General features: G+C 44.0%; 1 long non-coding RNA gene across 2 annotated transcripts; it reads right to left on the reverse strand.

Moving 5' to 3' along the window:
* Positions 1-6,823: 6,823 nt before the first annotated feature.
* On the reverse strand, positions 6,824-103,798 carry LOC144824849 (uncharacterized). 2 transcript variants are annotated; one of them, XR_013609147.1, is made up of 4 exons: positions 103,552-103,798; positions 101,496-101,589; positions 25,128-25,815; positions 6,824-7,649 (listed from the first exon to the last, which is right to left on the reverse strand). It is a non-coding gene; the product is annotated as an uncharacterized LOC144824849 (long non-coding RNA). The 2 variants fall into 2 exon arrangements; XR_013609148.1 differs by lacking the exon at positions 25,128-25,815.
* Positions 103,799-144,179: the final 40,381 nt, after the last annotated feature.

Consider the following 144,179-nt stretch of genomic DNA (forward strand, 5'->3'; position numbering starts at 1 on the left):
ATGGACTGCTCTTATGAAATGAAACTTTAATATCTAGCATGTCCTGGTTCAATCATGGAATTCAAACTATAGCAAACATTTCCTTTACTGGTTAGTTATAAGCATGTGGCAGAAAAAAATATCTAAATATGATAAAATCATATGCTTTGAGGTGGAAAGAAATACATTTTGCAGCAAACAGCACATTTCACGATATGTCAAGTTTTGTAGTTCAATTATAGCATTAAGTTAGCCTTTACAAAAAAAGCATTAATTTTATTAGAGGGATAGTAAAGAATCAATCATGAAAATATTGAGGCCTAGTAGTGAAAGAACAATATAAATGTGAACTTTCTGCAGAAATAGGCAGCATTTTCACTTTTTGACGTTTAATAAATGCCCATTCTCTAAACTCTATTTTTATATAATTTTCTATGTTAACATTTGAGCAAATTTCTATAGTATTATGAAGTTAAATGTACATAACATTTTTAGCGTCCACACTGCTATGACCTGGCCATGCCTCTGTCTTTACCACATGCATCATTTTGTTTCAACTAATGGATTTTGCAGCTTAGTGTACTCCTACTAACTCTGATCATAATTATTTGATTTCTCCTTGCGAACTCTTTTTGTCTGCTTGTCTGTTATTGGAGGGTCAGTGTCACTGTCTTGCCAGACCATGGGCTGCATGCAAAAGTCATCATTGGAGAATATGATCAACAACAGGCAAAGCTCCTGTTTGCTCCAAAGAGATCGACTGGGTCAATGGAGTGGGAGGAAGGTGTTAAGTCTTGTGTTCAGTTGGATGAACTGTTAAGCGGCTCTTAAGTCAAGAGTCTCTTCTTAGACTTGCAAAAGAGCCTTCACATGACATATGGCAAACTTATATCCCTTACAATTTGCAGGGACAACATAAAGGAGGGGGCTGGACAAGCAATCCATTCAAGTAGATTTGCTTGAGTGATGTGAATCTCATATCGATGATGGGAGCAACATGAGGAGCAAAAGACTGCTTAAAATAGAAAGGGTACTCCATTTGATAAGGGGCAAGAATAAGGACCTCAAGGTCTCCCGGCAACAATGTGAGAATCATAGGTGTTCATGAATTTATAACATGTTCAGGGTGAAGATGTATATGGAAAAATTTTGTTGGAGTTCTCTAATACGATTATCATTGAAATTCCACCATTTTATCACCACTAGACTAGCTCCATGCAACCTCATCTACAGAAATCACAAGACTGCTCTGTGCTTGGTCCAATAGAACCATGAGTTACTATATAAGGGAATTGTAGGGTTGCTGTTTTCAGAATGGGTGTTCCCAAGATTGTGTTCACTGGAGTGAAGGAAAAATTGCACCTGCATGAAATATCCTACATCTTGTTGTATCCAACTTAGCTGAAGATCACTCACAAGGGTAAATAAAGCAAAGTACTTCATTTATCCTTTACTGATGAAACATTCCTGAAGGCGCAGTTCGTCAGTGTCCAAAAATACAAATCTGCTATACAACCTGTAAAGTCTTCTAAATGACCATGAATGGTGCCAAGTTGTTCTTAAATTTCTGCTGTTTAAAATACTATGAGGATATCTGGAAACATGTATGCCATGAATTATTGTGAGTATCATATTTTGTTCCTCTGCTGTGTGTGGGACTGTCAGAACCCCTTTCAGAGGGCCACAGGGTAAGCAGGGGTTACTAGGCCCAATCGTACAGGTTTAGGCCTTTTACTCTTGATGTCCCAGGGCCCGACGGAGCTCTAGTGTTTCTATGGTGAATCAGTGTCCCACTCCCTCCTTTTGTAAGCAATAGTGGTTATTCCTCATTCACCATTGGCAACATCTAGGGTATACCCCCCAGCAGTATGAGTCTTAACAGTCCACTTTGACTCTAAGTTAAAGTCAATTCTGTTCCAGCGCTGCAGCACTACTAGCAGCAAGTTTCCAAGGCCGAAAGGCCTGAAACCAGTTTTACTAGCACTGGCAGACATGAAGAGGCCGGAGTTCCTGAGTATGTTCAATGTACAGGTACTCACAGTGGCTGCAGCAGAGTGCAGGGTGAATCAGCCACACACAGCCCGGGCGGCTACACTCAGCGTGTGCACAGTCTTTCACTTGCAGTCACAATTCCAAAGTGACATGAGGCTCTTCGAGGCTCCACCCGAGGTATAAGTGTCAGGTTCCTCTCCTGATGGACGGTGGCTGTGAAGATCCTGTCTTGGGTCCCTCACTCGAGTGACTGCATACAGGTGCCCTTACAACGTCCTCACTTCTCCGTTTATGCTCCCGATGACCCCAGCTGACATACAGGGTCTGCGCATCTTACAGCACACGGGCTCCCATCCGATTGGCATGGTGAAATCCTTCACTGCAGCCCTTACTGGCATACGGGGGTCACTGTTCATTATTGCTCAACAAGGCTATGGCCCTAACTGCATTGCAGTCTTTTCCACGGCGCCCCCTACTGGCATACAGGTTCGCTGTCCACTACCACCCGAGGCTACGGCCTTTACCACACTGCAGTCAATTCCATTGCAGCCCCTCCTGGCACATGAAGTTGCCAAATTGCACTAGGCCCGACTCTGGCCCGATCAGCCCAGCATGACATACAGCTCCATTCAAAGTGGCCCCCCTCCTAGTAAGTGGACATGGGCAACAACACGATCAATGCAGCAGCCATTTCCTCACACCTCGCACAGGGAGTCCTCTAGACAGGGCTCCCCAATGGACCTCACCACCTCCAATGCTCTCTTCTTCCTGACAGAGAACACTGGGCTTGGAAAGCAGGCAATCATTGGTGCCCTAGGCTCCAGGTCATGTGGTCTTGGATTCTCTGGGTAATGTCCCCTCATTCAGCACAGAGACTAATAAGCCCCGGCCCCCAGTCCTGGTCATAGGCAGAAGTCTTGCAGAGCTTCCCCTCCTCACACATCCAACCAGGCTGCTTGGCAGATGACAATTTTTGGGGTTTCAAACTCCCTTTCCTATATTCCAGTTCCAGGCACCAAATGTGATTTAGGGTCTGAGTCTTTGAGGTTTTATGTTAAGGTTCTGTTTCTTTTGAAGTGTCTACTCCTCTGCTCCTCTTCCTCTTGAAAAGCAGCGTGTCACTGCAGGAGTGTCTCCAAAGCTGATAGTCCCACAATACAAGCCAAGGGAGTGATTACAGTTCACACCTGGATGGCAGCCACAGTGATATGTGCATCCAAAGGGTAGCTCTGGGCAACCAGCCTACTCTTTATGATTCTATTATCAGCACCATCCCCTTCCTGAGATGTGCATAGGTTCCTTTCTTGTGACCTCTCACTGATTTAAAGGGCACTTTTGAAGAGTATGGGGGAAGCCTGGTCTTCCCCTCCCCCAGCTTACAGGAATGCAGAAATACACAAATCTGTCTGGCGGTACCTCCGTAACTCCTCTCCATGTTTCACCATGCAGGCCTGGGTAACCCAAAATGCAACACAGGGCACTCTGTATATTGTACCATTTACAGGCCCACATACACCCAGAGCAAACACGCACTACACAGTACTGTGTCTTCCATGTACTGTACCACTGATAGGCACACATACATCCAATATATGCATTTAACATGTACCCACTGTACCCTTCATGTATTGTAACACTCACAGGTACACATACACCCAGCACATGCATTTACCCTGCACGCACTGTACATCACTACATCCTTTAAGTACTGTATCACTCATAGGCACGTATACACCTCACAAATCACTCACTATGCACGCACTGGTAAGTACTGCATTACCCTGTATTGTACCCTTCCCAGGCATACATCACTTCTGTCTGTGCAGCACTTCACACCAGTGACCCATTTTAAAATGTACCTGTTCACTACACGTTATGCTGCCACCATTGTGCTGCTTAACACCTAGTGAAGGAGATAGCCTTCCACCACTATGAGGGAATCGCTTTGAGGACCCCTCCCAGTCCAACAAGACCACAAGATGTGAGACAGGCCTTTGTCATGGCGCACATGCATGATCCGTGTTTGTATATAACAACAAAAATCAGTATTAACCGCATGCGCGCGGCGGTTATTTTTGCGCTGTGCGTTTTTTTTCTAAAAGCCGCGTTACATGACGAGCTGAGCTCGTCATGAGCATGCGAGCGGCGCAACTCATGACGAGCTCAGCTCGTCATGAGCGTGGAAGGGGTTAAGGATCTGGACATCAGTACAGTTGGGCAGTTAGGGCAGGGGTGCACACCTATTACCATGAAGACAGCCTTTCAGTCCCATCAGGAACACTCAGCTTTATATATTCTCAGCTATCACCATGTGACATGTCACTTCCTTTACCGCTATGTAGCATACCTCCTCACAGTGGTTTAACGAAAATTGAGGGAGCCCCCCTGCAAAGGCGATGGAGGCCCCCACGTGCACCGGACCCAGTCAGGAACTTTCAGGCCTGGGCACAGTGCCAGGAGGATTCCCTTGGAATACGGGGCCACCGCAGTGCGGGGGGCTGCAGGGGCTATTGTTACACCACTCCCTCCTAGGGGTTTGTTGTGTCAAATGCGCTTTGTGGGGTTGTTTTAGCTGGAGCTTATACTGGTTTCAAATATGTTCCTCCACTTTTAACGACACATTTGTAAGGGTGTGTCAAGTGCTCGATGGGATTGTTGGCCATGAGTGTGCCAGGCTGATGGCTTCCTGCTTCAGAGTATGGGGTGGGTTTTCAGTGAGTGGTTGTACCACGTGTATCTTTCTTGAGTGCCTGCTAGTTGGTTCCCATTTTATTTTAGATTGTTGAATTGGGTGGGGTGTCATGTCCGGCGCAGCCAGCACAGGTAGCAGCTGTGAGGTGGGACAGGGGCAGGGCATATGGGTGGGGGTAGTGGACAAACAACGGGATAATGAAAGTAACATTTAAAAATTTTAAAAACTCTTACCTTGCGTTCTCTGCATTGACAAGTCAGTGAAGCGGGGAGTGCAAGGTAAGTGGTTTTATTAATTTATTTATTTTGCTTTCCCTTTCCCATCATCTGCCCACTCCCTGACCGCTTTTATCTGTGCCAGCTGCGCCTACTGATTGTTGTTGAATTCTGTGAGGGAGAGGATTGGGTGATTGTTCTGTGTTTTATTGGTTTAAATGAAATATATGGGGTACATAAGGGCTAGCCAGACAGTAAGAGTTGCACATTTCAGTTGACTCCCTGTCCAAAGGGCCTTGCTAGACAGCTCCTGTAAAGATATGTTGCTGCTTTTGATCTTTTGGACTATCTGAGAACTGAACAATGCCCATAAAGACTGCATAATACTGTACATAAAGAAGGTCACAAGAGAACACCGTGATAATACAGCAAATATGCCTCTCTGGACATGTCCTTCCAGTTTGCTGTTTTGTGTCCGCACTGGTACTTTGTCGCATACAACACCTACTCTTCAGGTGTTCTAGCACTGATGTGCAGGGGTCGAGACTTTAGGGATGTATGACGTTACAACGCATACTTTTACAACGCATGCCTTTACAACGCATTTTTTACAACGCAACATCCTTTGCAACGCATTCGATTACAACGCATGCCATTACAACGAATTTCTTAAAACTACCATTACAACGCATTCCATTACAACGCATACTACCTTTACAACGCATACCATTACAACGCATACCATTACAACGCATGTTTGGTAAGTATTGGATAGTATAGGGGTAAAAATTACTATTCTAACTCCAGGGGTGCAATAGTAGGGTAAGTGTTGGATAGTGTAGGGGTACAAATTACTATTCTAACTCCAGGGGGTGCAACAGTAGGGTAAGTGTTGGAAAGTGTAGGGGTAAAAATTACTATTCTAACTCCAGAGGGTGCAACAGTAGGGTAAGTGTTGGATAGTGTAAGGGTACTATGCGTTGTGATGGTATGCGTTGTAATGACATGCGTTGTGATGGTACGCATTGTAATTGTATGCGTTGTAATGACTGCGTTGTAATGACATGCGCTGTAATGGATCTTGCGTAGTAAAAGTTTCGTTGTAATGGTAGTGCGTTGTAAAAGTTGAGTTGTAAAGGTTGTTTCCCGACTTTAGGATTACCCACACTTTTGGTCAATATGTGTGGCTTCAATATATATGACATTGCATTCTAAGTGGACATCTTGACTATGTTTATTCAATCGTACCTGCACGCTATGAGGTGGACATGTCAACACCATCCTAGACACAGCACTGGGCACATGACCATTATGTGGTAAGAGACATGGACATTCAACAAATGTGCCCAAGATGTGTAAGCACAGATTTTCACTATTTTGAACTTGAACTTTCCACTAGAAAAAGGTGCATCAAGCCTCATGTAACTATATGGGGTAACTATATGGAAACAACCATTGGCAAAGTCAATAGGTCAGGGACAGAGCAACGTGGAGCATGGGGTGGAGAACAGATGAAAACGGGCAACCAAGAGCAACATGGACCTGGGGGGAGAAGCACATGGGAGAGAGGAGAGATAGCAAAGCAGGTAGAGAAGCAAACAAGGATGAGCGCATCATCGAGGGGGCAGGTAAGAAGCATACAAGTGAGAAACAGCAACAGGGAGCACAGAGGGGGGAAGAGCAGTACACTAAGGAGACAGCTCGAAAACACGCACACTTTTATGGAGTGAGTAATCAAAAAGAAATAAGTAGTGCTTGAAATGTAAGCAGTACAAGGACACAATTAAAGAGGCCATGCTTCAGGGGAGGGTGACAGAAAGAAAGAGGAAGGAAAGCCATCACAAGGTACCAACTAAAAAACAAGTAAATGAGAGTGACAATAAGCAAACGATGGGAAGCAATGGGGAAGTGCTAAGCCTATTGTAAGCTGACAATAGCTCTTTTAACAAACACACACCTTGTGCTGTCTGTTTGGTGAGACCTAAAGGACGAAAAGGCAAATAAATGCAGGGTTATCAAATCTTCCTAAAGTAATTTAGAATACCACTTGATTCTATCTTTAATTAATCTGTTAATCTGCAGTCATTTCTTTCCACAATAATTTAGGTTTCTGACTGATCAGATAAGACTTGAGTTTTGCATTAAGACACAGCCATAAAAGCACATTACAAATGTTAAAAATAGTATTAAAAGACAGTTCCACATCTCAAAGCACCTCTGACAGGGTGTTCGTCTCTGACCCAGGACAACAAACGCTCCAGAACAACCCTCCCTGCGATTGTTACAGCGGAATGCAACAGGTATTTAGGGCGATAACTTGGAGGCTGTGGATCACTCTTTTTAAAAATGGGTACAATAGTAGCAGTGTGCCAAGTGCCTGGGAGACCACAACGGATGAAGGCATTAAAACAGTTACAAAGTAATGGGGTCCACAGGTCTGGAGCCGATTAATATATGCTCTTGGGGACCCCATCCGGTCCAGGAGCCTTGTTTGATGGAGACTTAACAAGGGCTTCTTCTTCCAGGGTCAATTTCAAGGAGATTAGGTCAACCATCTCGAGCTCCTGGATACACAGAGGTTTGTATTGCAATAAAGAGCGCTAAAGTGGCTCACCTAAGGCCTCTGGACTAATGGTAGTGGTAACTGAGATGTCATTGGACCACCCCAGGGCTCTAATGTCCTTTACCAGCCTCCAAATGTTTGTGGAGTCCTTCCGCCTGCAAGACTGGACCAGCCTCCCTCAGTACTCCATTTCTTCAATTCAATTAATCTTTATTCGGATGCAGATGTATCCATAAAAACAAAGAACAAAAAACCAGCATTAAAGTACATGAGAACGTTAAAATACAGAAATATAAAAACAGCAACATCTTAAAAACAATGCCCAATCAATGGCCTATGGACACAAGTCAATAGCAGCATAGCAGTAGAATGTAACTATCAAGTGCAATCGAATAAATACCAATACATCAGTTTCACATAGTTCCAAAAGGGTAAACATATGCAATATGCATACAAACTACCAAGGTAGAAATAGAGGTGAGTGAATAGATAAACATGGGCATCCAAATGTTTTACTACTCATCAAGATTGTAAACGATGGCACAGTAAATGTCAGCCATCAATGAATGCTCATTGAGGCACGTGAACAAACTGACGCTTTCAAAAACAATCCCACTCAGAAACCCAAGGCATCCTCCTCCAACTTAAGAATTTCTGTATAAGCAACTTTATAATCAATAATGGCAGTTTTCTTGAAAAAGGAATCAAAAACATGTTTGTATACAGTTGATAAAAATTGCAGAAGAATAAAAAATGTAACATCGATTGCTTGCTGCGATTGTCACCTGGGCATAGCATTTGGTCGAGCTTAACATTGAACCTTGTTTTTATACTGTATACTCTAAAGCGCTCTGATACCCTTGTGGGTCACGTTCATGCTATATAAAACTTTATAAATAAATAAACCCAAAGGGAAAACAGTGCAAAAATTTCATAGTGCCTAAGCTAGTGCTTAAGCGAAAAAACAAACCTCTTTCTCAGCGGCCAATATTCTTTAGGAGATAACTAGATGGCAGATAAGATAACGAATAGCGTGTATCTTCTAGAGACATATACCTTGCTACTGAGGGTTTCAGGAGCTCATTTTCATATCTTGCCCTACTATACTTATGCAAACTACCGACCTATATCTCTTTTGCCAGCTATTAGCAAACTTGCTGAGAAGCATGTAAATTCCGTGCTCTCTTCCTTCTTAGAGGTTAGTAACTCCCTACACCCCACACAGACAGGTTTCAGAAGCAAGCAGGGTACTGAAACAGCCTTGATCACAGTGGTGGAAGAATCAAGGAAGATCATGGACAGTGGAAGTTGTGCGGCCATACTACTTTTAGATCTAAGCGCGGCCTTTGACACCGTGAATCATTCCATTCTGATTCAGAGGCTAAGAGAAGTAGGTGTCATGGGCCAAGCGCTTAATTGGCTGTGCTCCTTCCTGTCCGACAGGTCGTTTGTGGTGGTTGAGGACAATGTATCCTCCCCCAAATGCGTCTACAGTGTGGTGTTCCCCAGGGTTCATCCCTCAGCCCTACCTTATTTAACATATATATGAGGCCGTTGGCTGAGGTGGTGTTGCCCTGGGGGGTACAACTGGTGACGTATGCAGACGACACCCAGCTCATTATCTCCTTGACTACTCAAGCCGCCCGTATGATAATCTTTCCACCTACCTTGACAAGATCCATGAATGGATGGATAAATCCTTCTTAAAGCTAAATGGTGCGAAAATGGAGGTGATGATGCTGGGATACAACCCACCCACCACTGTTGAAAATTGGTGGCCTGCCAGCCTTGGCCAGCCGCCACCACCAAAGGAGCAAATCAAGAGCCTGGGGGTCTCGCTAGACCCAGCTCTGAACTTTGCGGTACAGGCCCGGAAGGTAGCAGGTACCTGCTTCGCTCTGATCAGGCTACTGAGAAAAATTGTTAAGCTCCTTCCTTTTGAAGCTAGGAAGATCATGGTGCAAGCGCTGATCTTATCACGCCTAGATTATGCTAACGCACTATACCTCGGTACTCCTCTGGGGACAGTTAAAATTCTTCAGACAGTACAGAATTGTGCAGCACGAATGCTGTTGAATGTCCCACGAAGGTCATCCGCTAAGCCTGGATTGCGCCAGCTTCACTGGCTTCCAGTGCAACAGAGAGTGGAATTTAAGGCAGTCAATAAAATCGGACCAGCACTTATTCAATCAATGTTCTGCCCATATAACCACAAGCGGACTCTGAGATCCAATAACAAAAATTTGCTTGTGGTTACCAAAACAAGGAGAGTGCGTACGGGGGGGGGGGGCACAAATTTATGGAACAACCTCCCCGAATCAATCAGAATGGAAGTAAACCATTTAAGAGTTAGAAAGTTGCTAAAAACCTTCTTGTTCGCTTAAACCTCAGAGAATGGAATTAGCTTAAAGCGCTGGGATGCCTCCGTGTAGCCATGCGCTATACAAATGCGTAATTCATTCATTCATTCATTCATTCATTCATTCATATATCACCTCCTGAAGGAATTTTTTGTTTAATCTCCCCATGTCACTTGGGTTTAAAAAAGTGTGCTCAAGATTCACGCTGTTTAGGCTTTCCCTTACAGCAGCAAGCCAAGGAATATCCCTGCCCTTTTCGCATTTAAGGCAATCAAAATTATATTTCTAGTGAGGGTCGCCCCTGGGTTTTGCCAAAATATGGCTGGTCGAGCCCTAATATTATCTTCAATATATGTCAGTTTTAATTCCTTATGACAGATATACTGTAACGAGGAAATCGGGGCCCCCAGCAGTCTCCTGCAGAATCTGTTTTCCTTACCTTGTATACCGCTGCACTTTGTAAAACCCCAAACTTCGGCACCATAAGTTGAGGCGGGGATACATTGTAATTTGAAAATTTTAATGATAGATAGTACCACTTCAGCCTTTTTCGGTTGGGGGAAGGACAGGATAGAGTTAATTACTTTTACAAATGTACCCCTGCTATGTGCCACATGATAACTCCAAGAACCGTTGGCTGCAAATACCCGCCCCAAGTACGGGAAAGTGCAAGTGCGATGTAAACATTCACTGCCTATAGAAATTGTGTTATTGAGATGCTTTTTTGGGCCACAGGCCATCAAAAAAGTTATTTTTTTAATTTGAACAAAGATCTAGAGCGGCCATAAAATCAACAAAGCCCCGGACTAAAGTGCGCAGTGCGTTTGGTGCGCGGCCCATTAGGACCGCATCATCCGCAATAGTAAGACGGGGAGAGTATTACCATTATTACTAGGAACATCATTAGTAAGCTTGGTCAGGGAGTCATGTAAATAATTAATATATAAAATAAATAAGAGTGGGGCTAGTACGCACCCCTGCCTGACCCCTCTACCAATATTAATGTACTTTGAGACCTCTCCGCCTTTACTGATCCGCACCCGGGTTTTCAGGTCTCTATGTAAATACACCAGATAATGAACTAAAACCTCATCCAACCCATATTTTAATAGAATCGACTATAAACGTGACCTGTTAACAGAATCAAAAGCTGAAGTAAGATCCATAAAAGTCAAATAAATAGGAGATTTTGTGCTACAGTATATTTACCAATAATCAAGTTAAGGTTTAGGCACTGTTCTACTGTGCCTACTTTACTTCTAAAACCTAACTGACACAAATTTAAAATATGTTCATCCTCTGCCCAGGACCTGATCTTGTTAAACAGGATCCTCCTGAGAATTTTCATTGTATTATCAATCAGGGAGATCGCTCTATAGCAGCTAGGGTTGGAACTATCACATTTTTTTAAAATAGGGACAATATTGCTGGTAGACCATGTGCTAGGAATCAAAGCAACAATTAAATTATTAAAAACATTAAGTAAAAGGGGCGCCCAAAATTCAGGATTATATTTAATAAGATCTATGGGTAGCCCATCAGGACCAGGAGCTTTATTGCCCATACTTTGATGAATAGCATCCTCAACTTCTAACACGGATATCTCTATCCTTGAGGCTGTTTGATAGTTATATAAATCCTCATTCCGTTATGTAGCTTGATAGATCGTAGAAAAGTGGAATTCCCATGCTTCACTAGTAATATTACAGCTTATGGGGGTTAGAGTGAGGCCCACAGATCTCATGTCCTTGACTGCTAACCAAAAATCATTGCTGTTATTAAGTCTGGCAGCACAAGCAAAATTATCCCATCGCTCTTTTAAAACCTCGTCTTTCCGCTGCTTCGTAATGCATTAAAGACTTTACGAGGGCTGAATCCCTTGGACTCATCACGAGTGCCTCATTAAGCTCTCTGTTTGCTCGGGAACAAGCGCTGTTAAACCAACATGGTCCCTGATTAGATTCCACTATCGGCCTAGAGATCATTTGTTTCATGCCCCCACAAAGTTGGGTAAAAGCATTAATTACCTCAGGGTTATAATCCTATAATGACAAACAAGTATCGATAAGTTCCAAATGAGATTTTATCATTCTAAAAAATAAGTCGGTGTTGTCGACACCTCGCCAAACCAATCTTAGATTGTCAGTAGATGGCACTAAGTTACTGGCCCCACACTCTTTAACAAATTCCAGTTATGGGCGAATCTTAATGTTGTTACAATGAGATTATGGTCACCCTTGAAAGTTGGTACGACCTCAGCCTTCAATAGGCAATCTTCGAATGCAGCAGATATAAACACATAATCAATGATTGAGGCACAACCTCGAACTCTATATGTTGGTACAATATAATTATCTTTGTGAGGTTTGGCCGCAATTTCCATTACATGTATTAGATTATGGTTTGACAAATGGTCCAGCAGTTCTACCCCTCTATTACAAGGGCGCATGTTGGTGAGGGGATCCGTTGATAGTTTGTAATTGCTAGAAATCCTAGCATTACAATCACCACCTAAGCAGATACCAACTAGTTTGTCAAACATCTTTTGTATTTGTAAATTGGAGAGAAAATAAAACAAATTCGGGGCAGTGCGGAAATCATTGTTATAAAAGTTAATAAAACAGAAGGAAGCTCCCGTGTATAAATCAGAGCCTGAAAGTTATCATTATCTATAGCTAGAGCCTTAGCACTTCCACCTGCAGAGATATTGACCCAAATTGAGAGTCCGCCAGATGGGCGGCCAATCTTAGGAGCAGGGACGATGGCGTTAAAGCATTCAAACCCTTCTAGATGTTATTCCTGTGTTGCCCAAGTTTCTTGCAACATGTGTCTGTCATATATTTGGACTGTTTTTATCCAATCCTCAGACTTGATTTTAGATGCCAAGCCGGCGACGTTCCAGCTCTGGATATTTAGATTTAAATCAGTTTCAAAGGTGGCTAAGGTATCGTGGCCAGAAGGCGTAGGCGTGGCTGGTAGAAAAATAGTCACGTCTGGTATTGATGAAGGGGCCAGTCAATCCTGGCTGTCTAAGCCGGACAAAGTGGAAAACCTATTATGCATAGTCAGGGAAAATGCATCGTGGGTTTTCATACCCGGTGCTGGCTTGTAAAAATAGCCCAAGGGCAGTGACCAAATAACGGTAGAGAACACATTTTTGGGCTCCTCTGTCGTCAATAATGATTTTACCAACCGTGGTTGTTGGAAATTGATAACTATGCAGTCACACTTAATATTCTTCGAAGAAGTACCAGCCCACCCTACCCTGAGTACCATAATGATGTCACATATGTTTCCCACCCGAAACCCTTTATGTTTTACAAGCCAATCTGCGCATTTATTTTGCAGCTGGTCCCAAGTCTCTGCCTGATCTTTTCTAAGAAGAGGTACTCCTGCTAGAACCAATACATAGGGACATGCTGCGGGAAGAAGGCTCAGGACTTCCCTACTGCCCCCAGTTGTTACCATACTTGTAGAGTTTGAGCTACCCTCACTTTGTACACTACCTCCTGGGTTTGCTCAATCTAAGGTGCTCATGGGGGCATTACGGGAAGCTGATGACATACATAGCGATGTAGTAGGTAGACTGCTCAATTGCCCCATATTAGATGGCTTGCAATGGGCAGCAGTGGCTTTAGATGAGAAACATTCCTTAACTTTATAGCAGGTATCACAAGCTTCTGATGAAGAAATAGATGTTGGTGCTGGTGCGTGTGACTGCTCACCAAGATTAGATGCACTAATGAGATTAAAATGTGCCCCATGTTTTGTAATGGCCTTAGGGGTATTAATTTGTGAGCTTAGCCTATTTGACAGAGTCTCCTGACGATCTAGGCGCTTCCAAAGGGCGGTAAAGTTCTTGTCCACAAGTTCTTTAATGCAATTACAAACAGTGTCCACAATAAAATTAATTGAGGCCTTGCGCGGTCTGCAACTGGTAGGAGAAGTTGCAGCGGCATCAGTTTGTGTTCAAGTAGAACAGTTTGCTGCCTTGGTTGATATGGCCTCAAGTGTTGGGTTGACAGTCACAACATTCTGTGGGGCTGCAAAACCCTGTATCCATGAGCTCTGGGAGGTACGAGGATGGTTAGCACTGGGGTTGTTTTCTCTTGGAACTAGTAGGTTTAACCTGTTTTCTTTTCCGTTTGGCCCCTGTTGATGTCGTAATTGGAGGTACGAGTCCATCCAGTGAGCTGTTGCAGGGTGCCACGGGTAAACCCTCATTATCCTCATTATTACAGTCGCTGGATCTTTAGGGTGACTGAATATTGGGGGTATCGGTCTGCATATTGGGCACCACGGGGGCCAACATGATCATCTAGGTCTACCCCTGCCATGAGGCCAGGCTGTTGTGCCACTAATCCCAAAGACAGACGCCTCTCATTTAGTTAGCAACAATATTAACTGCTCTTTCCAGCATGCTGTCTATGCTTGCGGCGGTTCGGGAGCTTGAGCTTGGTGCTCCAGTGCGTTTCCCCATGTTTTATATATGCCTCAGTGCTTAAAATAATAATTAGATGTGGCTCACCTTAGCAAACTTGGTAGATCGCACTTGAACGAGAGGTGGCCTCGCCCAGTCTCTTCAGGGCTCTGACGGGTGCAGACAGAACTGCACTTGTCCCGGGCACACCCGCGTGCGTCCTGAGCTGCGAGAGCCATATCTGCTATTTGAACGCCTTCCTGCGCTCTCCACAGCATTGGTGGTGTGCGCGCCGCAAGGGTTGCAGGGAAAAGTAGTTCAGGCTCCCAGGCGGTGTAACGGCAATCCGGTGAACCCACGTTTCACTGTTGATGGGCTTTTAAGGGGGTAAAGAAGGCACAACTAAAGGTAGTGTTCAAAGGCTCCCGCGCTGCTGGAGCCCTATCGGCTATTTGAGTGCCTCCCTGCGCTCTCCACGGCGATGGCGGCATGTGCACCGCAAGGGTTGCAGGGAAACTTAGTTCAGGCCCCCAGGCGGTGTAACCAGCAATCCAGTGATCCTGTGTTCCGCTGTTGACGGGATTTTTAGTGGGCAATGCAGCACAACAAAAGGTAGTGTTCAAAGGCTCCTAGGAATCACAGAGAGAACCATGAAAGTCAAACTTTTCACTCTGCAGCTCAGCCTGGGCTCAAAGTTCAAAGCTCTCTGATCTCAGCAGTGCAGACTTCAGGGCGCTGGAATCATAAAGGTGTGAAAGCCCCACACCCCCAGCATCCGATTCTGCAAACTCGGAGCCAAGTTGTCTCAAACCCTGCCGTAAGTGTTCGCCATCTGGCTGGTTTTCAATTATAAATATTCAAAACGACTCCCCAACCAAGTGGTGTACAACATTTTATTCTCCTTGCACCTGCCTGACATGACCCCTTTATACGCAGCTCTATACTCTTTGCTCTTCTTACTGTCTCTGGGGATCTCCTTTAGGGCCCTATGCAGGTTCGCGGATGCCTTTCTGCAGGACGAATCAAACCACTTTGTCCCCATGGTGTCCGGCCTTGTTGATTTCATAAGAAGGTTGCTAATAGCTAACCCTAGTTGTGATCCAGCGGGTTACCAGCAACAGGTACTCCAATACCATATACTCAGCTGGGCCCATACACACATTAAACTACCTGGTAATAAACCGCTGGGGTCAATTGTTTGTACTTGTTATCATACTAGATTAGTCTCGCCTTATTCTCAACTAATCTTTCACTGATCAAAAAGTTCTTTCCTCTGGTCAATGGACCAAATTAGATGAACTAGTTGATGGTGATTGGCGACTCTCTGGTGGGACCTCTCCGTGGGATATCCAACGGCTAGCTGAGTCCGTGGTTGAGAGGTGCGACTGAGGACCGAATGATCGTAGGGGCCCCTGCACGAAGGAGACGGCGTTTCTCCGCAGCAGCTGCCATCTGAAGTCCCGACTGGCCTCTTGACACAGGATTCCCCGGCAGAGGTCCACGAGCTGATCCCTTCTGAAACAGACGTGTTGTCCGAAGACCAACAGTCGGACGATTCAGGACACACCACAGATTGGTGAGATTGTTCTGTTGCATGTTTTATTAAAAAGAAGTTTGGTTAACTAGGGTTGTTGAATAAGTTTTGAGTAAAAGAGTAAAAGGATAGTTATAACTAAAAGAATAAATAGGAACAATGAAGAAATGCATTTCTAAAACGTTCTGTTGTATAAAGTCAGGTCACCAGTTGGACGAAAGCGTCCCCGCCCCTGTTGAAGATAGTCCAGGTTGGATATTAATGATAAAAAAGGGAATAAATGTGAATTTATACAATAGAATATGGCATGAGTACACAAAAAAGGATAAAGAATTACAGTTTCCTATTGATGGTACCTTTGATTTAGCCAAGTTACAGTATTTACAGCAATGTATGATGGAACGAAAAGTCCGACCTGCTATGTTTGAAGCATTTCAAACATGGGAGAAATATGCTAGAACTAGGAACATGAAACAAAAACAAGATAGAGAGAGAGAAAAGAATAAAACAACTACGGCCAAAGTGGCAGATTATAATAATATGAAGATAAGTGAGAATATAGAACAGCATGACAGAGAATTTAGGATGAAAACAGAAAAATGCTTTATCGCAGTAGACCAAAGGAATTGCCCTCCTCTTGATGAGGTATTAGAGGACTTATTAGACAAACCTCCTCCATATAATATTGTCCAAATACCGCCACCCCCACCAGGTCCGGGTATTGGGGGCCAACAGCCTAATATTGTTGCCCCACCCCAAGTACAGCATGTTCCCCCTCCTGTTGTACCGGTCCAACAGCCATCCACTCCTGTTGTACAGGCACAACAAACGGCCTCTCCAACAAGTAGTTTGCAGGGCGTGCATGGGTCTGTAGGAAGCATCCCAGCAACACCGTCCACTCCAGCACTTTCCAGCGTGACACTTCCAGTACCAATGACACCCCTCGCTTCACAAAGTGATTCCCCCGCATCAGACGCACAAAGAGCAAACATTTGGCCGAATTCCCCGTGGTTTAGATCACCAATGACAAATAGGCGAACACCAGACATGTACGTTAGACACACCCGATTAGGTCGTAATGAAAAAGAAACTATAAAAAAGATGGCACAAAAATGGATGGATCTTGGGGACATAACAAAGAGAGGAGCCTGGGAAACATTTGAGGGAATGAAGGAACTAAGAGCTAGAAATCTTGTTATTAATAGCATGGCGACTAGATTGCTTGACTACTGTGAACTCTTGTTAGAGAATAGTCCTGTTCTTTTTAGAATACCAATGTGGTTACACAAATTATGGAGGGAGAGCGAACAATCCATATTAACGAACACAGAATGTGAAAATGCATTTAATGCTTGTTATCACTATCACAAAGAGCTAGATATTATTATGCATAACGCCACCGGTCAACATATCTACCAGCATTTTGGTCCAGAACACGAGCATGATACCGCAGCTTTCCCTATGAGAGAAGTACACCCAATTCCTGATCCAAGAGGTGGAAACCTCCCCGCCATCAGGCAATATGTGCACACCCCATGGACGAGGGCTGATTTATTGGCCCTAAAGAAAGAGTTGCCTGATCCTAGAAGTAATCCGAAAGTGTTTTATGAGCATCTTGAATCTGCTCTTAGTTTAACGCCCATGATATTGAAAGATGTTGACCTTCTGTTCGATTTTTTGGTACCGCAGGAATTGTGGCGCCCCGTTAGGGATCATAATTCGGCACACATTAACTGGGGAGCGATAGCGGCTGCGGATAATCGTAGAGCAGCAGGAGAGGATGTGCCACAAGTGTTAAAAGATTTACCTGGACACATTATAACACGCATGCAGGAAATTCTGCCTAGACAAAAAGTAGACTGGGATAAAATGACTGCATGTAGACAGAAGGAGGGAGAAGAAGTGACTGATTTTTTTAGCAGAATAGAAGAGATTTTTAAAGGACACAGTGGACAGGACATCCAGACAGTACAAGGAAAGCGCATTTTTGCTAATCAGTTTGTTAATAACATTTTACCGGAGCTATCGGACAGTATAAAGACATACGAAAGTACCTGGACTGCTAAAGATCCAGCTGAGTTATTGACAATGGCGTGCTATTATGAAAATAAGAGAAATTCAGACAAGGGAAAAAAGGATAAGCAAATGAAGGAATTGAAGACAAAAGCGCTAATGCAGCAAGCTTTTCCTGACAGAGGAAGGTCAAGAGGACGTACAAACTTTCAGAGGGCAGGTGGACGTAGTCGTGGGGTTGGTCGCGCTGCTTCAGCTCCGGCGCAACAGAGAGCAGGGTTAGGATATAATCAATGTGCTAACTGCTATGAGGAGGGACATTGGAAGAATGAGTGCCCTTACTTACAGGGCAAGGGTCAAACTATGAGAAATAGTGCAAACACTTACAGAGGAAATTCAACTCCCCGTGCAGACAGGGGGAGAGGTAGAGGACAGCAAAGAAATTACAGTGACACTGAGCAGGCAAATTATTTTGACAATAATAGGAACAACGCGTATTTCACTCAAGATTATACACCATATGATGACAACGAGGACTGGACACAATAGGGATGCCCAGGAGAGGACAGGGAGCGAGTGCAGATACCAGTGGATTCTTCAGGCCCATATGTAAAAATGGTAGTTGAAGGTGAGGAGAGGAAATTTCTTCTAGATACTGGTGCCACTAATACATCGATTTCCCACCGCTTGCTCCCCCATGTTCCTCTCTCGGGAAGATTAGATAAGTCGGTGGGATTTTCAAATGCTGTTGTCACAAGCCCCATTTCACGACCATTGGACTTCACAATTGGTCCTATAACAGGGAGTATGCCATTTGTACTAACAGAGAAATGTTCGCTAAATTTGCTTGGTTTAAAAGCTTTAAAAATGATGCATGCTACTATATACTGTACACCAGATGGTGTTTACTTAACTTGTAAGAAGCAAAAAGTGTCTAGACAATACATGGTTACAGATAAAAATCACATTCCGTCTGAACTGCGAGATATTGATCCAAATTTATGGGCACATGGACCAAACGATGTAGGGAAAATGGATATTGAGCCAGTGCATATTACAGTAAAGCCAAATGTTAGACTACCTCGCATCCCCCAGTACAAAATATCAAAAGAAGGTGAGGAAGGTCTGAAATTAGTTATCTCAGACCTATTGCAGCGGAAAATAATACAAGAAGTTACAAGCAGTCCCTGTAACAGTCCAATTTTACCTGTGGTTAAGCGTGATGATGGAACAGGACAGATCAAATATAGGATGATTGTTGATTTGAGAGCCATAAATAAAATAGTGGAACCACAATACCCTGTTGTACCCGACATTACAGCAATGTTTTCGTCTGTACCACCTTCAGCCCAGTGGTTTACCGTCATAGATCTGAAGAATGCCTTCTTCAGTATCCCCATACACCCAGACAGCCAGTATCTGTTCAGTTTCAGTTTCCAAGGGCGATCGTATAAATTCTGTCGGGTTCCCCAGGGGTATACAGAAAGCCCTAGCATCTATAGTCAGGCATTAAAGAGACAACTAGATGACTGTGCTTTACCACCAGGTACAGTATTACTGCAATATGTGGATGATTTACTGTTAACAGCTGAAACAAATGAAATTTGTAAGCAAGCTACGCATGCTATTCTAACTTTTCTTGCTTCGCATGGACACAAGGTTTCGCCAGCTAAGCTACAGTACTGTCAACAGGAGGTAACCTACCTAGGTCATCTCCTGTCGAAAGGTGGGAGGAGATTATCATCTGACAGAATACAAACAGTGCAGAACATTCCCAGACCTAGAACACAAAAAGATGTGCGTGCATTTCTTGGAATGGTCTCCTTTTGTAGGCAATGGGTACCAAATTTCTCTTATCTGGCCAAGCCATTACTGTCCTTGACTCACAAAGATGTGGAAGATCCTGTTCCTTGGGATCAAGAGCATCAAGATAGCTTTGTGGCTTTGAAAACTGCTTTATGCAATGCACCTGCTTTGGGCACACCAGATTACACTAAGAACTTTGCATTGTTCGTACATGAGAAAGAAGGATGCGCAATGGCTATACTAACCCAGAAAAATGGAGAGAAGAATAGACCATGTGCCTATTTTTCCTCAACATTGGATCCGGTAGCAAGAGGTCTACCGAACTGCCTCAGAAATGTTGCTGCGGCGGCTGCTGCAGTAAGACAGGCAGACTCTATTGTACTTGGACATCCAGTTGTGGTTTACGTACCTCATTCAGTAGACATACTGCTGAACAAAACCAAAACTCAACATTTAACTAATGCCAGGTTGACTCAGTATGAGCTAATACTAATGGCCACTAACGTGACCTTGCAGAGGTGTAACACCATAAATCCAGCTACTCTGATGCCTCTCCCTTTGGAGCAGGATGAAGTACAACATGATTGCGTGATTGTTACTGAAACTGAAACAAAAGGTCGAGTAGATTTGGCAGACACACCTATGCAAAATGTCGATGGAACACTATTTGTGGATGGCTCTTGTTTAAAAAGACCAGATGGAACTACCTCTGCAGCCTATGCAATCACAACAAATAAGACAGTTGTTGAAACATGTAAAATAGAACAGATGTCTGCTCAGGCAGCCGAGTTGATCGCCTTAACTAGAGCATGTGAGCTCTCAGAGAAGTTAGCCGTAAACATTTACACCGACAGCCAATACGCCTGGGGGGTGGCACATAACTTCGGCCGGTTATGGGCCGAAAGAGGGTACATCACATCTGGAGGTGCAAAAATACAGCATGGCACCTTGATTACCAGACTGCTAAATGCTCTTGCATTACCGACTAAATTGGCTATCATGAAGTGTAGTGCACACAAGAAGATTACAGACCATGTAGGTCAGGGAAACGCTTTTTCCGATGAAACAGCAAAACACACTGCATTGAGTGAGTACACCTTAACATATGTAGTGTCACGATCTAAAGAAGAAGAGACAAATATTGATCCATATAAAGAGATAAAAGACATTCAAGACTTTGCAAGTGAAGATGAAAAGAAGCAGTGGGTTAAGGAAGGATATTATTTTGACACACATTTTGGGGCTTGGATGCACACACTTGGGGATTTGAAAAAGTGGGTCCTGCCCGACAGTTTTCTCCTACCCATGCTTCACATGGTTCATGGTCCTGCACACTTGGGGGCTGATGGAATGACAAATACCATTGAAAAGATATGGGTCAACAAAAACATTAGGAAGACAGCTGTAAAATTATCCAAGAACTGTATGACCTGTGCTCTCCATAATGTAGGAAAAGGGATACAAGTACCACCGGGTCATTTTAGATTGCCAGAATACCCCTTTGAATGCCTTCAGATGGATTACATAGAAATGCCCCCTGCCAATGGCAAGAGATATGTTTTGGTTGTTATATGTAGTTTCAGTAATTGGGTGGAGGCATTCCCTTTGAAAGACAACACCGCATTAAGCACGGCCAAGATGTTGCTGAAAGAGTACTTCTCACGCTACGGCTTGGCCAGAAGCCTCTGGTCTGATAACGGGGTACATTTTTCGAATAAAATAATGGATCTAGTATGTCAAGGATTAGGGGTGCAACAAAAGTTCCATTCAGTGTATCACCCAAAAGCGGCAGGGCTTGTGGAGCGCTGCAACGCTACATTGAAAAATAAACTGCAAAAAATATGTGCATCAAGCACTCTCAGTTGGGTAGATGCTTTGCCCTTAGCCTTGTTCTCCATGAGGACAACTGTTACAGCCAAAAACAGACTCTCTCCATATGAGCTCGTTATGGGGAAACCAGCAAATGTATATGGGTTTGCCTCTCCACCAAAGTTGCAAGAATTGACGCATTCTGCTTTATTGGATTATTGTAAAGAACTAACTTCTGCCCTGTCTACCATTCGCCAACAGGTCAGAGACACTTGGTCCCCGCCTCTGGAAGGAGAAGTGCATGATATCAGGCCCGGGGACTGGGTCCTGACCAAGAACTTTGTGAGGAAGAACAGCCTACAGCCCAGGTGGAAAGGGCCAGCGCAAGTTTTGTTAGTCACACAGACGGCGGTTCGATGTGACGGACACAAAAACTGGATTCATCTTTCTAACGTGAAGAGAGCACCACCATTCTGGCCAGAGCTGCCCCCGGAAGAGGACCGTTCTGACCGAAGGACTGGTGACTGCACTCCTGCACGCATCGATGATCAACCAGCTGCATCAGGATACAATCTACGCCCAAGGAAATTGAAGAGTGCTTAGGACGGAGCAAGCACCAACTGCCGCACTGAATAGTGCCAACTTTAAAGGACTAACTTGTGCAGTGAGGTTAGTAGAATAAGGACACTGCCAACTCTGATCTGCAAAGAGAAGAAAGGATCACCTCCGAAGCCCAGCGACCCATAGGAGGAGAGGGTGTGAGGTCGAATTTGTGTTATTTCCACCAATTGCAAGGTCTGTAACAGTGAGGCCTATAACGAACACTGTTGAACTGCCGCACTTGTGAGATTGTATATTTCAAAAATACGGAATATTTCGAATGGTATATTTGTTTGGAAGAACAACAAGACACCTTCCTTTACTAGAGATGGAGGATACATATTCTACCCTTAAATTGAACAAAAAGGGGCGTTGGTACTCCAAACTATGCATATTTTGTATGTTGTTTTGCATAATGTCTTTGGTCATTGGTTTACTATATCTTCTAGAGATCTACCATCCTATTGCAAAAACAGCCCCGCTTCCATCAGAGCTTCCCTCTGACTTTGTCCCCTCAGTTACAGTACCACCAGAGGATATGGATCACAGAGAGGAGATGCGTCACAATTCTTTCCTTACCTTACTTCATCAGACCCACCAAGTCATTGATAAAAATAATTGTTGGATCTGTATGCAATTCCCAGCTTATGTAGATGAAGGTATACCCCTTCTCCAAGTACCCCTGCCATTTGAGGCGTCCTGTTATGCATTACACATTGCAATGCTGAAAGTTGAGTTAATAAGAGTTTTCAGTAGCTTAGTAACTCCCCGTTCTACCACCAGAACATCAACTGCCTCCTTGTATACCCATTATGACAAAGACATTCTCCAGGCAGGGAATTGCTCTGAAGTTATTTTGCCCAATGCAACATTCCCCTTTTCAAATATATTCACCCCACTGTCTTTGATAAAGAATGATAGCACACCTCCGCTCCAGAGGGACACAAGACAGGTACCATTTTTGAAAATGAGGCAGCGTAGTGTACTTGGGAGTATATGTATCAGGAGTAACGGTACCACTGACATGGGGAATAGTACCAATTGCAATATAACATTTGAAGTGTCTTCCCAGGAAATAACTGTTCCACTTTATGTTGGTGACTCAGTCTATTTCATTTGTGGTTCCAGGGCCTACATGTGGCTGCCAGTAAACTGGGGTGGCTGCTGCCACCTGGGTCTTGTAACACCAGCATTGTCTGTAAAAAGTACTGCAGAAGTGAATAGAGCATCCAGAACTCTAAGGGGCAGGAGGAGTGTTGATCAAGGAGATACAGTGGGTGAGATAGCTGGTGATGTGCTAAAGGCCTTTGTTCCTTGGTATGGCCCTGCCATAAACTCCAGAAACATACGTAGGTTGTCCCGTCTATTAGAGGCGACTATAGAGGAGACCGCAGGTGTAATTGAGAACATCACAGTTGAGCTGAAGGCTCTTAGACTCGTTGCCCTTCAAAACAGGGTTGTGCTAGACATGATGTTAGCAGAACGGGGTGGAGTCTGTAGGGTGATCGGGTCCTCCTGTTGCTCATACGTTCCTGACTCATCTACATCAGTTAGAGAAGCTGTCAAGAGACTATATGATATAGGAGCTCAGGCCCATAATGATGTTGGCCCCTGGGACCCTGTAGGTTCCTTTTGGAATGCTTTATCTGCTTGGGGCTGGAAGATAGGGATGTTTCTGGTGATTATCTTCCTCGTGGTGATTGGGTGCTGCATTTTCATTAATTGCCTGCCCATGTGCTGCCAGTGTCTGGGGCGATTGCTTAAACCGCCCCCGATGCCCCCTGTGACAGTGTCCAATGCACTTATAATGAGAGATATTGAAACTCAACAATTGATGGATATTGATATCTCGGATAACAGCCCCACTGACACCAACACAGTTGACTATGTTAATGAGCGCAATGAGGCACACTATAGTAACAGCCGGCCTATCTACGAACATGTGCATTAGGCCGCAGCAAAATGTTGGACCTTGCGTCCAAAGGGTCGATTGTGAAAATACAGTTTTTGTAATGGACGAAAGCTCCTCCATTTTGTATTTTCCAGCAGCCATTTTGAGTTAAGTTTTCTCTAGCCTGCCACCTCAGCACATATAACATGGCCACTTCATCTGCACGAAGAAACGATGATACATCGATCGACCCCAGAGCATATGTTTGTACTCTGCTTTATGACACACAAGTAGAGCAGGGTACATTGCTTAAAGGTCAATGACTCATTTGTTTAACTTTCCTACCTAACTACTGCCAATGTATTACAGTTAACTAAACACTGCTGATGGTGATAAATTACTGTTGACACAGGAGACATAACCTTTTGTTCCATATCCGGATGAGTAATCAAGTGAGCGCCTGACTCTGTAACCACAGGCCCGCCTATGTTTATACTTGGCACAAGTTATGCATAGTTCTGCTTTATTCTGTGTATCACAAGATTATTGATGACTGATGGGGTTTAGTGAGTAATCTTTATATTTGCGTTCTGCATGCCAAATATACATATTTCCAGAGTGACTCGTCCTGACTAGAGCGTGGGTCCGTCCTGGGATCATTCATCATCCTTGGCAGTTGCTGATCTGTGTATTCATTCCCACCTACGCTTATTCCAGCACAAAAGTATATAAGGCTGTCTATGACTTTGTAAGTTGTCCACTTCTCTCATAGCCACATGGAGCTGTGAGGTGGTGTACCCGCTCGAGCGCAATAAATCTTTTTATGTTACAGTTACCTCCGACTGCTGGTCTTCCTTTGTGAGCATACCTGGGCGAGGTAGAAGAAATCCACTTCGACATTATCATACTAGATTAGTCTCGCCTTATTCTCAACTAATCTTTCACTGATCAAAAAGTTCTTTCCTCTGGTCAATGGACCAAATTAGATGAACTAGTTGATGGTGAAATGACATAAATTTGATCTACATACGTTTGATGAAATAACCACAGACTCTGGAAATATTTTGAATTTTTATCTAGATTAATTTCATGTTTACCACTTACAAAGTACAGTACAGCCACCGTTACTCACAGGAAGGAAGATTCAGTTAATTAATCAGTCAAACAATTTCTTAATCTCTACAATGACGTTGCTCAGAAAGGAGAGGTTAGAGATAAAAGCACATCTGCATCAATAAGGAAAATATATTTACCAAGAATGGTGTGAAAACCAGCCTCCTGGTCAAGGAGATGCGAAGGGTCCCCTGGGAAAGATCAGGCGACAAAGGCTTCAGGACAGGAATCAGGACAGGATAGATGACCTCTCTCCCACCAACGCTTGCGTAGTACCCCTCTCTGAAACTCTCTTCATCCTCACGATCTTCTTCTAAGTAAATTAATCTAAGATAAAGTTGCTCTGCATTCGATTCTTCTTCAGCTTCTCTCGTCACTCCGACAGCATCCCTAGCTCTGCAGCATTCAGCAGCAACGTCTCCCTAATTAACTAAGAATGACCTCAATTATACCCTATAATATTCATGTACCTCCCAAAAATTTTTCAATATCATGAAACTCCTAACTCTGATTGGACAGGCAAGGGGGATGATCATTACACCATGCTTATTTTCCCATTTAGTCTTTCTGTCCATTATTTAATGATTTTTTTATTCATCAACTTTAATTCCCATCCGTATTCACATCATATTAGAAACAAAAGTATAAAAGTTCTTCTGTTCCCATTCGTCTTGGAGGTTCTCAAGCTTGTTCCCAGGGTATGTATCTGTTTCCGCCTTGACTGCATTCAAAAGTCACATCACTTCTTTCAGTTCGTTCCTATCACGCATGTGTAGCAATCTGGTGGCAAACAGACCTTAGACTCATCTGGAGGGCCCAAGACACGCACTAATAAAAGAGTCAAAAGACATATGTCAATTTCGAACATAAATGGTTTCACTGTATACCAACTATCTCTACTCTAATCCCATTCATTTATTTAAACTTTCCCCGCATTAACGTTAGTAAAATAGCATATTTTAGTTTCAGCAAAGCAGATGCTGAGGATGTGAGCTTTCAAGCAGCCATGTTAATAGCATTTGAGCAAGCGCAAGAAATTTCCTCCAAGCAACAGCTCGTCATACTGCGTAGATGCAGCTGATACATGTGCATTGCAGTTTTACCATTAGCGGCCGATTTAGAACTTTCCTCGAGTTACTTATTAGTAATACACATAGGCAAGCTTCTCTTTCTTGTATATATAATGTTGTGCATAATAATTTACACAATACGTGGTTAGTACAAAATTAGAAGTTAAACAAGAGGATTATCTCCGAGCAAGTCTCATTTCTACAAGTCCTTGCTCCATCAGTTGGACAAAACTATTAGCTTTAGACCGCGCATCAACGAAGTGGGTTAGACAGCTGAGAAATGACAGCAGAGAAATGATTCAAGATGGTTAGTGCACAAGTTCTTTAATACAGCACCTAGGTCAGCATTCCTTCATACTAAGTGAAGCCCTAGGACTTAACATTTAAGGATGAGGAAGGGATACAACGTACCCTGATTTCCCCCTTAAGAATACAAAGACCTAGCCATAGGAGTTGTGGTCACTTAAGACTGTAACTGTGATGCCCCCGCTGGTGACCCGCCTCATGAGGAACATGGATTCAAAGATGTAATCAATAATCGACTCATTATCATGACATAGGTGGCATTCACGTGACGGGCTGAGTCAATGGAATCACAGGCATTAATCACATGTTGACTACCCTCAGAAAGCCCCCAGCTTTTGGATCTCCCTGCTGAGGAGCTCTCCTCGCACAGGCTTTTCCAGGATAACTTGCTCATTAGTCTGTGGTATGTGGCCAAGTTTGATGTTGAAGTCGCCCCCAACCATGATGCGAACCCCATAGTTCAGATGAGCTAGTCAGCCCCAGGATAAAGTTTGGTAGATTGGAAATATTAGTGCATACCTCAGCACCAAAAAACTAATTGTAAAAGTTGATGCCAACAAGGTGAGTACCATTCAGCGAGGTCGGCAAAACAGCTTGAATTACAGGACTTTCACAGTGTAACAGGCAAGTTTTGCACTTCATGTAGGTGAGCCATTAGTCCTCCCTGGGCTCGCCAAACAGGTGACGGGGGTGCTGGGACCATACAGGCAACATACCCATCCAGGCCTACAAGTTCCGTAGCACACGTTTCCTGCAAGCCCAGTTATCATCATCGTTTTTGCTAAGAAATCCAGCAATATTCTAAAAAAGTATTTTGACCTGATGGGTAGAGTCAACCGGACAGATCAGGTCTCGCTCATCATTGTCTGTCAAGGGTGGGATGGGGCACAGAAGACTTACATGTCCAACGCCAACAGGTGGTGTGTCGGTCACCTCAACGTAACTGGTAAGTTGGTATGAGCATTCCTCAACCCATGACCTGTGGGATGTAGGTCAGGCTCTGGTGCTGTGCTCATGGGTTTATTGTAACTGTTCCTGAGTCAGACTACATCGGTCAGGCCCCCCAGAGAGCTGAAGCGATTTTTCACACAGATGTTATAAGATTGGGTGTGGGCTTGCTCGGGCCCCCTGTAGGTTTACTAAGTTCGTATGGTGGGTAGCCAAGGGCCTATAAGAGTAGCTCAGAGGTAAGATTGTGATTATACTAGGCTTGTGCTGGCCTTGGGAAAAAGCCCCGATCAGGTTCCCTGCTACTCTCAGGTAATGGAAAAATATTATGGCACAGTCTCCCGGGAATGCCTTTTGTGATTTCCTGACCCAGCCCACACTTCTGACAATTAGCACTTCATGAAATAGCAGATGTTCGTACCACAGGTTATCATGGATCCAGTGGATGGATTTTGAAATAAGATCCTCAGTAGACTCTATAACACCAGAACAGAGGATTGGCACATCCACTCGCACAATGACAGAGGGAGGTTGCATCTGGAGAAGAACCCAAGATCGAATCCAGGGGGGTAGTGGTGGTAGGAGTGTTATTACAAACAGGGAAGGCACCCACTTGGGGGCCTTGAACCGGACATCCTGAGGAGGCATGAGGAATCGCGTGAGATATAAAAGGTACCTCAACGGTTATACCCTTGTCTGGGCCCGAGACCTCCCTTGGGTTTGCAACATCAGGCTGGCCGATCTCTTGCTGTTATCTTAATGTAATATAGTTAGCGGTTATAAGGGCAAGGCTAGCGCACCCTGAGGCTTGTTTTTGCATGAGGGTGGATAGTTTCACCTCAATAGACTCCAGGCAGTCAGACAATGCTTTCAATTTGGCATCCAGGATTGTTTCAATAATTTTGCCCATTCAGACCGACTTGACCTCACGGCTGTCCTCTGGATGTCCGCCGCATTTGGCTGAATCACGCCCCCTGTGGGCCAAGTGGGATCTGAAGTTGCTTGATTTACGATTATTGCCTTTTTTTGTTTGGCCCTTGGAGGTTTGACATGTTTTAGAGAAGGCTTAGTTGGGGGGGCACATGGAGGGGATGAGACAACAGGCGATGGGGCCTGTATGCATGGGTGAGCCCCACGATAATGGCTGCAGCTTCTTTTGGCCGGACTATGAGAGTAGGGGCGAGTCATATAAAGCGGCTTCATTGTCGCTGGTAGAAATGATTTAAGTCAAACCTTTGTCAGAGGTCAACACCATGTAAACTCTTCACATCTTCCAACACCCACAAAAGCCAGCCAGCTCGTTCTTTGTGATTGCTTGTTAGGCGAATGCCGCAGCTGGAGAGTACACCACAAATCGACTTAAAACATGTCTTACAAATTAGTCCAATGGTCTGGTTCCTAAATGAAGCCAGATGTTTTTCACTGTTGCTTTTTTGGAATTCTCAAAGTATTCTAGAAGTAACAATGGGAAGGTGAGACAGTCCCTTCACTCAAAATTTAAGCCGTATGGACTACACCTAGGGCCACTGGAATTATGCGGCAGGGGAGCACCAAATTATGCAGCAGGATTGATTGAATTATGCAGCAAGAAAAGGCAAATTATGTGGCAAAATGCTGCAATTTTTAATGCTAATACTTCATTATTTTGTCATTTTTACACATAGTAATACTGTCTGGGGAAAGATTTCACCTCATTAGTTCCACTTTAACAATCAGAGCCCATATTTATCATTTTTTCACACACCACAAGCAGCAAGCCACCTTGCTGCACTGTGTGAAAGGGAAAGGGCAGGAATGTATTTAACATAATATAATATGGTGAATTCCTGTCCTTTCCTAGCGCTGTTGCACTTTGACTGCCTAGCGTCTACGCAGGCACCATTGCGTCGTGGTGCAAGGGTGCCTGCGTTGTGTTCAGGATTGTTTTTGTGCAGGAAGGTACAGCTGCCTGCACAAAAACAATCCTAAAAGGTATTTTCCTCTTTCTACAAATGCAGCACACGTAGAAAGAGAAATAAATGGGGAGAAATGAAAATACTTCTCTCTCATTATGCCTCACCTAGGGAGGAATCGCTTTTTGACTAATTCCCAGGTCTACCACTACTGGTAATTCTGGGAATGAGCCAAAATCAATGGGAACGCCTTCCTGGGGTAGAATATTACAAGGCAGTGATTTGCACTGTCTTTTTACTCTAGGTTTATCAACCGATGCAGGGCCACTCGTGGCTGGATAAATCTCAAACCTTGATAAATCTGACCCCAAATACATAATTCAGTAATTGAAAGGTGACGAGTTGACCTTTGTGAAAACTCTTCCCACACGTACAAACATAAATCCCCACGATTTTTAGAAATACATTTTTTTGTTAAAATCTGCAGTTGATGATGGATTATGTGCAAAATGCAGCAAATCCTTAACTATGCAAAAAAAGTTGTAGCAGCAGAATCGCATAATTCCAGAGGCCCTAACTATAGCATTTTACAGTTGTACACATTACGATTCACAAAATCACAGCGCTTTCAGGTAAGTACTTAACTTGTAAAGTGCCAGTGTCCAGGGCTCCGTTCAGAAGCCCTCATCCAGTGCAACTGAATGTTGACGCCCCGAATACCTAGGTTGGATATTCCTAAATCCACCTCAAGCCTGTTCAATGCACTACCAGACACTCCATTCCCGTTTATCTCATTCTTTAAGGTTCCTGCATTATCCCTTTATGACAGTTTTTCCTTCTTTCTCCTCCTCTTACCTTTTGTTTTGTGTGTTTTTCCCTTTCTTGCTATTGATAAATATCTGATGCCGCAAAATAAGTGCGCGTCCCCAAAAAATGAACGCCAGTGGCACTCATCAGCACCCCCCCCCCCCCCAGCTCAACTAAACAATGTTTGCGATTGTAAAATGATGTTGGGCCACCATGACTTTTGGAAGTCAGATATGTTTTTCCGACTGGCCGAGGGGGTTTTGCAAATCATTATGAATTGCAGTTAGGAGGGAGTGAGAATAGGGCGTCTCCTCCTACTTGAGATGTGCGGTATATAGCAATGGTTTGCGGCAGCAATTGAGGTAAAAAACCATTGAAAAGTTACCAACACCTAAATGGGAATAGGATTTAGCTGATGTGGTAAACTATTGGTCTAAACTAATTAACCAATCAGTTATTCATATTGTTTTGCATCCTTTAAATAGTATTTAAGCAACCTTTGAATGAAAGAAGCATCTGGGAAGATGTGAGGTTGTCATAAATTACATTAGTGCATTGTTTGTGTCTCAAAGGTACGTCTGAAGCGGAACAGCTGAATGTCTAGAGTGAGCATGCTAGAGACCTAAGTCCTGAATGTGAGTTAGTCAGAGTTTTTGCAACCCCTTTGCAAACCCCTTTTTGGCCAGGGGTTGGAATTCCAAGTTGTGCGGAGCGCAACGCACCAGGAATTACAGGGTGAGATAAAGTCAAAACCGTTCATAAAAATGTATCAGGTCAGCCACCAAAATCTGCGTGTTATTCCCATAAAACTTTCATCCGAAAAACTCAGAACCACAGGAGTCATTTTTGAAATTGTGCGTGAAATAGGATAAATAGGATGCTGCGTCCTGTGCACCAGTCACTGCGTCTAATAAAAGCGCAGGGGTGTCAATGGAGAGGGAGCTCTGTTCACCACCAGGTTTTGGTAGTGTTCAATGATGACAGACCCCCTTGCCAACTCAGTTTGGTGTACCTTCTCTGAGTGATTCATGGGGGCAACAACAAAAGTGGGGCACAACTGGTGCACTAACAAGATGTTTCAAGAAGATTTGCTGATGGCAGGCCGAGCTACTGTGCATCTTCATAGCAATCCAGTAAGCCACACACTCCACTCATCTAGACGTAAGAGGGTAGGCCACACACTCCACTCATTTAGACGGAAGTGGGTAGGCCACACACTCCACTCATTTAGACTGAAGAGGGTAGGCCACACACTCCACTCAAGAGTGATGATGGTAGGCCACACACTCCACTCTGGATTGAAGATGGTAGGCCATACATACACTCATCTAGACTGAAGAGGATAGGCCACACACTCCACTCTAGAATGAAGATGGTAGGCCACACACTCCATTCTAGAATGAAGATGGTAGGCCACACACTCCATTCTAGAATGAAGACGGTAGGCCATACAAGCCACTCATCTAGACTGAAGAAGATAGGCCACACTCCACTCTTGATGGGAGACAGTAGATCACACACTCCATTCATCTAGATTGAAGACGGTAGGCCACACACTTCACTCATCTAGATTAAAGATGGTAGGCCACACACTCCACTCATCTAGCTTGAAGAGGGTAGGCCAAACACTCCACTTTTTTTTTCTTCTTTTTTTTTGTCCTCATAAATGCCACCAGATATTGTCAACTCTAGATGGGCTTATCTCCTGGCCTTTGACACGGGCTCACTATTCCCGCCCTGGCTGCCGTGTATAGCCGACGGAGATCGCCCAGAGGTAGGTCGTTACCTTGTCCCACTCCCCTTCGTGATGTATCGGAACCTGTGGGAGGACAGGACCACAGAACCTCTGGCATAATCATTGGACATTTTGTGTACCTTGTCCGTTATCTCTCAGACCATGCAATTAATTGGGACCATATTTTTACAGCACTCTCTCCTCCACACAGTAGGTCGAAACGACTAACAGCCATAATGTTCTTAAGACAGTTTGCAAATCGGGGAGGACTTGCCGATTTCCACTCCCTGCATATCTCCCTTCTGGCAATAACAATAACGTAAAATATAAACTGTGAAATACTGTTACTAATATCATAATCCGTAGGAAGACCAAAGAGTATTAATCTGGGGGAATATGTGACTGGTATGGATAGGACCTCTTCTAAAAACCCACACACCTGATCCCAATAGTTAGTGATTTCGGGGCAGTCTACAAACATGTGTCTATCATCTGCGTCTGGTGACCTACATCTTGGGCAGGCGTATTCTTCTGCCGAGATCCTTGACAATTTAGCAGGAGTCCAGTAAGCCCTATAAGCTGTGAATAAATGATTCCTCCTGAGGTTAGATGGTTTTATGATTTTTTGGGACATTGTGAATGAGTCTATCCAAGTCTTCAGCATCTCTTCAGGGTCCTGGATAACGGCGCTAGCCCAAAGCTTGGTGGTAACCGCTCCTAGTTAATCCTTTGCCCCCACCAGTGCATTGTACCAAAGTGACACCTCCCCTTTCTTCCCTGCCGCCCTGCTGATAAGTCCCAAGATCGGAATTTCGTCCTCATTAGCCCAATATTGACTGCCCCACCAGGAGGATAGTTGGTAAAACTTAAACCTGGAAATGGAACCCCCAGTTAGATTTAGAAGAGATTCCCAGCCTAATAGTTTGGAATCATTGGATAGATCTCCCCACTTAGTTAATCCTGCAGCTCTCAGAGGAAGGGCCAACCGATCTAATAAGCAGTCTGGTGTACCTGGGGAGTCCCAAATGGGAGCTTGGGAGTGATAGTAGGGTATGTTCAAGATTCTACGTATTGCCCTCCAAATATTGAGTGCTGTCCCGAGAAGCTTCAGTCGAACCTTTTTAAAAAACTTCTGGTCCCCAAATTTGTACAGAAAAAACTCCCGACCTTGTGGCAGGTCTGATAGCATGGCCTGAAAAAGTCTTCCGTGTGAAGAAGAGTCTAGTTTGTTTGTCAAAAGTCTAAAATTCTTAAATTGAAAAGCATAGCAATAAAAAAGTAAATCGGGCAAAGCCAGTCCACCCAGTTTTAACCCCCTTCTTAATTTTCGCCAGGCAATTCTGGGGGACTTAGTCGCCCAGATAAACGAGCCAATCCTTCCTTGAAGATTAGAAATATCTTTTTTGTTGAAGTATAAGGGGATGGAATTAAAGAGAAAAGTAACTTTTGGCAGTATTATCATCTTGACTAGATTGACTCTTCCATAAATGTTCAGAGGTAAGTTGTTCCATCTAGTCAGGAGCTTTCTAATTTCTTTAACTGCCGTCTGCCAACTACTTTTGGTAATATCATCCAAATTATGAGTAAGCTGAATACCCAGTTATCTAATTTTTAGTTTGGCTTCTGGTATCGGGTACAGGTTATTCCAACTCATAATATCAGTTTTTTCTTTATTAATGCTGTATCCCGAGACCGTGCCAAAGTCCTCAGCCAATTCAAATAGTCTGGGAATGGCCTGCTCAGGATTTGATGTGTACAGAAGCAGATCATCGGCATAGAGTGCTGTCTTAAGGATCAAGTCTCCAATTTTAAAGGGCAACATCAATGGGTCAGATCTCAAGGAGCAGACGAACGGCTCAATATAGATATCAAAAAGAAGAGGGGACAAGGGACATCATTGCCTGGTTCCCCTCGAGATGTCCAGCCATTCAGTCAGAACACCATTAATTAATACCCTGGCTCGGGGGCCCCTATACAATGTCTCAATCCCTCTGATGAATATGTTTGGAAATCCGAAGTTTACCATGGTTTTCCATAAAAAAAGCCAGTTGACTTGATCAAATGCTTTTGCGGCATCAATCGCCACAATAGTCAATGGCAGTCCTTGCTGCACTGCCAGATCCATTGCTCCTACCACTTGAAAAGTGAGTTCGTTTAGTTGGCGCCCAGGTATAAACCCACGTTGATCAGAATGAATGATGGACTTAATTATCTTTGCCAATCTAGACGTAAGAATACCTGAATAAATTTTGGAATCCGAGTTGAGAAGTGAAATGGGCCTATATGATTCTATGTTAGTGGGTTTTTTTTTGTTAGGCTTTGCTATCAGGGTAATAGTAGCCTCTGACCATGAAACTGGGGTCTCCTCTCCCTCTATAAAGATTTTATTGAATAATGACAGTAATGGAGCTATTATTTCTTCCACATTGTCCTTGTACAGTTCAGTTGGTAGTCCATCTGGACCCGGAGCCTTATTCCTAGCCATATTTTTTAGTTGGGCCCGAACCTCCCCCTCTGTAATTTCTGTGACTAGATATTCTTTATCCGACTCACTCAACTCGGGTAACTCTCTCGTGGCCCACCAACGTTCTAACTCTTCCTCCCCCAGGCTGCTCTGCTCCCGGTAAAGTTCTTCAATAAACCCTCTGGCCTCTATCCTGATGTCGGCGTCTTCGGTTAGGGGCAGACCTGAACCCCACTGTGTTAGTGTGCTTATACTATTCCTACATCGTTCCGTTCAAGCTTTCCAGGCGAGGAGGGAGCCACACTTCTCCCCATACTCGAAGTTTCGAAGTTTACTCACTTCCCACCTGTCCTTGTTTTTTTTATCGGCACGTGCTTTAAAGCTAGTCTGTAGCTCAATCAGCTCTTTTTCAAGTAGTGGGATCCTACCCTTATCTTCCAATGCAGCTAACTGTAGTTGTTGTTTTTTAGTTTTAAACTTTTCGAGGTCAGATCTATCTTTTTCTTGCGTAAGCTTTCTTTTTAAGGCCATATACGACCCTAGGGCACCCCTCAGGTAGGCCTTAAGTGAGTCCCAGACAATTGGTTCCGGGGCTGTATGTACATTAAATAAAAAGAACTCCAACAAATTTCCCTTGATTTTACTTTTAATTTCATCATCTAAGAGGATCGTTCTATCTAAAGTCCATTTGTATGTTGGGGGCGTGACCTTAAGATCGATTTTCAATTCCACAACGGAATGATCGGACAAGCCTACTGGAATGTGAGATATTGATACAATATCTGACAAGAAAGCTTGGTCTGTTAAGAAAAAGTCAATTCTAGAATATTGTTTATACTTCTTGCTGTAGAAAGAGTACTCCCTGAGATTTCCTTGCTTGATTCTCCAGACCTCCCTAAGATTGAAGTTTTTTATAATGTTTTTCAGGGCTAGCAAAGATTTATTAGGGGAATTATATTTTGCCTTAGAGGTACGGTCTAGAAAAGGATCCAAAACAAGATTAAAATCGCCTCCCAAAATAACTGGAGCTGTGTATTGTATCATGTATTCTTCTATTTTTTGAAGAAACCTGGGATTATCTTCATTAGGGCCGTAATATGCAGTACATAAAATAGTAAGACTGTTCCCCAGTTTTGTACTCTAATACCCTTGTTTGCCCGCACAATTATAGCTACTCCTCTCGTTGAGCCCTTCTGCTTAGAGCACAGGATCTCCTGAACCCACCTAAGTGTAGAGAAAAGTTTACCGCAAGCTTCCGCCTCAAGATGGGTTTCTTGTAAAAGAAAAATATGCGCTTCTGTGTTTTTAAGGAACTCACAAACTCTTTGCTGTTTCTTTCGATCCCCTATCCCATTTAAGTTCCAAGATAAAATCTTAGTGCTAACTGCCATAACGAAAGCCAGTAGTTATAGCTCGTTGAGATCTGCGTTGATTTTTCAGTCCATCAAAATGAAAACTTCTGACATCTGAGGACACTTTTAAATATTTTACCCCCTCTCCCCAGTAACCCCTCCCACCCCTCCCACCGAGGAACCCTCCCTCCTTACTCTTGTTCGGCGTATTCACGCCCTAGAGAGCCCCCCCCCGCCTTATGACACCACATCTAACTTAAAAACTTTATCCTTCCCGTGTTCTGTGTGTTCTGTGTGTTAACCATTATTGACCATTGACTATTGTATCCCTCAACGACCCGTGTGCAGTTTTTTTTTCTTTCCTTTCTCCCTACCCCTTTCTTTTTTGTGTATTTCCTTTTTTTTCCCTTTTTTTCCTTTTCCCTTTCTCCCCCTTTTTTTTTTTTCCTTCTTTCCCTTCCTTCCCTCTTTTAACAAAAAAAACAAGATATGATAGCTACTTCCTCCCTATATTACTATTTACATATTATGTATCATATTATGTATCAGAATTGGTGTTATATGACTATTTTCTCATTTTGTCTAGTAGCTCGTCTACTTCCTCAGGATAATTACAATTATGCATCTTATTGTTCCACACAATCTTCAGTAAGGCAGGGAATTTCATTTGGACTTGAGCTCCCAAAGAGCGGAGTTCAGGCATCCTGGAGCCCAGCTCCCATTGCCTCTGAGCTGTTTTCCCCCCTATATCTGATCTAATTTGATAGGGATTAGCCTGATAATGAAGAGAGGATCTTGCGAGACATCTACTGAGAATTAATTCTTTTACTGTATATGTCTGAAAGTATACCAAAAATTTTCGGGGAGCTTTACGGTCTGAATGTAATCGAGAGGGGTCTCTATGTACACGCTGAATCTCAGCTTCTAGATCTATGTCTGGTCGATCCTTTAATATGTCTTCCCTTAGTAGCCTGCATACGAATCCCTTTATGTCTTCCACTTCAGTCCCTTCTGGAATTTTAAGAATTCTCAAGTTGTTCCTACGGCTCTGCATTTCTAATCTTTCCATATCCATTGTGAGCTTACGGTTTTGCTCTTTTAAGGTCTTAATGTCTTTGGAGTTGTCCTTTGATATTTCTGCAAGTGAGGTGACTTTGCTTTCTAGCACACCGGTACGAGCTGCTAGTCCCTCCATTTTTGCCTCCAGGTTGTCAAATCTATCATATAACCCTCTCTGATTACTCTCGGAAGTTGCAAACTTGTCCATCAAATCATCCCTAAGAGATTGAAATAGACAGCCAATTCGATCCCTCTCTTCTCCACCCAGGGCTTCGTCAAGTCTACCTCTGGTGTTTAATGTGTTAGGAGTGGGAACGTATAAGATGGTGTTTGTACCGTAAGAAGAAAGGGGAGTAGGTAGAGCTGTGTGGGGAGCTTGAGAGGTAAGAGTTCCCCCATCATCAGGTATAATGTGGGCCACGGACAGTACCGGAGACGAGGCAGTGGCCGAATTTACCGCATCTAGATTTGTGCTTGGGGGGAGAGGCCCCTGTCTGCTTGGAGAATCAATACTCAACCCCAATTCAGGCTCTGGGGGAGCGAATAGTGTATGTTCAGATCCTTCCATATGTGCTATTGACCCCAGTGCTGCATACCTATTTTCCAAAGGTAAGGTTGTCAGGATGACGGGGAGGGGGGACTCAATGTCAAGTTTGTTAGTCCTTTCGCCTGTCTCCTCCACCCCATTTAGAACAGCAGGCTCTACATAAATATCTAATGTTTCTCTTACTCCCGTAGTTGATTTTCCGGAGTTAACCGCCTGCTCCATTATCTTAAAGAAGCTTTTAAGTGAGGGGGTGCCTTTCTGAGCTAAAAGCTGTTTATTGCACTTGACAGCCCCTCCTTTCTTATCCCCCCCTTCTTCTTATGTTTGTAGGGAGATACCGGTGTTGGCCCCTCTCTCACCGGGGTTTCTTCTAAATCCCAAAGCCCCTGCCTCCTAAGGTCCTGTTTAGACCTCAACTGGTATCGATTTCTGGTGCCCACTGTTCCTCCACCACCTGACACTGCCCCCTTTGGCTGTTTTGAGCCTCTTTCTGTATTGCCCGGAGGATTGGCCACAGTAATGTCTGTAGGTCGATTTTCGCCTTCACTCGCAACTTCTACCTCCATACAGGCACTCCCACTTAGAACCCCCTTACCGGCAGCCTCACGCTCCCTTGGGCTTGAAGAGGAGTAGTAGTCCCAGCAAACCGGACCTTTTGCTCGAAAGATGAGCGCTGCTCTTGAACGCTGCCAGTAGTCACGGCTGTGGAGTATCCTCCTATTTTTAAGGCTGTCAGTTGATGGAATTACAGCAACCTCCGTGAGACTGCAGCGGCTCCCGGTGTTTCTTGCTCGGTTCCGCTCTCCTGCTCTCCGTTCTCCAGCCTTCAGCCGAACATACAGCTGAGCGTCGCGTGAAACCTGATGCCGAGGCTGCATCCCTTGAGTCCGGACCCAGGGTCCTAGTGCCTGGAGCGTCTTCTCCGGAAGACAAAAACAAACAAAGCAAACAACTCAGTTTCGGGTAAAAAAAAAAAGAAACTGAAACGCTATCTGTTCTCACCGTGGAAAACTGCGGTGGTCAGCCGATGGAATCATCGTTATGCCGGTAGTTCTCTCACGAGCTGTGGTGTCGAGGCGGGGGAGTTCCGCAGCAGCCGCTAGCCTGCCGCCGCCATGTTCCTCTCGTCCCCAAACACTCCACTTTTGACTGAAGACGGTAGGCCACACAATCCACTCATCTAGATTGAAGACGGTACGCCACCCACTCTACTCATCAAGATTGCAGACATAAGAAAACAAAGGCCCAGACATATGAAGACTTTGTGCAAAAGGGTGCGCTCTTCTTGGCGGGACACTCATAAACAGGGCCTTAATGTAGCGGAATTGCACCAGGATCCCTCGGGTGCAAGTGCACTGATTAATAGGTACCTTTGCTTATCGACCTGTGCAATGTTGAGAAGATTTAAATGTGTGAAAATGGCGTCCCCACTTTGAATGTTTCCTTCTCTTTCAATGACTGGCATAAGCAGAACTCTATCACTCTTACACAAAGACGGCAGCACTTGCCACCTGCCTCCCTCCGGCCATGGTAATGTTTTGAAACACGAGCGTCCAAATTAAACTGGGCCCGGTATTTTCGATCCCATCAGGCAGTCAATTCACGCACGAAAGTGAATCCTAAACGCCTAGTAGACTGAAGGACACCAACGTGTTTGAAAACCGTGGAGCCGACAAGCACCGCATGTTCAAAGAGATGCCCATACATTTTAAAACACTGATGAAACCATCACCGCTGCATCTATTTGTTCATAGCCTATATCATTATTCAAGAAATTCAAGAAGCGTAATGATGGGAAATCACACAGAAAGCAGAGAAAAGAAACAAACTGCCAGGAAGAACTACATTTTTTATTCAAGAGGGCCATAATGACGGAAAATGACAGAGAAAGACAAAAAAGGCAACGGAATTCATCAAGGACACAACAACAAAGCCGAGCACTGAAACGTGGGGGCCAGTCCCAGCAAGTGGAAACAACAAAGAGAAACAGAATTAGAAGATGAAGGTCAAGACCTGGAAGACAACAGATATAAATCACTGCAAATGCCGGAGACGTCTGCAAGGCACATAATGTGTTGAATCTGCATGCAAAGTACAGGCAATATAGATGTTAATAGAACTGCACCAAGACTCGAAAACACCCCGTCAAGAGAGCGGAAGTAAATATCTCATCAGCTAGAGACTAAATCTTTGTCGGGATTCAAGGCAGCGAGGGCACCGTAGTATTCTAATGGTATCTTCAAAGTGCGGCTGGCTCCATGACTTTATGACGGTGCGGTGCACTGACCTGCAGAGGTGAAGGGTAAACATTCCTCGGCTGCTTGAGTCACCGGGGCTACTGTGCTTCTGAGGCAGCCCAGACAGCCGCAGGGGAGACAGATGTTTCTGCAGAACTTAATAGTCGACGAGAACCGCCATGACTGATGTTGCAAAGTGGATACACAGAGGTCCCTGCCGAGAGCAGCCACTGTCTGTCTCTACCAGACAATTAGGAGACGCCGGCGCCCTGTTAACCACCACAACGTAAAAGCAAGCATTAGAGAAGTGGTGCAAGGCAAAACACTCTATCTGCAGCGCGTGATCACTGCCAGTGTTTGCGCTTCAGTTCAGGCCACGAATGTCTCACGGCCGTCGCCATTTTGGTACGCCAGGCAGTGGCCAATATGTGTAAGGTTGGGTGAGGATTGCCATTCGGCGTGACATGGAAAGAGTGAGCTCGCACTAGGAATTTTACAAAACACAAACGGAGCTCTGTAATCATCTAGAAAAGCTGTTTCACTTGATGAAAAAAAGAACAGTGAATAACCTGAGCTATATTTTACTTTTTATGCATATCTGATTTAGGAGGTTGTTCTCTGTAGAAAGCACGATTAGAAAACTGGAAGTCATTTAGGCCTAGATTTATTATATTTTGGTAAACCATAGCAAATTAACCAAACTTGCCATTTTGCGCAAGGGGAGAAGACAGTATCAGAGTCATGTTTATTAAGCAAGGTGTGTTCTGTCTATCAAAACAATTGTACTGAAAATATACCCTTCTAGAACAAAGTCCTATGCCTAGACCACCTCTGAAGTCTCCCTTAAAATGAATGTGTACTGTGTACCACTGCACAAATGCAATGTGTGGGTTGTTTGGAGTAATAAAAGCACTTACCTTTTTAAACTCTAAGTTCAAGGTATTATTTTGTATGCAATGCCCAATTTGGCTATGTTAGGAGATTAGGCTTTGTGTCAAAACTATAGGTTTTTGTGCTGTTCCGCTCAAGTTACACCCTTGATGCGATGGGATGTAAAGCAGTTCAAAGCGATATTTGCACTGAGAAAAGGGCGCATTTCCAGTGCAAAATAACTTTCGCACTGGAAAGTTAATACCTTTGCAAGCCTTCCTGTGGATTTGCGCCAATGTGTGCAAATCTTTAATAAATCTGGGCCTTTGCTTTGTTATGTGTTCAACTCAGAGTGAATGAAGTACAGTGTGTGGCCTACCACGATGACAAAAAGATGCACATTGCCTTGGCCAGACATCTGCAAATCCTTTTGAAATATCCTGTTGATGTACCACTTTTCGTGTTGCCCCCATGAATTACACAGGGTAGCTACACCAAAGGAGTATGGCGAGTGGGTATGTCGCTATTGAAAACTGCCAAAATCCGACCGTGAATGTAAATGTAAATGTAGTAGTACTTGTATAATGCATGAATCGACCCATGAGGGTATCTCGGCGCTTGTACGCATATCGCTGTGGAACCCTTCCTGGCTTTTCCCTGTGAAGAGCCCACTCCTGGGCACCCCCAAGGTGAAGCCAGGCATCCTAGCGTTGTTGGGGCCGTTGTGGAGATTAAGCAAGCTATTGCCCAGAGTTGCAGAGTGGCACCCATGATTAGAATAAGCACCGAGGCGAGAGTTATCAGGTCCGAGGAAATTGAGCGAAAAGACAACAAGACCTAGTCCGCAAGGCAATCGTTTAGTGTATATCTGTGGGTATAAGTGGATATGTCTAAAGATCTTTCCACCACACCTTTAAGTTTAACAATAGGTGTATTACTCCAGATACTTGCCAGTAAGTCATAAAAGTAGCCAATCTCTGATACATCTAACTTTAGACAACACAGGACATACATTCACAAGAGAGACGACACATGAAAAAATGTGTGAATAGCTAGAAGACACCTCACGGGCGCACCACCATTGGGGCCCCTGGTTGGTACTCACCAGGGTGGCCCTGTTCTCATCATTGGTATCAATTAGCTTAACAGAAACGTGACCGACTCCCAAAAGGAAAAGACAGTGAATGGTGCAGTGGACACAAACTTATATGTGACAAGGACTAACAACGTTCAACATATAACAAAACAAATACTGAGCGCACAAGAATAAGAACCTCTTTATTTGTATTCTCCTGTCCGCTAACAGTAGACACATATATAAAACAAAGAGAGAAGCGAATACTCCCTATCGATTCGCTTACAACTCGCTGCGAGTTGTAAGCGAACTGCACCATTCACTGTCTTTTCCTTTTGGGAGTCGGTCACGTTTCTGTTAAGCTAATTGATACCAATGATGAGAACAGGGCCACCCTGGTGAGTACCAACCAGGGGCCCCAATGGTGGTGCGCCCGTGAGGTGTCTTCTAGCTATTCACACATTTTTTCATGTGTCGTCTCTCTTGTGAATGTATGTCCTGTGTTGTCTAAAGTTAGATGTATCAGAGATTGGCTACTTTTATGACTTACTGGCAAGTATCTGGAGTAATACACCTATTGTTAAACTTAAAGGTGTGGTGGAAAGATCTTTAGACATATCCACTTATACCCACAGATATACACTAAACGATTGCCTTGCGGACTAGGTCTTGTTGTCTTTTCGATTGCTTGAGTGGAGGGCGACCTGGTCCTGTAAATCCCTCTGTACTCCTAGTATATGAACGAACCCGAGGAAATTGAGCTCAAGACCCACCGAGGCGGGAATTGAACCCTGGTACCGGGCTAGACCTGTGCACCAGGGTCGGCCGCTCTAACCATTGAGCCACACTTCTCCACAGCTTCCTCTCCCTCGACACCACTGCATTTCCATTGGGCTCGGTGTCTGGGGCACAGGACACAGCATGATCCTAGAGGAGCTCTATGGCATTGTTGTCAGGATGGCAGTGCGAGCGGTGCGGCCGCACTGGGTGTTGACCTGGGGAGGGGGTGGGGGCACTGTGTTTAGCATAAACTTCTGATTTATAAACACCTGTGGCAGAGCACCTTGTGCGTTCAGTTTTCAGGCAGCATTACAAATGTCAAGACAGCTCTTGTGATTAATGTTCCTGTTACCCGAGAGAGAGATTTTGTCTAGCGGCAGTTTTGACTTGCCATAAAGTTGTGCAGAGGGTTAATATGTCTGTTACAAAGAATATGTATTGTGCAGATCACAGATCTGTATTTTATGTGGATAGCTGAATGGATTCCTGCTTATGTCACAGATATCCTTTTAGTACCGCAGTTCATAAGATACAACCCTAATATAGAACAGTGACTGTTATGAACTGTCATTAAAGAGCTGCATGCAAACTGCATAAAATAGTTTAGGGCGTTACGTGTTTTTTCCCCAGTCTTTCATTATCTATTCCTAATGTTGCTGAAAAGGGTATATTTGGGTAGATATACATTCTTATTAGTAAAGCCAGCCTTTACCAATGCTTTAAAACAAATTAAATGTATGTGAGAGAGGGTCTATGGAAAGAAGAGGGGGCAATTTTGCCCGGTGGTAGTGAGGGAATTTGAGAATGAGGTAATGGGGGTTGGGGGGCTGCACAAAAAATGATTGACGTACTGGGCACCACCAGCTCTAAAGCCGGTCCTGCACTGCAATCTGTAGATCCGATGGTGCCCAGGTGAAGCAGAAGCCAAAGCTTCACCTGGACAGTTTCCTCTGATGTGAGACCAAGAGCCCAGCAAATATGGCCAGGTGACACCCAGGGGTGGGCAAGGGGTGTTGGTTACAGATGAAGTGACAGTACATGGGGGTTTGAGTTGGAAGTGCCCTCATGATGAATCTTCTGGATAACGAGTGCAAGCCTTGACGGGGGCCTGACAAGTGAGATGAGTACTGGCACAGTCAACAGACTGTGGAGTGACTCTGCTCACATGTATCCCATCCATATCTATCCACGACAGCTGCCGACAAGTCACCTGGAGAACATCTAAACTGATAGCTTGGGAATACAGTGTACCCTGAAAAATGCAGAAGTCTTCAACTCATCAAAGGCGTCATTGCCGGCGAAGCCTGTGGCTTCTAGATTGGCTCTGTCCTTTGAATAGGTGCTGGCGTTACTCCTGAACATCTTCGTTAATGCTGTCTGTGATGAAGGCTGCACAGACTGTACATGATTTATAAAAATGAATTTACTGCACTAGACATAACCCAGCGCAGCTTCCTATAACGAATCCTCCTTCTGTCTCAATCCACCAACACTCTAGTGGGGTGATCAATACTCTGAAAGTTGCTGCACCCTGCACACAAACTAGTTACTTCTCTGAGGGGCTATCCTTGTCCTGTCAAGCATTCTGCTGTTGTGTGCAGGGCAGCTGAACAACCACAACAGTTTACAATGGAAAGTGGTATGGCAATTGCAGAATTGTGCAGATGGTGCAGCAGTAATGCATAAGCTCTGGTAACACATGGCCTGCAGTCAAGAAGATGGCGAGGGACAATAACAAAACGCCTCCTTAATTGAATAAGATAGGTAAATACACAAAACCTGTGGCCGACCAATGGAACTTCCTGAAGGCGAAGTCATTGAACACTTCACTGACGGAGGAGTCTGCAACTCCTGCACAATGAATGGAGGACGTCCTACTGGCCATACAGTGAAACAGAGGTTCCCTAAAAATGTAAATTGATGCCGTGGCTTTAGATCTCAACCTGTTTCATACTGTTTGGGAAAAGTGTCAGATCAGGTGACACTGCTGGAAGCTGCAGTTACATACACTTCAGACAAACTGACACAGTTGTGTGAAGCTTTTAAAGACCTCCAGGAGGTGATCGGGAGGCTGGAAGGCTGGGGTTCTGAGTTGAAAAAGCAGACGGGAGTACCTAATTGCTCTCGGTCAAGGAAAAATAATCGCCACTGACCATGCACATTTTTTCTCAACCCTGTAATGGTCATGGAATTGGTTGAAAAAGCGTCGGGCGGCAACAGCAGTCTTGATGGGTCAAGCTTCAGATATCAACATTCACTAAGAGTGAAGGTGGAATTGGACAGCTGACACTCTCAGAATCACAGAGGTAGATGATCTCCAAAGCTGACTGGTCTTGTTGTGGTATTAGAGGACGGCACCCTGACAAGGGTAGCTGTGTCAACATAAAGAACTTAAAAAGTCCCAAAAATTCAACTCTTGAAAGAACCCTTAAATGTATAGCCCTAAAAGCTCGAAATGCCAAATAAGTAGAAGAATGTACAATTTTCAACAATATTAATCATATAATGAAAACACAAGAATAACTAAAATAAAAAAATTAAAAAACTTGGTGCGATATAAAACATGAGCAATTTATTACACATCATTAAAAACGGTGTTCGATAACATCAGTGCAGTGCCATACATAAAATTAACATCATTATAAGTTAAAAGAATATCAATACAATAAAATACACAAAGATCAGAGTTGTTACAGTGGTCGACGCAGCGTTTCGGTGTGTTTCGATACCACCTTCATCAGGACAAAACAATTCTATATAGAGAAAATGTACAATTAGATAACATCCTTAAACTTAATAATTACACAATTTTTTTCAGGGGCACAAACATGTTCTCACATTTTATGTTATATTATCTACTTAAATATACATTCATATTAGTACAATGATGTGGCATTCGACTTACAACAGGCTATACATTTGGATCCTTAAAAATGTGACACAGGGTCACTACAGTGAAGTAGTGTGGCTCACTGGTTAGAGGCGGCAGACCCGAGAGCAGAGGACGGCCCGGGACCAGGGTTCGATTCCCGGCGCGGCAGGTTTCGGGACCAGGGTCAGCGGACTCGATAATTCTCTCGCCTCGGTGCCCACTCTGATCAGCGTTCACACTCGGCAACTCTGGGCATTAGCTTGCCTCATCTTCACTAACGGCCCCACCAGACCGCCGGGGATGCCTGGTCTCACCCTGGAGATACCCATTAAGGGACCATCTCTCAGGGAAGCCAGGAAGGGTTTCGCAGCGGTCGAAGCGCCTTGGGACCCTACGGGTAAGCAGTGCGCTATATAAATGCCTATACATACATTTACACTCTTGGGTAGCTAAAGGTAAATGGACCATTGTGCATACCTGCAAAGATTTAATTAATTATCCCTCGTTTCAATTGGAGGTTGTATGTTGATGGTAGCTCATAGAATAGAGGCTCCTCTTTCATACATCATATCAAGTATTCCTTTCTGTGATGGGCATAGAATGAAACAGAACGAATGTCCATCAATTCACCCTTCTCAATTTTATAATTTTTAAGAAAGGCCCACAGTTTATAAGTGGCATTATTCATTGTTTTTACCTGTGATTTTCAGGAACTCGGTAGTGAGGAAATAGCCAGAGGGGGGCCACCGTATTTTAACGAAAGTATCACTATAAGGAAGCACATGGTAATATGAGAGAATAATAGAGGTTTATATTTACTGAATACAACGTAATTTTACGTGACTTTTCGCGTAACAGCTACTTAGTCTGATATTTAAAAAAGTGTTGCCTGCACATAAAGAACAGGGGGAAATACATGGGGAAAGAGACAAATGTGATATGCCTTTTTATGACAAAATACTCACCCTTAAATCAGGGTTATGGGGCCCTCGACGCAACGTGACTGGATTCTTTTAATTTCTGCCAGCCGTGAATTTCCTTTCGCACGGTCTCTTTAATTTGACCTACGAGAGATAGCATTTGTTTGTTGTTTAAGTATTTTACAACCCACAGTGATGGATGTTATCTCCATATTTAATATACATCATCTCCGGACTGCTCTAGGAGGCTGCTGGTATTACTACCTTCCTGTTATCTTGTGGGTATCTAGTAGCCCAGTAATCACATCAATTTAAATTTTCAATAGGGGGAAAGCACCTTATGTCCCCTTTCTCATCTTCACTATTCATATTACGATGTGGCATTTATGTTGCTTAATATCACTAATGCTAACGGGTACCCCACCACTAATACCTGCCGGGAAGGCATACGCGATGGGTTCCTCGTCCACACTGCGACATCAATGCAGAAAATACATTTTTTCGGGCATCATCTATTAATTAATATCCTGATTTAAATAAACCTATCTTGATTTCCTAATATAAAATGTAAGTTCCTGTAGCGCGCTGTCTTGTTTTCAAAATACTACAAGTACCCTACTTATCCTCTAGCCTCAGTGCTTATATGGTGATCCCTTATTAATAACTTCCGTGTTTAACTAGTGGGGTATCTAGCAAGCATGCCATGAATATAGGGTCGCCTGGGGGTAGTCGGTCTTACCTTATTTTCTAGAATTGGCCTCCCTGCACCCCTCTCGGGTCCTCGCGATTTCCGTCCAATGTTTGGTTTAACTCGCGTGTGTTGCTCTGTTATTTAAATAAATTGTCGCGGTCTTTTTAGTTACGTAATAGCGCGAGACTCGTTAGAGCCGCATTTGCGTCACTACTGTGAGTCACTGGTCTTTTGGGACTACAATTGTAGTTTTTATCCTTATTGATTTTAGTGGGCGCCCCGCGTTCCATCACTAAGTTACAACTCAGACCTGCAATTATCATTAGTTATCGGTTTGCCGTAAATATAGTATGTCAACCGATATCAAGTGCGGGGTAGTTTGAGAGGCATTTAATTAAGATTAGATGTGCCATATTTTTGATATATTACGCTCTCCTCAGTCATTACTTATACACGAGGCGCATTTCAACAAAAACTTCACTTATAGTTCCCAAGAGGGTATGATGCTTTTACGTTGATAACCAGGCATGCAAGATTAAGTTAGCTGCCTTCTAGTATAAGTCTTATGATGGAATAAGGACCACATACGTGCGGATTCCATAACATCTTTTTAATTCATTTTTTCATTAACTCGCTGTCTGTCTATTAATACAATATTAATATTCTGATTTAAGAAGTCAATTATCTATACAGAGGTCACTAAAAACTATTGTTATACCAATTGACCTCTCTGAACAACTTTCTAAATTACAGCATGTATAGCCAAGTTATGTCTAATTTGGGTACGTTTATAAAATCATTTCCCAGTCCTCCTTAGTGTTTAATCCTTCTTTCACTGAGTTAAATCTGGACATAAAGAATTGTTCACGTTTTTTGCGTTTAGTATCAGTATTTCCTCCTCTGCTGTTTTGTGTAGTTAATTCCAGACCACACCATCGTAAATCATCAGTAGTATGTCCGGCTATTTTCCAGTGATCTGTTAGGGGGGCACCTGTTTTCTTGCAGCGAATGGCGGATCTATGTTCATTTAATCTAAGTCGGATTTCACGGGATGTTTCGCCTATGTATATATAGTCTCATGGGCATTTAATCAAATATACCATATTTTTAGATCTACAATTCATAAATGATTTAATTCTATGTTTTGTTCTTTTATGTTCCACGCAGTCACCTTTGATTATGTTCACACAATTTAAGCAGTTATTGCATGGAAATGTTCCCAAGGGGAGTGGTTTATTATCAATGCTTGATTGGGTCTTTGTATTGACTTCCCTATATGTATGGACTAAACTGTTCCTAATAGTTCTATTTCGTCTAAATGCGAACATTGGTTTTGGAACTGTCTCTTTATTCTTTTTGGTCACTAGGTTCCAATTGCGATTGATTATATTTTTTATTTTGTTACTAACTCCACTATAGTTGCTCACAAATACTAACCTTTTATCCGTTTGATTTACTTTAACTTTTTCTTGAAAAATATTCTCTCTATTGAAATACCTCGCTCTTTTAAAAGCTTGTTTCACCATCCGTTTTGGCTATCCTCTATTTATCAGTTTTGTTGATAGTACCTCTGCATGTTTTACAAAATCATTGATCTGGGAACAATTTCGTTTTAATCTTAAAAACTGTCCAAAAGGGATGTTATTTTTCTGACACGGAGGGTGGTAGCTTTGATAATGGAGCATGGTGTTTCTGTCCGTTTTTTTAGTGAATAATTCTACTTGTAAGTGACCGGCCTCATGTTTGATTATTACATATACATAGACAGTTCCAAAACCAATGTTCGCATTTAGATGAAATAGAACTATTAGGAACAGTTTAGTCCATACATATAGGGAAGTCAATACAAAGACCCAATCAAGCATTGATAATAAACCACTCCCCTTGGGAACATTTCCATGCAATAACTGCTTAAATTGTGTGAACATAATCAAAGGTGACTGCGTGGAACATAAAAGAACAAAACATAGAATTAAATCATTTATGAATTGTAGATCTAAAAATATGGTATATTTGATTAAATGCCCATGTGACTATATATACATAGGCGAAACATCCCGTGAAATCCGACTTAGATTAAATTAACATAGATCCGCCATTCGCTGCAAGAAAACAGGTGCCCCCCCTAACAGATCACTGGAAAATAGCCGGACATACTACTGATGATTTACGATGGTGTGGTCTGGAATTAACTACACAAAACAGCAGAGGAGGAAATACTGATACTAAACGCAAAAAACGTAAACAATTCTTTATGTCCAGGTTTATTTAAATCAGGATATTAATTAATAGATGATGCCCGAAAAAATGTATTTTCTGCATTGATGTCACAGTGTGGACGAGGAACCCGTCGCGTATGCCTTCCCGGCAGGTATTAGTGGCGGGGTACCCGTTAGCATTAGTGAAATTAAGCAACATAAATGCCACATCGTAATATGAATAGTGAAGATGAGAAAGGGGACATAAGGTGCTTTCCCCCTATTGAAAATTTAAATTGATGTGATTACTGGGCTACTAGATACCCACAAGATAACAGGAAGGTAGTAATACCAGCAGCCTCCTAGAGCAGTCCGGAGATGATGTATATTAAATATGGAGATAACATCCATCACTGTGGGTTGTAAAATACTTAAACAACAAACAAATGCTATCTCTCGTAGGTCAAATTAAAGAGACCGTGCGAAAGGAAATTCACGGCTGGTAGAAATTAAAAGAATCCAGTCACGTTGCGTCGAGGGCCCCATAACCCTGAATTAAGGGTGAGTATTTTGTCATAAAAAGGCATATCACATTTGTCTCTTTCCCCATGTATTTCCCCCTGTTCTTTATGTGCAGGCAACACTTTTTTAAATATCAGACTAAGTAGCGGTTACGCGAAAAGTTCCGTAAAATTACGTTGTATTCAGTAAATATAAACCTCTATTATTCTCTCATATTACCATGTGCTTCCTTATAGTGATATTTTCGTTAAAATACGGTGGCCCCCCTCTGGCTATTTCCTCACTACCGAGTTCTGAAAATCACAGGTAAAAACAATGAATAATGCCACTTATAAACTGTGGGCCTTTCTTAAAAATTATAAATTGAGAAGGGTGAATTGATGGACATTCGTTCTGTTTCATTCTATGCTCATCACAGAAAGGAATACTTCATATGATGTATGAAAGAGGAGCCTCTATTCTATGAGCTACCATCAACATACAACCTCCAATTGAAACGAGGGATAATTAATTAAATCTTTGCAGGAATGCACAATGGTCCATTTACCTTTAGCTACCCAAGAGTGACCCTGTGTCACATTTTTAAGGATCCAAATGTATAGCCCGTTGTAAGTCGAATGCCACATCATTGTACTAATATGAATGTATATTTAAGTAGATAATATAACATAAAATGTGAGAACATGTTTGTGCCCCTGAAAAAAATTGTGTAATTATTAAGTTTAAGGATGTTATCTAATTGTACATTTTCTCTATATAGAATTGTTTTGTCCTGATGAAGGTGGTATCGAAACACACCGAAACGCTGCGTCGACCACTGTAACAACTCTGATTTTTGTGTATTTTATTGTATTGATATTCTTCTAACTTATAATGATGTTAATTTTATGTATGGCACTGCACTGATGTTATCGAACACCGTTTTTAATGATGTGTAATAAATTGCTCATGTTTTATATCGCACCAAGTTTTTTAATTTTTTAATTTTAATTATTCTTGTGTTTTCATTATGTGATTAATATTGTTGAAAATTGTACATTCTTCTACTTATTTGGCATTTCGAGCTTTTAGGGCTATACACTTAAGGGTTCTTTCAAGAGTTGAATTTTTGGGACTTTTTAAGTTCTTTATTTCTATCCTCCTTGTCCCTAACTGGATTCAGAAGGAGACCTCCCTTTTCTTTTTATTAGCTGTGTCAACACACATAGGAATGTCTGAGAGGTGTCTTAAGAATGGACTGGTCATATTTGAATCACATACTTAAGAAGTCTCACACTTTGACATGTGTTGGGACTACAGACCACATTTGATGCACCCTACAGAACCAAGGCTGGCTCTAGGGCGGTGCGAACGGTGGCATTGCACCGGGTGCTGACTAGGGGCGCCGTGTTTGCAAGTATGATATAGTTTTAAAAGCACCTGCTGCTGCATTCCGTGAGTCCAGCAATTTTCGTACCATAAAAATGTCTAGATAACTAGGGTGATTAATGTTCTTCCTGGGGTTAGACTCCGAGTTTGGTTTAGTGGAATTTTCACTCGCCCAAAAGTAGCACAATGGATTAATATGCCTGATGCAAAATACGTGTCCTGTGCAGATCAGATCACAAAGTGCATATAATGTAAGGAGGTCAGTGCTTTTGTCAGAGAGAGCCTTTTGTTCCTTGCAGTTTATAAGTTACAATCCTAATATAGAAAGTGAGTTAATAAATCATCAAAGAGCTGCATGCAAACTGCAAGGTATATATTATTAGAGCGTTTTGCATTATTCTAACCTTGCAAAATAGGTTCATTTCGGAAAAACAAAAAATAATATATTATTATTATTAAATTTAACCCCCAACTATGGTGTTATGTTTAAAATTCTTAGTTTGTGCTTCTCCAGACCAGTCACTCTTAAACTATACTGTCTACCAGTATGGATGGCATGTGACTCCTACACCTTGTATTCCTCTGGCTTAAGTAACATTTCCTATACACTGATTTACACATGTATGATTGATTGTCTCCGTGTATTGTGTGTTTGATGCAAAGTGCTATGACACCCTACACTGGTATGAATTGCGCTATATAACTAGTTAGATGCACCTGTGAGAGAGTGATTATGGAGACTTGAGGGGCACTGTTATAAGGTGGTAGTCAGAGAATCCATGGCGAAGATGGTCGTTGGGGGGCGCCAACAAACATTGTCGCACAGGGCGCCACCAGTGCTAAAGCCGGCCCTGTGCAGAACGTTCACCTTAAGAGAGATCTGCACAAGATGTATGACTTGTGACTGCAAATGCAGACTATACTAGTACGCTGTACAAATTGGTGAAACTGGTTGAAATGGTGGTAGAGGTCATGATTAGGATGTTTATATAGTGTATGCCTAGTGTACCCTCCGCCCCCCCTTGTAGACAGCTGGGGACCCTCAACTGCTCTCTGTGTGGATGCCTGGGTTTGTAGAGGGGTTCTGTACAAGCCAGTATAGAAAAGAATGAAAGTGTTAAAAGATCCACATATGTGATTCTGTTTTTTTATCACATTTGATAGGTTAACCTAACCTACCCATTAATTTGAGTGATTCTTGGTGACGGTTGGCTCTACACTCGTGGATGAGATTCCCATGAAGTTTCATGTCCTTACAGTAGTACGATTATATGTTCTGTTATAGACACTATTTGTTTCCTTGTTTGAATCTGTTTATTGAGTTTTAAATTATGCATCTTAAAGACAGTACAACCAGAATATAAAGTAAAGGTAGAGTATAGTTACAGCAAGCCATCATTCACCTGCAGAATCAATAGTGAAATTGGTACGATACGATTACAATATATCAAATAGTCCAGTGTCTAATAGAAATTAGGGTGATAATAAACAGTGACTGGGAGTGGGTGTCTGAAAAGTTTAAGTGCTCCGTCCATCATCTCCTTGTGTTTGCTTTGTTCGCCCTAAGTTGGCAGGCTATGCTCAGACGTGGGTCCCTTGCTCACTTTGCGACTGGATTCAAGCTAGCCTGGCTGAAGAGGGCTGTTAGCCCGAAACCGGTCCCAGGATACTTGTTTCTGGTCCAGGGAAGACATGGCTTGGCAGTTCGGGCTGGACTGTTCCCATGAGGCACAGGGTCAAGACTGATTTGCATATAGCTGTGTCTGAACTGGGGTGGCAAAGTGAGCTTGATACCTCGGGGCTAGGAATTGGTAGGAGGCGAGTTTTTGTTGTATTTTGTTTTATTTTTGCCAACAGTGTATCGGTACAGGTCTTTCTCGTAGAGCCTCTACGGGGAGATCGGCTTCTCTCCTGCCGGGTCTTCCGGAGTACTCCCTCCTCCCTTCTCCGGACGGGGCTCCTCCTTCTGCTAGGCTCCGGAGGCTCCGTTATGCCCGCTCTCGCCGAACACCGAGGGAGCAAACAGAAGAGAGGACAAGTAAGTATTCAGGTGAATAAGCCTCGGTGAGAATAGTGAGGGATGTGAGGGAGGCACCCGGTGCACTTTTTAACAGAAACGTGACAGGGAAAAACAAACGGGTGTTTGCTGGTGAGGGGAACCCAGACGTTTCAGGGCAACTATTTTCTCTACGTCAGGCGTCTGCCTTTCTTCCTCCACCACCCCAGAAATCGCTCACGTACCTCAGCTAGCCGTACCCCTCCTGGCGTACGGCTGGGCGGCTCGTGGGGTTGGCCTCCGGGCTTCGCTGGTCCTGCTGATCGGCTCTCCGCACTTCCAGAGGTCTCCTCGGGTCCCGCTGGGTCTTGAGACGACGGTGCCATACTCTGTCCTCTGCTCTCTGGTCTCTCTGCTTCCGCTACGCTCTCCTCGCTTATCCACCTCGCTCCTCTTCTCCACTCCTCCTCGTTGCTTCCCGCCTCTCCGCTCTCCTTCACGCTGTCCGCTCCTCCGGTGTAGTAACACACCTGTGGACTGTCGACGCTGCCTTTAATCAGAGTGCGTGGCTCCTCCTCCTCCATCAGACTTCCAGTCCATTTAAAGGGCCCCCAGTCCTCTTCTTCATCGTCATCACAACTGTATCTCTCCAGTCCCGACCTTCCGGGGGGCTGCGGGGGCTGTGGAGAAAAGAGGGGGGGGGGTCGCACAAGATTAATTGGGGCCCCTTTTCGGGGCGTGACGGCGGGCCCAGGTTACAGAGCTAAAGAATGATGATGGATTCAACCCAGATCTGTGACTGGGGGTGAGTGTTTGAAAAGCTTCAGCACTCCGTCCATCATCTCCTTGTGTTTGCTTTGCTCTGCTTTCAGGGCATGGGAGGAGTGGTTTGCCCACTCCAAGTGCGCAATGACTGTTTGGCCAGCCCTCTGGGGCAGGCCAAAACAGTTATGTGCATGTTCTCTGTACAGGCTACATTACAGCCTGTATGGAGAATATCCCCAGGCCCCTAGTCCCTGACTGAACGCAGATCCACCGCGCTCAGACCTATCACAAAGCTGCATTGCAGCATTGTGATTGGTCAATGGAGCCTGGGTGCTTACTAATCACATTGCTGCATTGCAGCATTGTGATTGGTCAGGGGAGCCGGGATGCGTCCAGGTTCCTATGCGGCGCCAGCGGAGTCCTGACGCAGAGGAAAGACATGGCAGCGATAAGGTAAGTAGTTATTTTATTTTGTAAGTTGTTAGTTTAAAAAAAAAATTACACTCCCTCCCACCCTTGCCGCTGCTCCCGCCCCGCCCTCCCGATCAGTGCCGGGTCGCTACTGAGTGGAGGAGAAATTAGACAGAGAGGCAGAACTTTAACTGGCCTCTTTAGACAAAGAGAAGGCTTTGACACCTTCAACTTGGACTTTCTGTTTAAAATGTTTAAATGTTGCAATATATGAACTTTGATCCAAGGTATGTTGGATGGTGTGGCTACAATATACACAGCCACTGTGAATACTTACACCACTATATCCAAAAGATAAATAAAAGAGAGTGTTACCATTTCAGTCTGCCCATTCTCCTTCCCATTGTTTGCCCTGGCAATATATTTATTGGCATGCAAACTATCTCGTGCATTGATGGGTGGTGGTATAAAAGTCAGCACTAACGAATACATTGCCTTATACATATGTCATTCTTATGTAAATCTGGGATCCAGAGAGAACAATGGATGGCCTGCTATAGATAATTTACCAGTTTGGCAAACTGTTGGGATAAAAAATTTAACTGGGATCATTTTAAGTTATGCCCAGTGGGCTCATTCCAGTTGGGGAAAGTCGGTACTCTGACAACATTGCCACTCAAATTGGAAACTCCCGTATTTGATATCTGGGGGTCCATGTCTCGTACTCAAAAAAGAAAATACCTGCATTGATAACATTGTGTCTATCTTTGAGACAGCTAATCATGATTCTCCTGCTCGTTTTTCAAATATATTTCAGAGCTGATTACAAATGTGCTCAAATCTACATTTAGGGAAACAGGGGCATAGCTTAGTCAGTATAATTGGGGGGAGGGTGGTGGGCTGCTTCAGATTTTCCAACAATAATACTATCATAAAATGTTTCAATACATTATATGACAAGCAGGGCGCATCTGGGGGATTAAGGGGCAGTGGAAAGAGAGAGGAATGAAGAGTGGTAGGGGTACTAGGTGAGAGAAAACACAATATTTTGTAAAATAGCCAAGAGTTTTAAATAAAGACTTTCGAAACAGTGAGAGGAAGAAATGTGTGTGCGTTTTTTGTCTGTGTGTATGTATAAATTCCTGGTGACATCCAAGAGACACCTCACCATACCCGACTACCCGACTGATAGCACAAGTACCCGACTATTTACCTGAAAATACATTTATTAGGGGGATGTAACACTGGATACTATACAAAATACACTGCTATGGTGTAGGTAGAAAAGCAGAGGCAAAATAGATGGACTACAGCTTACACATGAAGATTGCAGAGTGCCTCTCATGGACATGAAGTGCTACTGCTGTTTGTGATCTGATAGTTCTCAATAGAACAAAGCATATTCATGGAACTGCTTGTAGAGGTATGTTAAACCTAGCATATCTTGGTGTCATTACCCCAGACTTTCGCCTCTGCCTCCTTTGCTTTTAGATGCTTTGGGTACTTTGCCACTGCTGATCAGTGTCAAAGTACAAGTGTTCCCTATGTAAAATGTAATGGTGATTGGTTGGCCATGACTGGTATGTTTGCCTTACTAGTAAAGCCCTTAGTGATGTGAACTGTATATGCCAGGGCTAGTAATGCAAAGGCGCGCGGAGAAGGGAACTCAGGCCTGCATTGTGGGGCCTGCGCGCAGAGTGCTAAGTTAGCATGTTGTCCTGACAAGTGCAACCACTTGAAAGGCCTTATTTTCCCTTTTACATACACATGGGGCACCCCTGTGGTAGTTCCCGGGTAATCCCTGGGCAGGGTGCAGTGTAGGTAAAAGGCAGGATATATACTAAGTTGTGTGATATTGAGGTTCTGTGATTCTCGAACCAGACTCCATTTTGTTTGCGTTGTTCGTGGCGCCATTTTGTGTTGCCCTCACGTAGGCCTATGAAGGTAACCGAACGAACAAAGTTGCATGGGCTTCGTTGTTCATGTGCATATTAACTAGGCCTTTTCTAACGTGTGAGTGAACTGTAGGACGCTGACCCCGTCACCTGAAACTGACCCTTTGCGAAGCCAATTTCCCTGGCCGATCGTTGTCTGAGATTGCCAATCAATGTTCAGGATATCGTTAACTTTTGGTTTGCTTGCACATATCTTATACTATTCAGCATCTGAATTGGTTTCTTTCCTTATGTCTTTTCATTACATGGGTAGTGCTTTCAATTATGGGTTTGTCCGGCTTGTAGAAATCGAATTTGGGACATTCCTAATAATTAACCTGTGGGTTGGTACAATGTAAAGTGAGCTTTTTATGATGTAATAATGTGTGGGAAAATGCATTTCATTAGTCAGTATTTGTCGCAGTGGGTGTGCATTTGTAATGAGCAAAAGAAGGATAAAAGGTGATGTCTTGCTCTACGAAAATTGAGCAGTTTCCTGAGTTGTACACCGTGTTGTATTGCTGGGATTACTGTTACTAGCTGCAGCTAATACATTTGATCTCTGACGCCACCTAGAAGTATTCCGTGTCTCTGTATTCCAAGACAGGTGAACTCGAAGACTTCGGGTGTGTCCCTGGCACCGCTGGGTTCTAAGAAAACCCGGGTCTTCAGTTGGCGCCCAACGTAGGGCGACTTCAGCGGTACCGGTCCAAGCCCGAGAATCGTGAGGAGCCCCGTGAGAAAATTCTGGAGGAAGGCCAACCACTTCATCGACCCCTGTATATCGACGTGGACCGAACGTTTTTGCTGCGAGGCTTCCCGCTTTCCGACGGCTACGAAGGACTGCTGCCCTGACTGTCGCCCTCTCTTGGACCCTTGATTGATCCTTTGTAAAGCGAGACGATAGACGGTCTTCCAGTGGTGTGACAGATACTTTGGTTAAGTATAAGTGGGTCGCTCCCACGATCTTTGTTTTGGTCCTTGGTTTTGATTCGAATATTGCAATAGTCGAAGCCGAGGGGCTTGTATATTTACGAGTGTATCGATAGTTGATAACCCTTTGAAGTTTGAAGCTAGACTAGTGAGCTATAAGATGCCTGGTCTTGGCACATTTGGGAAATGGTTTGGTTGTGGTTGCAACAGGGATTCCCGATTGGAGGATTCGTGTCCGATACCTCCAGTTGGAACTCCGACTTACGAGCTCTATTCAAAACACGGAGTGGGTCCTATTACTTATAATGAAGTATGGGTTCGCTATACGAAGAAAGATGGTGTTTTACGATGGCCCCAACATGGTAGTTTCGAATTAAATATTTTAGATAATTTGGAAGTTGCGCTATTTAAGAAGAAAGCCCGGCCGGCGATGTTTGACAGCGAGAAATTAAGCAAGCAAAGAGAGATAGGAAAGATAAGAACATGTCAGTACTACAATCTGCTAGGCAGTTTAAGACAGATGAAGAAGATCGAGTGAGTGAAGTCTCAGATAGACAACGTTGCATGGCCATTGATAAATGTTATCTGGCCTTGCCGCCTTCTCTTTCAAAAGTGAATGAAGACCCTGAAAAAGATCCTTTGATGTCTCATCTGCTGAGATTACCACCCCCTTATGTGCAAGGTGCTACTGCACCTCCATTACCCCCGGTTGTTGCACCCCTTGTTGTTCAGCCTCCTGCTGTTGTTCAGCCACCCGTTGCTTCACAGATAGTTCTCCCTCCTACGGTGCAACCCCCTCAAGGGTCGCCAGCTTTACCATCAGCTTTGCCTCAAACTCCTTTGTCTTCTACTTCTGTATCTCCGACTTCTGTTACTCTTGTCCCTACGCCTCTTTTGCCTCAAAATACTCTTTCTCATGGTCTTATGGCTACTTCTTCTCCTTCTGCTCGAAAATGAATGACTGAGACTGTTGCTAATCTTTTGTCTCCACTCTTTGGGTCATTGAACATAACCCCTGTTTCGGAACGCAGACAGAGTCGTAGTCAGTTTCCTGGTCACGAAGAGCGGGCAGTGTTGGATCTTTTGGCTCGTAGATGGATTTTAAATGCTTCCAGGTATAATTTACAAGCGATTATGGATGTTTTCTTTCAGTGGGAACCACCGAAGCAAAGGTATGTGTTTGATATAATGTGTACGTTTCTCCGTCAGGAATGGGAAGATAATGATTTGGGTTCGATTCCGCAGGAAGTGCTTGATGTCCAGTCGGAATTTGCTAAAGGGACGATAGTGGAGTCCGATGTTACAGATGCCGTAGAGGCGATACTTGTTTACAGGTCTAGGCTACCGCCTCAGACATTGTACGAACCTGACTCCTTCGTTAGGAGGAAAGTGAAGCAGTATCCTATGAGAGAGGTTCCCCCTGTATGGAGAGAGGCAGTTGCTGCTAATGTTAATCAGGGTATTCAGGGTGAACAGGCACATTTTCAGCGAGTATGGGTACATGTTCCTTGGAAGAGAGCAGAGGTCTTGGCTCTTAAGCAGACCTTGCCTGACCCCTGTAAAAATCCTGCTGGTTATTACAAGGAGTTGTCCCAGACAGTTGATGCGTGTGTTATGAATTTAGCTGACATAGATATGTTGATGGGTAATGTAGTTCCTCAACCTTTGTGGGCGAAGATTCGTCATGAGAATCATGCACAAGAATTAGGAGATTCCTGGGCTAATATTGTTGCTGCAGATGGTCGACAGGTAGGAGGTGCCAAACCTGAGCCCTTGGTTGCAGAATTACCTGGTAGAATTATTAATTTAATGAAAACTATGATGCCTCCTTTGCGAGTGATTTGGGACACGTTAGCAGCATGCAAACAAAAGAAAGACGAGAGTGTGTCTGATTTCTTCACGAGGTTTGAGGAAACGTTTATCGATCATAGAGGTCAGGACATGAGCACCGAAGGTGGTCAACGGTTGTTCGTGGACAAATTTGTCTTTAATTTACTTCCCAAACTTTCTAATAAATTAAAGGATTCTGAGAGTTCATGGGCTGTTTCTTCGTCGGCCCAGATATTGGCTACTGCACAATATTATGAGAACAGGGATAAAGATGAGAAGGATAAGGTAGAGAAGAAGACTAGAGACCTAAAGACGAAAGTTCTTTTGCAGCAAGCTTATCCGCCTTGTTCGAATCAGCCTCAGTTTCAGCAACCCCCACAGTTTCAGAGATTGCCACAGAAGCCCGAGTATTTTGCTCCGCGATTTTTGCCAGGCCCTAATCAGTGTGCTTATTGCAGAGAAGAAGGTCACTTTAAGCATAGTTGTCCGGTTCTGTTACAGCGTGCGAATGGTGTATCTGGTCAGAGAGGTCGTGGTGGTTTCCAACAAGTTCCTAGGGGTAGGGGACGTGGTGTGTTCCCTCGGAATGAGCGTTCCTTTCCCCCTCAGAATTCTACGAATTGTTTTGACGGACAAAATGTTCCAACTGTTCAGTCTGCACAGTACTACGTTGAGGATTATTATGTTGAGAGTGGGAGTGCTGGCTATAATGATAGTTAGGACAGCCATGGGCAAAGAGAGGGAGTAGTGTCAGTTCCAATAGAGCAGAGTGGACCTTATGTTGAAGTGATTACATTAGGTGTGGCAGAACCTTTTCTTTTGGTTACTGGTGCGACAAAGAGTTCTATTATGCACTCTAAACTTCCTGGCGCACCTTTGTCTGGCTTGACCAATGTTTCAGTAGGATTTTCTGGCGCCCCAGTTCGTAACCCGGTTTCTAATCCTTTGCCCCTTTCTATTGGTCCTTGTGAATTGGAAGCTCCTCTTATTCTAACGACTGGTTGTGGTGAGAATCTGGTGGGTTTGGACTTGCTGAAAAGATTGCATGCGACATTGCATTGCTCTCCTTCGGGAGTACATCTTACCTTGGGTAAGAAAGTGTTCTCCCCGATGTATTTGTCAAAAGATTGTCTTCCACTGGAATTGCGTTCTCTTCCTGATACACTTTGGGCTACAGGTCCCAATGATGTTGGTCTTTTGCAGATTCCACCCTATGTTGTTACCCTTAAGACAAATGCTAGGCTACCTCGTATTCCCCAATATAAGATATCTAGTGATGGTGAGGGAGCTCTTCTAGCGATTATTTATGATTTGGTTGAGAAGGGTGTAGTTGAAGAAACGAGAGGTAATGGGTGTAATAGTCCTGTTCTGCCTGTCCTTAAGCGTACTGATGCTTCTCAGCCACCTGTGTATCGGTTTGTGATCGATCTTCGAGAAGTGAATAAGATTGTGGTGCCACAGTTTCCTGTTGTCCCGGATATCACTGCTTTGTTGACTCTAATTCCTGCTTCAGCTGCTTGGTTTTCAGTTATCGATTTGAAGAATGCTTTCTTTAGCATTCCGATCGCTGAGGAAAGCAGAGATATTTTCGGCTGCTCTTTAGGAGGCCGCAGCTTCCGGTTTAAGAGAGCTCCTCAAGGTTATTGTGAAAGTCCCTCCATCTATAGTCAGGCGTTGAAAACTCAGCTTGCTTCTTTTGTGTTGCCTTCTGGTGCTACTCTTATCCAGTATGTTGATGATCTGCTGGTCGCTGCTGATGATGAAGAGATTTGTAAAGAAGCTACTTTTTCCTTGTTACGACATTTGTCTGACCTTCATCATAAAGTGTCACCTTCAAAGTTACAGTACTGTCGACAAGAAGTAACCTACTTAGGTCATCTCTTGTCGAAGGAGGGAAGACGATTGACCCCAGAACGAATTCAAGCGATTGCCCAAATGACTGTACCATCCACACAGAGAGAAGTGCGTGCTTTCTTAGGTATCACCTCATATTGTAGGCAATGGATCCCCAATTTTTCCTTGCTAGCAAAACCTCTGTTGGCACTGACTCTTAAAGATACTCTGAATCCTCTCCCTTGGTCTGATGACTGTCAAAAGAGTTTTTCTGAATTACGTGATGCATTGTGTTCTGCTCCGGTATTGGGTACCCCGGACTATAGTAAACCTTTTACACTGTACGTACACGAGAGAGAAGGTTGTGCGTTGTCAGTGTTGACACAACGATTTGGAGACAAGCAACGCCCATGTGCGTATTTTTCAGCGACGTTAGATCCGGTAGCTAGAGCGTTGCCGAGTTGTTTGAGAGCTACAGCGGCAGCGGCTGTTTCAATTCGACAGTCTGCTGGTTTGGTATTGGATAATACGTTGATTGTGATGGTCCCACATGCAGTGGATACCTTATTGAATAGGACTAAGACACAGCACCTTACTAGTGCACGTTTGTCAGGTTATGAGTTGACGCTTTTGGCTAGTCATGTGCACATCAAAAGGTGCAATGTGTTGAATCCAGCTACGTTGTTACCGATTTCTGTAGAGACAGATGTTCAGGAACAGCATGATTGTGTTCTCCGGACAGAGGAGGAAACGAAGGCTAGGGTTGATTTAAAAGATACTCCTCTTTCGAATGCTGATGGTACCCTATGGGTAGATGGTTCATGTTTTAAGCTTTCGAATGGAGAGACGACTGCAGCATATGCTGTCACAACTTTACATACAGTTGTTGAAACAGCACGTATTGCACAGAATTCAGCGCAAGCAGCAGAGTTAATAGCATTGACTAGAGCGTGTGTGTTGTCAGAAGGAAAGCGAGTGAATGTTTACACTGATAGCCAGTATGCATTTGGTGTTACCCATAGTTTTGGACGTTTGTGGAGAGAGAGAGGATTTCTTACTTCTCATGGTACGAAAATTCAGCATGGACAATTGGTGAATGAACTTCTTGAATCACTTACTTTGCCAAAGCAGATTGCAATTGTGAAGTGTAGCGCGCATAAAAAGGTTACAGATGATGTGGGTCGAGGGAATGCGTTTGCGGATGAAGTTGTGAAAGAAACAGCGAAGGATGTGACGAGTCGAATGTATGTTGCGGGTCCTGCAAGATGGGTTGTGGAAAGAGGAATGTGTGAAGATACAATAGAAAGTGTGAAGTTGATTCAGGCTGAAGCTACTGAGAAAGAAGTGAGTACGTGGAGAGAAAGTACGGGTATGTTGGATTCGACAGGTTGTTGGGTTGAGTGGTCGGAGCACCACCAATGGTTGTTGCCCGATGCGTATGTGCTCCCAGTGGTTACTATGGCTCATGGAATGGCTCACATAAGTTTGAAAGGAATATGTAAGTTGTTGGCTCCAGTATGGCAGAATGCTGGAATTCCTAAATGTGCTGAGACTTTGGTAAAGCATTGTATGATTTGCTTGATGCATAATCCTGGAAAGGGAACCCCAACTCCAGCTGGTCATTTTGCACCTCCAACGTATCCGTTTGAAGTGATACAGCTAGATTACATTCACATGTAGAGATGCAATAATTTGAAGTATGTCCTTGTGGTTGTTTGTGCCTTTTCCAGATGGATAGAGGCCTACCCCCTAAAGGATAATACTGCCTTGTCCACAGCCAAAGTTTTGCTCAAAGAGTATTTCCCTAGATATGGTTTGCCGAGAATTGTATGGAGCGACAATGGGAGTGAATTCGTGGGCCAGATCATGAAGAAAGTGTGTGCCGGTTTGGGTATCAATCAGAAATTCCATGCTGCGAATCACCCCCAGTCAGCTGGACTTGTCGAGTGCTACAATGGCACTTTGAAGTTGAAGTTAGCTAAGATACAAGCGAGCACCAGTCTTACATGACCAGATGCCTTGCCATTGGCCCTTTTGTCAACGAGGACGACAGTACATTCTCGTGTGGGACTTAGCCCATATGAAATTGTGTTTGGTCGTCCGGCCAATGTTTGGGGTGTCCCAAGGCCCAAAAAGTACAGCGACATCGAGTACCCTATGTTGGTGGATTACTTACATGACTTGACTGCTAAATTACGTGTTCTCCACCTACAGGTCTATGACAGTTTACCGACAGCAACTGTGGATCCAGGCCACACGATTCAACCTGGAGAATATGTGCTAACGAAGAACTTCCAACGAACTAAGAACTTGGAGCCAAGGTGGGCTGGACCGCATTTAGTCTTGCTAGTGACTCGGACTGCAGTTAGGGTAGCTGGTAAAAAGAACTGGGTGCATACCACCCATTGTAAGAAGATTCCGTTGCCCTTACCGTATGATAAGTGGGTGCGGGGAGGTATAGCAGATTTTGAATGTGAAAGAATTCCTAGATTCGTACCTTTTAGTGATGCACATTTGGAATGGACTCAGTCAGAACGAGAGGACGACGATATCCTGCAAGCTTCTGTGCCTCCACATCTAAGACTTGATACGACGGATCCGGAAACACTTTTTCAAGAGCAAACTGTGCCTGGCAAAGAGCGTTACAATCTAAGATCGAGAACGGATGAGTAAATGGACAAATAAAATTTGAATTTTTTGTTGTGAGTTACACCTTTTCTGATCAAGAGACTATTTTTCTTTTTCTTTTTCGAGTCACCATCCGGACTCAGCTGCAGGGTCGCGGTACAGCCTTAAGGGGTGAGCCGCGAATTGACGAAAGGTCTGTGGTTCATGGTCGTTAGCACGATCTTGACGCACACTTAAGTGAAGAAGGTAATAGCCGTGAGCAGCATGTTAGAGGATGGAGTCTTTTGGATCTGATAAGGGTGTTGAGAGAATTGATTTTAAAATGAAAATGTGTACATTGGTTCGTAGCAAATGCTTTTTGATATTGTGTTTCTTGATGCTTTTGAATATTATGTTGGCTTGTGTGGGTTGGATTGTCTATGTTACACAACAGACGTATGCATCTACATCCCAACCTACTCTTTCTTTGTCTACTGTTTCTCCACATGAGTTTTATACGTTGCCTGAACATGAACAGACACGAAGATCAGAATTTGTTAACAATTCTTTTATACAGTTGTTGCATCAGCATCAGCTAGTAGTAAATACAACGAATTGCTGGGTATGTGGTCTTATGCCGCATACGACAGATAAGGGAATGCCATATTTGTTTTTGCCTTTTTCGCCTAATGGGTCAGTGTGGGCTCTCCAAGCGATGTTTATTTATGCGAATGAAGCATCTCCTGTACGTTCCGTCAAAGATAATGCGAGTAATAATGCCTTGATACAGGGAATAGTAGATATGATCAGAGATATCGATGCGTATAATGCTATCCCAAAGGATGAGGTACGAGCATATATTGTTTGGAACAAGACTGAATATAGCATTAGCCTGACAGAGAAGGAGAGACGAAAAAGGTCTCCCCCTATTTGGATTGTACCCCACCGAGGTCATTTTTGTCTGCAAGGTAATGGTCAGAATCCGAGAGCTCAGCTTGGTAAGAGTGTGTGTGTTCACACCTATGTCTATACGTCCCAGAAATCCCCACCGTTCGTGCCAGCTAAAGGCACATATTTTGTTTGTCACGACAGAGCATATACATGGTTGCCATCTGACTTTTCAGGCACATGTTATGTGGCATTTTTGCTTCCCCCTACATACACTGCTGTTTTCAATTACCATAAGACAAGATATGGTAGAGGTGTTATCGATGCGAAAGATACTGTCGCACAAGAAGCTGGAGACTTCTTCAAGGGTTTCGTGCCCTTTTGGGGTCCTATGGCCAATAGTAGGAATATTCAACAGCTTACGAGAGTGGTTGAGGCCACTATAAATGAAACTGCACGTGCTCTTAGCAATATTACAGCTGAGCTTCAGGCGGATCGTCTTATGACATTACAAAACCGTATGGTTTTAGATATCATATTAGCAGATAGAGATGGGGAATGTAAATTGATCGGGTCTAGTTGCTGTGTTTTCATACCAGATAATGCCCCGACAGTGTACCAAGCCATCTTGAAGTTACATAAGTCTACTGAGTCTATACATGTAGACGAAGGGAACTGGTCATTGACTGGATGGATTTGGGAACTGTTGTCTAAATGGGGATGGAAGATTCTGATGTTCCTTGGTATGGCTTTAGCTATCCTTTTCTCGTGTTGTTTATGCATCCAGTGTAGTCCCGCCATTTGTAGTCTTTGTGCTACAATCTGTGTGAGAAGACCTGTCCCTAGAGAAGTGAAGGATAATAAGATGATGCTACAGCAACACCTTGATGACCTGATGAGAATAGATATAGACCTGGATTCAGATTGACATGAGTTTAGGTTATTGCCTACGTAATTGCAAAAGGAGGGTCCGAGATTCTGTGATTCTCGAACCAGACTCCATTTTGTTTGCGTTGTTCGTGGCGCCATTTTATGTTGCAACCTATCTAGAGTGGTGAGACCACTCAACCTTTGCGCACTGTTGCTCCTGGTCAATGAATCAAACCAGAATCATCATTCAATTTTTACACAATTTCAAAATTCATGAACTGTTTTCAAAATTTGTTTCAACTCGACATGTAACTCTCAACACAGCGAAATCAATATAACTTTTTAATCTTCATTGTTGTGTCAATAAACTGTAATATAAACAATAAATGACATTTCACAAAAGATCTACATAATCTTTCTTAGTAGTATACAGTTGCAGTAGCCCTTGTGGTAGCCCGATGCATTTCGAGTCCCTTGGGACTCTTCCTCAGGGGCCTGTAAATGTGAACCAATTTGTAAACGTAAATATATTTTTTAAACATTCCAGATTCAATATAGTCAGGCAATGTAATGCAAACGGCAACAAAATGCATTTAGAATTTCAAATATATGTCAAGAACATAAAAAAACGGATGCTGAAGTGAACCTAACAAACTTAAGCAGTACAGAGACCACCACCACACCACTGTGAAAAAGACTGAGCCATCCTTGAAATAACTCGTACTCACATCGATGATCAACACAGTCCGCCCTGCCTCTAAACAAAGGGATCTGTAAATGACCTGCTCTGGCCAGAAAATATATATATAGAAACCTTCTAGGTTGGAACCTTACCTCGTTACTTAGAAAACGAACACTACCGCGTTTCCGCCTCTTTACCAAAATACCGGTGTGTATCTGTAAATAAGCATAGAGAACCATTCTCAAAAGTCTCTCCTCTAATTTTTCCCTCCACAATGTGAACGGACCTCGCCATAACTACCTACCTCGGTTTTCACGCTCGTGCTTCCCATATACTCCACTTCTCTCCAATAACCATCTGTGCAACAAGTCATCCGGCTTTTGAAAAATCACCCGACTCCTTCCCGACATAACGCTCAAAAGCGAAAACGGACTTCCACACATTGTTCTACCATCATGGCTGGCAACAGAGATGACGGACTCACCGCAATCTACCGAGCCGCCATATTGGAACTGTCAAAGGTTACTCATTCTACTACAACCACCTCCTTCCAGAGCAGCTGTTTACAAAGTACTGGCTTCAAAGTAAAATGATATCGTGTTTGAAAAATAAAAAATAGAAATGGAAATAAAAAGTAAGAGGAAAACAAAATATCATGACCAAGCTGGAAATTTATATTGGTGCATAACAAGAACAAATAATAAAGTCAGCTAAATACTATATCCATTCATTTACATTGGTGATCACCCATAATAAAGCGATGCCTGCCAAAACCTCAACATGTATCTCTCATGTGTACAGTCGCATATTTACAAGAAACAGGTGTAATCAATTTTTTCATTTAGTCCTTTCGGTTCTTGTGTTCCTAGAAACCTTATCCAAAATATTTCTCTTTGAAGGAGCGATCTAGTGAGATCCACTCCTTCATAGTTTTCCGTTCTCTCCAGAACTGAAAACTGCAGTTGGGAAATGTTGTGCCTGTTTTCTAACCAGTGCCTGGCAAGATTACTTTTGACATTAGCGTTTCTGATTGTACTTTTATGTTCGGATATTCTCGTTTTTATTTTCCTTTCCGTTTTCCCTACATATAATTTGCCGCATGGGCATTTGATGTAGTAGATCGCATTTTTAGAGTTACAATCACTATCACGATGCAACTCGATGGTTTTCCCAGTCTGTGGGTGGTGTAAGGTGGTACCGATAATAACATTGTGACAATGCACACAATTCGAACATCGTTTCATCCCGTTATACATCTGCCTTCTGCTAGTTGTTGGGGTTTTCAATAACTCCTTCAAGTTTTTAGATCTTTTGTACGCAAACATCGGTTTCTGCGAAAAAATACCTCCAAAGTCTGGTTCATGCTGTAAGAGTTCCCAGTGTCTTGTTATAATGTTTTTGATCTTTACTGAACTCGTAGAGTATTTTGATACAAAAACTTGTCTCTCCAAAGTTTTTTTTGGTTTTTGCTCCAAAAGATTATCTCGGTTGAATAATTCAATCTTCTCCTTGGCTGATCGTTGTCTGAGATTGCCAATCAATGTTCAGGATATCGGTAACTTTTAGTTCGCTTGCACATATCTTATCCTATTCAGCATCTGAATTGGTTTCTTTCCTTATGTCTTTTCATTACATGGGTAGTGCTTTCAATTATGGGTTTGTCCGGCTTGTAGAAATCGAATTTGGGACCTTCCTAATAATGAACCTGTGGGTTGGTACAATGTAAAGTGAGCTTTTTATGAAGTAATAATGTGTGGGAAAATGTATTTCATTCGTCAGTATTTGTCGCAGTGGGTGTGCATTTGTAATGAGCAAAAGAAGGATAAAAGGTGATGTCTTGCTCTACGAAAATTGAGCAGTTTCCTGAGTTGTACACCGTGTTGTATTGCTGGGATTACTGTTACTAGCTGCAGCTAATAAATTTGATCTCTGACGCCACCTAGAAGTATTCCGTGTCTCTGTATTCCAAGACAGGTGAACTCGAAGATTTCGGGTGTGTCCCTGGCACCGCTGGGTTCTAAGAAAACCCGGTTCTTCATTATGTCCTGACAGTGAAAAACACTCCGTTTTGTTTTTCACTGCTGAAAGGCCATCCTGCCCATAGGACAGAATGGGGGAGGCTGGGTGTTGTGTTTGTTAGCCTAGTTTCCTGTAAGGTTATAATGGAGAGGTGAAGTTTAGTATATATGAACTCACAGTGTCATAACACATCTTTATGGGACTGTGCTTGGATGCGCTGGGTCCCCCTGCTTGAAGAAGAATGTGCTTTGTGCTATGTCTTGGAACACCAAGGGCCCAAGGTGAGCTGGTTCCCTGTTTGGAAATACAGGATCATAAAAGTTTCCGGAGAAGTCCCAAGCAATGTCTCTGCAGCACTCCGCTCACTTCACTGGCTCCCCCTTCACAAGAGGATTCTCTTCAAAATCCTGATTATAGCCTTTCGCGCCTACAACAGAACGGGTCCTACATACCTCACCAAACGTTTTCCCCATTACGTGCCCAGCCGTCATCTTCGTTCATCCCACGACAACCTCATCCTTCCGTCCAAATACAATCTGAAAACGAAGGGTGGGAAGACCCTCAGTTTCCTTGCAACTAAAGCTTGGAACAAATTGCCTAAAACTCTCAGACAACAAACCCAGGAAAAACCCTTTAGAAAGCTGCTAAAGACATGGATTTTTAATCTCTCTGACGCTTCCGCCAAAGCTTCCATCTAACTCCCCCTGGAATGGTTCATCTGGGATCCCCAGCGCCAAGATGCTCCCTCCGGAGCGAACGTCGCGCTCTAGAAATACCCCACAAAATATCACAAAAAATGTGGTGTGTGCGTGCGTTTGCAGCTTGAGACCATTAGAAGTTGTTCCTTGTGATCGTGGGCACGCAGGAGTAAGCTGAGTCTCCGACACGCTGGGTGCGTGTCCTGGTGCAGGCCAAGGCGTTGGTGAGGAGCACCTGGTCGTGGTGTGCATGGGGAGACGAAGCAATACTCGGATGCGCTGGATGCATGTCATGTTGCAGCCAGGGCGTTGGTGAAGAGCGCCTGGACATCGTGTGCACCGAAAGAGGAAGTGAGTCTCGGACACACAGCATGCATGTCGTGGTGCAGGCCAGGGCATTAGTGAGGAGCGCCTGGTCATCTTGTGTACCGGGAGAAGTGAGACTCGGACGCGCATAGTGCATGTCGAGGTGAAGCCAAGGCATTGGTGAAGAGCGTCTGGACATCGTGTGCACCGGGAGAAAAGGAGAGGTTTGGACGCGCGGGGTGCGTGTCGAGGTGCAAGCAGAGGTGCTGGTGAAGTGCGCCAGATCATTGTGAGCACCGGAGAAGAGGCGTGTCTCGGACGCGCAGCGTGAGTGTCGAGGTGCAACTTAAGGTGCTAGTGAGGGGTGCCTGGGTAGGGTGTGCACCGAATTGAAGTAAAGTCTCTGCAGTGCTGAGGGCAGGTCTCGGTGTACCCTGAGACCGCCGGAGGAGGGCCAAGTCATTGGGCCCTCGGAGTAGATCAGCAGCGGCCGGGACCGGCAGCCCCGGAGTACTGAGGCCGGAGTGGGAAGCAGTACTTTTGTGTCATCATTGATCCATAGCAGGGGCACTGGTAATGGAGCACCTAAACTGTCATATTACACTTTGCATTATTGCTGCTAACGAACTATCGAACTGTCGTATGATGCCTGACCTCATTGGTGCCTGACGAACTACATGCTTGGTGCGCTACGCACTGCGTCATTTTCCTTTGCAGATTACCTGAGGGTAACGTGGCGCATTGCATTATTTCTTCATTGCACAGTATCTGATTGTAACGTGGGACAGTGCATTATTTCTTCCTGGCACAGTACATAATTGTAGCGTGACGCATTGCTTTGTTTCTTCCTGGTACAGGGCATGCTCGTAGTGATATGCATTGCATTAGTCCTTTTATTGCAACGTACATGACTGTGGCACTACGAATGGCATTGTTTCTCAGCGGCAAAGTATAAGAGAATATTGTTACGCATTGCAGTATTTGTTTTTATCTTGCAACGTGTGTGTTTCTAGCAATACGACTGGCCTAACCTTTTGGAAATGTTTAGAAGTGAACTTAACTGTTGGTTAGAAGCAGTGGTGGGGATTAGAACCTACCAACCCACCGGAAAGAATACTACCCATTCTTATATGTTGATTTTGTATTGTGTGGTCAAATCGTATACCCTCTTATATATTTATACAAATTTTATAAAAACTTGTGTGGAGTCCATTTGTGGTGACATCATTGGGTTACTGTGATCGTGGTTGCACATACTGTACACTCGTGCCTTGGCGATAAGCCTGGCTGCTCGTGCCAAGCTACTAAGGGGGTGAGCAGGGATCTCAGACGGTGTCCTTACTTAGCCTAAAGTTGAAGTGAGGGGTTGGGGACTCCCACCCTCAGCATTTGGTGGCGGCGGTAAGCGATAAGGACCCCACTTCCAACAAGGTGGAATTGGAGACGGAGGTGGACATTGTTTTTTTTCAACCTGGTGTGCTGAGAAACTGTAACAGCCTTCCCGTAATGTTGGTACCACTCCAATGGTATCAGTTATTAATGCTGCAACCTATGGAGGCCTCATGTGCTGTAAGGGATATGGACATGTCCCCCTGGAGATTGGGTGGTGGGTGTGAGCAGCGTATTCATTAATGAAAGCGCCATCTCCTTAAGAGAGGTTCAGAGTCTTCTGGTGTCAGGCATGGGCACCTTTCAGATTGAAGGAGGATACTTTAGGATGGAAAGATATGTGGCCCACATTTCAACAAATCCCACTGCCTTCTCATGCTGCTCTCTGAATTAGACCTATTTGCAAGTTGTAATAAAAACACTGCGTATAGCCTTCAGACATAGTTTGCTTTGATAGGATTCTTTGTGAAAATCAAGAAAGAATAATAAAAGAAATCCAGATCAGTCTTCAACATTTAATACAACGTATTTTTCTACTTTTCTAAGTTAATGTATGTATGTATTATTTATAAAGTGCGGACCTAGCCAAAAGGCAGAATAGTGCTACACAGGTTCAAAGGCAATGATACAATCAAACTAGGTTTTGGGAGAAGTTAACTGTTACTACATTGTGAAATAGTGTTCTTTAAAGAGTTGCTTCTTAAACTCTTTCCTAAACTGAAGCATGTCTGTCACAGTCCTAATGGATTTGGTGGTTTTAATCTAGATCCTGAGTGCATAGATGACAGTGACATATTGTTTTTTTTTTACACTTGGTTGCTTCCAACCCTGTGGTGTCCTGGCCGCCGGTGTGCAGACAGCCACCAGGGAAGGAGAGATTGCCAACCAGATAGGCAGGGATCCATGTTGTGATGCCTTTGTATATATTGCAGCTAGTTTTGAAGATGGCACAGCCGACAAGAGTTGCCAAAGGGGTTCCAACTGGATGGGGTGATGTGTTCATATTTCCTCAGGACAAGATTGAGACCTGCTGCGGCGTGTAGGATAAGTGTTCAGCTCTACCCAGTTTAATAGGCACTAAATCAGTGGGTTGAAAGCCTCATTCTTTGTGCTGTCCAACAAATACTGTTGGCACGCGGTACTGGGTCGTTCTTGCACTTGTACCATGCAATGGGCGATAGTGTGTGTGAATGGCCTTCGCAACCAGTTTTATTGCAGGTATTCCTCTCGAGGCACTAATTCATTTGGCGGAAACTACACCTACAAAAAACAGAATCAGAGCACGTGATCTGTGCCCAATTTGTATCAACGAAGAAGCACAGCCTAGAAGGCAACATGCTTTAAAGCCTAATTGGACATCTCATGTGAGCACAGATACTTGTTTTTTTTTAAAGTTTAGAAAGCTTTATTAAATAAGATATACAAAGTAAAACATCATTACAAGTATAAGTGGCAATGAAAACAGGTTGAAAAGTATAGAAATGTAACACTGAGCAAGCAATCCCCAAAAGGGGTAAATAAACTGTACCAAGGAACAAAGCTTTTAAAGATTTTTTGTTTTATGGGAGGGGATGAGGAAGGGAAGAGAAAAAGAGGGAGGGGAAGGGAGAGAAAAAATAAAATAAAAAAGGGCAACCTAGAATACAAATTCAATACTTGTAATTGCTTAAAGAGAAGTAAAAAAGAAAAAAAAAACAATAAACGTCCTTATAGAGTAAGGGAATAAAACGTACTTGTCTGGAAAGGAAATCAGTTAACGACAACCATAACAAGTCTTTTTTGATTTGTAAAGATACAGTGGTGGCAAAAGCGCGATCAAGCCTATGATGATGACACAACAAATTCCACCAGGCATTATAGGAGATCTTTGAAGTATCTTTCCAATTGGTTGTAATAATCTGAAAAGAAATTGCTATAACAAGATCTATAAATTTACGTGCAGTACAATGAACATTCCCTATAGGTGAGGAACCACCCAAGAAAATATGTACAATCTCAGAGGGATAATCAGTGGAAAGAATGTCGTTTAGTTTTGACCAGATGCGAGACCAAAGGGACTTAACCAACGGGCACAGAAAAAACATGTGTATAAAATCACTATTGTCATGTGAGCAAGACCAGCACTTTTTTAAATCAAGTAACTTGAATGTATGTAAGTCAGAAGGAGTAAAAAAAAGTCTATTATAAAAGAAATAAAAGGTCTGGGTAGTGCTAGCAGATCGGGGAAACAGTGTGTATTTTGGACCAAATAGTATCCCAAATCTGTAGAGAAAATTCATGAGTTAGGTCTTTTTCCCATAAAAGCTCAAGTTTAGATTTGGGCCTATCAGTAATGGGCTGGGAAAGTATTTTATAAATAGCAGCGGTTCTAAGAGGGATAGCGAAGTCTGGTGAAGGTGAGAGAGTCTGGACCGTGGTGGACATGGAACTATTCTGAGAAATAATAGAGGCTAGGGCATGTTTAAGTAAAAGAAATTGGGATGATTGTGCGTTGGAAAGATGAAAAGTATCACAGATGTCTGGGAAAGATCTCAAGAGATTATCTTTAAGTAAGTGATCATAGGTGATGATACCTTTGTCAATCCATTCTTTCCAGAAAAGCGCCCTATTATTAATCTTTAGGAATTTATTGTACCAGATCGGAGTAAGAAAGGGAAGAGTGGCTTGTGAGAGAAAGGAGCAAAACAATGAAAGAGCTAGTGCTTTGGAGTGTTTAAATGTGGGGGTGGAAAATCTCTTCAAAGGTTGAGATAAACGAGTGGCTTTAAGGAAAGAAAAAGGAGCAAGTTGCGCAAGTTCTATTGAGCTCCAGGCTGTTAAGGGAGGAGAAGGTGAATCTGTTAGGAAAGGCCCAATTTGTTTTAAAGTAAAGGCCGAGTGAAACCGAGAAATACTAGGGAAGTTGACGCCACCTAAATCTTGGGGTTGTTGAAGGCGAGAGAGAGAAATCCTAGCTTTGCGATTATTCCATAAGAATTTTGTTAGAAGGCGATTAATGGATTTTTTTAAAAATGCGGGAAAGAGATGGGAAGCATCGAAAGATAAAAATTAACAATGGGAAGTAACATCATTTTAACAGTTGCAAGCCTCCCCCACCAAGATAAGAAAAGGGGGGACTAACCGTCTATAAGTGAGGAGACTTTTTTAGGTATATCCTTATGATTGATGTTGATGGTTTCTCTAATGGTATTAGCATAAAGAATACCTAGACATTTAATATATCTGGGGTTCCATTCAAAACCAGAGCCCTGTAACATATGGGAAAGGCAGAATTTGTTAAGAGGTAGAACTTCAGATTTATCTATGTTCAATTTATATCCAGAAACTAAGGAGTAATCATGCAGTAAAGAGAAAAGAGCAGGCAAAGAAGTGGTCGGGTTAGAAATATAAAGTAAAATATCTTCTGCATAAGCAGTAAACTTAATCTCAATGTTCTTATATGAGAAGCCAGTATAGGAAGGTGAACACCGTATTTTTCTAAGAAAGGTTCTAAAGCAAGGATGAAAAGAAGGGGAGAAAGGGGACAACCGTGTCTGGTAACTCTATGAAGTGAGAAATATTTGGAGTGTGCGCCATTGACCCAGATAGAAGTAGAGGGAGCAGAATACAGCAGTTGAATATAGTGGATAATGGGGGGACTAAAACCATGCCATCTTAACGCTCCAAACATAAAATCCCAATTGACCCTATCAAATGCCTTTTCAGCACCTAATATGATAGCTTCAATAGGGGAATCCATCTTTGAAGCGAGATGAATGATATTAATGAGAGTTTTTGAATTGACAGTAATAGATCTACCCTTGACAAATCCAGACTGATAGATATTGACAAGGTCAGGGATTACTTTATTAATATGAATGGCTAAGATTTTAGCATACATTTTACAGTCTGTATTAATTAGGGAGATGGGCCGATAATTTTTACAGAGGGAGGGATCTTTATCTTTTTTAGGAATTAGACAAAGCATTGCCTGTGTGAAGGGTCCCCTGGATTCACCTGTAGCAAGAAAGTGATTGATCAAGGAAAGTAAGTGTGGTTTTAAAACACTCTTAAAGTGGAGATAAAAACGTACAGTAAAGCCGCCTGGACCGAGTGTTTTGTCCTTGGACAGAAGAGTTATAGCATTAAGTATTTACTTCTCTGAAATAGGAATATCAAGGGATGAGAGATCAACAGGATTGTCAAGGGATTTGGGGATAGACTGAAAGAAAGAGTCAACTTGTGCTGAGGAGGGAATGGATTCTGGAGTGTAGAGAGTAGAATAGTATTGGACAAAGCAGTCAAGGATTTCAGCATCAGTGGACTGACAGACTCCCTGAGAATCAGTGATAGCTATAGTTTTAGATTTTTGCTTTTTAATTTTAAGGTAATTAGCAAGTGATTCGCCTGCTTTGTTTCGCCCACCATACATTTTAGCGTTAAATTTGAGAAGGTTGTTGGAGGCAGAGTCCCAGGAATATTTATTGTATTGTAATTTTGCTTTGATAAGAGAAGATAGTGTGTCAGAGGAATTAGTGGTGAAATAAAGGTGTTCAAGGTCTTTAATTTGTTTAAGGATTTGAGATGATTGTGAGAGGGCCTTTTTCCTCTTTTGGGAGACAAAGTCAATAATAAAACCTCTAGTGGAAGCTTTGAAGGCATCCCAAATAAAGTGGAAATCGGAGGTAGAGTTAAGATTATTATGGAAAAATTCTACCATGAAAAGTGTGAATTAATCAGTAAACTGGGAATCTAAGAGGAGGGAGTTGTTAAAGCGCCAGCGTCTAGAAGCAACGAAAAATAACTCTATATTGCCAACTACAAGTAATATTTCTAGCCACCCGGGCGACAATGTCCAGGCCCCTCCTACCCTAACAGTGGAAGATCAAGTGGTTCATATCCTTGGAAATTGGAGGAGAGGCTAGCGATTTTACTTGAGCCCGTACTAAACAAATTATCAGATATAGATGCAAGGCTCAAGTTAATTGAGCAACACACTTCCCGCCCCAAACACTTACCTAGTTTAGAGGGTGGTAATGTCCCTAATGAGACTAGACCAGCTACAGTGCGTCCCAAACCCTCTGCCTATCCGGATGTCATAGCTAGCACTACTAAAACAGTGTGTACTTCTATAGCTAATTCGACAAAATTTCAATCTACAGTAGAGAAGCCAGGGAATACGATAGAGCACACAGAGGGTGTAGTGTGTTTATCTAGAAACCTGTATCGATACTCCAATTTCTGACCCTTGTCCGGTTATAAATCACTAATATCCATACAACGGCACAGAAACCCGGTTCATGAATTAGTCATAGCGCATGCTGTCACATTAAGCAAGCACTATTCCTCCAGCCCCCTAGAAAGCACACCGAGTTCTCTAAACAAACCAAGCCTCCAGCAAACCTGGGAAATCCCCACTGCTATTGTTTTGATTTCGTTCGAGAACTCCTGCAAAGAAGGTAAGAACGACCAGTTCTTAATTGACGTCTTATGTCCATCCTTACGTCAAACCCGGCACCTCTCAGGTATAAATATACCAACACTGCCCTAAGTAAACACACGGTGGTGATGAGCTTGGAGCAGCGACTACTTGCCGGAGAGCCCAGCTGATGCGAAAGCCCACGGACGCTGCCCCTCCCTTTTTGACGCGCTGAGGAGAAACGCTGCCTTTCCTCTTGACGAGGAATCCAGCTTCCAGCGTTTCCAGCTTGCCCTCACGGGTGACTGGGATACCGAGTCCTGAGAAAGAGATACCAGCCCTCTTGCCTTCTAAATCCCAGGTACTGAACTGACTAACCCCTTACAGAGAATTCTTGAGTCAGACTCTTGGCAAAGCAAACTTAACTTAAACTGCTACTTACTTAATCCCTCCCATGTATTAGGCTTAGGTCAGGTACACCGGGGTAGGCGTAGTTAGAAGCACCAGTTGAGTACGATTAGTCAATGTATATATGTATGTATATCTTTTATCCATTTTAAGTAACATATGGCTAAGAAACCATATCGATGCTTTTACAGTATTATTTTATACTCCTGCTTTTACTGTATGCATTTTACTTAACTATAAGTATTACAATTGTCGCGATTCATTTCTCTTGTATGAGAAAAGAGACTGATCAATAAATAACACCTTTTATTGAAAACGCCCGTCTCTCCTTTTCTCTACAAATCTGGTGAAACTAAGTATGCACGCATTAACTGAGTAAAATAGCTGTCTTTTGTTTTCACACGACTCTAGAGATATACTCTTGATCAAGGAGAGCAAAGTTGTCATGTTCTATGGTTGTCAGAAACTAAATCCCTTCTTGTCTATCCAGGGAGGTTAAACTCCTCCTCGCTTATTCGAGAAAGTTTCTAGTGAACTCTGAGCTAGCTGGCACACAAAACTTAAGTCTAATATCGTCAGTAAAAGACCTAGTTAACCTCAGTCCTACGTCTACACTACTGAAGATATTATTCCAATGCGCAGAGCCTATTGGGAATATAGGAACTACACTACATAGCTCTCTCAGCGCTACTTTGCATTTTTAAATCTCCCGTTTTTTATTTATTTTCATTTCTTTTTCCTTTTCCCCTGGTTTTAACTTCAGGGTTTCTGGCCACTCACCCGCACTTTAATTCTTTGTAAACCCACCGCTGTTGAGCGGGTCCGGTTCCGGGGAGGCAGAGGGCGGGGAGCGCCATCTTTGAGTGGTGAGGAACTGTGGGCGCCATCTTGGAGCGTCCTTACGCTCGTGGACTGGGGGAGCTGCCTACTTAAGGCGGAGCCGTCTCTGGGTCAGCCTGGCGATTTGGACCCAAGGTCAAGGACTGCAGCAGCGCTTTGCTGTAGCCCACGCGTGCTCTCTCAGCGCTACTTTGCATTTTTAAATCTCCTGTTTTTTATTTATTTTCATTTCTTTTTCCTTTTCCCCTGGTTTTAACTTCAGGGTTTCTGGCCACTCACCCGCACTTTAATTCTTTGTAAACCCACCGCTGTTGAGCGGGTCCGGTTCTGGGGAGGCAGAGGGCGGGGAGCACCATCTTTGAGTGGTGAGGAACTGTGGGCGCCATCTTAGAGCGTCCTTACGCTCGTGGACTGGGGGAGCTGCCTACTTAAAGCTCGCCTCATGGCGCGCAGCGGTGACGCGCAGCGGGCGGGCCTTTTCTGTGCCTGAGTCGTGCCAGAGTCCTGCCCGTCTGCGCTCGTCAGCGTCTCGGAGGACGGCGAGGCGGCGTGGTAGGCTTTTTAAACTTAGTGTTCGTCATTTTGTGTGGTAGCGCTGTTATGGTATGCTACTCTGCAAGTGAGTTATTTGCGCTTAGGCGCTCTGCTCCCTCTTGTCACCATGTTTTCCCGGGCGGTCGCTTGCTCAGGAAGGGCTGCTCGGCCTGTGGATGGAAGTTGTTCCCTAAGGAAGAGTGTGCTCCTGGACATAATTCCCTCCAGTACCCCTGTTGTCTGCTTAACACCAGATCTCTCAGCAAGCATTCCACAGACATCTGGAATTTGCTTACCGACTCTAAAATCTTGTGTCTGTTTCTCACTGAGACGTGGTTGAGCGAATGCTCCGCCCCCGATGTTGCCGCTGCTATCCCCCCAAATTATACCATCGTTAGGAGGGATAGAGATAACGGCAGAGGTGGTGGAGTGGCAATAATAGTGGACAACAGTATCCCCTGCACGACTTTTGCAGTAGAAAACATTGCTGGCAGTGAGGCCTTGGGGTTTATTCTTAAACTGTCTCCCCGCCAAACCTGCTCAGGGATTATCATCTATAGGGCTCCGGGCTCGTTGGGCACCTTTTTTGATGATCTGCAGGCCGCTCTCGCAGTGCCGTGTCTTAGATCGGAGCACTGCATCCTTCTGGGAGATTTCAATCTACACATGGATAAGCCTTCAGACCCCGACACCATCAAACTTTCTGACATTGTGTGTCCATTTGGGATGACTCCCTATGTTGTCAATGCTACTCATGACAAAGGCCATGTGTTGGATCAGATTTTTTCCACTAGGATTATAGAGGCATCTCCTCCTATGCCAGTCTTATGGACCGACCACTATTTGATCAAATTTTGCATCTTAGCTGCAGTCACGTCGGGCACGAGAGGAGTGAGAGACGCAACAAGAGTGTCCCGACCTTTCTATCGAGTCACTGCGGACATGCTAGCAGATGCTCTGAGTCGGTACCCCTGTCAGCTCACAGGCCATCTGGAACAGGATCTGGAATTGTTTCAGAAATGGCTTTCTACCAGACTGGAGGAGTTGGCCCCTGGGAAGCCTAGTAACGTTGCGGGTAGACAGGTATCGGCCCCCTGGTTTACTCCACTCTTGGCCAGGATGCGCCAAGACTGCAAGAGGGCAGAAAGGGACTGGAGACGGAGATATGACCTGGAAGACAAGTGCAAATACAAGGAGCTTATTTGTCTCTATCATAAGCACATCCTTGAGGCAAAAAAGGTGTATTTAGAGCGCAGAATTGATGCTGCTGAATGCGTGAGCAAGGAAATCTTTAAAGTTGTTCGGGAATTTGTGTCACCTGTATCCTGCACACCTAAACATGCTCACACCGCAGCCTGGATCAGGCAACTTGGTGAATTTTTCACCAATAAAATCAAACTCATCCAAGGCTCCTTTTCGGCATCGGGGATTTCCCCTGGGGCCGACCTTCCAGCATCTATGTTTTCAGCTGGCCAGGATGTTGGCCCTCTACTTTGGGACTTCCCTTCGATCTCTCATGCTTCTTCTTTAAATCTGCTCTCTCGGCTCAAATCGGGCTCGCCGCTTGATCCCTGCCCTGCCAAGTGTTTGGGGAAAATTGCATCGGCAGTTAATACTCTGCTTAATCCCTTGCTTAATGCCTCCCTGATCTCTGGAGAGGTACCAAATGCATGGAAGCACGCCCTTATCCTCCCGCTGTTGAAGAAACCATCTTTAGACCCTCTTGCACATGTAAACTACAGACCAATCTCCCTCCTCCCCTCGCTGGCTAAAGTGATTGAGAAGCACGTGCACCTCTCTATTTCCACCTTTATAGAGAGCAATAACATCCTGCACGACTCGCAGTCGGGCTTCCGTGCTAATTTTAGCACGGAGACGGCTCTTCTTGAAATCACTGATGCCATTCGTGAGATACTGGATGGAGGGGGAAAAGCCATCTTGGTCATGCTGGACTTGTCGGCGGCGTTCGACACCGTGCCCCATGCTGGTCTCCTTGCAAGACTCTGGGAGATAGGCTTTCGTGGGGCGGTGTGGAACTGGTTTAAGTCCTTTCTGACCAACCGCCGGCAAGTGGTCTGGGCACCTCCGTTCTCCGCCGAAATGCCGCCGCTCGATGTGGGGGTTCCTCAGGGTTCTATCCTGAGCCCCACCCTTTTTAATATCTATATGGCCCCTCTTGCGGCGGTGGCGGAGTCTTTTGGTGCCCAGATCATATCCTACGCGGATGATACCCAGCTTCTTTTTTCATGTGGCAGGGGGGAAAATTTCGACAGCAGGCGGATTCAGGAATGCCTCGAAGCCGTTTTTAAGTGGTTTCAGGGTCACAGTTTGAAGTGCAACTCGGATAAGTCTGAGTTGCTTTTCTTTGGCTGCCCGCCCGATCCGGGCTGGAAGGCATGGTGGCCTGGCGACATGTCTCCACCCAACACTGCATCAGTAAAGGCGAAAAATCTTGGCTTCCTGTGTGATGTCGACCTCTCCCTCAGACCCCAGATCATCGGGCTGACAGGGAAATGTTTTGGCATCCTTAAAATGCTAAGGAAGTTCCTCCCATTACTGTCCCTCCAGCACAAAAAAATCACTGTGCAGGCCCTGATAGGGTCACGTCTTGACTACGTGAACGCTCTTTATCTGGGCCTCCCTAAATATCTGATGGCCCGCTTGCAGGTGGTGCAGAATTCGGCCGCTAGAGCCATCTTTGGACTCCCGCGAAGGGCGCGGGCTTCGGAGCTTCTTGAGCAACTCCACTGGCTTCCGATCGCCAAGAGAGTCACTTTCAAGATTCTGACTCTGGCTTTCAAGGCGATTCACCGAATTGGCCCAAACTATCTTTGTAAGCGGATCGCCTTCTATGTCCCTAGAAGAACGCTTAGGTCTGCTTATGAGGCCAAAGCTGTGGTTCCTTCCATCAGGCGCACTCGAGTCGGAGGTCGCTCCTTTCGGTACCTTGCACCGCGTTGCTGGAACGATCTCCCTCGATCTTTACGATTGGCTACCAACTTGCTAGCCTTCAGAAAGGAGCTAAAGACCTGGCTTTTTTCCCGGTAAATCCCGTCCTTTCCTGGAGCAATGTTATGCTGTAAACTTTTCCTTGTCTCTCTCTTCGCCAAAGCGCCGGGACACTCCTAGGAGTAGCCGTGCGCTATAGAAGAGCCAATTTAACATAACATAACATAACATAACATGGCGCCCAACGTTTGGTAAGGCGATAAAACTAACGCAAGGCATTAGAGTAACTCAGTCGTGCTTTTTCACACAGACCCTTTCTCCCATAAATACTCCAAAGACGTCTGGAGTGGGTCAAAGGTTAAAAATCCGCCAAACTTAGTAGGAGGAGACTCCTATGTATGGTTTTTGGTTTATTCAACGTTGAAGGATACAGTGTTCCAAAATATTGTGCACCTAATCTTTGTTTCCTTGAAAACTTGATCTGCAACAAAAAACCTTCCTGTCAGTAAAATGTCAGACAACGAAGGAGATAGGGAGACAGCTAGATTAGCAGCTCAACTCCTAGCGGAAGACAGAAGTCTCCTACAGCAGGACCCGGATGCAATAATCATCCCGGTCAGCATAAGAAAAACTATAACACTTAAACTTATAGAAAATGGACTAACACCAAGAGGTGGTACAGTCATATTCGCAATTGAGGCACACGAATATCGGCAGACAGAGGTATTCTATTCATGGATAAACTTTCCAGCGGCAAACGCTGTCACAAAAGAGTTCCACTATTATAAAATAGAGGAACCTCCGGATGAGTACACTCCTTTCGAGGAGGTGGAAATACCACTAAAATACCAAGAGCACCTGCTCTGGTTTAAAGGCGCCCTAAAACATAATGATCATATCACCAGGCTCGGTCCACTAGGTAGACCAGGAGCAACATGGCCAGTTCTAGCCGGCTACACACCACATCCAGACATTGAAAAAATGTCAATACCAGAACTTTTAGCACAGCTAAAACACCTGATTAAAATACACAGACAATTAGTCCAATATGTAATGCGGACTTCAACAGTCCCACCAGCTATTAAAATTCCACAGCTGACCCCTCATCAGGGGAACATAAATAAAATTACACCACAGAACATACAGTCCTGTCTAGGCAAAGTACCCATTAAACGGGAACAAATTCCATTCAGGTTAGCACAGAAAATCACTCAATTAGAGGCAGTATTTCCGGATACTACACCTACTGAGAAACACAGAATTCTGACTATCTGTCTTCCAATGGGGATCGCACCACATGTGGAGGACTGTGACACTTGGGGCAAAGTCTTTGCTTCCATTTACACAAAAACACATGGTGTTCCGTCCATGGCGGTAATACCAGATGTGCTAAGACAGATTCAAAATGAATACGGTCCAGAACCTGCTTTAACTCTGGGTATGAAATTACTGAAAGACTTCAAGCAGGTCTCAGCTTTATTGTTATTCAACATAAAAGGAGAAGCAGCATCTGTGGCGATCCGCCAGAAGCTGAAAGAAACAGTTATAGCAGAACAACCATTTGAACTTGCCAGAATCATAGAAAAATCCTATGAAGAACTAGGATGAGATAGTTTGGGTGGGAAACCAGTGAAACCCCAACTAACTGAAAATCCTGAAAAGGTATTTATTAAAAATAATCTAACCGCTCCAAAAAAGAGCTAGGATGGAAATAAACAATCCACTCCCAAAGAAAAAAGATTCCAGTCCAGAGGAAGGTCTCCTCGGCGGAGAGAAAGATCTCCGGACCAAGGACACAAGTCTCCCCAGAGGGAGCCCTCTGAGAAAAAGTACAACCTTAGAAATAGGGATAATTTGAAAAAACCTGATAGATATCAAGATATTGATACACGTCCATCTCGATCTTTTCAGACTTCCTCGCAGAAATCGGAAAGAAGAGGACGGTCAGAACAAAGGGAAGAGCACTTCAAGTCCAAAGACAAGGAACCTGCTCATCAAAATAAAAAGTTACAATTTCCAAAGAAGAAGGTAGCCAGTATTAAAGTAATCAAACATGCCGAGGATCCTGAGGACACAACTGAAAAACGGAGAGTGGGCTCACACAATGATAGACAGCGCAGCAGAAGTGAGCATAGCTCGCAAGATCCTGATGAATCATCTGGAGACAGTGGACACGAATGAATACATTCAGGTGGAAACTACAGACACCAGAGTTAGCAAACCTCATAAAATATACGAAATAACATTACGTATAGAGGGAGATAAGACTAGGAAAATAAGGGGTCTATTTTGGGAAAATCTCTCCAAAGGCTATGACATCCTTTTAGCTGAAAAAGACTGGCCACCGGAGTTTGTCAGGGAGTGCCCTCATGGCGAAGAAATGATTATGCCTGCCTTCTCAAATCACATTCCAATTCATAAAAAATACACACTTGCAAGAAAGTGGACAGTAGCCCAAGCTCCTGCATTATATAAAAACCATGTGGAATGGGATGAGGACTCTTTTCCTCACAAAATCCAGTTAAAATCTCAACCAACTGCACAGAGGCAGTACCCAATTAAGCAAGAAGCTAAAAAACAGGTCAGGGAGATCTTAGATCAACTTGAATACCAGGGGGTGATTGAAACATGCACCTCACAAATGAACAATCCTTTGTTTCCTGTCTCCAAACCAGATGATTCATATCGTCTAGTTTTGGACTACAGACACCTTAACTCATGTTGCAAAACTTTTGCAGTACAAAACTCACACAGTGCAGCACTAATGAATAGCATAGTGCGCAAAAAAATACAAAACAACATTAGACATCTCTAATGGATTCTTTTGTCAAAATATAGCACCAGAAAGCAGATATTTAACCGCTTTCTCAATAAATGGCTCGCAGAAATTTCTGTCGTTTGCCACAGGGGTTCAAGAACAGCCCAGGATTATTCTCACCGAGAGTAACAGAGTTACTACAAATGTATGATGATGAGGCATTATCTTATGTCGATGACATCTATCTAACAGATGATGACTTGGATACTCACTTGAAAAGAGTGAACACCATAATACTTGGGTTCGCGGCAGAGGGTTATAAATTCAACTTCAAAAAGTCAAGAATTGCCCATCTAACTGTCCTGTTTTTAGGATATGAACTATCAAGTGAAGGAAAAAGCCTGGCTGACAATTTCTTAGAGAAATGTGCCGTAATCCAAGCACCAAAAACGCTGAAAAACTTACAACCAATTCTAGGTTTCCTGAATTTCGGAAGAACTTACATTCTAATTTATGCAGAGAGGGTTAAACCTCTCTACGACCTAATAAGACCAGATTTTAAAACAATCAATTGGACTCAAAAACACACAGAAATTTTGAGATCATTGCAAACAGATATGTTAGCTAAAACAAAATTGCAAACACGTGATAACACACGCAACCTTGTGATTCGGATCATCCCAGGAAGATGCGGATTCACATACCTAACCTCTAATGAGGGAGAAACGTTACCAATAGCTTACAAATCACACTTGTACACAGAAGCTGAAAAAACATTCAGCATTAAGAAAAACATTGTTCATGCGGTTCAAACAGCTGTAGCAAGAGAAAGATACCAAGCTGACGGCAGACGGATTACAGTCAGAACAGCAGAATCAGCCTTTGAGGCATTAACAAGCCCATGTAATTTACCTACTGTGGCATTAAATCCAAAATGGATACAATGGGATAATTCTCTTGCTACAGACAGAGTAAAATACTATTTTGACCCGGAAATTAAAAAATTAAAAAATCTAGAATACGAAAGAGAATACCCTCTGCCAATCGACATTCTGCCCATACGACAATACGCCTGTGTAATATATACAGACGGACATGCACAACCCTCGGTTTGGGAAAAAGAGGCCTATAACGCCACATGCGAAATCGTTAAATACGTGTGGCGAGGAGATAAATTGAGACCTCTGGTAACTAAAACACATTCAGTGGAAAATAATTCAGAACAACAAACTGAAATATTAGCGTTAAAAATGGCGCTAGATAATGCCGATCGCGAATTCCCGACACTAATAGTGTGCGAATCATATTACTGCGTCAAATCATACAATAAAGATTTGCAGAACTGGGTTCAAAATGGTTACAAAGATGATACAGGTGCCACAATAAAGCAAAAATCGCTTTGGGAACAAGTAGTTCTTTTGCAGAAAGAACTACCAAAGGCTCACGTGATACATACACTGAGTCATCAGCGTGATGGCGTTTACGCTGCAGGGAATTTATTGGCTGAGACAGCCACAGCGGAAGCTACTAAATCGGCTCCCGTAGCTACAAAAAGCGTTCAGGAAAATACGTTGACGGGGAAACAATGCTGGCGGTGAAAACGTCATCAAAAGGCGACTGCTCAGCACTACCCATCACCCATCCACTCAATTATACATACATAATCGATGCAAACTCCGTTCTTTTTGCTCAAATCCCTGGAGTGGGTGATAGAGTAATTCCAAACACGAACAGGAGAGGCTTGTTAATAGCAGACGCACATATGGGTGAGGGTCTTAGACACCTCAAGCTTAAAGATTCTCTAGAAGTATTGCAATCCACATACTGGTGGCCAGGAATGAGCTTGCAACATCACATATTTGCAAAAAACTGTCCAAACTGCAACAGAGATCGCAGTGGCGACCGAGACGGTGTTTTGCCATGGCGTTTCGCTCAAGACGGGATTAAACAATAAATATAAAAACCTAGTATGATTAAGGCGTCAAATTAACATATGGAGACTATCATCACTTAAAATGTAGACCCCAGCTCTCGGCTGACATCTGAACTGTTATAATAAGATTTGCGAGTCTATAATGGCATATACGCATGGGGCATGCTACATTCTGACCATTGCCCTGCTTTTAGCTCTCGAGCTTATGGGGGGGGGCATGGCCAGCATGGGCATTGCATTGCGGGACTCTTATCACTTCCTTCCTGAGGGAAACGGGATGGTGTAAAGAAAAAACCAAGGCATAGAGCAATCTATAGCGGCAAAGGTATTAGGTTCGGGAGCTGGGTGGGTCAAACATTTAATAAGTGTCCAACGTAGTCTTAATAATCTGCCAAGAAATTCTCTGAGAGGTCTCAGTCCGTACGAACTATTGTTTGGGACTAGAATGTTAATCCAGGACCTCGATAGTCAAACTTCAGTGGTTAAAGAAAAATGCTTTGATATCAAAGATCGTTTGGCTATTTTACAGGACTTAAATGAAACAAGAAAAGACCTGAGCAACATAAAGTTTAAACAACAGCCAACAACCACTGAAGAGAAACCACCTGTCCCAGCAAGGCCTGTCTGGATTCCAAAAGTCGGGGATCTGGTCAGAGAAAAAATAGCGGTAAAGAAGGAATTTGGGCCTTCTTACAGAAAAGCAGTACCTGTCTTATCAATCAACGGAACAAGATCAGTTGTACTACCGCCCCTTGCTGGTAAAAAGGAGAACCGAGTTGTATCCATCGACCTGGTTAAACCACAATCATGTGGCCGATAATAAGTAGTAGGCCAAGTGGACTCCCAAGAAACAGCAGAACACCAAAGTTTGCTACAAACACAGAGGTTCAAACTGAGAGACTAATCACATTTGATAAACCTACAGTGAATCAACAAGGACTATGCAACAAAGCCATGGAACTTAAACCTCTTGAAACCCAAATCCAAATCTTACATCAAGAAACACCAGTCTACAATGATGTAACCACAGACTATGCTAATGAAACAAAGCAAATTCCAAAAACAAAAAGAAATCCAGAAGCAATTGAAACAATTGACAGAACTGCATCAGGCTATTTCATCAACTTCGATGACTTCTCTGAGGATCCGAGCGAGCCTGAGGAACAGCAGACAACATCAAAGACTTTTAAAAACAAAGCAAAAGAACTCTTTCATCAACTACAAAAAACCTATCTGATTTCTCCATGGATTGAATTTTGGGTGGCACAAGGTGTATTTGTCCTCATACTTTGGCTCATCCTGGTACTATACTTGGGACATTTTATTGAGGGAAAATATGTTACAATGGACACAGCAAGTCAGAAAATCAACTTGGTCCTGAAACCACACAAGTCTTCACACATCGAGAAAAGAGAACTTTCTTCAGTAAACTTCACAGCCAATCCTATACCCGGTGGGGTAGCATGGGACAAAACTGATTACGAAATCTATGGCCCTGTCGAGCTCCTGAAGTATCCTCATCAATTCAAGATTTCATTAAGTGACTTTGTAAAATCAAGCACATTCGCTGATGATTGGGACTTTGAAAGTATTAATGATATGATGTCAGATCTAGTGATGTCAGCTAAATTTACAGAACATGATTATTTACAGGGTTCATCTAATTATGACCAGATGTACTGTTACAACCACTATGGTAACCATTATTTGCATAAATCTGCTCAACCTAGAAATGTTTTTAATTTTAACCAATGGGAACATTGTGCAACTCCACCAAAAGGCAGTTCGAAAACATTTTATGAAAAATTTCCATATTTTTCAGGGTTTAACACAAGTAATGCAGAAACGTTTTATTTCAAACTGTTAAATAAGACAGGAATGAAAACCATGCTTACAAATACAAAATTAATCTATTCAGAATCGTTTTTTGACAAAATGAATACATTGGGTTTTGATTTCTGGAACAATAACATTGAAACGAAAACAATCTGGGGTACAAGAGATTGGCAGGTCAAAGGTATAGAATCATTGTTTAGAGCCTGCATGATCCCAGAACAAATTATATTCTTGAATGATACAATTCAACAAACAACCTGTTTTGGCCTAGCCAAAATTAAAGACTTAAATAAACCGTCTATTCCAAAACCAACACCTGAGAGTCTTAACACTACAGATGATGAAATAGACGTATCCCATATTTTAAACCAAAACAGAACACATCCTGATTGGAAAAAATGGTTGATCTGGCCAACAGACACAAATAACTGTCAAGATAGATTCCTGAACAAAATACAGGGGTTAAAATTGACCAGGCCAGACCCTAGATACTCCCAGCGGCAACATCCAGGGATTATAACAACATACAGTGTGGGGAAACTCTGCCTCGAATGGCTACGAACATCCACACTGGCAGAAATTAAGCAACACTTGACTTTACTTAAAGAAGGTGCTGACTTGCGTGATTTCATTATGGGACCACGCAAACAGCGTCAAAAACGTTTCATAGCGGCCTCTATATATGCAGCTTACAACGAAGCTTGGAAAGTAACTCAAATTGAAACAGCAGAGAAAATACGGGAAATTGACCGTGTTAATTTGGAAAAATCACTTTCTGTTGTGGACAATGGGTTAATGACTCTGTCTTCCAGAATATATTCACTGGACAGTATTGTATCATCTGCAATCGATATAATAGAGCAAGACTTACTGATGTTACAACACGGTCAGTCCCAATTGCGTTCTATTGTACAGCTTGGCTGGACGTTACAAAATCTGCGTTCAGGCTACGTGCCTTGGCGTTTGATCAACACAACGTCATTATTCACTATCTTTAACCTTACTGATACACAAATCAGCTTGGCACAAAAGGGTGCAGAGTATACAATTCTGAGCATTGAAAAACTTGAGAGATTACCATTGACAATGTCAGAACGACCTGTCATTGAATGGATAATACATGGAATCATAACTATTCCGATAACGACTTTCCAATTTCGATACTGCCAAAAATATATACAGGCAGGCCAGTATGAAGGGTTGGGTAAAGGATACATTAAGTCAACATGGAACCTACCTTATACACACACATGTTATAGTGAAAAAGGACAGAGTGTATTTCTCAGTGGTAACAATTGTGAAAAATCACAGAGTGGTATTCTTCTGTGTCAGGGTATAAGTTTACATGGGGCCTGTGAGGGGACTTCAAATAACCTTTCATGTCACCAGCTCGGCACACCTGCTACAAAAATAGAACCATTCTTTAGAAGACTTTCTAACGGGAGTTACATTCTATTTTTTTTTATATATATCTTTTTATTAAATGCAAAATAACAACAAAAAAAACAAAACAAGAAAGAAAAAACAAAAAACAAGGCAATACATTACAGTTGTGTCATGGCGGCGCTGGGGGGGATACATAATCAAATCAGATGTCAGAAGTATGTGATGAGATTGGGGAGGGGGGAGGAGACCAGGAAGAAGCAAGATATCTAAATGCCCGTGGAGGAAACATCAGGTTGGGAGGATGACAGGTCAGTATCCAACTCTGAAGGGGGGGAGTACAGATGTCACCACGGTATGCGTTCCATCGATTCCAAATTTTCCCCCATTTGTGGGGCGTGCCACGGGAAACATACACTGTCTTTTCCCTAAACATGCACCAGTCCATGTTTTGTTGCCACACCAGAACTGTCGGTCGCCTCTGGGCACCCCACAACTGAGCAATGTCTCTCTTAGCAATCATATTACCCAAGGTCACCCATCGGAGCTGCGCCAGGTCATAATCATTCGGCTCCCAGACATTCAACAGACACCGCCTCGCCTCAGGCATTGATTGCACACCCGTGACCTCAGTCATAACTTCATGCACGCGAGTCCAATAGCGCATCACCGCAGGGCATTCCCAAATAATATGGAGAAACGTACCCACCAGACCACAACCACGCCTGCACAGTCCATCCACAGAGAACCCCATTCGCACCAAACGGGGACCAGTCACGTAGACCCTATGGAGAATTTTGAGCTGGACAAATCGGAGGCGCGCCGGGATAGCCACTTCCTTCGGGGAAGAGATGGCAGCCTGCCAATCCTCGTCGTCGAGCTCCAGACCGTCACTAGTCCACATCACTCGAAGGTTACTCAGTAGGTCGGTTCTGGCATTGATCAACTTTTTGTATATGAGTGAGATCGTGCCGTCAGGGACATGTCCGTCTAGCACCCGATCTTCAAGTGGGGACGCCTCCGGAATATCCGAGCCCAGGGGAAATACAGATGAAACCGCATGTCGGAGTTGCACGTAGCGGAAGGATTCTCTATCATTCAAGTCATACTCAACTTTCAGCTCCTCAAACGTCTTGACTCTACCCTTGATCCACACATCATTCACCCTGCTGATACCGATCACATCCCACTTATCGAAACCCTTCGACTTCCAGAGGGAGCCAAGTTTCTCCGATGCATAAAGCGGGGTAGCGCGGGTCGGCTTATCAGCCCAGCCCAGGGCCGCTGTGGCGCGATGCCACACCTGCACCGCTGTCCTAGTGGGGCCCGTGAGAGATCCGCCTGCAGATTTCGCATACAGAGCCCTGTTGTAGTCTCCCCTGGGCAGCAGCCATCTATCCATCGCAAACGCCGGGCTCGGCAAAGGACCGTAAGTGCAGTGGTTGATGGCCCCCAGCTGAGAGGCCCAATAGTAGCGGCGGATGTCCGGGAGCGCGATACCCCCGTCGTACCACGGGAGCGTCAGTTTCGCAAGAGCAATACGAGGACGGCCCCCCATACCAATTATCTCTGTAGACTTTCAATCTCCTGGAAGTAGCGGGCGGGCACAATATCAAGTGTATTTTGCAACGCATAAAGGAACCGAGGGAGCGACATCATCTTAAATAACGCCGCCCGTCCCAGAGGAGAGAGAGGGAGCCTGCCCCACACAGTCACATCGGCACGGAGGCGCTGGAGAGGGGGCAACAAATTGCGTTCATAACGAAGCACAGGGTCTAAGGTGATAAAAATCCCCAAGTACTTGAATCCCTCCCGCACCACCGAAATAGAACATCCACGAGGCGGGAGAGGGGCCTCGTCGCATAGAACATAGATGCAAGACTTCGACCAGTTGATGACCAGACCGGAGTTTTTACGGAAAGAAGTCAAAACGTCAAAAAGGACGATCAACGATTTCCGAGGCGACGTAAGATATAGGAGTATATCGTCTGCGTATAAGGATATTCGGTCTTCAAACTCCGGAGTCCATCTAATGCCCTTCAAGGACGGGTCCCATCTCAGCCATGCCGCCAATGGCTCCAAAGCAAGGGCAAATAAGAGAGGGGACAAAGGACAGCCCTGGCGCGTTCCCCTACCAAGAGCAAAGGAGGCCGAGACACGACCGTTTACCCCCACTTGGGCTAAGGGGTCGGTGTAGAGCAATTTCACCCAGTCGATGAAGGTGGGGCCAAAGCCAAATTTAGAGAGAACCGCCCATAAATATGGCCACTCCAGCGTATCGAACGCCATGATGGCGTCCAAAGACGCCGAGATGGCCGGTTCACGCAGAGTCGCCGCTCGCGCGAGGACTCCATGCAGGCGCCGGAGATTAAGTGCCGTGTTACGATGGGGTATGAATCCGGATTGGTCCGGGTGAACCAGTTCGCCTATGACAGTGACCAAGCGGTTGGCAAGCACTTTGGCCAGAATCTTCGGTTCGGCGTTAATCAATGATATGGGCCTAAAGGAGGCGCAGCGGTCACGTGGCTTGCCATCCTTGTGGATCACCACTATGGAAGCCAATCTTTGGTCGGGAGGGAGGGAGCCCGCCTCCAGTGATTCCAAGAACATCGACCGCAGATACGGTGCTATCACATCAGGACGGAGCTTGTAAAGCTCTACAGGGAGCCCTTTAGGACCCGAGGCCTTCCCCGAGCGAACCGAGCGGATAGCCGTAACAATCTCATCAACCGTAGGCGGAGCCTCTAGAAGATCCCTTTCAGGGTCGGACAAACGTGGTAGCGAGATATCTCGCAGGAGCAAGTGGGAGTCCTGTTCAGGTCTATCAGAGACGGGGGAATACACTTCCCGGAAATAGTCAGCGAAACATTCAACAATATCAGCAGGGTCGGTGATACTCACGTCATTCACATCAACAATCACAGGGACAACCCGACTCGCACGTTCCCTCTTATCCAGCCAAGCAAGCAATTTCCCCGCCTTATCCCCCACATCATATAGTCGTCCCTGTTGCTCCCTACTCATCTCCTTCGCCGCATCAGTCACCAGCGCTCTATACTCAAGTTGTTTTAGACCCAAAAGGTGCAGCCTCTCCGGGGTGACCTCGGATTCCAACTCCCCCTCAAGAACAGTGATGTCATTTTCAACACGGACAACCTCCTCCCGCCTACGTCTCTTGACATTGCCAATCAAGGAGAGGGCCTGGCCCCGAATAACAGTTTTGTACGCTTCCCACAACGTGACAGAGGAGGACACAGAACCCACATTTTCAGCAAAGTATTGGTCAATCGTTTTAATTAGTTCCGCCCTAACCTTGGGGTCGCGGAGGTACCAGGAGTGTATCGGGGCCACCCTACCCTCCGACCCCAAGTGAGCGTCCACTACCAACCACAGTGGGGAATGATCCGAGATACCCCTAGCTAGATGTTTCACCTCCCTTATGGAGGAGGCCTGGGAGGAGGGCATCAGCACATAATCCAGTCTCGAAAGACTGCCATGGGCACCAGAATGGAAAGTATACTGCAATTGCCCAGGATGAAGCAGGCGCCAGCAGTCAGTGAGCCCTAAAGCCTCCAGGAAATCCCCCAACCAGGATTGTGACTTCGCAATGTCTCGGGGAGGGTAGCGATCACACATCCCCGACACTACAGAGTTGAAATCCCCACCCACTACAAGCAGACCCTCGGGGAATCCCAAAACCACTCTTCCCAGATCCGCATAAGTGGTAGTCTGTAGACCCGGCGGCACGTAGACGGAGAGCAGGGTGACAACCCGTCCCTTCCAGCGCCCCACAATGGCAGCGTACCGTCCCCTGTCATCAAGGATAATGTCGTCCACAGCAAGAGGGAGGGATCTCCGAACCAGAACGCCCACCCCCCTGGAGCCAGAAGTGAAACCTGAGTGCCTTGACGAGACGATAGCCACGCCTATTCAGTGCATGGCACGTATTGCCAAGCAAATGCGTCTCCTGAAGCAAGACCACATCAGGGGACAACCGTCGCAAGAGCTGCAACACCACGCCCCGTTTGATCCTATCCCCCAACCCGTTCACGTTCCAACACAGTACCTTAAGTCCCCTAACCCCCATCCCAGAGATCAACCCCATCCCCATCCCACACCGGGTGCGACATTGTACAACAGGAGATCATCAATAATATGCCTTGAAGAAAACAATGAAACGGAAACTGTAACCCCCCAACCCCCCAAACAACCCCGTACATCATACCCCCCACCCGCACCCCTGCGTAAGACTCAAAAGCCACCCCAACTTGCAGTGTGCCTGTCGCCCTAACATACAACTATTCTACGAAAAGAACCCCAGCGGAGGAAGACTCACCCACCCCCCCGCCCACACCCCAATAAGACAGCATGACAGCAAGCAATAGGGGCATAGCACCAAACCACAGCCGAAAAGTCAACACGATTGACCGGGAGCTGATTCCGCCCCCTATTCCTGCTCCACCGGGCCTCCCTCCGCACCACCGGAGTGTCCAGAGTGTTTAGAACGATCCGGTCCCGGGGGCAGCGTGTCCAGCCAGTCACTTGCCGCCCCTGGGTGATCAAAGAAAAATGTACGTTCGTTGTACACCACACGTAACCGGGCCGGGAAAAGCATGGCGTATTTCATGTCTCTAGTCCTCAGTCTCTTCTTCACCCCCCTGGAATCCAAGTCGCTGTTTCTGAACCTGCTGGGTAAAGTCCGGGTAGAAGCTGACCGCAGTGTTCTCGTAAGCCGGTGGACCAGATAGACGTGACGCTTGCAGGATCGCATCCCTGTCCCGAAAGTTAAAGATCCGAGCAATGATGGGACGCGGAGTGGCTCCCTGCTCAGGCGGACCAACCGGGATCCTGTGTGCACGTTCAACAGCAAAAAACTTGCTGAGGCCCTTGGGTGCTAGATGATTCAGGACCAGATCCTCCACCAGCAGGTCCACCGAGGATGCTTCCGAAGTTTCCGGGACACCAACCAGACGGACGTTGTTTCGCCGTGCCCGGCCCTCAAAGTCGTCCAGGCGTCGAGTGAGATAGTCACGGGCGGCTCGCAAGTTACCGACCTCTGCCTGTAAATCGGAGACGCCAGTAACAAGACTAGATGTCTTTAGATCGAGGGATTTGACCTTTTCATTGGTTTTCGCAAGGTCAGCCCTGATCAAGGTAACATCGATAGCGACCGTATCCAACTTGTGGGCCAGGGCCTCATATTGTTGACCCAGCGTGGCCTTCATCCCGGCAATGGCGCCCATGACGTCCCTCAACGACAGTTCTTCATCCATCGGGGAGTCGTCTCCCACAGTGGCCGGGGATTTAGTCGATCCACCTGGAGAGCCCTTGACGAGGGTGTATCTGTCCATGACATTTGATTGCACGGAGCCCTCTCGCGTTGCCGGTCTGGTCTTGCGTATCTCTCCCTCAGGCTTGGTGGCCATCTTAGTTCGTGCGCTCCGAAGGGTAGTCTGAGACCTTGTAAAAATGGCAAAAGTCGATGCGCCCGCAACAATATAGAAATGAAGATGCAAACCAATCACCAAGTGATAAATGGCAGGGGGCCAAGTCACCAGTCGGTGAATAGCGGTGAGGTTGAAAGCAGCAAGCCAGGGCGATCGAAACAAAGTCAAGTAGGTCTAAGCGCGAGAAACAAAACTGAAAGTAGACAACCGGGCAAAGGAGGCTCGCATGATCCGTTGTTGTTCAATTACTGTCCGGCTGGCAGAGAAACCGAGCCCGGGGTCAGTACCACGGAGCAGGCCGATAAAGTTCAAAAGTCCATATCTTCAGCTCCCGATGTCCAAATCGCAGTCCGAAAACGGATAAACGATCAGCAGGGCCGTGACATTAACAACTCGTTGTCCAATCAGGATAGGGTTCAGGATAGTCGGTGGAGGTGGCGAAGGTCCGGGAGCCCTAAGCTCACGCGACCATCTTGGGTCCGCGCTAAGCTCCTCCTCTGGGGAGTTACATTCTAATTGTAGATCACAGATGTTGTGGCTTACTGCCAGGAAAACCTTATCTAGTAAGCGTGAGTTCCATGGTCACTTGCTGTGAGCGAGTATTGTTCCCAAATACCACTCCAGACGGGGAGGGAAAAATTTGGCCCAGTTTGAATATCTCTTCTATTGGAATTGATACTTTAAGCAGAATGAAGACTGTGCTCCTACAGACGCCAGTTCACTTGACGTCATCAAAAGAAACGTATGATCTCCAAGTTGCAAGGACAACGGGAGAGATACATGCATTGTTATCGACAAATTGCCCCCTACACTTCGCAGAAATGCTAAACGAAATAATAAACATTTCGGATACAAATGGTATCGCAAGTGTATTTAAGACCGTTTTTTCGGGACTGTTAACCCCATTCCAAGCAGTCCTGGGTATATTTCCCAATTTCGTCCATTCTGTCTTTGGCGGACTTCCACTCCTGTTGGGACTCGTAGCAGGAATCTTATTTTTGCTTCTCCTGCTTCGTTATGGCAAGCCATGTCACAGACAAGACTCCAGCAACAATGGAAGAAACGATCCTAGCTATACGCTATCGGGACCGCATAACTAAAGTCCTTGGATTAGCCCGGCTACGAGATCTAAATATGACCTGGTTTCTTTCATTCAGACCCATATGGCAGAATTGTGTCTTACCTGTATTAAGATGCATGCTATGCGGCGAGGAATGCGTGTTGGACACATGTCTTACACTACAATCAGAAGTACCATTGGATGCAGATACTTTGTTGGGTCCAGTAAAGGCTCACGCATTGTGCTGTCCCCAGCGGCTACCAATCCTGATGACGGCATTCGTGGAGACTTCACCACTACGATTGAAGGGTAGTGAAGTACAGGATGAAAGCAGCATCAACCAGGTACGGCCTTCTGTAAGCAGTGCTGATCAAAACATCACTGAAAGCGAACATGCGCACGACTGCATGGTAGCGACATTTTCCAACTTGGTCGAACTTTCACCTGAGGCGGTAAACTGTTTTTTTGAAAGTCTGTCTGAAATGATGTTTTCACCAGAACAGAGGGAGTGACTATAAGTAAACGTGGACACAGCGTTCCCTGAACTCTGGATTTGGCCTTCAGTTTTAAAAAACAAAGCAATTGAGAATCCTTTTTCCTTCTTCACTGAAAACGAAAACTTTTTTCCAAACCCAAAATATTTACCTTTTTGGCACTTATCTTCTGCTTAAAGTAAAACTATTCCTAGAGAACAGAGCTTTTATTTTTAGGAACTCTAGAGACAATATTTTACCTCAGCCTCTAGCACATTTACGAGTAAATGTATTTATATGTGATGAAGTGGTCTTGCACTTTTTCTGCTGTATTAAGAGCCATTTCATGTGTTATTTTCGCAAATCATTCATGATATGATAAATTGTGCTTCATTTTAGAATGATTACACTGCTTGAATGCATACAGTACCTATACTCATTTTTCGTGTATTTCGAATATGCCTATTTTTAAATGCAAAAATCGTTTTTGGGGTGGTTCGGTATACACATGCACTATTAGTTATGTTTACTATTGATTAGGTTAGTAAATATGGACATGAATTCGTGGAGTGGGTGTAGTGTGTTTATCTAGAAACCTGTATCGATACTCCAATTTCTGACCCTTGTCCGGTTATAAATCACTAATATCCATACAACGGCACAGAAACCCGGTTCATGACATAGTCATAGCGCATGCTGTCACATTAAGCAAGCACTATTCCTCCAGCCCCCTAGAAAGCACACCGAGTTCTCTAAACAAACCAAGCCTCCAGCAAACCTGGGAAATCCCCACTGCTATTGTTTTGATTTCGTTCGAGAACTCCTGCAAAGAATGTAAGAACGACCAGTTCTTAATTGACGTCTTATGTCCATCCTTACGTCAAACCTGGCACCTCTCAGGTATAAATATACCGACACTGCCCTAAGTAAACACACGGTGGTGATGAGCTTGGAGCAGCAACTACTTGCCGGAGAGCCCAGCTGATGCGAAAGCCCACGGACGCTGCCCCTCCCTTTTTGACGCGCTGAGGAGAAACGCTGCCTTTCCTCTTGCCGAGGAATCCAGCTTCCAGCGTTTCCAGCTTGCCCTCACGGGTAACTGGGATACCGAGTCCTGAGAAAGAGATAACAGCCCTCTTGCCTTCTAAATCCCAGGTACTGAACTGACTAACCCCTTACAGAGAATTCTTGAGTCAGACTCTTGGCAAAGCAAACTTAACTTAAACTGCTACTTACTTAATCCCTCCCATGTATTAGGCTTAGGTCAGGTACACCGGGGTAGGCGTAGTTAGAAGCACCAGTTGAGTACGATTAGTCAATGTATATATATCTTTTATCCATTTTAAGTAACATATGGCTAAGAAACCATATCGATGCTTTTACAGTATTATTTTATACTCCTGCATTTATTGTATGCATTTTACTTAACTATAAGTATTACAATTGTAGCGATTCATTTCTCTTGTATGAGAAAAGAGACTGATCAATAAATAACACCTTTTATTGAAAACGCCCGTCTCTCCTTTTCTCTACAAATCTGGTGAAACTAAGTATGCACGCATTAACTGAGTAAAATAGCTGTCTTTTGTTTTCACACGACTCTAGAGATATACTCTTGATCAAGGAGAGCAAAGTTGTCATGTTCTATGGTTGTCAGAAACTAAATCGCTTCTTGTCTATCCAGGGAGGTTAAACTCCTCCTCGCTTATTCTAGAAAGTTTCTAGTGAACTCTTAGCTAGCTGGCACACAAAACTTAAGTCTAATATCGTCAGTAAAAGACCTAGTTAACCTCAGTCCTACGTCTACACTACTGAAGATATTATTCCAATGCGCAGAGCCTATTGGGAATATAGGAACTACACTACAAGGGTAGTGACCCGGTCAACTCGGGGGTGGGTTCGACACATAGGAGGGAATCCTTAAAGTTACCATCTGAATCCACACCGTATACAGTCATACTTACCAATGTCCCATCACTTAATATAAACTCTGTGGAACATTGGTCCTCCCTCAAAAACAAGGCCCTTCACCTACTACATAACAGAACTGGTTTGGGTATGCACCTCTTTCAAGAGTTCAAAATGATACGTAGAACTCCGTGGGTAGGTTTGTCACCCAAAGGGCGTAGTGGTGATTGTGTGGTTCTGAACTTCGGGTCCACGAACCTTGTAGGAACGATCTTGGAAAGGGCAGGGGCTAGGCATTTGAGTAGGGATGGTATTTCTATCATGCCACTCGGGTTTTTCTATCGTAAATCTATTGCACCCATTCCCAAATCGGGCAGTCAATGGAGTGGTCAGCAGGCCCAGAATCACTATGATTACAATGTGCCCATTTGCAATAGATTTGACCCATTGTCCAGTCTTGATGAAATTGACTGACTAAGTCATTTACCTCTATCACAGCATAATTCCCATACCGAATCTGAGCCGGGAAAGGGTGAAGTAGTGCAAGACCCAACACCTGTAGTTGCTTCCCCTTTGCGTACTTATGATATGTCTATCGGTCACAACCATTCACCATTTCAGGGTTTTACGGTGCCTTTGCTTAGTTCTGGTGACCCAGTGGAGTTCGGCCAAAACAAAGTTAAAAATCATCTTCCATCAGGCACCAAATGGATCTCCTGGAACATAGCGGGCCTAGCGAGTAAAACGGCCACTACCGAATGGTCCGCATTTATAGAAGCGCAGGACATTGTTTTTATGCAGGAGACCTGGGCCACAGAAAAAGTTTTTCATCCAGGTTATTTAAACTTTTCAACATCTGCCGAACAGGGACAGCGAGGTTGGCCCAAAGGGAGATTGGCTATATGGGTAAGGCAGTCTCTCCAATTCAAGCTGGAGGAGATCTATATTGAATCAAGGGATATCCTTATTATTAAGCTGTTCAAGGGAAGTCTCCCAGGTATGTTACTCATTAATGTTTATTCCAGAGGAAACCAGGGTGGTAAAGCTTCGGAAACGGTTGCCATTCTAGATTCTTTTTTGACCAAGAACCTGGGGAAAGACCCAGTCCTCATAGCGGGAGATTTCAATTGTACTTTCGAACCGCTTGATATCAATGATATGTACCTCAGTGCTGAAGAGGATGGATTGTGGTCTATTCCCACACTCGACCTCCCTCCTATTAAAAAATGGTCCAGCGCCGCATTACAATTGAATATTTTCTGTATGGAACATGGGGTGAGAGCAGAAAATGGGCGCACTAATTCGCATAAATCAGGGATGGTAACTTTTGTAAGTGGGCACCCTGCAAATCGTATAGACTTTTTTTTGCTTAGCAAAGAACTTTGATCGTGCCTAATGGACATGGAGGTAATCGTCCGTATTGAAAGCGATCACAATCCCCTGCTTTTACGCTATAATGGCTCCATGCACGCAGAGGGGTTGGTAGGTAGTCCAGTCCATGTAGAGGCTCACGTGACCAATGATACTCGTCGCCTCAAATGGTCCAAGGTGGCGTTAAACGCCAAGAGTGTGACCCATACGAATATTTTGGGTTCCAGTGCTGTAGCAACTCTTATGGCAGAGGCAGCACAAGAAGTACAAAGCGAAAGAGGAGTGGATGTCCATGAGCCCCTTTTTAATGATCTTAAAATTTATTTTATCACCAAAAATAAAATATCCAATAAACCGGCACGCTCGAAAGCAGCAGAATGGTACAATTCATCTTGTCGGACAGCTTACAGATCGCTAGCTGCGGCTATAAGGTCTAAAGACAGGGCATTAATAAATAAAAGTAGGTCTTTATACAAGGCAGCACAAGTAGCAGCCAAAAGAGACTGGGATGAGGAGCATAGAGCAGCCCAGCTGGAGGCAAGTACCAGGAGAGATATGACCATATTCTGGCACTTGGTGAAGTGGGGCAATGGCGTTTCGGCTAATGTACCATCTAACCATGTGGAGCCGCAGCAATGGGTCTCCTATTTTGGAGGTCAATTCACCTGTGATTCCATAACCAGTGTCTACACGGGTATGCCTTCAGAAAGCCCTGTTCTTCAGATTAAAAAGTTGGAAGTTGAAAATGCCTTGCTCCGGGTCCCCAAGGGTAGGGCGATTGTATCGCCGCTGACCTGTTCCTCCAAGATATAGGACTATGGGCTGAATACATCCAGCTCCTAGCTAATGCTTTTGCCAAAGGAGCTCGCTTACCCTGTACCTGGGCGGGAGCAGTGATTTTGCCCATCTATAAAAAAGGGGATAGATCCTTACCGGCTAATTATAGGCCCATCAGCCTAATAGATTGTATCCAAAAAGTCATCGCAAGGGTGGTGCTGTGCAGAATCCAGGCCTGGCTAGAGGAATCTGCCATTCTTTCGAATCTCCAGGCAGGATTCCGGCAATGCAAAAGCACTGTGGACCAGGCTATGAGGTTTATTCTGTTATACTGGCGCACTGTGACGATAGAGAAGGGTACCATCTATGCAGCGTTTGTGGACCTTAAGTCTGCGTTTGACTTGGTCCCGCACAATAAGATGTGGAGCACACTACAACAACTGGGCATGCCGGCCGACCTGTTGGCTTTTGTGGTGAAACTATACACTAACAACTTCGCACAGGTTAGATGGGATGAGAGGGGCAACACCACACAAAAATTCCCGGTTGACAGGGGGGGTGAGACAAGGGTGTGTCCTTGCTCCCACCCTCTTTTCTATATATATAAACAGGGTGGTAACTATTTCAAGGATTTCCCCACAGATGCTCCAACATTAGCGGGGAACAAGATACCACTACTAATGTTCGCGGACAACACCCTCATACTTTCTAAGACCAGACAGGGCCTCCAGTGTGCCCTGGCCAGATTCGAGGAGTTTTGTCTGGAACATGAACTTGTTCTCAATGTCGACAAGACTAAGTACATGGTACTGACGAACTCCCCCAAAGTTGTTGGAGTCGTCCGGATGAATGAGGGAATCCTTGAACAAACTGAGACTTTCTCTTACCTGGGTATCTTAATAGACAGGAAGGTTACTTGGAAACTGAAGGTATACAACAAGCGTTTAGATATGCTCAACTTGCGGGAGCCTTATTGAAGGAACACAGACAATCCCACACGAAACCCTCTGCACCGGTGCTCCAGCTCTATAAATCCAAAATTGGTGCTTCGGTACTCTACGAAGCTGAGCTGTGGGGCTATGCTAATGTTGACAGCCTAGTCTTGGGTCAGAACAAATTTCTACGTTCTATAACTGGTCTTCCACAATCAACCCCTCTAGTCCCCTTGTTTTTGGATCTAGGATGCAACTCTTTCAGAGAAGTGGCACATTATAGGTTGGTGGCCTATTGGAGGAGATTATGGGTTACCCCAGAACGTATCCACTATGCCAATGCCTTGCAGGAAGTCAAGGACTTGGATGTCAACAAGAAACTGGGGTGGTTTAGGACAGTACATAATATACTATCAGATATGAGTTTGGTCCACTTGTGGACATCCCCAGCGGATAGTACATTTCCTTCAAAATCTGAGTTTAAAGCTGTCTACTGGGCCATGGTCAATTTGAAACATCCAGTCCTCCTCTTGCACCTCTCTTTCTAGTGTCTTTTTGGATGTGAAGCTGGAGTACAAACTTGAGGAGTATTGGGATATCATTTCATCGACCCGTGATAGGAAGCTGTTCCACCAGTTTAGAGTGGGGACGCTCCCTACCAATAATTTTACAAACAAGTGGGCCAACACACAATCCAGTAACTGCCCGTTTTGCATGGACACCGTAGAAACAATAGGTCATATTTTCTTTGCTTGTCTTGCATATAACAAACCAAGAAAGAGGTGGCTGAAACCAACCTGTGCTAATATGGGTATTAGGTCTAGTTTTGAGGCCCTTCGAATTCTTAAGACTTCTGTGGCTGTTCCAGTTGTGGTAGCAGTAGCAAAGTATCGAAAGAGAAAATGCAGAAGCGAAGGCCCATCCCTAGTGAGGCCTCTTTAAATCTGAATTATCCGCCAGTGCTAACCCCCTAGATTAAATGTACCTTCCGTTATCGATTTGAGCCAAAACGTAGGCTTTGAAATATGGCTTTTTATTTGCATTTTAAAACGTGTCAATGCTTTTTAAAATTATTTATTATTATTAAGTTTTAAATTTTCAAATAAGGTACTAGACTGTAGATACTGCATTCTTTAATATAACTAATTGAGCTACCCTGTCACTGTTTTCATTATGTATTTTGTATATGTGTTTTAACTTTTGTGATTTTATATAAATCAAAATAAAGTTATAAATGAAATAAATGAAATGCTATATAATGAGAATGTGAGGAAAACTTGAAATAGAGAAAGGGAGCTAGAGAAAAGAGGAAAAGAGACAGAAGAAATTAAGAGAGGAGGGAGTAGTGAGGGGAGAAGAAAAAGGGAGCAGTATCTCCCAAAGGAAATAGGAAAGAAGAGATGACAAGAAGCCGAGAGGCTCCAGTCACGGTAGTCACGGAAGAGGTAACAAATGACAATGTTGGAGGAGGGGGAACGGAGATGAGAACCAAGCTGACCACACCACTGGGAAGACATCAAGAACAGAGATCGACGATATAACTTCAGATGAAGAGGAAGGGATGAAATACTCAATACAGACAAGGTAAACAGATGCAACAGCGAGACAAAAAAAAAAGAGATCTTACCAGGGTCAAGGGGAACACAACAACGGGTGACGTCAAACAAAATAGACAAATGGATGGTGCAAGGAGGGATCTTCAACCATGGCATAGAGTAAACCTAAAACAGAAAGAAGAACAGTTAACAATCAACATTGATTAAGAACAACGTTGAATTAAAGAGAGAAGACAATGAATGAAAGAAAGAAAAAAAAGACATTTGTGAAAGTAATAACAAGACAATTAATGTTTGCCAAGTTCCATGTGTTCCTCTCGGCGGGTATGAGTGAACTTCCAAAGGTCAGCTGTATCCTCAAATGAAAATATTCTATCTTTAAAATTCATTTGAAGAAACAGGGGTGTATGAGACCATATCGTGGTTCATAGATTTCAAGGCCGGTCTAAGATCTAGGAACTCCTTACGTCTACTGGCAGTTGGCTTGGCACATCTTGATTGAAGAATATCTTTTGACCTGACCAAAACATCTGTTTTTGTTGTTTGGCTGCATTGAGGATAGCCATTAGGTCAGAGTATAGCAAAAAATAGGCATCTTGGCTTGGCGGCAGAGGATGCATTTTGAGGCCCCAATCTATGTGCTTTTTAAATATTAAAATCAACTGTTTTTGGGAGGCCAACAATTTGCAGAACCTGAGATTTAAAAAAAAAAAATCATGTCAGATCCTTCAGAACCCTCTGGAATTCCATAAATTTGGAGGTTATTGCACCGATTCCGATTTTCTAAATCCTCTGTGGACTTTTTAAGTTGGTTCACTTCCTTAGTAAGGGATTCAACTTTAGCGATAACGTCTTGAGCATCGCTTACCTTCTGTTCAACGTCTGATAGTCTCATATCTAAGCCAGACCATTTTTCTTCAATTCTTTGTAGGGTAGTAGTAGTGTCAGACATGAATGGGCGAAAGAGATGTAGTTCGTCCATAATATCCTCTAACGTGATAGGAAGATGAGATTTAGTTGGAGAAGAGGGGTCCTTTTTTAGACGTTTGCTGTTATTACCAGTAGAGTCCTTACAACCTCCAGAAGTAGTCCCTGAGGAGCAATGGGATTTGTTAGGCTGCGTGAGATCCATAATGGACTAATAAAGAAGGTAAGAGAATACTGACAAGAATCACAAAATAAAATGTTGAAGACCAGAGTCTAAGGTACCCACTTCAGTTGTGTCTTCCGTTGCAAGGTGCATGGAAATTGCAAGAGGTCAGCCAGTATACTGAAGCGCAATAAATCAGGTAAACAGCAGCGTAAGTCCCTCCAAGAATAATTGAAGTTATCAGCTCAAAAACTAAACATTAAAAGGAGAAGGACCAGTGGAGAAGGCCTTACTGCATTCAGTATTGAACAAATAAGTTGACGAAACCATTGAGGGTTGAAAACAAAAGTACATAGGGGAGAGCTATTGAAAGATGCTGCGGCGTGGATTTAAGGTAGCAGTAGTGTAGGTTAGTGCATTGTAATGTCAAAGCCCATTGGAAGACAGCTGTACATAATCACCAACAATGTAGAGTTACATGCATCATAAGAAAATGCATATATAGGAAAATAAAGAACCAGGAGTTGGTGGATATGTTCACAATGCCATGAATGTTAATATCTAATCAGCCATTATCCTTTCTGAGCTGAGGTGAGGAGAGAAGAGCGGCATAATTGCAAAAGGCACCAGGATGTCTGCAGCTGCCAAATTAAAGAGGAGAATGCTATTGCTGTTCCTTAGCTAATTGCATTGAAACGAAAAGCGCTACTTTAAAAGCACAAAGCGACCGCCATAAGATGAGTGAGAAATGATTGTGCAGCGCTTCGCGCACACACAAAATGGCGGCTGCAGCAGTCCAGCTGGAATAGCAGAGTCAAGCAAGCCGGGCTGAAGACGGCTGGAATGCTGTCTGAACTGGGGTGGCAGAGTGGGCTAAAGAACGGTGATGGATCAAACCCAGATCTCTTGGCTGGGTGTGAGTGTTTTATTGGTTCTGATGCTCCGTCCATCACCACCCCCTTTTGTACCGGAATAGCAGAGTCGGCAAAATGCAGAAAACAAACCCGTCGTCACATGAGAGCAGTCGGAAAACTCACCCCAATGATCTCGGCGGCTTCCGACGAACGTGGTACTGAAAGCGGGCAAGAGTGAGGTCCGTAAGCGGTCCCTTCGGTGCGAGGCAGACGTTGACTCTGTGGAGCCTCCTCAGGATGCGGCCATCTTGCCGCCACCGCGCCTCCCAGATACTTGTTTTTTATGCGATTTTTCTGAATTAAGTCGCTTTATACCTTCTTCCAAGTAAAACATTGCAGCATTAATGAAGACCATTTTTGCAGGACTGCAATGTTTATGTAGGCCCTGTATCCAATGAAAAGGCTTCTCTTTTCTACGCCCACAGTATTCTGTAAAAGAAATAGACACCAGTGCTTCAATTACCCTACGAGTAGTAGAAATGTACCCTCATTTATAAGGAATTCCAAGAGAGGTGGCTTCCTCCGTGTACATTCTCACTTCATCAATACCACTTAATGATGTATGCACCCAAATAGGCCTGAAGAGTTACCTGTGCCAAAAGTGATGTAAAAGATGTAGGATGGAATATCCTTCCCTTGAGTACATTCGCAGAAAGGGTTGTCACAGTAAATACCATACACTGCATGAACAAAGAACAATAAGAAATATTACCCACATCCAGGGCCACATCCTCGATCAGATTTGGTCCCTCAACTGTCCTATAGCCTCCCTATCCATCTCCCCCTGTACCTGGTCCGATCACTCCCTGATATCCTTCTCCCTACACCTCAGCCTAGGCGCCAAACCCCCTCTTCCTAAAGACATCTGGACGCGCTCTTGGAGCCAGGTGGACGTGGTCTCTCTGTCAGCCACACTTTCTGCATCCAGTCCGGATCTCTGTGACCTGTCATCCTCCGCACAAGCCGACTCCATTAACTTCTGGCTCATGTCAGGCTGCGACTTTGTCGCCCCCCTTAGGCGGGTGTCCTCCAGGCGTGCGAACGACGCAAACCGCTGGTTCAATGAGGAACTTAAGACCTTAAAACTTACTGTGCGCCATGCTGAGCGGGCCTGGAGGCGAGAGTACTGTCCCAATCTTAAAGCCCAGTACCCTACCCTCTTGTCTCAATATAAGAAATCTATTCTGGCTACTAAAACGGCTTATTTCTCTACAAAAATCTTGGCCGCCGAAAATCGACCCAGAGAGATTTTCTCTATCGTCTATGACCTCACCTACTCCGACAGAACTACCCTCAAACCCTCCCCCTCTCAGGACTTGTGCGACTCCCTCAACACCTACTTTTTAGACAAAATCTCAAACATAAAAGCTAACATCCCTTCCCCTCCCCCTTCCTTCATAGACCCCCAATGTCCGACAGTCGGGGCACGCCTTGACTCCTTCCCCCCCCTGACAGAAGAGGCTTTCCTTTCCCTCTTCCCCACGGTCAAATCAGGCTCCCCCCTAGACCCCTGCCCTTCTCACATCCTCAGGCATATCTATTCGGTTTGTGTCCAGCCCCCCTTAAATTTCTCAACAGCTCACTGTCCCAGGGCATTGTTATTCAACCCCTTAAATCGGCCATCATTGTCCCCATCCTCAAAAAACCGGGGGCTGACCCCTCCACTCTGGTCAACTTCCGCCCCATTTCATTACTACCCTTTCTGGGGAAGGTACTGGAGCGCCATGTGACCAGAGCGCTCAGTACCTATGTGGAGGAGAATGGGGTGCTAGCCACTCGTCAGGCCGGTTTCCGGCCCGCACACTCCACGGAGTCCGTGGTGCTATCGGTCCTTGACAACCTCAGAGAGGGCATGGACACTAACCACCACTAGGCCTTGGTCCTCTTCGACCTCTCCGCCGCCTTTGACACGGTTGACTATTCCATCTTACTCTCTCGTGTCAGGGCGGCGGGGATTGGAGGCTCAGCCTTGGTCTGGCTGTCCTCCTTTCTGAGGGACCGCACCCAGGCAGGGCGCCTGGGTGACTTTTCAGCGGACTTCCGTAAAGTACAATGCGGTGTCCCTCAAGGCTCCTCCCTTTCCCCTCTTTTATTTAATTTGTATATTGCCCCTCTCATGTTTGCCCTTCAGCAAATGGAGGTCTCCGTCTACAACTATGCGGGTGACCTTCAGCCTATTTTTACCCTGTCCGCATCCCCAGAGTCCATGCTCAAATTCCAGTCCATCATGATCTTTATCCGGGACTGGATGAATTACAACCACCTGAAGTTAAACCCAGACAAAACTGAGCTGGTTTTGACAGGTGGTTGCTCCAGTCCCTGGACCTCTCTTTTCTGGCCCCCCCCTTCTCCATCATCCTCTGTGAAAACTCTTGGGATTAAACTAAATGACCAACTCACTCTGCACTCCCAGGTCAGCCTAGTGGTGTCCTCTTCTTTTCTCTCACTCCGCACCATCCGCAAAGTTTCCCGATTCTTCTCTCTCTCCGCTCTAAAACTCATTGCCTGGCGATGGTAATCTCTCGTATAGACTACGGCAACGCTCTATACTGTGGCATGCCGGCCTACAGCGTGCGCCGACTACAGCTGGTCCAAAACCAAGCTGCCCGCCAGGTTTATAACCTGGCCAAATTCCATCACGTCACTCCGCTCCTTAAGTCCTTACACTGGCTCCCCATTCGAGAGCGAGCTCTGTTTGAAATGGGATGTATTACTTTTCAGGCTCGGGCCGGCGCAGCCCCTGCTTTCATCTCCTCGGAAATCAAAGCCTACGCCCCTGTCAGGGAACTGCGCTCATCTTCCCAACAACTGTTGACAGTCCCCCGCTTTAGGCGTAAAAAGTGGGGGGGTACTAAATTCTCTACTCTCGCCCCTGCCTTTTGGAACTCGCTCCCCGCCCACCTCCGACCTTCCACTCAATACACACTCTTCCGAAAGGAGCTTCAAACTTTCCTTTTCTCACAAGCCTTCCCTTTATAAAACTGCCTTGCCTGTTTCCCTTCTGATCTTCCTGTCCCTCTAGGTTCAATACACCACAGCGCCATGAAACCGCCAGGTGAACGTGCGCTCTACAAATGCTTTAAACTCAAACTCAAACTCAAGGGATACATCTTAAAAAGGCATTGCTATTTTGTGAAGTTGTATCATGATAGGTTGTAAATGGGGAATTGTCAGATGATTCTGCTTTACTTGAAACCTATATTTTATTTATTTCTACCTTGAAGATGTTAATTGCATATCCTTTCATGGTTTGTTAATTTATAGTCATTTTGTTGATTTGATGGATCTGTGTAGTGTGGGGCAAATGCACGGATCGTTAATACCTGAAACGAATTCTAAAAAATAATAAACATAATGTACCGTGAGTATGTCATGTTGTTGGTGTTTGAAATGCGATGTATGTTCGGTTACACGGTTGGGAACGGGTAGATGCATTTGTAATGTGACAGACTGTCCTGCGGCTGTGTCCGCACTTCCCTGCTGTTAGGGTTAAGTCGCAATAAACTTAATTTATTATTTATCACTTCTCGAGTGATTTATACGGCGTAACACATAACACTCTGTTGCAGTTCATATAATGCAAAAATTATAAAAAATACCTGTTGACGTCATCATGAGGGTATTTTATTTACGATAAAAATTATGTCAAATAATTTTTTGTACAACAATAAAATGATTTCTGGAGAGCTCATTGGAGAGATGAAAACAAGGATTTAACTTTGTAGTTACTGAGGTGGTATATGTGCATGATAGAGCTTCTTTGTTTACTTAATTTAGATAATACATGTAGTAGTAGATTCTTCGCACATTAATCTATAACTGCATGAATATTTCCCCATGGAAAAAACGAATACGCTCTGCAGAATCTCTACGATACAGCATGCTAGTGACACACAACAGCGTGCAAACCCTCACCAAAATTAACCACTAGATGCACTGAAATTGTTTGTGGCAAAAAAGAATACCTGCTAATAGTGCCAAACTGAGTTATCTTTGCCAAAACTTTATCGATCCACTTGACTTATCTTTGTCCTTCCGACCTCACATTTTAAAGTTAGAAGAGCTTGCTTCAGTCTCATAAAACTTGTGCACAAGCTAAAGATCAATATCTTCAGAAATAACTCCACCATTGCACCACAAGAAATATATATATATATAGATATATATATATATATATATATATATATATATATATATATATATATATATATATATATATATATATATATATGTATATATATATATATTATATCTATATATATATATACACACATATATATATACATGTATACACACACACACATATATATATATATACACACGCACACATATATAAATATATATACATATATATATGTATATATATATATATATATATATATATATATATATATAATATAATATAATATATATATTTATTTTTCTCATAATACTACAACCTTTGTTCCCAATGACAGGCCCAGGAGCACGGACCACAGGTAGGTGTAGATTTTTATTTTATTGATTCAAACAAGCACCAGCAGCATTGTTTGTGACAAAAAAGAATACCTGCTAATAGTGCCAAATAGTTATCTTTGCCAAAACTTCAACAATCCTTTTGACTTATCTTTGTCCTTCCAACCCCACATTTTAAAGTTAAAGAGCTTTCTTCATTCTCATAAAACTTGTGCACAAACTAAAGAGCAATATCTTAAGAAATAACTCCACCACTGCACCACAATAAATATATATATATATATATATATATATATATATATATATATATATATATATATATATATATATATATATATATTTAGCCAAGTTTTGCAGATTAAGCACCACACGCACTCAGAAGACGTACAGCTAGTTGCGTTTATTTTCCAAAATAACGCTACGCGTTTCAACACCGAAGTGCCTTGCTCACACGTTAACCTCAATTCGTGAGGAACACATTTAAGTACAGACTTCCTGATAGGTAATGGTAAACATAAAAGAAGTACATACACGTCATGTTACAATGGCGGCCATTAATAAATGTCAATACTTCCGTGTGTCTCAATGTAAACACAGTGTAGTACATGGAAACTGTATGTACCTTTGTAGACAGGCTGGTCTATTGGTCATAATCTCTAAACATAAGTAAAATGAAAAGAAAACCACAATAATTTTAAGCAGTAATTGTAAAAATTAATGAGCAGTAAACCTCATTGCTCGTATGTGTCCGCCATTTTGGAACAGGGTATCACGATCACTTCCACGTAAGGAATGGACCCACCAGTAATCCAATACATTAAATAAGGAGAACAAAAGTGGGAAACCGGGATGAAAGTACATGTAACAATGATTTTTCTTGATACAAATTCCCACAGAGAATTTAAAAATTATTTACTGGATTACTGGTGGGTCCATTCCTTACGTGGAAGTGATCGTGATACCCTGTTCCAAAATGGCGGACACATACGAGCAATGAGGTTTACTGCTCATTAATTTTTACAATTACTGCTTAAAATTATTGTGGTTTTCTTTTCATTTTACTTATGTTTAGAGATTATGACCAATAGACCAGCCTGTCTACAAAGGTACATACAGTTTCCATGTACTACACTGTGTTTACATTGAGACACACGGAAGTATTGACATTTATTAATGGCCGCCATTGTAACATGACGTGTATGTACTTCTTTTATGTTTACCATTACCTATCAGGAAGTCTGTACTTAAATGTGTTCCTCACGAATTGAGGTTAACGTGTGAGCAAGGCACTTCGGTGTTGAAACGCGTAGCGTTATTTTGGAAAATAAACGCAACTAGCTGTACGTCTTCTGAGTGCGTGTGGTGCTTAATCTGCAAAACTTGGCTAAATTGAAATTTCTCGGCGGCGGGGGTGCCGAGATTTACACGCCACCTGACTACGGGAACCAGATCCCAGCAACCTACCCCGGTTCTGAACTTATTGAAATGGAGGGACCCACAGCGATGACCCACCCATAATAAGTCTTAGGGTGAAAAAACCAGTCACTACAAAAAAGGGTAAAGTAGAAATAAAAATTCTAGGTCTGTCACAAGTTGTTCCTACACAGAAAAAAGAGTGCAGGGTGCAATACAAGAAAAAGTTTTTTTGAGTCCCAATAGATAATTATCAAAAAAAGTGAAGGTGAGTATCTTATCTTAACGTGGTAAAGTATTTCTCTTCATAAGCTGGGAGCCTTGGGGGGTCAGTGCAGTGCTCAATTAATAAGTGACGTCCCTCAACTTGCTCCTGGAAGGAAAATTACAGAGAGTACAAAAATTATTAAAATGGTTTAAAAACATTCTAGAAACATAACACATTGCAAGGTTAACTCAATTATCATTTCTCCTTATGTAACCCACAAGGTGGACATTAAGTTACAGATTTAGCACTAGTACAGTTGGCATGAGAACAAAACAGACACTTTTAATCTATATGTAGATGGGTTGCAAGTTCTTCATCCCAGTTATGTCCCCCGGGGAATTTAGTTTCCAATTCTAATATCCATTTGGATTCTTTTTTCCTCAGAGCAAGTTCACGATTACCTCCCCTTCTGCCCACATTAACCTGTTCAATCACATAGTATCTCAATAGATCATTATTGGATTGATGTTGGCTTTGAAAATGTCTGGCAATGGGGTACTTGGGATCTTTATTGGTAATGGCCCTCAAATGCTCTTGAACCCTTTTCTTTGCAGTGCAAGACGTACTCCCCACATATTTTTTATGACACGGGCATTCCAAAACATAAATCACATAGGTAGAGCTGCAAGTTAAAAATTGTTTGATTTGCCATCTTTTGTCATTGCCTGGTATTGCAAGATCTTTAACCATGACACTTCTACGGCACGCCGTGCAATGGCCACAGGGAAAAAATCCCTGAAGTCCTTGAATGTGTTGGCTCTTTTTGTCACTGATATCTCCTTTAACTAGCATATCTCTCAAGTTACGCCCTCTTCTGTATGTTATACGGGGCCTCTTGGTTAGTTTAGGACCTATGATGGTGTCTGCTTTAAGGATTTTCCAATTATCAGCCATGATTTTTTGAACCTTATTAGATTTCTGATTAAATGTAGTGATGATTCTGGGGGATTCTAGATTGTCACTAGGTTTCTGCTTTGGCAATAAAGTATCAGGTCTCAAGACTGCCATTGCTTTGGTGACTGCCTTAGTGAGTACCCATTCAGGATAACCCCTTTCTCTAAAGCGGCTGATGGTATTGTTCTTTTCTTTTTCATAATCCTCCTCTCTTGTACAATTTCTTTTGGCCCTGAGCAATTCCCCGTACGGAATACTCCATTTCAAGGGATCAGGGTGGGCACTGAGGGCATGTAGGAGACTATTGCCTGATGTTTCCTTTCTATGTAACTTAGAAATCAATTTGCCTTCATGGACCTCAATACTGGTGTCCAAGAATTCAACCCGACTTCTATTGATGTTATAAGTGAGTTGGATGTTATAGCTATTTTGATTAAGTTTGGCAATGAAATTCACCGCTTCTGTTTCAGTACCTTGCCAGATGACAAAAAGGTCATCAATATATCTAATCCACGTATGGACTTTCCCAAAATCTTCCTTAAGGTCTTCATTTCTCATAATTTCTTCCTCCCACTTGCCCAAAAAGAGATTGGCAAAGTTGGGAGAAAAGGCTGAACCCATGGCTGCGCCGCGGATTTGTTTGAATAGAACTCCATCAAACATAAATATGTTATTCCGCAGGCATAATTTCATCATCTCGATTATCATAACAGTATGGTTGGTAAATCCTAGTTCTCTACTCTTCAAAAAGTGATAACATGCTTCCATGCCTTGGGTATGGTCAATGATAGTGTATAATGCACTGACATCCATGGTTATTAGTATGGAGCCCTCTGTCCACACAATGGTGTCTATTTTGCGTAAAAAATCTGTAGTGTCCTTTATGTAAGAAGGGAGTTGGATGACATAATCACGAAGGAAGTGATCAATGTATACTGAGAGATTTTCATTGACACTTCCTATGGAAGATATGATCGGTCTCCCTGGCGGTTCCAAGATGTTTTTATGGATTTTGGGGAGTAAATAGAAAATGGGTAGTTTGGGGTAATCACGTTTGAGAAAACAGAATTCATGCCAAGAGAGGAGCCCCTCTATTTGCCAGTCATGAAGTCTATTCCAAGTTTCCTCAATACTCTGGTGATATTCGTTAGAGTTTGACTTGGTGTAAAAAATATCACCCTCAAGTTGTCGTAGGGCTTCCTTAATGTATAGGTCCCTGCCCCATAAAACAATATTGCCCCCTTTGTCTGAAGGTCTTAACACAATAGACTCGTCATTTGCTAGGGAAAATATAAAGTCTTGTTCTTGTTTGGATAAGTTCATGTCCCACGAATTTCTGTTATACTGTTTGTGTTTCAATTTAACCAGTTCTTTGGAAACAACTTCCTGGAAAGTGTCAATTGGATCATGTGGCATGATGGGATAAAATATTGATTTAGGTTTGAAATTCGTGCCTGCTGGCCTATTCGTGTTGGTTTCCCTTACCCCCACGATTTGAACATCCTGCTCATTTTCAGCCCTTACTTCTCCCAAATCATATATATCCAATAACAGTTCCTGGTCATTGATGGCAAGTTCAGGGAGGCATATCTCCACCGCAGGTCTTTCCACACATTGTCTAGGTTTAAGGAGATGCCATTTCTGTAACTTAAGTTTCCTCCCAAACTTGTAAATGTCTATGCGGGTCTCCGAATAGTTAAATAATTCACTAGGGCAAAAAGTCAATCCTAAACATAGAATGCGTTTTTCTTTAAGACTTAGTGTTCTAGAAGATAAGTTAATTATAGTTTTGTTTACCATTGTGTCATCCATGATTAACGTCTTCTTTTGTAGCCGCCCCTTTTGGCTCCCACCGGCTTTGTATTCTTTTTGTCTTCTCTGCTTGAACTTGAGTCGTCTCTTTTGTGCTCGGCTCTTCCTTTTGCTTGTCCTCGTGGTCTCCCCCGTGTTGGTGTCTTCTGGAAGGATTGTTGCTGTTGCATTTCCGCCTCCTTTTTCCTCCTTGTTCTGAGCACTCGAAACTCCTCTAAAAAAGAAGCCGGTTTCTTGGTAATTTCTATGTCGGATGCTGTGCTGGTTGATTGTCGTGAGACATCTGAATCCGGTTCACTTGCAACAATGGTAGGTGAGCTTTCTCCTGTAGCCACAAGAGACTCTGCTGTTGTCATCATTGTACTGCTTTGCTTGTACAAATAGTCATATTTTGGACTATAGGTGAGAATTCTACCGCTGTCATAATCTCCACAGTCTCTGTGTAGCTTGCGTTGTTTGCGATATTTTATATCTTCTTCATTTTTCTTTAGGCGTCCCTTTAGGTCATCCTTGAATTTATTTATGGTGTCCTGATTGGGGTGGTTGCTGAATTCGTCCTCTAATTCTCTCAACTGTTTCACTATGATCTCCCGATCTTCCCAAGCGTATTTTATTAGTATGCAAAGCATGTTTCTGCTACTGGTCGCTGAGTTCTCAGACCATTCCTCTAACATTTTGGCGTTTGGGGATTCATGTGACGGGGTTATATAAATTCTCAGTCCCCGTGGTATCATTTTTTTATCTACATAGTCTTGGAGAGATATGGCCTCCCACCATTTAGATGTTTCTTGTTTCTTAAGTCTTTCATATTTGCGTAATTGGGAGATTAGAGAACTATTGTCTGTTTTTTCAAAGACAGCTACACCCATTCCCCCTTTGCCTGGTCCTCTAGCAAACAAGGTTGCCGCTTCCTTCCTCCGTTCATCTTCTTCTTCCATTATACTGAGTAACCTGTGTTTGTAATTGCAATGTTACCACGTGTATTGCTGTTGGAAAATTGCACTCGTAGGTCTATGTTTGGAAAAAGTCCTGGTGTACCACACCGTGTATAAGTAGTATTGATAATGCTGTACGAATTCCCTGTTCAAATTGAGCAGTTCCTGAAGCCGTATGATTTTGAAGCGTCCCCGGGGAAAAGGTAGGAGAAATGCAAGTGACTGAAGTTTTTTGGGGTATATTTCCGTGACCTCCAAACTTCCACCCGTCTCCGTCCCGCTGTCCCTAGGCAATAACTCGCTCTCAGAAACCCACACCGCTTAAGCTGATGCTTCGTCGCGTGAACGACGGAGCTTCGCTCAGCAGGAGCGGCAATCCAAAAGCGGGTCTTACCGTCAGGGATGAAAGCAGCGGTAGCCCTTCCTCGTCGGGTTGAAAACGTCAATCGTTTTTTCTTCCGGCCGGTGTCGATCCCTCCATTTCAATAAGTTCAGAACCGGGGTAGGTTGCTGGGATCTGGTTCCCGTAGTCAGGTGGCGTGTAAATCTCGGCACCCCCGCCGCCGAGAAATTTCAATTTAGCCAAGTTTTGCAGATTAAGCACCACACGCACTCAGAAGACGTACAGCTAGTTGCGTTTATTTTCCAAAATAACGCTACGCGTTTCAACACCGAAGTGCCTTGCTCACACGTTAACCTCAATTCGTGAGGAACACATTTAAGTACAGACTTCCTGATAGGTAATGGTAAACATAAAAGAAGTACATACACGTCATGTTACAATGGCGGCCATTAATAAATGTCAATACTTCCGTGTGTCTCAATGTAAACACAGTGTAGTACATGGAAACTGTATGTACCTTTGTAGACAGGCTGGTCTATTGGTCATAATCTCTAAACATAAGTAAAATGAAAAGAAAACCACAATAATTTTAAGCAGTAATTGTAAAAATTAATGAGCAGTACTAGTCCTATGCTTAAAGACTTTGCTGTTTAAATAGCAAAAGACTTTGTCATTTCCTATCTCGGCGTGGATAGCACTGTGCTGATCCTATGCTTAAAAACTTTGATAGAAAAACAGACATTTGAGGTGAGCAGATCTAGAGTGTCGCTGGTGTTGAGAGCGCTCTAACAGGAGCTGCTTTCCACCTAAACTGAGAACTACCCAGAGTTCTCTCCTTCTTTTTTGCATATATATATATATACATACATACATATACATATATATATATATACATATATATATATATACATATATATATATATATATATATATATATATATATATATATATATATGTATATGTATATATATATATATATATATATATATATATATATATATATATATATATATATATATATATATATATATATATATATATATATATATATATATATATATATATAAAACCTACTGGCGGTCGCAGGAGGTAGTTATAGTTAGGACCTAGTTACCATAGGAAAATTGCAACATTCGAGTCCCAATAAATTTGGCGCCGATTGACGAATCTTCGCGAAATTTTCAAAACATGGCCCGCTCCGTTCCCCGCTCCTATCTTGAAACTTTCGGGGTGATTCTGCAAGTGGGGGCCGAAAAAAAAGGGGGGTCCCAAAACGTGTTTTCCCCATGCAATTTTCCATAGGAAACTTTAGACATGGCTACAGCCCGAACTGCTGAACGGAAATACACCAAATTGAGCAAAGAGGTAGCCCTTGGTTCAGAGAGATCCTTTTTTGTTAAATGGTGTAAATCCGTTCAGTAGTTGCTGAGAAAATCCAAATTAAAAAAGTTTCGATATCTAGAGGCACACAGGATCCGCGCGCCCTCCTGATCACAAGCTGCATGCTAATTGGCTGTTAACATTCCAAACCAGGAAGTGTTGGCAGCCATATTGTGCCTCGGTAGAACCGAGGCACAAATAAAGAGAAAAACAAACATGCAAAACACGAAAAGGGGGAAGGGTAGAAACACCCTGACCCGCTAGGCCTGCTCAGGGGGTCCCTCAGGGACCTCCAAGGCCAAAAAAACACCTCCTGTGGCACGTTTTCAGTTGGGGAAATAATTCCCCTTCAATCCTGAGGGCCCCTGGGGGCCAACTGACGCACCAGGTGGTTCCAATAAGCACCACTGCGCTGCGTTGCAGAGAGGTGGTCCAGGCAGTGCCCCTTTTTACACCTCTCTGCAACGCAGCTCTGTGGTGCTTACTGGAGGTACCTAGTGGGCTAGTTGGACCCTAGTGACCCTCAGGATTCAAGAAGACTTCACCTCCCAACTTAAAACGGCCACAGAGCGTGTTTACACAGTGGTGAAGGGAGGGGACGGGCCTGAGGTGTCGTGTGTAAACATGCCCTGTGGTGCGTTTTAAGTTGGGGAAATAATTCCCCTTCAATCCTGAGGGCCCGTGGGGCCCAACTAGCTCACCAGGTGCTTCCAGTAAGCGCCGCTGCGCTGAGTTGCAGAGAGGTGATCTAGCCCTGCCCCTTTTTACACCGCTCTGCAACGCAGCTCTGTGGCACTTACTTGAGGTACCTAGTGGGCTAGTTGAACACTAGGGACCCTCAGGATTCTACTCTGTGGCACTTACTGGACATACCTGGTGGGTTTGTTGTCCCCCAGGGACCCTCAGGATTCAAGGGGACTTTATCCCCCAACTTAAAACGCCCACAGGGCGTGTTTGCACTCATGTCATCTCAGGCCCCCCCTTCCTTCACCAGTGTGCAAAGCACCCCGTGGCACATTTTAAGAGGTAGTTTTAATCCCCCTGCCCTATTATATACTAGCGGCTTACAGAGGAGGTCATGCATTTAAAAAACCTTCGAAATTCACAAAAAAAACATAGGTTTCAGGCATGTTATGGAATTAGCATTTAGAAAACCTTAGAAATTCACTGAAAAAAACCATAGGTTTCAGGGGCGTTATAGTTAGTTGGACATTTCACTCATACAAAACCATAGAAATTCCCCCGCTATAGTTAGTTCAGCAAACTATAACTCGCACGCCCGCAATGCACTGCTGATGATGTCACATATTACATCACTCATGACATGGTCAGTGACATCACTCATGACATCACTGATGACATCTCAAATTACATCACTGATGACATCATCCTCGTGGTAGAGTGGAAGACCTCCTCTCACCCTAATGTAACCTTTGATACACACACTCAAAAATAGAAACTAACATTTTCAAAACAATGGAGATACCAATACCAGTTACAACACACCTATTCAGTAATTCCAAGATCTACACACACATCCATTCATTCACCAACAGTTCTATACAGTCACTCATACATGTACTCACTCATCATAGGTACTCATACACCTATACATCCTGTTACACACTGACACTCATCCATAGAGTTACTCACACACATAGTCACACATGCAAACAAAGTATCGAACATCCATTTACTTATATGTATAGTTATACACACACCACCAAACTTACACATACTTACTCTCTTAAACAATCACTTATAGAAACACATACTTATTTATACAGGAACTCTTCCAATCTCTCACATACACCAATACTCACATATACTAGTTTAAAAAATGTGTAGTTACTCATAAAAACACTATTGAGATAGTCATTCACTCACTAACACACCCATACACACACTCATCCACCCATACAGTCATGCATACATGCTGTGTTCAACACATACAAACAGTGAGTCACTTATTCATGCATCTATGCACTATGTAATACCCCCCACCTAACCATATAGACACTACAGGCCATATGTATGAAACAAAATTTTACTCGCAAACAATGTGAATCGCAAAAAACAGTGTTTGCGAGTAAAATTTTGCAAAATGTGATGTATGAGACATTCTCGCAACGCAAAAATAAGAAATCGCAAAAACAGTGATTACAAATACTGTGAACCAATAATTCTGCGATTATTCGTGCGAATTCCAAAACTGAAATTTTCAATTTGCGAAAATCGCAAATTGAAAAATCACATTTTAAGAAATTGCAATGAAATGTATGAAAAATTTGCAATTAGTGATTTCACGAAATTTGCAATTTTGAGAATCGCAATTACCATCAAGTCTGAGCAGGTGGTAACCAGGTGCAAACTATTTAAGGAGTCCCACAATGCAACAGATTTTTCCACAATGGCTGGGCTGTATGTGATAGCCAGGAGGCTAAGACTCAGAGCTGCTGCACAGAGGAGGAGACGCCAGGAAAGGATCTTTCATGCGCGCATAACCCTGTTCCAGCGGGCTGAGGAGGAGATCCATACAAACTACAGGCTGGTTGAAGAGAGCATCCTTAATTTAATTGAGGAACTCAAACCTATACTTGAACACCCCACACGCAGGACACACACCATCCCCACCCACATCCAGGTCCTGTGCTCACTGCACCTCTTGCAATCAGGTAGTTTCCAGGGGGTGATAGTCTAAGCAGGAGGGATCTCACAGAGTGCATTGTCGCGCTTTTTCACGCGTTCCTTGATGCCATGGTACAGAGGCTGCATCACCACATCCACTTCCCCAGCACACCACAGGCACTAGACCATACCAAGCAGGAGTTCTATCAAATAGCACAATTTCCCCACCTCATTGGATGCATAGATGGGACACCTGTCGCCATATCCCCACCTCCCAAAATGAGTATGTGTTCAGGAATTGCAAATCCTACAATTCCCTGAACATACAGGTGGTGTGTAATGCCAAGTACATCATCACCTACATTGTTGCTAAATACCCAGGCAGTACGCACACCGCTTTCATCTTCCACCACAGTGGGCTACACCGTCGACTCACAAGTGGGGAGTTTGGTGAGGGATACCTACTAGGTAATTGCATTTGTACAAAGGACACACTAGTTAAGGATAGCATGTGCAGGACAGTGTTTACCCATATTCCTCCCACCCCTCAGGTGACAGTGCTTATGCGGTCCGTGAGTTCATACTGACTCCCTACCTGAATCCTGCCAACGCTGGAGAGCAGAGGTACAACAGTGCCCACATAGCAACCAGATGCACCATTGAGCGGACCTTCGGGATACTCAAGAGCAGATTCAGATGCCTTCGTAAGAGTGGAGGAGCACTACAATACAGCCCCCAGACCTGTTGCAAGTTAGTGGTAGCATGTGCCATGCTGCACAACATTGCCACCAGGAAAGGCACACCAGATAAATCCCAAATGGAGGCGAAATTGCAGGATTTAGAAAATTATAACAGGCGGTCAAACCTACGTCTAGTAGGCATTTCTGAAGGTCTGGAAGGCACAGACATGGTAAAATGGTCTGAGTCACTTCTAAAAAAGGCTATACCCGAACTTCAAGGCAATCTAACAATCACAAGAGCGCACAGAGTGCCGGCACATAAGCCCACTAACCTCAAATACCCGCGAACTATACTAATGAATTTTTCTGACTACAGGGTTAAAGAGAAAATCTTGAATATGGCATTCTCAAGAAGAACTTTTAACATTGATGAAGTAAAAAAAATTTGGATTTTCTCGGACATGTCAGCAGCATCAGCTCATAGACACAGGGACTTTGTTAAAATGATTGACTCTTTTAAGGCTAGAGGCGCTCAAGCAATGATTGTTCAACAGTCCAAGTTAAAGGTGATAGGCAAAGGATTTATTTTTATATTCACAGACACCCAAGAAGCACAGTCATTCATGGAGGGCCTTTCTACTTAAGCAGGCTTGAGATATTTAAAAGGTGGTAGAAATTCCTGGAAAATTCAAGATCTCACGCATAGATTCTCCGATCAAGGGGGCGGTTGCAACATGATTCAGGAAGCGCACACGGATGCAACAAGATGGCATCCAGAAAGAAGAAAAGAAAACAGAAGGGGACGGAAGTGGGACACTAGGGGTTTCTGTCCCCTCCAAGGGGAGTAGGGAGGGGGGATGGTGAAGGGGGTGTAGCAGGGGGAAAAAAGAGAGTTCATAGCGTAAAATTTTATGTTGGCAGTATGTCGCATAATACCTATATGGGAGAAGTTATTAGGTGTCAGGTTAATTTTTCGGCACTTATAGCACTTTGTAACATATGTTGGATGTCTTGATTAACTTATTAGTTAGAACACCTCCGCACTTTAATGCAGCTTTGCATAGTCAGATGCCTGAACCCGATGCTATTTGCACATTGATGCTGATTTTGGACATTTGCGTATTTCTCACTAATGGAAGGTATATTTCCTGAAATTATGCTGGAATGTCATACTATTTGTATTCTAGCGCTGATTTTGCACATTCTGTTGCTTCCCTTTTTAGATCTAAGGTTTGCGTATGTTGCACTTAGCAAAATGCTGAATTCTTATGCTACTTGCACTTTAATGCTGATTTTGCATACTTTTTGCTGCTTCTCCTCTTTGGATTTAAGGTTTGCGTATTTTGCACATGGAAGGATGCTTCGATCACATGTCATTTGCACATATTGTTGCTGCTTTTTCTTGTCCTAATGTTTGCGTATTTTGCACATAGAAAATCTGTATCCTGGAAAGATGTTCTGAGTTCCACCCAGATTGCTGCGTACCGTATACATCTAGCTAGGATTTGTCTAAAGGAATCCTATTTTCAACGTATGTTTTGCAGGAGTAATTATATTGTACGAAAGTTTGAAGATTAATGAGAAATAAGCTGACTTTTTTGTCTTTTAATGCAAACGGGTTGAATAATGTTTGCAAAAAAACCGGTATAGAATGCTGGCTAAAGAATCCCTGCCCAGATGTTATTTTTATACAAGAAACTCACCATAGAGCCCTGGTAGACTCCGATAAAATTTTAAAGAGTTGGGCAGGCTACAGTTTTTCGTCAGTAGCTGGGCTGGCGCAGAGGGCGGTAAGCATCGTAATAGGAAAACACGTAAGGTTTTTAGTCGAAGGGTCACACGCAGACCAGAGTGGTAGATGGGCATTTGTCTATGGGAAACTAAATCAGGTAAACATAATATTGATCACAATATATGCACCGGTCATAGATGACCCACTCCCAATTTTGCAACTTAAGCAAGCATTGACGGGCATACCTGGTCAAATAATATGGGGGGGGGGGTGATTTTAATTGCTTACAAAATCCCACAATTGACTCATCTAAAAAAGATCGGCGCCAAAATAAATCTAAAGTAGCCATTGCCTTACAAAGTTGTAAAACAGATCTGGATGTCTTTGATTGCTGGCGTTTTCAAAACCCATCTAAACGCGAATATTCTTGCCACTCTGCAAAATACAACTCAGCATCTAGGCTGGATTTCTATCTAATATCCCCTGGTTTTGAAGTTAGCACTTGCGAACACCTCCCAAACGCATTTTAAGACCACGCATTACTTAAAATGGAAATAAATATAGGAAATCAGGAAAAAGAGGGACCTAAAAGATGGTATTTTAATAAACTGAACCTTGCAGAACCACAATGGTGCACAGACATTGAGGAGGAGATAGAGGCATTTTTTTATTTGAAAAGAGGCTCTGCTCCAATTAACGTGATATGGGATGCATTCAAGGCCACATTGAGAGGCATAATCACCTCCAAAGAAATACCTAAACAGAAGGCCAAAAGAGAGGAGAAAGTCACTTTAAAGATGAATCTTGTACACGCAAACCAAGAGCACTATAGAATTAGATTCCTAGTTATTGGGCAAAAGGTAGCAGAAGCAAAAAAAAGGAGGGAATTCTATTACGACCTAGGAGATGCAGCTAGTAGTCTATAGGCCCAGAAGCTTTATGAAGAGAGCGAATATACAGGGAGACTCCTAGCTTGGCAAGCCAAAGAAAATCAAGCTCACAATAGAATAGGCCACCTCTACGACCCGGTTACTAAAGGACATGCGAAGACCACTGCATCTATAGGAGAGATGTTTTTAAAACACTATGAGGGAGTCTATCAGACTAGCGAACAGGCTGCAAGCGAAACAGTTTTCGAGTTTTTAGGGGAGCTTCAAATTCCAAAATTAGGAAATGGGTATAAAAAACTGCTAGCTGAGGAGTTCACAAAGGTAGAACAAAGGAGTGCCTTGGGGCTGTTTTCAAATGGCTCCAACTAAACAGCCTCAAGTGCAACTCAGATAAATCGGAGGTACTCTTCTTCGGTTGCCAATCCGACCCGGACTGGCAGATGTGGTGGCCGACAGACATGTCTCCTCCGAGCCAGTCGTCGCAGGTAGCAAAGAATCTGGGGGTCAAAATTGACAACGGTTTGACCCTCAGATCTCAGATCCTCACTCTTACAGGCTCGTGTTTTGGACTTCTCCGCATGTTGCGGAAGTTCTTTCCGCTGCTCTCAGAAGATCACAGGAGGATTGCGGTTCAGGCCTTGATTGGTTCAAGATTGGACTATGCTAACATCTTATATCTTGGCCTGCCCGAATACCTCCTGCAGCGGATGCAGGTGGTCCAAAATGCGGCGGCTCGCGCCATTTTTGGCTTGCATAGGCGAGCGCATGCTTCTGGCCTGCTACAGGCACTCCATTGGCTGCCTATCCGACAGCGGATAGTTTTTAAAACTCTGACCCTTGCCCATAAGGCCTTTCACTCAACTGGGGCTAAATACCTGCAGAAGAGGCTCAAGCAATATTGCCCGTCGCGATCTTTGAGATCTGGATCACAGCTTCTTGCCGTTGTACCCCGTGTGAGGAAGGCTCGACTGGGAGGTCGTTCCTTTATGCTTCGGGCTCCTCAGCTTTGGAACTCTCTGCCTTTTTTGCTACGAAGCAACTCTAATTTGCTATCTTTTAGAAAGGCCCTCAAAACCTGGCTGTTTGCCTCTTTGATTTTACAAAACAATTAAAATTCTTTTTGTGCTTCCCTCTTTATTCTTTATGTGTTATGTTTGCTTTTAGGATGTCAATAAAGCGCCGGGACACTCACTGAGTAGCCGTGCGCTATAAAAATCACAAATAACATAACATAACACATGAGGTAATAAGTTCCCTGCCTAGTGGTAAAGCTACCGGGGAGGATGGCATTCCCGGGGAATTTTTTTAATATTCTCTGGAACCCTTCGTAACGAGTTTTTGATACTAGCTAATCATCTATTACAAGGAGGGCCACCGCCAGAATCCTTTCGCACTGCAGTTGTAGTCAGTATTTTGAAGAAAGGAAAAGATAAAGAAACATGAATTAATACAGGCCATTAAGCCTATTAAATACAGACTACAATATTTTTACCAAACTCCTTGCGAACCGACTTAATAAAATGGTAGGGTTACTAATTGGACCAGATCAGTGCGGTTTTATAGCAGGGAGACATCTCCATACTAATACTAAATTTTTATTGGAGGCTTTGGATTTTTTTAATGTTAATAAAGTGGAAGCACAGATTTGTTTTTTAGACGCCGAAAAGGCTTTCAACCTTGTTTCATGGGACTGTCTTTTTGCAATTTTGCACAGTTTTGAATTCCTGATTGAATTCATATCTCTTCTGAAACAATTATATGAGAATTCTAGGGCACAGATAATAATTAACAATGTAAACGTAGGGACATGCTAAATAAACAGAGGCACGCGGCAAGGCTGCCCCCTATCTCCAATATTATTTGCCCTATTTATTGAACCTTTGGCTATTGCAATTAGGGGGAAAATGGCCCATACAGTACCAGTATTTGGAATGACGTATATAAAACTCTACGCCGACGATATTGTGCTATTTTTAAATTCAAAGCCTACCAGTCAGTTGGAAATGTTAAAAATCTCAGATTTCCAAAAATTGGGAGGCTACAAGATAAATACGAATAAAACGGAAATCATTTTATGTAATTGCACTGTAGACACTTTACTAACAGAATTCAGGCAAATATATAATACCCTTCCTAAGAGATATTTAGGAATTTACATAACAGAAAAGTTGGAAGACCTCTACCCACTAAATTGTATACCACTATTAAAAAGGGTTGGCTCCCAATTAGTTCGCTGGAATCAACTCCCACTATCAATAATGGGTAGTGCTGCCCTAATTCACATGTCTATTTTACCACTTTTTAACTTCCTTTTTAGTGCAGCTCCCTGTGCAATTCAGGCTTCTTTTTTTAAGAAAGTGGACGGTATGTTTTCTTCTTTTCTGTGGCCAAATAAGACTCCGAGGTTGGCATTTAGCACTTTGAACTGTCCGATCACAGAGGGCGAACTGTCTCTCCCAACTATTAGAGACTATTACTATGCTATTTTTGCACATCACAGTTTTAGTTTTTTTTTTATAGATGATCACGAGGTAGATAATTTTTTTATGAGAAAGATGTTAATTGAACTTAAGATTAATGACCCAGTAAGAGTCACCAAATATCCAAAGAAGGTACGTTATAAGTCTATACAATGGCTACTTAAACAAAAGACCCGGCTTCTGAAATACTTTGGTATTTTTAGAACGAATAGCTCAACTAGCTTAATGAATTTAAGTATAGGAGAGATGGGTACTTTGGGTAATATTCATGCAATAGGCAAGCGCTATTAGGCATAACGTATGGCTCGTATTTACCTTAGACGTATTTTTCTCTGCCCCCTGCATGAATCTCGTGTTTTGATATCCTTTATATTTATCCGTTTTTTTACAGAAAACTACTCTCGTAACAGAGATTCATAGACTCGGCTGGGCTGTGTTTTCGCTGATCGCGATTAGGAGCAGATATTAAGCGTGTCTCCACACTGTGTGTTCTCGCCAATAAACCATATACAAGTATGCCTGGCTGCACTCTTTCATACGGAGTAGAGACCAAACATCGAGCCACACTTTTATAGCAGTTGATCGAGTCCTAAATTGCTTTTCGTGTTCCTTTAGGTTTTATTGAAAACAAAGAGAAGATTTTTTATAGCGTATAAAGGTGCGGCCCCATCAGTCAAAACAAGGGGAGCATAAGAACATACCGCGTCTCATACTACAAGGTATTGCCGAATTTCTCAGGTCTTTCACAGAATAGTTGAGAGATGTCTAAATAACATTTGCAGTTTAATTCTTTATCTCCTTTCCCTATCTGTTGTACTACAGGCCAGAGGCTTATATCGAGGGTATCGTGCTCTCCCCTGAGAATTTTAGAAACACGCACCTGAAAACATTTCTGCTTTTCTTTTAATCATTTTGGGTAAGATATGTTCCTTGTAAGTTAGCGGTTTCACTTTTAACACTAGATCTTAAGTTACTAAGTGAGGTTCATGTCAGATTGGCTGTAATACTGCGTTATTTTGATTAAAACGCCCTTGCGGGTCACTGCAGCCTTGCCCGGAGAAATTTAGAGGCAGAGAAATGACGAACTAAGTTACTAAGTGAGTTTCATGTGAGATTGACTGTAACACTGTGGAATTTTGATTAAAACGCCCCTTATTTTGACTCACAGCACACCAACATGGCTTTGTACCCACTTACAACGACATAAGGTTTTGTTTCTACATAGGCCCATTTGGCTTAAACATGACAATTCCTGTGTACCAATTACCCAGTAGTTTTCCTCTCAGAACATGGAGGGTAGATACTATTCTCGCAGTTTATGACATGACACTATAGAGTAGAGATTCTCCCTAATCCAGGTCATTCATTTTTAATATAATAACATATGACTGAGTTTGTTGTCAATCTTCCCTGTGAATTCTTAAAATATTTCTTTTACCAATATGTTTGTTAAATCGACCCACTGCAGGCTTATATGTATTTTGGCTTAGAGCCGAAAGCAGTAAATAACAAACAGTCCGATTTGGTTCTAACTAGGATACTTTTTACAATTTGACAAACCATCCAGGAGTTTTTACATTAGCAAATGGAGGATAGTCAATTTCTCTTACAAACCCATAATGGTACTAGAATGTTTAAACTACATGTAGGAGACTGTTACATTAATTTCTGTTGTTGATCATGTATTGAATGTGACATATTAAATAGTCTTTGTTAATCCTCTTGTATGTTGTATATCTATTTTCAGGGAAACCATATGACTCCCTGGTCACGACAGATATTGTTTTAGTCTTGAAAAAGGTGGCAAAAACCAAGAAAATCCACCGAAACGCGTCGACGCTTTCAGAAGTTGTATAATTCAAGACTCCCTCATCGTTGTTGATATACTGATGTTCTATACATACGACATCGATGTGGTTAACTAGGAGTCCGAATATACTAGGAGTATTGTACAATTTTTATGTCTTGCTGTCTTTCTTTTACCGATTATGCGGGTCATAATTGAATATTATGTTATTTTGTGTTGTATTGACTTGTTTTTATTTAAAATTCCCCATATGTGTTCAATTTGAGAATCTATTGTAATTTAGTGTAATTTTTATTGTATGTTTACATAATAAACTGTGATTTCCTTTTTATTCAGTGTGTCATGATATTCATGATTTCCTGTGATTTAGGTTTTAATTGTCCTTACTAAACACTGTACAGTCCTGTTCAAGGGAATTGTTGTTCATTCTAAAAACATTTTGAGGCTTTGGAAAAAAATGGTTTTGAAAAAATTGAGGATTTTATTCTAGGGAACAGTTGGAAAACCTGGGAGGAAGTAGAAAGAGAGATCCAACATTCAAATATAATTCTGAAATGGTCCTTTATTAGCCTCCATGCCTCACTGAGAGAGTTCGATATAGGTAACTTATTCTATAAAACATATATAAGTGAAGCACTAAACAGCCCGACGCAGAGGAAGATTAGTACTTGGATAAACAATTTCAATGAAGATAAATCAGCCACTCTATATGATAAGGCGAGAGACAGGTGGAGAAAGATAGAAGATATTGAGATTAATAAATCCACCTGGGACAAAGTTAATAAATTTAATAAGTCCATTTTCCGAGGTGCTAATTTTAAACGGATGCAATTCTTCACTAAATGGTTAATTTATAGAACACCTTCGTTTCTCCACAATATATATCCTCAAGTGGAGGATAAGTGTTTTCGTTGTGAAGAAAAGGGCAATTGGAAACATATATTATGGAAATGCACCAAAATACAGGAATTTTGGAAGGATATTGAAAAATATCTTAGAAATACAATCGATACCCAAATCTCACTCAATGAATCTACCTCAGTTCTTGGTTGCTCCCCTATCTCCACTCCCCACGATGAGTTCCTATTTATAGCATCCCTCGTAGCAAAATCACTTATTCTGCAACTTTGGAAAACAGATAAAGTACAGACTTTTAATGCATGGAAAGCGAAAATATCTAAGATTCAGGGAAGGGAAAAAAATACGCACTGAGGTCAGGGGCTCTTAGAAAATATGATAAATATTGGAGTGTGTTTGAATGCTAGTCACTTTGGGTTCTTAACTCTTTTTTACTTTCTTGGGATTGAATGTTGGTTACACTAGACTGGCTCGTTCTTATATGGCCTATTGCAAAGTCTGTTTTCATTTATATTAACATATTGCATAATGCACATTGCACTTTAAAAGAAATATCTTTTCTCAGAATTTGTATTCCTACTATGGTATATTCGTATCCTGCCTTGTATGTATTTTGTATTTTGCACTTTCTAAATCTTATGCGAAAATCGATATGTAATGTTTTCTTACATCTATGAACTCTCAATAAAAAAAGGAAAGGCACACCAGTGGACCTCAGTGAATCAGATTCATCAGATGAGAAGGGGCCAGCGCCAGGACGCATGCCAGCGGGTGTAACTGGTGCAGCTGCTGGGCGCCAAAGGTGAGATAAGATTACTCGCAACTATTTCTAGTTAAGAAAATATGACACAATGCTAAATATTACTTGTGAGACTGTGTTTTATTTCCTTAACTTCAGGATGAATGACGGTACACAGTCTGTGTACCACACAATGTATCTCCCAATGCCCAGCACATGTTAGTGTCACAGTGTGATTGTACAATCAGGAGCAAGTGTCCATGTAAAGTGGGTTGCTGCACCCATCTCCTGGTCCAAGTTAGTGCACCTCAAATGCGCCGCTTTGGGTCGGAGCCCCTGTTTGGGGGTGCACAGAGCCCTCCTCACATGTCCCAGTAGGCCTACTGTTATGCCCACTATGGCGCCTATCCATGGGGAGAGGGGGGAGGGTGGGGGTGATGCTTCTCCTGCCTGATTGTGCGTCCTCATCTGTTGGAGTTAGGACTCCTGGGCCAGAAGTGCGAGCTGCCCGCAGCTCATCCACAGCAGATGTGACCTGTACCAGGGCCCTTGCCCGTCCTGGCTGTTGTGTGCTACCTCATGCTGCATACAGATGCTGCGCCTTGACAGCACATATGTTGCTTAGGACAGGCGGTTCAACGCCCGGGTGTAGAGATCTAGGCGCTGCATCTCCCTGCGTCTAGCAGCATGATCTGCCTTTAGTTCCGCATAGAGTGTCTCCAGGGCACCCGTCATGCCCAAGAAGTCAACCCTGATTTGCCTCTGTAGTGATTTTATGTTTTTCGCCTGCAGGCGCTGTACTTCCAACATGTGCCCCTCCAGCCCGCCGAAGACTGGGTCCTCTCCTGGGTCTGCTGCACTGGTGGATGCACGTGCCCTGCGCCTGGATGGAACTGGCGGGATCGGATCAGCACATGCTCGAGCACAGTGTTGTGGCTCTGGCTGTGCTGGGACTGGTTGGACATCACCATCGGTGTCCTGGCCTTAATCCTCCAATGGGGCAGTGGTGGCACTACAATCCGCCTGCGACGTTTTGGAGGGATTACTGGGCGTTCCTCCTCCTCTGTTTCCTCCTCTTGCCCAGTTGCCTGTGGGTTAGGGGATTCGTCCTCCCCTCCACTGACTGTTTACTGTGTTACAGATGGTGCTGCGGATGTAAAAGCACACATTAATTTTCTGTTCTGACTTGCACTTGCCATGTATTAAATCTCACTGTTTAATATTACATGGGCCCTGTCTGTCTGTAGTTTCCCTTTCCTGATGCGCACATGCTGTTAGGGACTGGCTGGGTATAAATGCACCACTGTAATGTGCATGTGACTACATCTCCCTACCATAATGCATTGCTGTGTGTGCTTGTGTACCTGCACTGGACTTTTAGTTTTGTTCTGCCCATGGGACGCTCCTGGGTGTGTGGGGGTAGTTGGGCGTATCAGAGGTGTGATGGCATGCTTCTTACCTTGTCTTGGTACCGGGGGGTCGGAGCTGTCCAGGTCGGCCATGCCCATTACACTCTCTGGAAGCATGTTCCCCTCAACCTGTTCCTCAAGTGGTGTGAAGTCAGTGGCAGTGGAGGTCCCTCCACCAGTCTTCTTGGCCTGCTCCAACCTGGCAGCCACCTTCTTCTTGGAGCGCTGGTGCATATCGTACCAGCGATTCCTTAAATCTTACACACTTCTGTGGGTGACGCCAACTGCGTTTACTTTGCGCTGGATATCAGCCCAAATCCTCTGCTTGCATGTCTCAGGCACCCGCAGGGACTTTTTACCAAAGAGGTGCTCGTGGCTTATCACCATTTCCTGGATTAGGACCTCCAGCTCAGTTTCAGAAAACTTTTGTTTTCTTTTCCTCTGTGTTTCCCCCTGCTGCTGTTTGTCCTGGCTGGCCATGTCTCTAGTGTCTGCCATTGTTTGTTGCACTGCAGAGTTCCTTCACCTCCACTCCTTCTCTCTCTCACTGTGCTTCAGAAACTCAGGTGCAGCATGGTCAGTCACACTTCCTGATTGTGATGTCATCAAGTTGCACCTGAGTTTCCGATTCTCAGATTTGCGAATTTCGCAAAATTGCAATTTTTTTAAAGAAGGAATCGCTATTCGTGGTGTCGCAATGAAAATAGCGATTTTTACAGAATCGCTATTTTATTGCGATTTTTTACTTACGTACCGTTTTGCGATTCTCAACTTGCAATTCGTGAAAAATCCCAAATTGAGAATCGCAAAAGGGGAGTTTGATACATATGGCCCTATGACACTCATACTGATAGTCAAAAACCCAACTAATAACCCATAGAGACACACATGTAGCTAGTCACCAACCCATGCAGCCACTTATACACAAAGTGAGAGACTGCTACATATATTTACATATTGAAACATTACTCACTAACCCATGTATTCACTAAGATACACTCAATCAGTCAGTTATACAATCAATTTTACAAAAAAATCATCCATTTAGACACTTATATGCCCCTTTATTCTTCCATCGACCTTGAGATGTACATATATAAAACATATTTAATTTTCAGAGAAACACACATTCACTGGATGATGTCATCAGTGATGTCATCAGTGATGTCATTTGAGATGTCATGAGTGATGCCGCTGACCATGTCCTGAGTGATGTAATATGTGATGTCATCAGCAGTGCATTGTGGGCGCGCAAGTCATAGTTAGCTGAACTAACTATAACAGAGGAATTTCTATGGTTTTGTACAAGTGAAATGTCCAAGTAACTATAATGACCCAGAAACCTATTTTTTTTCAGTGAAAATAAATAAATATATATATATATATATAGATATACATATGTGTGAGTGTGTATATATATGTGTGTGTGTGTATATATATATATATATATGTGTGTGTATGTGTAGATAGATAGTTAGATAGTTAGATAGCTAGATAGATAGATAATATTCGACCCAAACTCCACAATTTGAAGGAAAGCAACACACTCCAAGGGATATCTTATTCCTGCTTATTTATTCAATTCAAACCAATTATGGCAAAGAAAAACACACCCAATGCATTTCGGCACAGACGGAAACACGCCTGTTATGTATTATTTTTCCAGTATTGGTTTAGATTGAATAAATAAGCAGGTATAAGATTTCCCTTAGAGCGTGTTGTTTTCCTTCATCATTGTGGAGATTGGATCGAATATTTACGGGTTCTCACACACTAGCAAGCACTGCCAGGCCTGGAAGCGTGTGAGCACTGTCTGGTTTGGATTACATATATGAATAGATAGATAGCTATATAGATAGATAGATAGATAGATAGATGTAGACATATATAGATATATATTACGGTGTGGCTTTTAACAGCATTACCACAAAAACTGCTGATCGGAATTACACCAAATTTGACAGGAAGCTAAGATCTTGGTACGTAGATTATGCTTTTTGTGATTTAGTAAAAATCATTTCAGTAGTTTTTCAGAAAATCAAGGTACACAAATATTTGTGTTTCTGAACTGTTGGGTCCACGAGAGGCTTGCGGGAGGATTGCGCGAGCGCCCTTTCAAAAGTAGAGTGTTCTGATTAGCCCAGGGTGCGAGACCAAAGTAGGTGGAGCAATACGTGCTGCAGGCCCAGTAGTAGAATTTAATTTACAGGCCCTGGATATAAGGTATACTACTTTACAAGGGACTTATAAGTAAATTAAATATGCCAATCAGGTGTAAACCAAATTAACCATGTTTAGGGGAGTGAGCAGAAGCACTTTAGCACTGGTCAGTAGTGGCAAATTGCACAGAGTCCTAATGACAACAAAAACGAATTTTAGCAGAAAAATGGAAGTAAGTATGCAAAAAAGATTGAGAGAAGACCATCCTAAGGCTGACAGGTCTAACAGCCTATATATATGTCCGTGTGTACTGCAGTTTTTGTGGGACCATTGTTTCTCTGTTTGTTGTGAAGTGGTTGTGCGGGTGATGATGCATGAGGCATCTGCCATAGACTTCTTCACCCGGCCCTGTGCATATACTCCAAGTTGTTATGGCAGTTGTATAGTTGTTGCACAATGATTATGGCTGCTTGATTATGTATTTTGAAATTGTTGTGAATGGAATGGCCGAGCAATCTTTGTGACAAACAAATGCACCATTTTCTTTCGCAGTGCTTTTGCAGGGCATGTTTTACACATGTGCAGCACTAAATGTGTCACTATTCTGCACCAATGTCCACACCTGATGATATAGATGCTACATCAAATTGAAGGCTGTGAGAAATTGGGTTGGTGACTGATGTGGGAGAAACCCTACTCAAGCAATAGGCTTTTCCAGGGTAAACCACAAAAAGTTACTAAACTAATCTGTGCTTAACCCTCTTGGCACAAAGGCAGTCAGGCTTAACTTAGAGGCAATGTGTAAAGTATTTATGCAGCATTTAAACAGTAATAAAGTGAAAATACAACACAACTAAACTCCCACACCAATTTAGGAAAGTTGAGTAAATTTCAATAAATAATTTGACACCAAAACATCAACAATCCAATCATTAGAACCAGAGTTATTAGTTTTTAACATTTTAAGTGAAAAATACCACACCATACCATGCTTTTACAGTATTATTTTATAATACTTTCCTACTGTACGCACTGTACTTTGCAACTAGTATTACGATTGTAGCAGGTCATTTCTTCTGCATGAGAAAGAAGACTGTTCAATAATTACTTTTTTTGAAAACGCCCATCTCTCTATTTCTCTGCACCTCTGGTGAAACGAAGCATGCACGATTGACTGAGTGAAATAACTATCTATTGTTTCCAAGACTCTAGAGAGACATTTCTTATTCTTGGGAAACAAAGTTGTCATGTTTATGCGGTTGTCAGAAACTAATCACCTCCAGCGGGGCAAAACTGCAGGCTGCAGCCAACAAGGGCTCCATGAGGCCGGATCCCCCTTCTGCATGGAGAAGCTCAACAGGATCTGCTGCTGTGGAGAAGAACACAGTGTGAGTTGCTGCAAAGTCAAGAAATTTGGCTCAACCTATAATTCTCTCTCGTGATATCTAGACAAGGGGTGAAGAAAGGGTCTCAAGTGTGCAGTGTAGACCCATATTCCAGAATGAAAAGGTACCTCACACAGGCTATCGACAGGACCACAGCTGTAGCCCCAGTCGATAGTTGTCCAGCCTCATCATCGGTACCCTGCTCCTTCGGCAGGCTGGCGGTGCAATGCCCGTCGGGCAGCCGGCTGTCCAGACCTTGGTTTCCTGTGGGAGGGGTAGGTGCAGAGCAGCTTGCCTGCAGCGACGCTAGAGGGCTCCCTCATCTCGCTGCTGGCCCCACTTGGACGGCCCGTGAGGTTTCAAGAAGGAAACATTAGGGTTCCAGAAGGTCCCCTCAGTGGAACCATTATGATACGACACTACCTCAGGTCGTATACTGGTGTCCTGACAAATTTTTAAAGGAACCAAGTAATTTATGAGCACCCAGGTCCTGATGAATCGCCCTTAGGGCGTGAAACATGTTGACCACTTCTTGCACATAAAGGGTTGAATAAGGGTTGGTTCCATTACTTGCCACCCCTTAGTACCCCTTTTCTTTTTATTGAAGCAGGGAGCCTGACCAATAAAACATTCACCAACAGGACTCCCCTGACTTCTTTTAACTTCACTACCACGCTCACGATTACACTCCCTTAGGCCCCTCACACGCACACACCCGCTGGCCCAGAATTAAAGATCTCCACCAAAAGTGCAGCTTTCACCGCTGCCCGACGGGCATTGCACCGCCAGCCTGCCGAAGGAGCAGGGTACCGATGATGAGGCTGGACAACTATCGACTGGGGCTACAGCTGTGGTCCTGTCGATAGCCTGTGTGAGGTACCTTTTCATTCTGGAATATGGGTCTACACTGCACACTTGAGACCCTTTCTTCACCCCTTGTCTAGATATCACGAGAGAGAATTATAGGTTGAGCCAAATTTCTTGAGCTCTCCCGGGGGAACTCTGTACACCATTTGTTGTTGATTGTTGTTAGGACAAGTACATTGGACCCCCTTAAAAATTGTCCTACCTCCTTTCCCCCTTTTTGATATCATTGCTGCAAAGTCAAGCCGACTGGCAATGCATATTGGGTGGATCAGCGAGCAGGTAGGTCTCAGAGCACTTTTTGGAAGAAAATGTTCTAAGTCTCAATTTTTGGATTTGGGCTACCTGGACACCTTTAGCATCACTGCCGAGGTTCCAGGACTGAAGAGGCACCACTTGGAGGGTCAGGACTCACTCAAGGTGGGTCTGGGTATGGGGTCAAGATGGTTGGAGCCTTTTCTGCCCCTGACACTCTGATCAGGAGGCCAGCCAGCTAGCCCTTGGAGTCACTCTGAAATTCTTGGATTTAAGCAGGTCTCAAATAGCAGGGCAACCCTCTGAGGACACGGGCAGGCAGCAGGGCAGCCACCCTGGTGCAGCAGAACAGTACTCTGAAGTACACAGAAGGCCACAGGCAGTAGGGCAGTTCTCTGAGAGTTTGCAGGTCCAGAACTTAACTGAAGAGTTGATCTGAGGTCCTTATTTTTATACCTGATGCCTGCTTTGAAGTGGGAGGAACTTCTTAAATTTTCCTTCCACAGAAGTGTCTGGAATTTTCGACCGCTTTTTCCTGCTGTGTCTGCGGGCACAATAGGCTAGTGTGAAGTTCTTTGTGTGTAAGCTGAGGTAGTGCCTTTGAAATTAAAGTAGGGCTGTGCAATGTTCTTTCCCCCATCATGTCTTGGATGTCCCTTTCTGCCAACACCCAGTCCCACTATCGTGTAACTGTCTGGGAGGAATGCACAAAGGCCAACTGCACCTAGTTATGTGAACCAGGAAACAGGCTGCAGGCACCAAATGGTTAGGACATGAAAATGCAGGCTTTCTCAAAGTGGCATTTTCATGTTTGTGACTTTACCATTAGAGCTGATTTAAAATTACAATTCCCCAGACACCAAACATGATATTTCAACCTATTCCAAACCAAAAGGTAGCACTTTGTAAATGTAATAAGGTAACTCAATGTTTTCAATAGGAGAGGCAGGTCTCACAGTAGTGAAAAAAACGAATGTAGATGTTTTCACTACCAGGACATGTAATATTTGCAAGTGCATGCCCAACATTTTAAATACAATGCACCCTGCCATATTGGCTGTTTAGAGCCTACTTAGGGGTGACTTATAAATAATAAAAAAGTTAGTTTTCGGTCTGGAAAGGTTTTTTTTTGCCAAGTCAATTTGGCAGTTTAAAACTACATACAGGCTGCAATGGCATGACTGGAACATGTTTTAATGGGCTACCTAAGTCGATAGCAGTGCTTCAGGCCACTAGTAGAATTTAATTTACCAGTCCTGGGTATGTGGCATACCACTTTTCTAGGGATGTAGAAGTAAATTAAATAAGCCAATCCGGTGTAAGCCAGTTTTACCATGTTTTAGGGAGTAATCACAAGCACCTTAGCACTGGATAGCAGTGGTAAAGTGCACAGAGTCCTAAGGCCAACAAAAAACAAATTCAGCAAAACAGGAGGAGAGACAGCAAAACATTTGGAGGAAGGCCACCCTAAGTCTGACAGGTCTAACAAACATCATCATTCATAAGAGAGTATTAAATAGGTGTAATTGTGCTACTTTGGCTATTTCTGTGAGAATTACTAATTTATCTCTCTGCTAAATGGTTAAGGTAATTGCTTATGATTATTGAAGCCTTATAAAGTGATTGATCGACTAATGGATTTATTGTGCTTATGACCTACAGAGTGTAATTTCTGAATAATCCACTTCTGTTTGCTTTTTAGTGAGGAGAGGTTTGGGCCTAAATAAGGAGACTGTGCCTTTATGAAATGGGAATAGTCCAGCTGCCCTGGAGGTGCTGGGCAATCTGCTAAAATGCTTTTGCAGATCAAAGTGCTTTGACCTTGTCCATGGGAGTGGAGGTGCTGATACGGGCAGTACCAGAAACCAGTCATGTGACATCTGCCAAAGTAAGTGGATGTCCTGTACAACCTACTTAAAGTGCATAACATGGCTATACACTTTAAACAGGGTGGACAGGACACCTGGCCAGTTTAGGCAGCTATCCAGTGTCCACCAAATTCTAAATAACCCCTGGCCTTAAAAAAGCTCAGACTTATAATAACTGAATGAAATGGGGCTCTGGCCTACATGCTGTCAGAACCGTGCATCAGCAATCAGGCATGAGACTGAACTTTTCACCAGTGTGCACACTGTTGATGGGAGCTGCCCAGATAGAAAGTACTGCAGTAATGTAATTATGAGCCAATGAGCACACCAAACATTGGACATGACCATCCCTCCAAACTCAACATGGCTAATTTTCTGGATAACACACATAGAAAGTGGCTAGACTTTTAAATAAAAATGTAAGTTGTACATGACCAAGGCAATAGGTGTGATCAATAAATAATGAGAAAATAACAACACAATTATATTTGTCAAATAAATATTGTGTTGCAATGATTGTGACCACCTCAGCAATATACAATACCATAATCAGTTTCAAGGCATGAAAAAACTGATGGACACATAAAGAATACTTTTTTATTTTTATTTTAACCTTTATTTATTGCAGTTAATAGAGATACAAGACAGTCGCATCATTTCCAATCAAACAGAGCATTACACTTACGGTACAGCAGTAGAGCATCGCACAGTCATGTGGGCTAGAGCGCCCCAGCACATCTGAGCAGTACATCAATGAACAACAGTCAGCAGGGCGGAGACATCGGTAGCAGAGCAGTGCGCACATTACAGTGAGGATTGCAAGCATCGGGAAAGATCCACTACTCTCGTGGGCCGATCCAGCAACAAACTAGCTAGGTACAAGCAATGCATTAGGGAGGACGAGTATCAGACAACACGTGCAATGTGGCTGATGCAATCCCTACCAGGTGTCAGTCTGTGATCCTGTTAGTGTCAATGTACCCTGCATGCAGCACCCAAGGTGTCCCCCTACCTCTTCCCAATATGCGCATGGAGTGTAGGTGCACTGATTGGTGTTTGACGGGAGGCGATGCATGATTCCCAACCCGTTAGGGGGTACCCCTACATGTGCCTAGTCCCTAAACCCTACGTGCATGGGAAGTCCCAACTCGATCACAGCATAAGTATACCAGGGGGGCCTGTGTTGCGTGCCTCGCGAATAGTAGTATCCGAACTGCAGGTGTCCCATAGCCTTCTAACTCGTCTCGATGTTGAGTAGCCCGCCACTCCACTAGCAGCGAGAGGCTGTCCCCTCCAGCTAGGTTTGTTGTAGTTGTAGCAGGGCACCATACGACAGTAAGTTTCTCAGTGCTCAGCCATCTGACCCTCCTCCGCACAGGTGTCACTGTGAGACACTTGGGACAGCCAGTAGAGCTGCAGCGGGGACCAGATATCTTTGGGCCTGCAACGTGCTGGCATTAAGTCTGCATAGATGCCATGTTGGTCTTGGCAGTATGTGATATCATCCAGCCATTCTTTGAATTTTGGTGCCCTACCCCTCCCCCACCTGCAGGCTACTCTTCTTTTAGCGAGGAGCAACGCAATATCTACAAATCGTCGGTGCGCTTTGGATATGTCTTTGGTATACCCCAACAGCATCAGCACCGGGTCTAGTGGAAGAGGGCCTGCAATCATTACCTGAAGCGCCGCATGTACCTGCGTCCAATATTCCTGTATCGCGCCACACTCCCAGGCCAGATGAAGGAAGCCCGCGCCCTCCTAGCGGCATCTCGCGCACCTGTCGTCATCGGAGAGATAAAATCGCAACTTCCTGACTGGCGTGTAATAAAATCTCTGAATACATTTGTAGTGGATGATTTTCAGACGACAGCTGGACGAGACATTTGCCGTGACCGAACAGCAATAGTTCCATTGCTCTTCAGTGAGTGCAGTGTCCAGTTCGGAATTCCAATCGTCTCGCGCTTTGGACCGTACAGGCGGACGTTGCGCTCGGACGCTATTGTACATCTTAGAAACCATGTGCCTCCCATCTGACATCAGTAGCACATGCAAGGGCAGTACCACACCTGGTTCATCCGGAAAGTTGGGGAGTATGTCACGCATACCCTGACGAAGCCTAATATAGTAAAACACCTCCATCGGGGTCGGGGGGGACCTGCCTGAAATATCTGATCTTTGGTACGAAATAGCCCGTCCCTGAACAAATCACCCCATGTACTTATATGAATGCGCTTGCACATAGAACGAAATCCATTTTCTAGTAACAATGACAATCTCGGGTGGTACGTTAAGGGGAGTGCAGGTGAGTAGAGCATGGGAGCGTCAAGCATAGTAGTCACTCTCCTCCAGGCGTCGATAGTGCATGTGACTGTGGTGGCAGGCGTCTCAATATCTCCAATCACTCCCATCAGCATACCGTTAAGCGGAAGCGGATGCGCAATCCATTCTTCAGCCGCAATCTGTGGCATAAAGGGAGCGGGACTGACCCAGTGGTAGGCGTATTGCGCCTGAGCACTAAGATAGTACACTGCAAAATCCGGCACATCGAACCCACCCTTTTCGTACGGTTGTGTCAAGACTGCCCAGCTAAGCCGTGGTTGTTTACCTCCCCAAAATAAGCGAAGAAGTTCAGTCCGCAGTCTCTTAAAGAAATAGGGGCCCGGGTAGTAGGGGATATTCTGAAAAAGGTACAGGAACCGCGGGAGGATTATCATCTTGATCAGTGAGGCTCTGCCTGCCATCGAAAGTGGCAGGGCCATCCAGCGAGTAACATTGTCTGTCAATCGCGAGATTGCCACGCCATAGTTCAGCCGAATAGTGTCTTCTTTATTGAGCGATACCTCAATGCCAAAGTACCTGAGTTCCGAACTGCACCATTCCAGGGGGTAGTCCAATTGGAAATGGTCAACCGAGGCCGTGAGGGGGAAGAATTGTGATTTCTTCCAGTTAATGTGCACTCCGGACATGCCGCCAAAAACAATAAATTCCCTCAGGATTGGGTTAAGGTTCTGCTGTGGGTGCCGCACGTACAGGGTAACGTCGTCCGCGTATAAGGAACTCCCTATCTGCCGTTGGTGGCAGTTAAAGGCGCTGGCCTTATGTAGTTGCCGGACCCTGCATGCCAGTGGCTCGATTGCCAAGGCGAAAAGCAGGGGCGATAGGGGGCAGCCTTGCCTGGTCCCTCTCGTGATCGGCATTTGTGCAGAAAGCACACCATTAATGACGACCCTGGCAACCGGGGCAGTGTAAAGAAGCTGCACCCAGGGGATGAAAATCTGAGAAAAAATCCCATTCTATCCAGAACAGCCATGAGGTAGCCCCATTCCACAGAATCAAACGCTTTAGTGGCGTCCAGAAACACAGCGGCAACAGGCAACTCAGGCGCGATGGTGGGGATAAGGGAGAATAGCGTGCGAAGGTTATGCGACGTTGCTCGACCTGGCACAAAACCAGACTGATCCGGTAGTACCAGGGTAGTCATGAGTAGGGACAGTCTAGTCGCCAAAACTTTGGCAAGAATTTTTGCGTCACAATTCAGAAGCGAAAGGGGTCTATAAGAGTCGGTGTCTAATGGATTTTTCCCTGGCTTCAGGAGTGAGGTAATCGCCACCTCTCTCATTGAGCCCGGTAGTATCCCCACCTCAAGCGACTCTGTAAAGACTTCCCTCAGTACCGGTGCCATGATGTCAATGTAGCACTTGTAAAATTCAGCTGGAAGGCCGTCCAGCCCTGCAGCTTTACCGTTACCAAGGGACATGATAGCATCCCTAATCTCATCTAGTTCAAAAGGAGACCCAAGAAAGGCCCTGTGACTGTCGCCAAGCCAGCACAGCGCTATGTCATCAAAGAAGTCTCCGAACTCCACGTCGCCTTCCTGCTGCGTGGAGTACAATTGTTTGTAGTGCTGTAGGAAGGTGTTCTGTATCCTTTTCGTGTCCTGATAGGTCCCACCCCTGCCATCAGCGATTTCCAATATATGGGTAGCATAGCGCTGGTGTCGCGTGAGCGCAGCAAGTACCTTCCCCGGTCGGTCCCCCTCGCAGAATCTCCTAGCCGTCCAGTACTTGCCCCGGAACTTCACCTCCCTGGCAGCTTCCTCCTCAAAGGATGAAAGCTTAGACCTGAATTCCTGTGCTAGCTCAGGGCTAGGGTTGTGGACCATCTCCGCCTCAAGGGTTTTAAGTTCTGATTCAAGTTTAGTCAGCGTGCGCACTATGTCCCTTCGTATCCCGCAGCTCTTAGCAATCGTGATACCTCTGATAGTCACCTTGAAAGCTTCCCAAATCGTCTCCACACTGTCGACTGACCCCTTATTTCTAGGGAAGAAAGCCTCTATCTCCTCACCAAGTTCATGCTTAAAGACAGGGTCAAGAAGAGAGGAGGGGAATAGCCGCCACGGTGGTCGCAATTTGTTCAGTCCAGGCACCTCAATCATAGCCAAGACTGGGCAGTGGTCAGAGTAGGTCCGAGGCAAATGTTTAACTTTAATGACACCATTGGCTAGACCCCGTGATATAAAGCAGTAATCAAGTCTCGCCCATGTACGTGTGTATGCCGTGAAGTGCGTGCCCTCTCTAGCCACTGGGTGCGTGAACCTCCAGCTATCTATGAGCCCTGCCTCAGTAAGTATACCCTGCAGGGTGTCTCGAGCTTTGATGTTGTATTGGCCACTCCCATCCGATCTATCCGCTGCAGGCATCAGCGATAGGTTGAAGTCTCCCCCCCAGACTACGTGTGCGGCTTCAACCTCCAGTACATGACCCCACAATGTCAGGAAGAAATCAGGTGTGTCAACATTGGGCGCATAACAATTCACAATCATGACCACATCCGTGCCCAATCTGCCCCATAAAAGCACATACCTCCCCTCCGTGTCCACCCTCGCTCCCAACTTTTGGAATGGCAGTGCTTTGTTAATCAAGATGATCGTACCTCTGGAATACGTGGAATATGAAGAGAACTCTCGCACGTGTGCCCATCTACATGCAAATTTAGGGTCCCTTCGCGGGTCCAAGTGAGTTTCCTGAAGCAACGCTATCTTCACATGATGTCTATCTAAATATGTAAGTACATTTCTACATTTCCTGGGATCATTAAGGCCTCGTACATTCCAGGACAGAATTGAGATGTTATCCAATGCGTCACCACCCATGTCAACCACTGTGCTCATGATAAAGAATCATGTCCAAATTATCAGCCCTCATTCGTACTGTACCAAGTGCAGATCTCCTCTCCGTATGAAACATTCGCATCTCCCATTCCGTAACGCTGTCAGTCACACTAGCTTCAACGTCTGTATGCGCATCATTGATATCTCCCGAAACATTGCCTATAGTTACAACATCCCAAACCCCAACAGTCATACTTCCCCCCTCCCCCCGTATGCAGCAATCCAACGCACTCGCTCCCATTCCCCCCCCTCCCACTGAAGCAACCCAATCTTGCCACTACCACATCCCCTCCCCCCTCCCCAAAATCCACGCTCAACAACCATCAAAGAACTGAGTGGGGGATCCCCTTCTGGGGGCATCAGAGGAACGCACCTAGCCACCCCGATAATCCCCTCTCGCCCCGCTCGTGCCATGCGAGAACAGTCAGAGATAGGGGGGTGGTGCCTGGTATACATTACCCCTGCAGAGTAGGACCTGTCCATCATGCCAACGTCCCTCATGGCTCCCTCCCCAGGTGGAGAAGACTCCAGGGCATTCGAGTGAGAATGTCCCCCTGCAGATTAGGACCTGACCAACATACCAACGTCTCTCATGGCTGCCTCCCCAGGTGGAGAAGACTCCAGGGCATTCGAGTGAGAATGTCCCCTTATCAGCTGCAACGCATATCTCCACCAACTTTGCCATCAACCTGTTCGCTTCAACGACATCCCAATTAGCGGACCACAGTTTGAGATTCACCAACTCAGTCACATCACGTTTACGTGGCACTGGATCCACAACTCAATCCCATAACAAGGTAGTCCATCTGGGGCATGGTCAAGGTCAAGGGGACAAATCAAGCATCAGATCGATGACATGAGGTCAATCAGTCGATATCAGAGAGGCACCATCAGTCGTCAGCATTCTCCAAAGGTTCTCCGTCTACACCATCATCCTCTTCGTTTCGCCTGCCTCCTCTAGCAGCACGGAGTTTTTTAATATAGTCCTCTACCTGCTGCGGATTAGTGAAAAAATATTGTTTGGCCTGATGGGTCACTCTGAGTCGCGCAGGGTACAGGAGTGCATAGTCCACTTGCATATCTCTAAGCTTTTTCTTCACATCTAAGAACTTCTTCCGCTGTTCCTGTACCATAGGGGTGAAGTCCGGGTATACTGAGAAGTTCACACCCATCACACGTCAGGTTGTGGTTCGTCCGCGCCGCCCGTAATGCTGCGTCGCGGTAGTTGAGCAATCGGGCGATAATAGGCCGCGGCGGTCTCCCCGGCTCGGGCCGTGGACCTAGGGAACGGTGTGCTCTTTCAACAATAAATTGACTGGAGAAGGCGTCCTTGCCCACTGCAGTCGTGAGGATTCGTTCGACATATTCTTCCATACGTCCAGTGTTGGTGGATTCCGGCACACCTATGACGCGGATGTTATTGCGTCTACTCCTCGCCTCTAACTCCTCATTCTTCGCCGCTATCACACGCAGTATGTTGTCCATTCTAGATAGGCGGGTATCGTGGGACGTCGACGTGTCCTCCGCAGCCGATATGCGTCGCTCTGTTTCCGTCAGGCGTTCCTCATGGACCTCCAGTTTCTGTGCGACCCCGTCCATCCTCGAGGACAGCCGATCCACCTTGTCCACTATTGTGGCGAAGCCCTGTCTCATCTCCTCCATCATCATGTGCATCTCAGGGGTCAAGGATGTGGAGGGGGACTCAGTGCCCGCCGATCCACGGGCACCACCAGAGCCTGCCGTGTCTCGTAGCTTTTTTCTAGTGGCCGCGGGCTCAAAAGAGAGTTTAGGCTGTTTATTGTCATTCTTCCCCATTGTGCGTCTCTTGTAGGGGCTAGAGGTGCTCGGCGAGATACGATTAGCGCGGTCCTCACTGCCCGTCGACAATCCCTTTTGCATCTGTACTATCAGAACAGTGGTTGCGCAAATGGCGGCCCCTTCTGTGCGAGGAGCAGTCCAGCAACACGCAAGTGTGCACCACAATATAAAGTGACTTCAGCCCCAGTAATCAAGGTTACCTGCAATCACTCGTGAGGGGGTCGGAGGTCCCACTCGGCCTGTGGCCTCGCCGTAGTGTGGATGATAAGTGCGCACTCCTGCAGGCCTCCAGACACGCGGCGCCTCCACAACAGCGTAGTAGCCACACGCCTGTGGGGGCCGTATATCGTCTGCAGGTGATATGGTCCTTAGTATACTCCAAGTGCGTTCAAGCAGTCCCCCTGCCTTGTAGGTATACTCTCAGACCGTGCTGGAGAGGCTCAGGGGGGAAGTGCAACCGTGCTGCCGGCGGGCGACAACCAGTGAAGGGTCTGGTCCAAGACAGTGCCCCCCAGAAGGCTCCTGACGCTCCTCAATCCACTGCCAACAGCAGCGACGAGCCCTCGGAGGGAGGACTGGCGCTATCGATAAGCTGCACACCAAGCCCGGGGCCCCGCTCAACCACTTCCCGGTTCAGGCGGCAGGCTCGGCTTCTCGAGCGGTCCCAGCGAGTCCCTGCATCGCCGCTCAGTGTCTCTGCATTTTACAGTGGCCAGTAGATAGGGAAGACTCACCGCCACCGCAGGTCCGCCGAGAATCAGCAGGTTCCGCACTCTACAGGCGGGCCGCCCCGCGTCCGAGGCCTGTCTTCCTCGTGGCGAGCCCCGGCCTCTCGTAGTAGCGCTCCCAGGCTGTTGCGCCGCCCCTCCGCAGCAGCGCGCCCCGGTCAGCCTTCCCACACGACGAAGTCCGGCGTCCAACGTCGGAGCGCCTCCAAACTTGGACAGGATCTGCAGGGCACAATGACTCACACTCGTTGAGATTTTCAGGTGGACATCTGCAGGACAAGAGGATAAATTCAGGATAGTTCTGACCAGGCAGCCAGAGCCTCACTAAAGTGCGGCCATTAGCTCGTGCGCCCTCTAGCGCCCCACACATAAAGAATACTTATATTGTTTTTTTATGAACATGCTCACGTCGTATGTAGAGTTTGGGAGACAGAATACTGTGCAGGGTTGGACTGGGATAGAAAATAGGCCAAGAAAGTGGCCCAACGTTGCCAATCAAAGCAGTTCTCAACTAGCTGGTTTGCAAGACAAGGGAAACTGCATTCATTTGTGCTTACTGCAGAAAATGTTTGTGGTAATAACAGAGCACTCAATAGTAAACACTAGCCCATCAGACCATAACATAGGTCCACAAACATCCAAATAACTAGCCCACACACTGGTCTGTCAGATCAGCCCTTTGGGCACTGCCAGATTGCCCCATTGGCCAGTCCAATTCGGATATTTTGTAAAATGTGGCAGCCTTCCCGCCTGCCATTTTACAAGTGTGAGCCAGAATATCGGCTAAGTCTGTGATGGAGTATTCAGTCTGCTCGACTCTAAAGGCCCTATGTTTCTAGTAGGCCATTTTAGCAAGATTGGTGTGCGCTAACAATGAATTTTGGCTATTTTTAAGAATATTATCTCTACAAGCATATTTACATTGATTTACTTTGTATGGTAAAAAAATACGTTTGCAGTGGTTTCAAAACCTCCTTTTGCCCTCCCTCTTGTTATTAATTTGATGTTGTAATTGACGAGGAACAAAGAATATGCTGAAAACCTTTCCTATTGCTATTCAGGGTAGCTGATGGGCAACCACTGCTAGGCAGCAGTCTCACACTACCTGCTTGATTCCTGTACCTATAGTAGAATTCCATGCCTGAAGCCCAAGTCTGCCTTCCTCAACAAAATTCCTGACCCTAAGCATTCCCCATGAGGTTCCCTGCCTGAACCCACTGCCACTCTCTGTCACCTTAAACCAAGTGCAAGGAAGTCTGGCCACGGAGTATCCCACCCTTAAAAAAGCCACACATCCTGAGATAAGAAATTCCCACAAAGGGTGGGCTAAGCAATGTACAACTTTTCCCAGGCGAAGAGTGGCAAAGTCAGGAAAGATTGCCAACCTTCACAAACTGCGATGTTTCTTGGCTTTCCACATTATGGGTGAGATTTAAAACTTCATCCCCCCTAAAAAACTCTGTTTCTGTGTTTCTCCTAATTTATCCTACTAATTTGAAATGGCTAGTTATCACTGGGGAAAAGGAGACACAGGGAGAGAGATAGGGAATCATTTGGAACTGGGAGACACAGAGGTACAGTCTAGGAGACAAACAGGTAATTGAAAACACAAACACTAACACAAAGGCACACTGAGAATAAGAGACAGCAGTGAATAATAAGGGAGACCGCCACAGAATAAAATTCAGTGATAACGTACTTTGGTCAGCGATGTAGGACGACAGTACTATTATGTTATGTTATGTTAATTTATTTTTATAATGCGCACAGTTACCCAACA

The sequence above is a fragment of the Lissotriton helveticus genome, chromosome 3_1, assembly GCF_964261635.1.
Source record: "Lissotriton helveticus chromosome 3_1, aLisHel1.1, whole genome shotgun sequence".
NCBI lineage: Eukaryota > Metazoa > Chordata > Amphibia > Caudata > Salamandridae > Lissotriton > Lissotriton helveticus.